Source organism: Molossus molossus, unplaced genomic scaffold, assembly GCF_014108415.1.
Source record: "Molossus molossus isolate mMolMol1 unplaced genomic scaffold, mMolMol1.p scaffold_m16_p_3, whole genome shotgun sequence".
Taxonomy (NCBI): Eukaryota; Metazoa; Chordata; class Mammalia; order Chiroptera; family Molossidae; genus Molossus; species Molossus molossus.
The window spans coordinates 120,349,225-120,458,924 of record NW_023425366.1 but is presented as its reverse complement, the minus strand read 5'-3'; the positions used below and the strand labels follow the sequence as shown (position 1 = coordinate 120,458,924).

Sequence of the window (109,700 nt, the reverse complement as noted above, 5' to 3'; positions counted from 1 at the left end):
GGAATGTGCAAGAGTTTTTTTCAGTTTGTATAAGTTAATGATTCTTTTTATTCTCCCACCACTTGTTTTCCTAAAGAACTGAAGGTATTGAACTTGCCTCTGAATTGGCTTTGAAACCGTCCAGTGACAAGCCTTATAATGAGTAGATGAGGTGCTGAGTTGTTGAGTTTGCCTGTAGATTCAGGTCCTGTAGAGAAAGTATATATTAGCTATTTTCTTTTGGTTAATCCTCACCCAAGGATATTTTTCCATTGATTTTTTTTTTTTTAGACCGAGTAGAAGAGATTGAGAGAGAGACGGAAGGAGAAACATTGATTGGTTGCCTCCCGCACGACTCCAACCAGGGCCAGGGGTCAGACCTGCAACCCAAGTATGTGCCCTTGACTGGGAATTGAACCTGTGGCCCTTTGGTCCAAGGGTTGACGCTCTAACCACGGAGCAAAACAATCCAGGGTCGTATTAGCTATCAGAACAGCACTTCAGAAAGAAACCTGACATGGGTTACCTAACATCTTCATTTGTTCATTTGAACATGTGTTTGGGAGTGCAGAGAGTATTCCAAAAGCTGGGCTAGGCTCTGGCAACATTACATTACTTATTTGTCTGGCTGGGTTGCTCAGTTGATTGGAGCGTCATCCAGACATGCCAAGGTTGCTGGTTCAATCCCTGGTCAGGGCTTGTATCATACAAGAATCAACCAGTGAATGCATAAATAAGTGGAACAACAAATTAATGTTCCTCTCTTAGGAAAAAAGAATCAATACATTACCTTTTTTTTTGGTTATTAATTCTCACCCAAGAAATTTTTCCCATTGATTTTTAGAGAGAGTGTAAGGGAGATGGGGTGGGGGAGAGACAAACATCCACATGAAAGAAATACATAGATCGGTTGCCTCCCACACATTCCCCAAATGGGGCCAGGGATCAAACCTACAACCCAGGTACGTGCCCTTGATCAGGAATCGAACCCACAACTTTTCAGTGTGCAGCTGGAGCTCTAATCACTGGACCACACCAGCTAGGGCAATACATTACCTATTTGTAACAGCCCTTCCAGCCACAGGTGAGCACTGAGGTCTTGGAATGTCACAACCTATTTGTCTGAAAGGACCAAGGTAGCTTCACAAATGTTATGGTGAGGTGTGAATAACATCAAATAGTTGCCACTTCCAAGACCTGTGTCTTGTCCAGAAATCCAATGGCTCTTGATGGAACATAATTTGTTCTATTATCTGTGTGAATCGAACATTGCAAGGATGTATGTACCTTCCCTTGCGTTATCCAGTTCATTTCTTCAGAACTCATTATGTTCTTAATCCTTGGCTTTCTTGGAGATCATGAATGAAGTAATCCTGTTTTATATTTGACTGCAAAGTGCTATCTAAAATTTAACTTGGGAAGAAATGAGGGACATTACAGGGATCTAAGTGACTTTTCAGTAGGCATTAAGGATACTTAGAAATTACAGTAGAACTTTTGAAACCTGTGTGCCCATGTGACACTTCAGGGTCTTGTAATGAGAAAAAGAAAAAGTTATATTCCAAATTATCTTTACAAATCTGAAAGAAAACTTTATCAAGAAGTTCTAGCCCTGGCCAGTGTGGCTCAGAGGTTAAAGCATCAGCTTGCACACCAAAGGTTTGCAGGTTCGATTCCCCATCAAAGGCATGTACCTGAATTGCAGGTTTGATCCCTGATCCCAGTTGGGCATGTGCGGGAGGCAACCAATTAATGTGTCTGTCATACATCAATGTGTGTGTGTGTGTCTCCCTCCTACTCTTTCTAAAAATCAATGGGAAAAAAATACCCTCAGGTGAGGATTAACAAAATAAAAAGGTAAATTCTAGCCCTGGCTGAGTGGTTCAGTTAGTTGGAAAGACTTTTGTACACCAAAAGTTTGTAGGTTCGATTCCTGGTCAGGGCACATACCTAGATTGCAGGTTTGATCCCCTATTGGGGTGTGGACAGGAGGCAATCAATAGATGTTTCTCCCTTCCTCTTTCTAAAAATCAATGAAAACATCCTTGGGTGAAGATTTAAAAAAAAGTGCTAATCAGTTAGATTGCTCTCTCAAGAGTGTTCCAATTGCATTCTTCAGTAAGCAGCAGGAGTTATCCAGCATGTCGTGTTAAAACTTCATTTTGTTTTAACCAATTTCAAGTAACAAATCTGTCTAATCAAGTTAGTAATAAACACTAATAAAGTTGATGGCCAAGTCAGTTGACTTCTCTTGGTAGTAGGGGCTGCCCTACTGTATTTACTACTTCAGGAATTCAAATGGGTCAAATTTCTGAGAAAGGGCCTAAGGTTGAAGTTTACACATTCCCCAAAACACTCACAAGCTTTCTCTGTAACTTGCTCACCAGGAAAACAAAAACATAAAAAAATTTCCTCTGTTTGTCCTGACTTAATTTGAGAATATAAAACTAGTAATTCATATAACATTTATTGCATGCTTTACTATTTGCTAGAGATGGTGCTAAATCCATTTCATGGATTAGCTTACTTTATGAAATTCCCAGTGGGTTGGTAATATTTTTAAGCTCAGTTTTACAGGTTTGGAAACAAGGATTAAGGCACTTAGCTAGAATCAAAGCACAGACCGTCTGAATCCTAAGACTGAAAACTCAGTTTATCTTATAGTGGGTGGGTGGGCATCCATACAGCAAATTAGGCTGCAAGGAGACAATGTGTGTAATAGTGTTTAGGGCACTACCAGGTTAGGATGAAAGGTCCTGTCATCAGGATGAATGGAGTTTGAAGCATTTCATTAGGGGAAAGGCAGGGGTGAGAGCATTTCTGTTAGCATTAAGCTGTCATTAATGATTTGGTTTGGCTTAGGTCAAAATTCACACTACCTGTGTGGCTCCCGAGCTGAAAGTGTAAGTCTTGGGTTAGTAGTGTCCTCATGCCTGTGAAAGAAAATAAATCCTCTGGAGCAGCTCATTTTAAATTTGGGCCTTAAAGTATTTCCACAGATTACTCCAAGGAATAGCCCAAGGGAAGGGAGGAGCAGCCTGAGCAAGAGTCAACCAAAATAACACTGCAGATTCAGACCTGCAAAGGCTGCAGACATTGTAATTATGAGATTAAAACAAAAACCACTATACAGAAATTTATTTAAATTTTTTTTTTCTTTATTGATTTTTAGAGTGGAAGGGAGAAGGAGAGAGAAACATCGATGAGAGAACATCGATTGGCTGCCTCCTGCACTGCCCCCACTGGGACTCGGGCCCACAACCTGGGCATGTGCCCTGACCAGGAATCAAACTGTCAGTCTCTTGGTGCATGGGTTGATGCTCAACCACTGAGCCACACCGGCTGGGCAAAACTAAAGAGATTTGAAATAAGTAGCTAAAAGTGGAGGAAATGAAAGCCTATCCAAATTAGTAGAATATAAGAAAATCATAGAGGACAAATAGAAATTTAAAACATGACCATTGAGCCCTGGCTGGTTTGGCTCGCTGGTTAGAGTGTCAGCTCAACAAAAGGGTTGAGGGTTCGATTCCCCCAGTCAAGGGCACGTACCTGGGTTACAGGTTCAATCCCTGGCTCTGGTCTGGGTCATCGTGGGAGGCAACCAATCAATGTGTCTCTTTCATATCAATGTTTCTCTCTCCCTTACACTCTATCTGAAAACCAATGGGCCCTGGCCAGTTTAGCTCAGCGGTTAGTGTCGGCCTGCGGTCCAGAGAGACCCGGGTTCAGTTCCTGCTAAGGGCACATATCTCAGTTGCAGTTTTGCAGTTTGTCCCCGGCCCTGGTTGGGTCGTGCGGGAGGCAGCCACTTGATGTGTACCTTTCACATCGATGTCTCTCTCTCTTTCTCTCTCTCTCTCTCTCTCCCCCCTCCCCCTGAACAAAAAAATGGAAAAATGTCCTCAGGTGAGGAGGAAAAAGAAAAAAAAAAAAAAATGGAAAAAAAATCCTCTGGTGAGGATTAACAAAAATAAAAATAGCCTGGTGGGTGTTGCTCAGTGGATTGAGCGATGTCCCATGTATTGAGAGGTCCCTGTTCAATTCCTGGTCAGGGCACATTCTTGGGTTGCAGGCTCAGTCCTCAGCAAGGGGGTGTACAGGAAGCAGCTGATTGATGTTTCTCACATTGATGTTCTTATCTCTCTCTCCCTTCCTCTCTCTAAAAAAAAATCAATAAAGGCTGGCTGGTGTGGCTCAGTGATTGAGCATCAACCCATGCACCAAGAGATTGACAGTTCGATTCCTGGTCAGGGCACATGCCTAGGTTGTGGGCCCAATCCCCAGTGGGGGGCATGTAGGAGGCAGCCAATCCATGTTCTCTCTCAATGATGTTTCTCTCCCTCTTTCTCTAAAATCAATCAAGAAAATTAAAATATTAAAAATAAAATTTAAAAATTAGTAACAACATATTTTAAATTTTAAAAAAAAATAGTAAATAAAATATAACCGTTGAGCCCAGCAGCCCCTGTGGCTGAGTTGGTTGACTTTTGTCCAGTGCACCAGGATATCTAGGGTTAGATTGTCAGGGCATATGCCCCTGTTGTGGGCAGATCCCCAGTAGGGGGCGTGCAGGAGGCAGCCCTTGGATGATGTTTTTCTCTCGATGTTTCTCTCCCCTCTCCTTAAATCAATAAAATCATATTTAAAAATATAAAATAAGACCATCGAAATTTAAAAATTAAATGGATGGGCTAAATAGGTTACACAGCTGAAGTGAAACTGGGAAATCTGAAGAAGTTACACAAAATACAGGACATCCAAGTAGGCTAAATGACAGCTTATTACCTAAATTTTAGGATGAGAAGGGCAACTTGCACTGCACTATTTGATCCTCACCCGAGGACATTTTTCCATTTTTTGTTCAGATAGAGTGGGAGAGAAAAAGAGAGAGAGAGAGGAACATCGACGTGAAAGGGACACACACATCGAGTGGCTGCCAACCACACGACCCATCCAGGGCCAGGGACAAACTGCAACCTAGTACATGCCCTTAGCAGGAACAAAACCCGGGCCTTTCCAGACCGCAGGCCGACTATCTAACCGCTGAGCCAAACCAGCCAGGGCGGTAGGCGCTATTTGAACACAAGCACTGAATGCTTCCTGTGTAGGAGTGTGCACTAAGTGCAGTAAAATTGAAGGTAAATCAAAGTACAACATGTCAGCACCATGGTCACCTCTGAAAGGGAGCGTGGGCTCACGGATGCTCGTTTCAGTCTCTAAACAGTACACAATCGCCTGTACATGCTCTTGGACATACGCTAAATTACTTAAAAGTCCGAGCCGGAGTCTGAGAGCTGACGGGAACACGCTAACTGTGACAGGCACAGGCGGGAAGCGACGGTGACAAGCCTGACCAGAAGCGCTCCCTGCCCGGTTCCGCCGGGCTTCGGGCCCGGAGACCGCTTCCTCCTACGTAACGGCCCCTGCGACCCCTAGCGGCGCGGCGCCCCGGGGCTGCGGCGGGACCGGCGGGCACCACCCCCTCTGCCCGGCGGGTGGGACTTCCGGGCGGCAGGACTTCCGGCCTCTGAGTGACAGACGCAGCATCAGCACCAGCAGCGGCGGTGGCGGCTGAGCCCTAAGGCCACAGCGATAGCGGCTGCGACCCAGGCGACGGGCCGCGGTCTACGGACTACGGGCAGCCGGGGCGGGAGGGCAGGCGGGCAAGCGCGCCGGCGGACAGCGGGCCGCGCTGGCGGCGGCGGTGGCCGCGATGATGGAGATCCAGATGGACGAGGGCGGCGGCGTAGTGGTGTACCAGGACGACTACTGCTCCGGCTCGGTGATGTCGGAGCGGGTGTCGGGCCTGGCGGGCTCCATCTACCGCGAGTTCGAGCGCCTCATCCACTGCTACGACGAAGAGGTTGTCAAGGAGCTCATGCCGCTCGTGGTCAACGTGCTGGAGAACCTGGACTCGGTGCTCAGCGAGAACCAGGAACACGAGGTGGAACTGGAGCTGCTGCGCGAGGACAACGAGCAGCTGCTCACTCAGTACGAGCGCGAGAAGGCGCTGCGCAAGCAGGCCGAGGAGGTGCGTGGGCCGACCGCGCGGGGGACCCGCCCGTGGACCGCGTACTCCCCGCCCCGCCCGGGGACACCGCCCCGCCGGGGGACCAGGTCCCGCCCGCCCCTCCCAGCACGGCCCCCAAAGTCCTGGGGCCTTTAGTGGGGTCTAGGGGATGACCCCTGGCTCCCCTTTTCTCCTCGCCTACTGCTCCAGTCCAGAACCCGGAGCCCTGAACCACCTGGCTTCAGCGGGGGTACTTGCAGCCTAAACAGCCCCTAGCCTCGGGCCAGGCCTCGGTGTCCCCTCCTCCCCTCCGTATCTTCCTGTCCTTGCCAGACTCCCAGTTCTTTTTGCTTTTGTGTTTGTTTTTCGCAAACCAGTTTCCCAGACCCCAATTGCCACCTCTTGTTCCTGCAATACTAAACCCTCCTAGAAAAGGGATTTCTGAGATTTTTACGATTCTGCTGCAGAAGAGGTCTGTTGTCAGCAGACCTTTTCCTTCTTCCTAATCCAATGTTTTGAAGGTTGAGACATGGGTCAGTTTGATAATTGATGTAAACACATGACTAAAGCTGCAGTTAGGCTGGCTGCTTCTCTGGCACCAGGAAAGACTCCAGGTTTCCAGAAGTGATTTCTTTGCCCTGTGGTTCCCTCAGTAGGGAGGATTGTTAGCTTAGGTGGAAAAGGCTGAGAAATTCCAGTCTGGCTTCTAGGGAGCTAAAAGTAGTATTTTGAAATACTTGTGTTCTAGGATATTTCCATAGTCTGGAAATCACTTGTTTGTGAACCATTTAGAACTGTGCATTGTAGGGACTACCACTTAACTTCATTCATTTACCATAAAATATTTAGCACTGACTATGTGGCAGACCCAAGCAGATGTGGGATATGGGTTCTCATCCCTGTTTTGCCTTTGTGACCTTGTCTACATTGCCTGCCCAGTCTGCATTTTGATTTTCCATCAGTTAAATGAGCCAGTTGCCCAGATGATCTCTTAAGACCTGATATTGTTATTCCAGGCATTAGGTGATGCTCTTTGATTTATGAATAGGAAGTTTCTTATTAATAGAGTTAAACTCCTTTTCAATTAATTTGGCTGAACACATTCTTGACTTTAGCAATGAAATAGAAGAGTGTTTCAGTATTTTGCCTTTTTCTTGAACCAGAGTGGTTTATGCCCTAGTTTGGTTTAAAGCATGTTTATAAAAATTAACAATGCCTTGTATTATTCCTACTTAGAGTGATTTATTTTGCTTTTGGTTTTATCTGTTTGTCAAGAAACTATTGTCTATTGATTGGGGTGCCAAACTCCACCAAAACTGATTTAAAACTCTCAAGGGGATGGAAGAGCTCATAGGATTTTAGAGTTCAGGGTGGCCCTAGGCATTTATAGGAGAAGGAATTGGATCTGTGAAGTGGGGGGACTGGACCAAGGTCAGATGCCCTGGAAGAGCCAGTCCAGGACCCAGTCTCTTGATTTCTGGCCTGGGCTCTTCCTTTCTTGTCACGCTGTGATGAAGGTCAGAGAGCTGCACCCCCTGAGGATTGGAGCACTGGGGCTCTGCTTGGCCACCCATGGGGCTATGGCTGCCTCTCTAGTGCTGGGCAGCACCCTCCACTTCTCTGACCACTCTCGGCAGACATTTGATGTCTAACTGAGGTTTCAAGTAGGTTTGTTTTCTCTCATCAGTACCTATGTGGTCAACATAGTGGATGAGAAGGAACTGAAAGGAGAAAAGCAAGTTAGACAACTGTAGCTAAGAACCATAACCTTATAGCTTAAGAATTAGTTCTTCATGGATTAGGTCTCTGCTCTGTGCAGTTCAAGTGCAGCCACAAGTGAGTATGCTTATGGTCTCCCACCTCCACTCCACTGGTCTAAGAGAGGTGCACATATGGTTTGGAGGAGAATGTCTTTGAGGCCAAAACCCACCATTGCCCCAGCTATTAGGAGAAGCTGCACAGAGCTTCCTGAGCAGAGAGCCATAAAGCAAATGCTGGGCTAGCCAGCATCAAGGCTGTGACTAGATGTCCACCCTTGGAAAGACTACAAGTGATGTTACTAAAGAAACAGGCCAAATCCTGTAACCATTTTTGTGTTCTAGTGCATTTATGAAACCCAGCAGGCATTCATTTTTAGCTTTATGGAAAGAACCACTGTGCATTGTGGATCAGCTTCTTTTTCTAGGCAGGAACTGAGACTACAGATGTGTGTCTGCTAACTCAAGAGCTGGTACATCATAGGCTGCAGATATGTTCGTGTTACAGAGCTCTTGCATCCTGACCACTGCTGAAGAAGGCTTAGTCAGGGCTGGGTAACCTGAGCCGCCTGCAGCCTTCTGAGCAGACAGAATCTTCGGATTTTTTTTTTTTTTTAACAGAACAAACAACCCTGTCCTCTACATCTTGCCTGCAATAACCACAGCAAGAGATTGCAAGTATGTTCTGGTTCTAGGATGGCTCCTTGGTCCCAGGACTGCTCATTCAATAGGAGTGATGGTAGCTAGAGATAGTGGGGTCCAGGGAGAGGGCCTGAGCCTTGGAGTCCGCAGACGCAGGCATGAGTGTCAGCCCTGCCCTTGGGAGCCAGATGTCGGTGACCAATCTTCCCCACTCTGGCCGCAGTGGCGGCCTCTGTAAAGCAAGTAGGTTGCTAGACATGGCAAGTCACTTTCATCTCAAGTGCCAAGTCCCATCACTGGCTCTTGTTTTTCTGGAGAATTGCTGTGAGGCAGATATAGCAGAGTCAGGGAGGAGCACCTTGATGGATTTGCAGGGCAGCTTTGGTTGGTAAGCACTGGACATCTTAGTTTCTCCTCGTGCAGATTTTGCCCTTGTCATTGAGACCAGTGAATCCCACTGAAGCTTGCAGAGCTAATTAGACCTATTGCTGGCTTCTGCCATTTCTACAGAGGCCTAAAAAATGCTGAAAGTTTGAAAAATCCAAGTTCTTTCCCATTAGAAAAGAAGGTGGGGCCCGGCTGGTGTGGCTCAGTGGTTGAGCGTCAACCCATGCACCAAGAGGTTGCTGGTTTGATTCCTGGTCAGGGCACATGCCCAGGTTGTGGGCCTGATCCCCAGTGGGGGACATGGCCAGTCGATGTTCTCTCTCATTGATGTTTCTATCTCTCTCCCCCTCTCCCTCCCTCTCAAAATAAATTTAAAAAAAAAAAGAAGGTTGGAAATCACAGTTCACTGGGACAGCTGGAGAACAAATAGATGCCCCTCGGCAGTCACCTGAGGTGGGAGCCAGCAGAGGGCTTCGTCTCTAAGTGCTGTTTCCCTAGGCAGCAAAAAGCTCTCTTCCTTTTTTTTTTATCTTCACCCAAGGACATTTTTCCATTTTTTGTTTAGACAGAGTGGGAGGGAGAGAGAGGAAGAAAGAGAGAGAGAGAAACATCGACGTGAAAAGGACACATCGAGTGGCTGCCACCCGCACGACCAACCAGGGCCGGGGACAAACTGCAACCGAGGTACGTGCCCTTAGCGGGAACCGAACCAGGGTCTCTCTGGACCGCAAGCCAACGCTGTAACTGCTGAGCCAAACTGGCCAGGGCAAGAGCTCTCTTCCTTGCAGTGATTGAGCACTTAGCTTATGGGAGGAAAAATAATATTGGAGAGACAGGTGTGAGTTTGGTAGTCATCATTTGCCTTAAAATCTTCTTTGCCCTGAAGAAACTATCAGAACACCCCCAACTCATCACAAGCAACCCAAGTGGATGTTGTCGAAGAGACATATATGTGGCTATTTGCTGATACTGCAGCATGTGGTGCTGTATAAGAAAAGCAGGCAACTGGAGGAAGCTTTGACCCAAAACCGTTCTCCAGTTATATAAAAGTAATCCGTTTCATAGAAGAGCACTTGGAGAGGATTAAGCTGGAGGTGGGGTGCGGGGAGCCATAATCCTACTCTATAGATGAACATTTTGCCTTTTTATCATAAATGAATTAATACATTGAATCAGAAGATTTTCTTCTTGTTTCCCACATTACAAATAGTAAATTCACCACTGCTTGGACAAGGTATGTGATTTCTTCTGCCATGTTGTAATATTAAGAGCAAGTTTTAAAAATTGTGTGTTTGTTTTAGATGAAACATTAAGATTTGATGGCCTGAGCTCCCTTTCCTATTGCCTCCAAAATCTCCACCCCACCTCCCCAAAATGGAAGAAAATAGGCATACAAGAGCAAAGAGAGGCATTTCCCAGCCCGGGTTCTTTAAAAAAAGTATGTTTTGGAACAATTTGTAGAAAGGTTGCAAAAATCATCCTTTTCACCCAGATTCCCAAATGTGAACTTTTCCCCACATTACTCTTTCTCTATCCCTCCTTCAGTCTGCTAAAATCTTAGGGGTCTTGTACATTCCCACGGTCTCCTCTGTTCTAGATCAGATCCTCACTTTCTGCTTTTCATGACCTTGATGATTGTGACATCACAAGCCACTTATTTTGTAAGATGTCCTTTGGTGTGGCTCTCACGTGACCTCATACCCAGATGCAGGAAGCCCCCAGAGGTGATGTCAAGCTTGTCTCAGAATCTCTTAGATCGTTACTGTATGCAAGATGGGTGTTGGGGAGGGGACACACAAGTGTGAGACAGATTTCTTTTTCTCAAGTTCCATTTTTGTGGGGGAGGACTTGTAAATGCACGTAAAGATAACTGCAAGAGACCAAACCAGCAGCAACAAAGTGATTTTACAAGCATTTGTTTCCTATGCTCTGTTAAAAGTCAGGGCCCTACCCAGCCAGGTGGCTCAGTTGGTTGGAACATCGTCCTGTACATCAAAAAGGTTGTAGTTTCAATTCTCAGTCAGGGCACATAACCTGGGTTATAGGTTTGATCTCCCTGGTGGGGCCACATACCAGAGGCAACCAGTCGATGTTTCTCTCTCACATTGATGTTTCTCTCTCTCTAAAACCAATAAACATATCCTCAGGTAAGGATTTAAAATGGGGGGGGGGGGAACTGTCATCATTCTTATCACCTCCTATATCCAATCGCTAAGTTCCAGCACTCTTTTGGCCCAATTTTGTTTTAAGTCTTTATTTAATCCTCATTTCTACCATCCTGGTTTCGGTTGCTACTATCACATTAGTCTCCCCAACCTCTCTCTCCCCTCTCCCTACCCTTCTCTAGCCAGAGTGCACTTCTACCGAAGCAGATCACACCTCCCTCTCTCAACCATTTACTCGTTCCACAAACATTCCGAGTGCCAGGCTTGGCTGCGGGCTCTGAGGTTTTAGGTCCCTGCTGTCCTGGGGCAGGCACTTAGGTGGGGAGGTGTTGGGGGGACACTGCCATTCATCCAGACAGTGACAAAATGGGGGCAAGGGAAGTGGAGTGAAAGATAGGGATGGGGACTACTTTGAATAGACAAAGGACTCTTCTAGGAGGGGACCCCCTTCTGCTTGAACCCCTCTAGGGCCTGGCCTCACCCCACCTCCCTCTGCTCCCTGTGCCCCTGCCCTACTGCTCTTACACTCCCTTCCACCCCCCTGCATGCTGTTGCCACTGCCTGGACCACTGGCTGGTTCCTGTGCCCATCTGGCACGGAGACTACGTGGAGTACATTCAGATGCTGGCTGCTTAAACGAGTAAGTGCATGTTGAGAGTGCATGGTCCCCCATCACTCCAGTTGGCCCACCCCAGACCTTCCACACTGCCCCAATCCAGGGAGCAGGTCCCACATTGTACCTTGCACCCCAACATTCCTGCTCCACCAAGGAGGTGGTGCCCTTTTAGTTCTTTTCCTCCCTGTTCACACACCCCAAGGAGATGCTAGTCATCTGTGTGTATGCCGATGAGCACACTACACTGAGCTGTCTGTTTAGTTCCTGAGGTTCAAGGACTCTTTCTGCGGTTTGAGTATAAAGCAGCCATCTGGCCCTGGCTGGTTTGGCTCAGCGGTTAGAGCGTTGGCCTGCGGTCCGGAGAGACCCGGGTTCGGTTCCCGCTAAGGGCATGTACCTCGGTTGCAGTTTGTCCCCGGCCCTGGTTGGTCGTGCGGGTGGCGGCCACTCGATGTGTCCCTTTCACGTCGATGTTTCTCTCTCTCTCTCCCTCCTGCTCTATCTGAACAAAGAATGAAAAAGTGTCCTCGGGTGAGGATAAAAAAAAAAAAAAAAAAAAAATAAAGCAGCCATCTGTCCAACACAACTTTCTGTGATGGTGGAGACTGCCATTTTGTGCTGCCCAGTTCAGTAGCCCATGGCCACACGGGGCCATTGACACTTCACATGTGGCTCATGCAACTGAGAAAGCGAGTTTTTATTTTCATTTCATTTGAACTAATTTAAGTGTAAATAGCCACATGGGGTTGGGATCATAGTCTGGTCCAGTCACTTCTGTGAGGGCAGCCAGGGAACATTTCTGTCACTCGGCTTCAGGCAAGAAAGGAAGATACTTGAAAGGTGAGTTGTTTTTGTTATTTCAGTGAACATGTTTCAGGAAATGAAGATCTCAAAGCAGTGGGTCTTGATACAGGAGAACAGACAGAAGAAAATATGAAATAAACCAAAAAGAAAAAAAAAGAATACCAGCTATTTAGGAAACAACAGAGGTGATGAAATTCTTGAAAGGCTGAAGAGCGGTCTGGTGGGAAATCCCAGCACCTAGAAATTGTTTGGTGCTTATGATACAGAATTAAATCTTTGATCTGGGGCTTCCCTCCCTCCCCCTCTTCCTCCCTTCTTTATCGAGGTCATTGTACTAAACTGTATATTTGAAATGTGCAATTTGGTGAGTTTTGACATATCAACATCCAGAAACCACCCCCACAATCAAGATAATGATCATTATCATCTCCAAAGTTTCTTCATGCCCCTCAGGAATCTCTCTCCCTGCTTCTCTTATCCCCTGGTAACCATCAATCTTCTTTATCACTGTAGATTAAGTTGCATTTTTAAAGAAGTTTATATGAATGGAGTCGTGCAGTGTATACTTTTTTTTTTGGTCTGGCTTCTTTCAGTCAGCAGAGTGATTTTTTAAAAAATATGTTTTTATTGATTTTTAGCAAGAGAGGAAGGGAGAGGGAAAGATAGAAACATCCTTTGGCCGCCTCCTGCACGCCCCCTACTGGGGATCGGGCCCACAACCTGGCCATGTGTCCTGACGGGGAATTGACAGGGCGACCTCTTAGTGCATGGGACCACGCTCAGCCACTGAGCCACACTGGCTGGGGTCAGTGGAAGATTTTGAGATTCATCCAGGTAGTTGCTAGTGGTATCCTTCTATTCATTCCTTTAGTGCTGAGTGGTATCCCATCTTGTGGGTGCTTATCCATTCTCCTGTTGATGGAGTAGCAGCTCCACTGCTCCCTAACCCCTGCATTTGTCAGTTCGGTACCCTGCGGCACTCCCGCAGTCACTTGTTCTAGAGAGGCTGGATCAGTTGGTTGCCTGCCGTGGGTCTAGGGCGACCTAAGAAAGCATCCCCATTACCTAGGTGGAAAGTCTTGCCCCAAGGAAATGAAATATTTGCAAGACACTGAGAGTCCACATAGTCTTTAATCATTTACCTTTTTTGACCACATCTTATGGGCAAGAGATTTGGGAAATGCCAAGTTAAGTGGGACAGAGGAGATGGTTAGGAAGTTTAGATTCTCATTATCAACAGTGACAGAGTCAAAGGGATGCCTCTCATTACAGTTTCCTGGGCGCACCTCCCCAGGTCTCATGTTCTCCATGCTCTCTGAGGGCCATTCCTTCTACCCTACTTCATATTGGATTCCTGTTCCCCGACCTCACCCCCACTGGCCTTACCTTCTCTCTTCCCAGGAAACAAATACCCAGAGCAGGGCAAAAGCCCCTGGGTGCTTGCCTGTGCTTGTGGCTGTGGGCCTGCCTCAAGTTTACGTGTGCAGGTTGGACAAGAGCCTTTGTCTGCAGGACAGCAAGCCAGAGCGTCCTTAGGATGTCTCCTGTTAAAGCACATAAGAGGGAGAGGAGCTGGGGGGATTGGGACAGTTAAGGTGCCGGTGTAAACTGCTAAGAGTGCTTCGGAGAATCCAGTTCCCCTGGGAAATGTTTTCCAGGATGGGACATTTAGAGTTTTAGTTTTGTCTTCCTTTTTCCTATTTCCCCAGGTACCAAACATAATATACATAATGTATTTACTATAGAAAGTATATGTTAGTATTTAATGTAAATTATATAAATAAATATATGATATGTAAGTCATCAGTCACACATATATTTTTTTTCTGTCTTACCAATTCTTGAAAATTAGTGTGAATTAAACCAGTGCCATTTGTTGGGATTCTTTGTAGGCAGATGCAGAACCAGCAGTCCCTTCAACATAAACATGAAGAACCTTTGCTTTTTTTTATGGATCCAGCCTGATTCATGGATTTCTGCACAGTCTCTCAGACGTGTGTCTAATAATCGAATACAGAAATACCCTTGGCCCCTCACTGGTGTCACTCAGTGGGCCTCAGGGGCAGCTCTTGTAATTCTAAGACCCTAATGCTCGTGTCCTACTCACCTGCCTTCTAGATGTAAGTGGTGACCCAGTTGTGAGGAAAGGAGAAAGGAAGCTGTAAAAGAACATCCATGATTTGGATCTTAGGAGTTCAGTGCCCCGGTGAGCCCTCAGTAAATATTTGCTCATGTCAGGAAGCCACTGTCAGTACCCAGAATTAGCCATCAGGAAAGGGGCACCTCTGCCAGCCTGCATCCAGCATCCCAAGTGTTTGTCACTCTAACATAAAAGACCCAAAAAAGCATTTTTCTTCTGGAAATTCACTCTACGCCCTCATCCCTAGGTGGAATTAAATGATCAATAATGCAAAAGAACAGAATCTTTGATTCCTGTTGGGTTCATTTCTAACCAGCCAGAGTTGTTATTTCCTATGTGCCACCCTGGCCTAAAGAACATCTAAGAGGGAAGAATTGAATTTAATAGGTTAATTTACTTTGCTATTAAAATAACCTTCAGTTATGAAAGTTACCAAAACTCTAATGATTACATTCTACAAGAGTGTTTACCTGCTAATCTCTCTTGTGTTCTGGGAATTGGGAACACTGGCTTCTGTTGTTTTAATTTTATATTTAACATGAAAAAATCAGCTTCTTAACTTTGCTTTTATGTATAAATGGGAAGAATAGTCTCATTCCATGGAATATTGATAAAAGCTTCCTTTGATTCCTAGATTTTGGAAGAGCCCACACTTCAGGTTATCACTTTGTATCTTGAAATTCACCAAAAAGCAAATTCTGAAAACCAAAGTTGAATGTAATTTTAAAACAAAGCACTTTATTAATGGGAGGGAGGGGGAAGTATATCTAGAAAACAAATCTGAAAAGGGACTCCTGTGGTATATTGGTCTTTAGAAGTGAGAGTTAGGTATTTCATATCTAGATGTTAAGGATAAGCCATTCTGGTGCGTTTCCAATTGTATAATTGCTGTCATTGCTTTCTTAGGGTGCTCAAGGTTAGCCATAAGAGTCTCCTTAGCCCTGGTCGGTTTGGCTCAGTGGTAGAGCATCAGCCAGTTGACCAATGAGTCTCGTGTTTGATTCCAGCCAAGGGCATGTACCTCGGTTGTGGTTTGTCCCTGGCCCTGGTCGGGGTTGTGCAGGAGGCAACCAGTCGATGTGTCTCTCTCACATCGATGTCTCTCTCTCTCTCTCTCTCTCTCTCTCTCTCTCTCTCTCTCCCCCCCCACTCTATCTGAAAATTTTTTAAAAAAGAGCTCCTTAAACATCTATGGGGTTTCCTGTGCTACATGACATTTTGATTAGACCTGGTTAGACATGATAATTCTAAATAAATTCAAATTTGTAGTATGTGTTATTAATACATTTAAGATTTTTTTCACTTTGCTCTAGTCTTGATTTCTGGAGGAGTAAGATACTATTCTGCAAAGAGTATCTCAGATATGAAACATACTTTTTATAATCCAGTAAGCACCATGCTGACCCATTCAACCCAAATGCTGAGAGTTAAATTTTTATTCTTCTCATTTCCACTCATATTTGTTGTAGTCAGATTCTCCTTGAAAATTTTTTAGTTTTCTTACAGAAGACTCTCTTTGTAGATGTAACTTAGTCTCTAGTCCACTCTGTCCCCAGCTGCTGAAAATTCTCAATTCTTTTACATCTATAGTAAGTAATCTGTAAATAAAAATATTTTATTCTTTGAAAACATCTATCAAATTTTTTCTGACTTTAACCCAGTTCAAGTTCCCTACTGCCCTGGCCGGTTTGGCTCAGCGGTTAGAGCATCGGCCCACAGACCAATGCGTCTCAGGTTTGATTTCAGTCAAGGACACGTACCCTGGTTGCGGTTTGTCCCCGGCCCTGGTTGGGGTCGTGTGTCCCTGTGGGAGGCAACCAGTCGATGTGTCCCTGTCACGGTGCTGTTTCTCTCTCTCTCTTTCTCCCTCCCTCCCACTCTCTTCTGAAGATAAATGGAAAAACTTCCTCAGGTGAGGATTGGAAAAAAAAAAGTTCGCTATTGACACCTCTCCCCACCTGCTACAGTTACCCTCCTTTGTGTTGGGAGAAAACTTTGATTAGCAACTTCTTTCCCTCATTTATTTAACTACCAGCACAAAGCTCCTGCTTTTTTCCCCGGCCCCATCATCTACTCTTCACTTGTCAAGATCCTTTTTTTTTTTTTTTTTTTTTTTATCCTCACCCGAGGACATTTTTCGATATTTTGTTCAGAAAGAGTGAGGGAGAGAGAGAGAGAGAAACATCGACGTGAAAGGGACACATCGAGTGGTTGCCACCCACACGACCCAACCAGGGCTGGGGACAAACTGCAACCAAGGTATGTGCCCTTAGCGGGAACCGAACCCGGGTCTCTCCGGACCGCAGGCCAACGCTCTAACCGCTGAGCCAAACCGGCCAGGGCGTCAAGATACTTTTTACTTCATCCCAAATCTAGCCCTGAACATTTCCTCCTAAGAAGCAAAGATTTCGTATTTGTTTAGTCTTGGCCAGGCACTGTTCCTTCACATTAGTTGTTCCTTACACTGTTTGATGAAGATTGCATTGCATATTCCATTACAGTCAAGAGGCCAGCTTGCATTTTTGTTAACTAAAACTACCTTAGTGACATTGAGATCATTTCTTCAAGAGGGGAAGAAAGAGGAGGGTTTCTTTTACCCTCTAGAGCACCATGTTGTGTTTGTAACATTTTCTTAAACTCGGAGGACCCTGGGGGTCCCTCCTCATCGGCTCTGTCTGGTAAGATGCCGACCTCTGAGACTGAGGGATCGGTATACTGGCAGCAGTGGTCCCCCCGCTGCTCAGTGCCCTTGGAGTGGGGAGGGTGAGGCTGGCCAAGGCCTGGGTCTCTTGAATCTGCTGGTAGTTCCTTGTGAGTTTCTTGGGACTTTTGTTAATCCTCACCCAAGGATATTTTTTCCATTGAATTTTTTTTTAGAGAGAGTGGAAGGGAGAGAGGGGTGGAGACAGAGAGCCGTTGGTGTGAGAGAGACACATTGATCGGTTGCCTCCCACATGTGCCCTGACAGGGGCCCGGGATCAAAACTGCAATCCAGGTACATGCTCTTGACCAGGAATCGAAAATTCGACACTTTGGTGTGAGGGCAGATGCTCTAACCACTGAGCACACTGGCCAGGGCTCTTTGTTCATCTGGAGAGTTGTTCCCCCTGATTGTCAGCTGGTAGTGCCTACAGGATGGAAAGGAGGTCAGTTACTAAAGACTGAGCATTTCCTGCCCTGTGGGACCATGTCTTTGGCACCAGAGTTCCATGTGTCCAGGGAACCACAAATGTTCTCTGTGACAACCCAGCCACGGTGGGATCCATCTCCCTGCCCCTTTGGCCTTGAGGCCGTCCATGTACACAGCTTACATAGATGTTTTCTTTAGGTTAATATCTTCATATTTCCTTATGCTGAAAGTCCTTAAAATATCATAGTCAGAGGATTTCTGCATGTGACCCGGTTTGGGGCCAACTTCATCAGAAATATATAAGCATATGGGTTGTCATGGGGCATGACAAGGCTTTTTGGCACTGTCACCTACATTGGATTTTAATGATCACCTATCAGGATAGATTCAGGAAAGTCTGTCTGATCTTAAGAATCTGGGGTGGATTTTCTTTCTTTTTTTAACTTTTTTTGGGGGTACATGCCCCTAGCGGGAACCGAACCTGGGACTCTCTGGTCCGCAGGCCAATCTCCAACTGCCAAGCCAAACCGGCCAGGGCAGATTTTCTTTTTTTGTTTGTTTGTTTTTATTGATTTTTTTAGGGAGAGAGAGAGAAACATCCATGTGAGAAAGAAACATTGATCGGCTGCCTCCTGCACACCCCCTACTGGGGATAGAGCACACAACCTGGGCATGTGCCCTGACTGGGAATCGAACTGGACCTCTCAGTCCATGGGATGATGCTCAATCCACTGAGCCACACCGGCCGGGCAAGGGTGGGGGATGGAGGGTGGACTTTCTTACATTGTCTTTAGATTGAACATCTCTTTTAGCTGACTCCCAAATATCAAACACAGGTAATGTGATAAAATATATTGGGGGAAGAATTCTAGTGAAATGACACGAGCTCCAAAGAATCCTTTTCTTTGTGTAAAACCTCAGGGGTATAGCTCAGAGGTAGGATAGTGATCGATTTAAAGAAAGAATTTTACAACTTCCAGCCCCAGCTACCACACCACACAGTTCTTCACTGGAGACAGAACTGGTGCTCTCTGTCAAGCAAAATGTTTGTTCAAAACAGTGAATATGTGAGTGACTCAGGATGATCCTCGTTAATCAAGAAGGATAAGCCAGTGGGGCTAACCAGGAAAATGTTGAAAAGGAGACTTAAGACGGAGAATATATATCAGCTGTTAAAAGATGCTGTAACACTACAAGCCTTTGGTGCTGGCTCAGAAATAGATGGAAATGTATATTAGAATTTATCATGTGATAAAGGTGGCATTTCAAAACATTGAGGAAAGGATAACTTGTTAAATAAGTAAATGGTACAGAAGTGCTTGCGGCATATAAGACTGACAAATTCGTGAATAGGTATGATAAAGGAAGGTCCTTATAAATCATTAAGAAAAAATATGAACATATCATAGGAAATTGGACAAAGGACATAATGAGCTGCTCACAAAAGAAGTAGTATACGTCGGGTCCTCAAATGTCCTTTTTTTTTTTATCCTCACCCGAGGACATTTTTCCATTTTTTGTTCAGGTAGAGTAGGAGGGAGAGAGAGAGAGAGAGAGAGAAACATTGATGTGAAAGGGACACATTGAGTAGCTGCCACCCGCACAACCAACCAGGGCCGGGGACAAACTGCAACCGAGGTACGTGCCCTTAGTGGGAACCGAACCTGGGACTCTCTGGACCACAGGCTGATGCTCTAACCGCTGAGCCAAACTGGCCAGGGCTCAAATGTCCTTTTGTTCAAGGTCATTTTCTTATAACATTGATGGGATGCCTTAGGAACTTAACTCTTGTTTATATCAATTAGCCTATGGTAAAATGGCTTTGTTATATGTTATTTCACTTAAAGTCGCAGAACCTGTTGACGTTATGTGAGAACTTACTGTATATGACCAATAAATTTATGAAAAAATGTTCAATATTAGTAATCAAGGAACTGAAACTTAAGACGGTTATGCAGGCCATTTCCCTGTTGGATGGGGAGCAGTGTTTAAGCTATGTGGAGAGACGGCGAGAGCTCTGGGAAAGGTGACCACCCCACCTGGTAGGGCGCATGAGTGGGGATACGCATCTGAAGAGTCACCAGCCGTGTGCAACTGCAGCCATAGATAGTAGGAAGCCATTGGGTAGATACACAAGTAGTAACGATAATAATGGGCAATTTAAAGAACAATAGGCAATGGATTGAGTAAACTGTGCTACACACACACATACAGTGGAGCACATACCTGTTAAAAATGGAAGTGTTGCCCTGGCCAGTTGGGCTCAGCGGTTAGAGCGTCGGCCTGCGGTCCGGAGAGACCCGGGTTCGGTTCCCGCTAAGGGCACGTACTTTGGTTGCAGTTTGTCCCCGGCCCTGGTTGGTCGTGCGGGTGGCAGCCACTCGATGTGTCCCTTCACGTCGATGTTTCTCTCTCTCCCTCCCTCCCACTCTATCTGTACAAAAAATGGAAAAATATCCTCGGGTGAGGATAAAAAAAAAAAAATGGAAGTGTTGCCCGGCCGGTTTGGCTCAGTGGTTGGAGCGTTGGCCTGCGGTCCTGAGAGACCCGGGTTCAGTTCCCTCTAAGGGCACGTACCTCGATTGCAGGTTGTCCCTGGCCCTGGTTGGTTGTGCGGGTGGCAGCCACTTGATGTGTCCCTTACACGTTGATGTTTCTCTCTTCCTCTCTCTCTCTCCCACTCTACCTGAACAAAAAATGGAAAAATGTCCTCAGGTGAGGATTAAAAAAAAAAGGAAGTGTTGGCCCTGGCTGGTTTGGCTCAGCAGTTGGAGCATAGACCCACAGACCAAAGAGTCACGGGGTCAATTCCAGCCAAGGGCATGTATCTCCATTGTAGTTCGGTCCCCAGCTCTGGTCTGGGGCGTGTGGGACCCGGGTTCGGTTCCCTCATGTCCCTCTCACATGGAAGTTCTCTCTCTCTCCCTCCCACTCTGTCTGAAGATAAATGGAAAAATGTCCTCAGGTGAGGATTTTTTTAAAAAATGGAAGTGGTGGAATGTTTCTTGATGTAGAAAGATGCTCCAATGTAAATGAGTGGATAAATCAGGTCACAAAATACTGTGTGCAAAATGATCACATATCCGCCCTACATGCTCATGCGCACACACAAACCTGCAAAAACATCACCCAATTTTAACAGACTCTGGATGCTAGAATTAAAATTTTAAAAAAATATTCTCCTTTTTACTTAACACTCTCAGCTAATTTTTCTGTTGTTTATGCCATTCTTTTTTTTTTTATTCTTTTTCCTTTATTGATATTAGAGAGAGAGGAAGGGAGAGGGAGAGATAGAAACATCGATGAGAGAGAACATCCGCTGGCTGCCTCCTGCATGCCCTCCACATGCAGGGATCAGGCCCACAACCTGAGCATGTACCCTGACCGGGAATTGAACCGGCGACCTCTTGGTACATGGGTTGACACTCAACCACTGAGCCACACCAGCCAAGCCATTCTTTTAATTTTTTCAAGTAATAGGAATTAAAATTGGCCAATTAAAAAAATATCGTTATCAGTTAATTAAGATCATTTGTTCATTCTACATATGTTGGTTATATCCACAGTCATTCAAAACCACTTATTTTTACTTTTTTTTTTTACCCTCACCCAAGGATATTTTTCCATTGATTTTTTAGATAGGGAGGAAGGGAGAGAGAGAGAGAGAGAGAGATCAATGTGAGAGAGACACATCAATTGGTTGCCTCTCCTGTGACCCAGACCAGGACCAGGGATTGAACCTGCAACCCAGGTATGTGCCCTTGACCAGGAATCCAACTCGAGACCCTTTTGCTTATTTTTACTTTTTATACAGTTGCACCATATGTGTGTATTTTCCTGGCTGTGGGTGTTTATATTTTCTTCATTTTACTTAAATTGCAATTGATGTTATTAATACAGACTTTCTGTCTAAAACTGCGTCCGCTCTCCACCTCCCCCTGCCCCCCGCTGCCTACCCCTTCTCTGGGATTTTCAGCCTCTCTCTCTGCACAGAGGAAGTCATCCTTCAAACAGGATCCAACCCCCCACCCCACCCCAGGAGTTTCTAGCACAAAGACCTTTGAGTAGCCTGGTGTCAGGGTGTGGGGACTGGGTGCAGTTATTACAGGAAACACAGCTGTGACCAGCACAAGTTAATGGACATTTCCAGATACCTGAAACCTAAAATCTACCATCAGTTTCTTATTACCATCTTCTGGGTAACTCTTTATGTCTTAACCCAGCTAATACTTGTTTTTACTACAAATGAAATTTCCCAACACAGTAATAATCTTTTTCTCCGCTCAGTAATATTGAGGTGTTAACAGCTCCCCCTGGAGGCTGTTGTGTCAGCCAGTGCCCAGCCCTCCCCTCAGCAGAGCCTGGCTTCACAAGTGTCAAGGTAGCTCCTCCTATGGTCTTTCAAGAGTTTCTTTTATTTTTCAAAGAGCTTTCTTTTCATTTGGTTTGATAATTTTGCTCAGAAACTTAGCACAATGACCATAATTTGTAGGGCCCAGTGCAAAAATGGAAACGTAGGGTTCCTTGTTCAAAAATTATTAAGAGTTCCAGGCGTGCGCCCCATCCTGGGGGCATGTCCACATCTTTCCCTTTCCCCTTCTCCTCTTCTTCCTCCATAGGCATGCATCTCCTACACTCTCAGGGACCCCACCAGACTTGCAGCCAGGGGAGCAGTGGGCAGTGGCAGCTCATCCAGGGCTAACCCCCTGGCCGTCTCCAAGGCCCCTTTTTCTCTGACTCTCCAGTGAGCTGACAGCAGCCCTGCCTTGGCTCACTTCATTCCCACAGCATCTCTAGTGAGAAAAAGCAGCCCTGCCGAGGCTCTCTCCTGGTGCTGCTTCTGTCCTAAGCCCTTCCTTGTTTTACTGCCCCCAGCTTTGGTAAACATACTCCCAAACAAAAATTATTAAGAGTTGAGAACCATCTGCAATGCTGGGAGCTCCCTGCCCCTGAACCCCAGGGCAAGGTGGTTGCAGCGGCCAGGAAAGATGGCCACCTTGACAATGGTCGTGGTGGTGGCAGCGGCCACCTGGGCTGCGGTGGGGGCAGGCACGGCCACTGGGAACGGTGTGGGAGCGGTGCTGGGGCCACAACAGTTATTAACATAGAAGAAGATAAACACAGTCATTTCTACAACCAAAAGAGTGACCTCAAAAATGGAGCATAGTATACTGGAAGAATTGGAAAATAAATTGATTAACAGCAGGAAAACAGAAAGAGCAAAAATCCAGCAACAACCGGCCAAAATACATAACAATGTAAAGAAACTCCAGCATCAGTTCAAAGATGTGAAGCCTACACCTGATTTTGTTGAAAAGCTCAGAGAAATGATGGAAGAAATCGAAAATGCAATTAACGCCTTTAAGGAAGAGCAGAGCGATATATGAAGAGCATATTAAAGAAGAGAAAACGACTAATAATGAGTTGAGCGCCATATCAAGGAAAAGGGACGCGTGGGCTTCGGCGATTCAGAAACGAGGCTTTCAGAGCAGAGTCCAGCAGCGCGCCTGGAGACACAGCCACAGCACCGAGTGCTCCTCCGGAAGAAGTGGTAGATTTTGAAAAATTTCTTCAGGAAACAGGAGGGCGACAAGGGGGCTGGGATGATTATGATCACCAGGACTTTGTAAAGGTGAGAAACAAACATAAAGGGAAGGCGACCTTTCTGGGGGAAGTTCTAGAACACCTTCCTGGAAGAACACAGCATGAAGTTCACCAGCATGAGAAATGGTATCAGAAATTTCTGGCCCTAGAAGAAAGGAAAAAATAGTCTATTCAGATATTCAGAATTGGAAAACTAAAAAGCAACAAAAAAAAAAAAGGAGGAAATTTTCAAGTTAAAGGAAAAGGCAGAGAACATAGCTATGCTTTTTCATAATAATCAAGAAGATAAAAGCAAAAAGAAGAACAAAGAAAGAAGCAGAAATTGTCAGTGGAAGCTTGGAAAAAACAGAAAAGTATAGAAATGTCAATGAAATACACTTCTCAGTTAGAAGAAGAGAAAGAGAAAAGGCAGCAGAAAGAGCGCCAACGCCAATTTAAACTAAAATTCCTACTAGAAAACTACACCCAGCAGACGAAAGAAGAGGAAGAATTTTTAAGACTTGAAAAGATAAGGAAAAAGACAGAAAGGGCAGAAAAAAGGAAAACTGCTACTGATGAAATTTCCAGATTTCAAGAAAGAGATTTACGTAAACTAGAATTGAAAATTCTTGATAGACAGTCAAAGGAAGATGAAAAGGCAGATAAACAAAGAAGACTGGCAAAATTCAAAGAAAAGTTTGAAAACAATGTTAGCAGAGATTCCTCTAGGCTTTACAAACCTTCCGAAGGTTGGGAAGAATGGACCAAAAAGATAGGCGCAACAGGCTCTGGGCTGCTTCTACATAGCCCACACAGGGCTGTTCCAACCTGGGACAAGGAGTTCAGGAAGGAATGTGAGATAATGAAACTGGTATTCAGTTGAAAAGAATGTCTGTTAGCATACTCAGCTACAGCAGGACAGAGGGACTAACCATGTGTGTTAAATATCACTAGCCTAGACAGACTGATTATTGTGTGGTATGTGAATTGGTAGGTATTAAGTTCCAAGTGGTATTGTTGTTAGTATTTCCTGTTTATACTAAGAGGGTATTTAATGTGTATGTTGGCCTTTTATTGATATGAAAGTCTTTTGAATATGTTTATGTTACAAACAGTATTTCATTTAAATACTCAGAACATTTTAAAGACACTTTGTTTTTGTCATGGCACCGCAAAATAAATTGAGACAATCACAGAGTGACATTTTCAAACCAAAATTTTGTAACATTTGTATTTTGGAAGTAAGTTAGCTTGAGTAACAAAAATGTACAGTTTTTTTTGTTGTTGTTTGAGTTATGAAATAAGTTGGTACAATTTTATAAGTTTAACAAATTAGCAGTTTATCAGTTATTAAATTTTTGTGTAATATTTTATCTTTGTTTAAAGCATGCTTTGTTTAATAAAAAGAATATTTATTTAAAAAATACATCTCACACCTCATATATACTTTATTATTTGTATTATTTATAAAATCTTTTTGGTTTTCTTTAGCTTCTCCAAATTCTCCTCCAGCCTTTCTGGACTTCACACATTTATAAAACTATTGTTTTTCACCTCTTCTTGGCTGATTCAGTTGTCTGCTTTTGTTTGCCTCAACACATTTGGTCAAAAGAGTTCATTTTAGAATTTCCAAATTTTTGTACATGAAAATGCATTGTAATAATTCGACTCAACTTTATAACATCTTAGTTCCTAACTCTAATTAGTTCTCATTTTATAGGAACGTTACCAAAAATATAATAAATGTAGGAAACTTAAAAAAAAAATTAAGAGTTCCAAAATTAAACCAAGAGTGGGGCCTTTTAAATTCAGGCCCTAGTGTGACTTTCCCGATAGCTGTTTACAGAGCTATTACTTCCTCCTGCCCCTGCCGTCACATGTGGTCTGTGTCAGGTTTGCCTGAAGAGAGTGACAGGTAATGTGATGTGAAGGGAAGCAGGTTCTGTACCGGGGAGCCCTGCATTCTGGCCCTGAGCCTGGTCTTTCACTTTGGTCTGTGAAGCCTGTGGCCCTTCTGTGGGGGGTGCTGTCGTATGACCATCCCACATGCATGACGCCTGCTCTTTCTCTCCCTTCTATGAATAGAAATTCATTGAGTTTGAAGATGCCTTGGAACAAGAGAAGAAAGAGCTACAAATCCAGGTGGAACACTACGAGTTTCAGACCCGCCAGCTGGAACTGAAGGCCAAAAACTATGCAGATCAGAGTAAGTAGCCAGCCTGAGCTTCAGATGCATTGCTTGTTGTCTTCAGACCCACCCCAGCTGGCAGGATGTTGAGAGCCTTTGCTAAAAAAGAATGAGAAAACCCAGTGATGGCCTTATTTTACTTCCACTGTGATTCCCTTAACCATTACACTGTATGTCTTTCTGTATTAAGACTAATTCTTGCCCTGGCCAGTTTGGCTCAGCGGTTAGAGCGTCGGCCTGCGGTCCGGAGAGACCCGGGTTCGGTTCCTGCTAAGGGCACGTACCTCGGTTGCAGTGTGTCCCCGGCCCTGGTCGGCCATGCATGCGGGTGGCAGCCACTCGATGTGTCCCTTCACGTCGATGTTTCTCTCTCTCTCTCCCTTCCTCTCTCTCCCTCCCACTTTGTCTATACAAAAAATGGAAAAATATCCTCGGGTGAGGATAAAAAAGACTCTAATTCTTTGTGGCAATAAAATAAATAATTAAGGCCCCTTTGATGACATAGCACTTTTGCATATTCTGCAGTCTGACCCCAAATTAACAAACCTGTGATCCTTGTGTGGTCCTTTGGGACAGAGCTCCCCAGCTGCCTGCGTGCCCTGGGAGGCTCTTGTCTGCACATCACTGAGGAAAGATTGCTGCTCTGTGACCTGAAAGTGGGGCCTGATGACGCAGCCCCGTTGTGACAGTTCCTGGGACAGTATACAGCTGACCAACGTGCCTATAGGAACACCCTGCTTCTTGCAAAGAGAGGCGAAGAAAGGGTTTGTGCTTGTTTCCGTGATAAGAACTAGTCTTCTGGTTTTCAGAAGTCTTTGTTTAAACTGTACTGTCAAAGTTAAAATGATCTCCGATTTCAGTTTTCTGTAGTTAGAGGTTTTGATGATTGAGACTGTTTTACTTAGTTCCCTTGATGTCAAGAGCTTTCATTTCTCTGAAAAATTCAGATAGCCTGGCCGGTGTGGCTCAGTAGTTGAGCACTGACCCATGCACCAAGAGGTCGCTGGTTCGATTCCCCGTCAGGGCACATGCCCAGGTTGTGGGCCCGATCCCCAGGGGTGAGGCATGCAGGAGGTGGCTGATCGATCGATGTCTCTTTCTTTTTTTTTTTTTTCCTCACCCGAGGACATTTTTTGATATTTTGTTCAGATAGAGTGAGAGGGAGAGAGAGAGAGAGAGAAACATCGACGTGAAAGCGACACATCAAGTGGTTGCCACCCGCACGACCAACCAGGGCCGGGGACAAACTGCAACCAAGGTACATGCCCTTAGCGGGAACCGAACCCTGGTCTCTCCGGACCGCAGGACGACACTCTAACCGCTGAGCAAAACTGGCCAGGGCTCATCGATGTCTCTTTCTCTCTTTTCCTCTCCCCCTTTCTCTAAAATCAAAAAAAATTTTTTTTAATTATTAAAAAAAAGTTCAGATAAAATCAGGAAGAAAAATGGTTAGATGTTTTGGGTCTCTCCCTGTCTCGAACCAAGACTTGAAGGCCAGTGCCCCATGGGGTGTCGGCGAGTTCTGGACAACCAGCGTGCTGTTTGCCACATACAAGTACAAACATGCCTGTGTTTGCAAACTGGAAGCAAACCTAAGGCCCAGTTTAGGCATGCGTAGGTAAACCCATTAATTACACAAACTCCTTAATATTTCCTTTGCTTAGAATTCTTTTCATACGTGAAACCGTTTCTGCTCTTCTTAGAAGGAAAACATGTGAACTCCAAATTACAGGTTGAAGTTGTTCATTTGGTCAATATCACGAGTGAGGGCCAGAGGGGAGAGGCCAAGCCTCTGGGTTCCTCCAACTGGGTAGCAGAGGTTAGCAGAGGTCCTGGGGCTCTGACCCCTAAGTCCTCTCCAGGGACTCTTGCACAGACAGGCAGCCCCTCCCAAGGCTGGAGCCGATTCTGTGTGTGCTGTGTCTGTGTGCTGGAGTCTACAGGCACTTTAAGCCGCCACTGCCCACTGTTCCCCTGGTTGGAAGTCTGGTGGGGTCCCTTAGAGTTTAGGAGATGCATAAAGTTTAGGGATGACTAAGCTATTAATTACTCTGCTTTGTGTAGATACCCCTGTTGCTCCTCAAAGTGTGGTCCCTTGACCAGCCGTGTCACCATCACCTGGAGTATTAGAAATGCAGACTCTGAGGCCCCACCTGTTATGTGGGGAATGACCTTGACAGTGTAGCCTCCAAGGACACTGCTAGGAAAGCTACACCAGGAATCATGGAACAGGGGAGCATATGGACCGAGTGAGATGTGGACGAGTGGTGGTGTTAAATCTGTTTACAGCAGGCACAGGTGGGACAAGCAGAGAGGCTCACACACTGGGACAGGGCGGTGCTGGAGGGACTGCCACATGAGTCCTGGGTGCACGACTGTCTGTGTCCCGTCCCTGGCTCTGCACACTAGCAGTCCTCTTGGTGGGACTACAAGGACAGCTGAAGTTTGAATGAAGGCCCACAGACGAAGGTGTTGGAGTCCAGTGAAACGCTTGCTCTGTTGTTGAGATGCAGGGGTGTGGTCCCCAGCTGTTGCTGTAGCTCCCCAGTGAGGCCTTGGAGCAGTCAGGTGGCAAAACACATGCAGGCCAGAGGGGACCATCCTGCATGTCACAGGGGTTGCCGGTGTAGGGGTGACACAACTGCCAGCCTGAGGTGGTATAATCATGACTTGGTTTTCCCAGCCCTTGGTACTTACATGCAAGGGACACTTGTGTGTCTGTCATATGTCTCAGATGTTATTTCACTCTTTTATTTATTTATTTATTTTTTTAATCCTCACCCAAGGACATTTTTGCATTTATCTTCAGATTGAACGGGAGGGAGGGAGGGGGGAAGAGAGAGAGAGAAACATTGATGTGAGAGGGACACATCGAGTGGTTGCCACCCACACGACCCCAACCAGGGCCGGGGACAAACTGTAACGGAGGTACATGCCGTTAGCAGGAACCGAACCTGGGACTCACTGGTCCGCCGGCCGATGATCTAACTGCTGAACCAAACAGGCCAGGGCTGTTATTTCACTCTTTAATATGTCTTAGAAGTTACTCGCTTATGAATTCTGCCTCTTTCCACAAGCCACTCGCTCACTCCTAGTCTACACTTGCCATGTCCTGTGTTTTGCCTGCGTCTGGGAAGCTGCTAGCTAATTTAAGCTTAGATAGTAACGGGATTTGTGAGTGTTACCGTGCTGTATCTTTTTGTAGCAGAATTGAAGAGCCTCAAATGACGCTGCACACATACAGTATGTTCCCCAGACTGAGTCAGAATCTGCATTCTAGCATCCCCGGCGATTCTCTCCTGCTGATAACAATCTCTGAGCTTCGGGTGCTGCAGCGGTCTGCACTAGGCGTTGGCTAGTCCCGGAACCCTCCACCTGCCATTCGTTAAGTCCAGATCCAGAGCAGTACAGAGTTATGAGAATTGGGTTGTGCAGTTGACAAACAGTCATTGTGTTTTCCAGTTTCCCGGTTGGAGGAGCGGGAGTCAGAAATGAAGAAGGAGTACAATGCTTTGCACCAGCGACACACAGAGGTAGGTGCCTAGCCGTGAGTGGTATCAGCCTCCAGCTCACACAGGTCACACTCAGAGCGAAACCATGAGAAAGCGACCACAGCCAGACACGTGTGGCAGCCACCGACCTTGGGTTGCTTCCTTGCAGATGCCTTTCTTTTCCTGATGTTCTGTCAAGCCTGAAAGCTTGGGCTGGTCAGACTCCGTTTTCTGAGCTCTGTCATTGTTTCCATCAGAGCATGGCAGGTCGCGAGCTGTGCAGGTTGGAGAGGGAGGTGGAGAGGCTTGGTCGGCGGCCATCACTCACGCGGAGCTGTCCTTCTCCACAGATGATACAGACCTACGTGGAGCACATCGAGAGGTCCAAGATGCAGCAAGTTGGGGGGAACAGCCAGACCGAGAGCAGCCTGCCTGGGCGGAGGTAGGCAGGGCCGAGCCCGCAGAGCCCAGTGGCCCCTTGTCCCAGAGGAGGCTGGAGAGCTGCATCCCCCTGACTCGGGATGAGGGTTTCTGGTCGGAGTGTGTGGCTTAAGCAAAGAATGTGTGCTGAGATCTCCCAGGCGCCAGAGCAGGCTAAAGGGGACGAGGGTGGGCTTCTGCTGGCTCACGAGCAGTCATGAAGGCCCAGGAAAAATTGTGCACAGTCGATCCTAATACTTGCAGATTCCGTGTTCATGAATTCGTCTACTCACTAAAATTTATCTGTAATCTCAAAATCAACACTTGCCGCACTTTTCAGTCATCTGCAGACATCCATAGAGCGGTAAAAAGTTTGAGTCACCCAACATGCAAGATGCCCACTAAGGTCAAACAGGGTATCACTTCCCGCTGATCTCAGCCTCATGCAGATGCGCAGAGGATGGAGACGGAGGGTGGTGAGTGTTGTACGAGGTGCTCGGATTTGGAGGCCATTATGTGGGACTTGAAGCCCAACTCTGGATCCTGTTCATGGGACAGCTTCGGGTCACCAAACATATGCGCATCTCATTTTGTGTTTTTTAAAATAGAATCTACCAGGAGGGGTTAGGGATTTTAATCTACGTGAGCTGTGTATCTGTATATGTACATATTTCCCTGGGAGCAACGGTTCAATGTTCACTAATTCAGTGTTTGTGGTGACTTTATAAAACAGAACCACTGAGAATCACGAGAACTGACTGAATGTGGGTGGGGGAGAGGGGGTGGGGGACACCTGGGTGACTGCCAGACGGAGCCGTACCCCTGCTGCAGGACGGGCAGTGCCGATGCCAGCAGTCAGAGGCCCTGGCGTGTCTGAGCCTAGGAGCTCAGTGCTGGTTGATTGAGGGAATGGGAAGAAACGTGCAGATGCCTGGCTCCCTCTCCATGTTCTGTGCCCTCCAGTCAGCTGAAACCAGGCCACAGTCCCCAAGGGAGCAGATTGTCAAAGATCTCCATGGTGTCGCCAGCTTGAGGGGTTAGCCCATGAGAGACCAGAGTTGTTGACCTGGGCTGGGAGGTTGGTACCCATGTTCTAAGTCTCCAGCAGGCGGGAGGGCAGACCGAGGTGGGAATCCCAGTCCCCACAAATTGGTCCATTTCCAGCTGTGGCCCCTCATTCCTGCAGGCACAGCCCTGCAGCCCCTTGTCAGGTCATACACAGGCCTTGTTGGCTACAAAAGTTTTCTTGGCCTGTCTCCTTGGTGGGTTATATCTGTAAACAAGGAGACACAGATCCTTCCCCTGTGGGCGTCCTCAGTTACTCTCTGGGTCACTGTGGACAAAGCTATTGTGTTCCTGTACTGGAGTCTTCAAATGTGAAACCAGAACTACGTAGTGTGCGTGGGAGCCTAGCAGGGCCTAGGAAAGGTGGTCATCAAGGGATGACAGCATGTTGCTAGACAGTCTTGCAGCTTTTAGCAGGGAGTATGGTCTACAGCTGCGGATGCCCTTGCTGAAAGTGCTCCTGCCCCGGAGAAGGGCATGGAGGCTGTTCCCTAGCTGACCTGGAGGCCCTGTGAGAATTAGGTGATGGGATATAGATCAAAGTCTTGGTTAAACTGCAGCACTCTGCAGGCACTATTCCTGGGTCGGGTATCTGGAAGGGGAACACCATCTCCAAGCTACCATTTCTTTCATAGCTTTGGACGTTTTCTCCTGAGCACACTGTGAAGTCCTCACTCCTGGCACTCAGGTTGCTGAGGGAATTTCCAGGAAACTGCATTGTACGGCTGACCTGGAATTGGGACCTTCGTGTTGTTTAGGGGAAGTTGGGCAGGGTGTCTGAGCTGGGGCATCTCTGATGAACTCTGGACACTGGGCTAGTTCCTGAGCTGCAGCATTCTGGAGCCTTGGGCCGTTTCTCCACCAGCTTTCTTCCGGGCCGGAGCCTCTCGAAGGTCATGCAGGATTGGGCCCAGGGAGAGGGGTACAGTTTTCCCAGGAGCCAGGGAGGTGTGACCTCTGAACTCGGGACATAGAGGCCATGAGCGTCCAGGGTCCTGAGTCAGTGGTCAGCACTCTGGGCCCCAGGGTAACTAGAGAAATAGATGTCCTCAGAACCTCAGGCTCAGCCCAAAGCAGAAGCTGCCCATACCGCATAGCTGGGCCCTGAGGGCCCGGCCTCATCAGGGGCCAGATCTGATCTCCAATTCCTCCTTTGCATGGCAGAGGCGCCATGACTGCGGGGTGGGCCGTACTTTCTGTAGAAGGCTTCATGTGTGCTGGAGGCAGGGCCTGTCTGCGAACCTGCTGTCAGCGTGTCGTGTGACCCCTCGGCCCTGAGCAGAGCTGGACCTGTGCAGCTCTGGCCCCTCCAGGTTCCTTGCTTCTCAGAGTTGTGCTTCAGCCCCTGTGACAGGCAGGCCTGTGGGCAGTTAGCGTCCCCCTCCCCAGAGAAGCCCCCAGGACCGTGGAGGGCACTGTCCTCTTGGCCATGGCTCCTGGGGAGGCATGGGTGGCTTGCAGAGTCCCTTCTGAGGCCCCTCAGCAGCTCGTAAAGGCTCTGTTGGAGCCCCCCCCCCCCCGGAATTAGAACAGGCTGGTCGTACGATACCCCTCAGCCTGTCCTAAGGCTCTCAGAAGTGGCTCTCTTCTGTCCATGCTGGCAAGTTCAGACCCTGCTGCCTGGCCATAGCCATTCGTAGCCTCTTGGTGAGCAGCGCCTTTGGAGCCCAGCGTAGCGAGCAGCGCCCAAGGGGGTAGCGCGTGGCAGGGGCTTTCTCCGCGCCAGGCTGTAGCCCACAGGAGCTCCTTCGTTTGTAAAGCAGACCCACTGTTGAGGGGCTGAGGCTGTGGTCCAGATTTCCGCAAGCCTTGTCTCCCAGTCTGATCCTGCCAGAAGGGGGTCCCTGGGGCCCACATGTGCCCATTGGGTCGTGGCTATCGCCAGGCCCTTGGCACTCTCTCTTACTAGACTTTCCCGAGCCAGAGTAGCCACCCTGTCAGAGGGACGCCTGCCGCAGGAAGGGGCCTGGGGCTGGCAGCCGCAGTCCTCTGAGTCCCCTAGCTGTGCGGAGGGGCACGTCCTGTGGGGAGTGCCCGGGACAGCGCTCGTCCGCCGAGCGCTGGGCAGGACACAGGGTGGTGCCGTGTATTTGGGCGCCCCCAGTGCCCTGCCAGCCAGCCAGAGGCGTTTGGTTGTCCTGTGGCTGGTTGTCCTGCGGTCGATGCAGCAGTTGTAGGGCTTCCTGCCTCCCCTACAGCCACTTCTCCGTGGCCCAGACACTTTCTGGGAGCGAGGTGTTCTGAGGGCCATCGTGTGTGTCTGACTCTTGCCTCAGGACCTGTTTCCAGGTGAACAGACCGATGGCAACCACCGCCTCACTTTTTAGGAGGAACAGTGGTGAGCATCGTGAAGCCTGAGCTCCTGTCACTGTGCTGGCCGCTGGCCTTTGTAGGGCTCACAGGGCAGACATTCCTCTGTGACCTGTGCTGCTGCACTGGCGGCTTAAGGGGAAGGCCCTGCCTGTCATCCTGGACCACTCCGTTCTGGGGCATAGCTTCTTCTGCCACAACTCGGGATCTTTCAGGGACAAATGTGTATGTCCACCCAGGTTCTTCATTCAGACTCTCCAGCTCCCACCATGAGGGTTCATCCTTAGTGCTGGGGAGCCTCTGGTTGCCCCTGACCCCAGACAGGCGTTTTCCTTCACTCCTGGCTTGGTTTCCTGAATTGTGTATCTTTAGAATAAAACTCAGTGTGTGCTTGAAACCCCTGTTCGGTACACGGACACAGGCCTGTGTGCTGCGCGCCCCATCTCTGCCGGGTCTGCATGTGTGCTGAGCCATCTGGAGAGGGCCTGGCCCACGACCCTGTGCTGAGTGCGTGTGTGACCTGCTGACCTAGCCTCTTTTGGGGCCGTTTGTCCAAGCAAGGGGGGCCATGTGTCTGTATGTCACGTGTCTGTCGCGTGTAGATGTCCGTGCGTGTCAGCGTCTGTAGAGTGGGGTGCCTGACGGACACTGCACACGTACTCTCTGTGTGAGCAGACGTGTGACTGGAGCTCCCCGGTGCTCTCTAACGCTGTCTTCTTGTCTTGCTCTCTGTGCTGTCACTGCTGTTTGCTGGCCCTGTGTCTGTCGCTGTCCCACAGTCCTCGTCAGTCGTGGAGGAAAAGGTAAAGACCATGCAGCGCTTGCGCTGTCGTGCCAGGCGCTTGGAGCCTTTGGGGTCGGGAGAGTTAGGACACTGGTGGTTCTTAATTACAAGCACAGGAGGTTCCTGAATCCACTCATTTCCTGCAGCACCTCTTGATGGGGTGTTTATGGAGCCATGACATTGAGGAGGTTGGCCCAAGTTCCCCGAGATAGCCCCAAGTAGACACTGGGCAGGACTGGCTCAGCAGACACCCACTCGTCCTCAGAGGGGATTATGCAGCCAAAGCCCAGGGTGGGGTGGAGACCCTGCACTCTGATGCCCGACTTGGTCACTTAGAGCCCTGAGCCCCAAGCCAGTGGCATGACCATGACCCCACAGGCAGCATGACCTTTGCAGGTAGTGTGACCCCCTCGGGCTGCAGCCTCTGAAGGACGAGTATAGGCACCTCCTGAGGGAGCTGCAGGGGTGTACTGAGAGGCCAAGCTTCAGACAGGGCCCTGGGCTGCCAGCATGTCCAGTAAGTGCTCAAAGGGCTCAGAGAGGAGGCTCGTATTCGATTCTGTGGGGAGCAACACAAAGATGATGAGGCCGAACTGGTGATGATTTCTGTCCGGGCGGAGTGGCCTGGCTGCCTTGGTGTAGTGTGTGTCTGCACACGGAACTGTGGAAGCAGGTTATGGACAAGTGTCCCCCGTCCTTTGAGGCAAGATACTCACACCCTGTAGCATCTGGTGACAGCCAGGATCAAACTTGTCTGGGGCCAGGGAACCCATTGTGTGCATTTATCCAAGGTCAGAGCTGGCCAGGAGCGGGGCTTCCCATTCCAGCCTTGGGAGCCAGGAAAAGTGGGCAAAGGACAGGCTGGGAGGCACTGAGGGAGCAGGTGGGAGTCGCAGCCCCCCCCCCCCCCCCCCGCAGGGACAGCTGAGGTGTGGCAGAGGCTGCTTCCTAATGCCTCTGGCGCTGTGAGCTGTCAGAGCCAAAAGAGGGCTGAGCCATGGGCCCTGACGTCTTGGTGGATCTGCAGACAGAGCTTCCCAACTTGCTGTCTTCCTTAGGATCTGAGTTTCTACAGCTTTTAAGTGACATGTCTGAGGAAGCGTCCTCTGTCACAGGTGATGAGGGCTGTGTGAGGCACTTCCTGAGACGCCTGGGCCCTGAGCGTGCCCCTCTGTATGACTCCCACAGGCATCGATAGCCCAGCCCCTTGGGAGCACACTGCTCCTCTGGTGCTGTCCCCAACTCAGACTAGCTTCCGTGACGGTACAGCTGGGTCCCAGCCCGTCCAGGGAGACGGCTCTGCAGAAGGCAGCATCTTCCTGAACAGGAAGAGGGGCCAGCCATGGAGGGGACAAAGTGGGACTCGACTCACAAACTTCCTGTGTGGGGCCCCAGCCAGAGAGACTCCTTCCCAGAGTTGGACTTTATGAGGCCGCTGCCTGGACATGTCGGTTCTGGTCGTCAGGGGCTGCTCTGCTCCTCCTCTTCACCACCTGCATGCAAGTGCCGTGAGGATGCCCCTCATCTCTCTAGAACAGTCTAACCTCTGGACCCAGCTCCTTGGTACTCTTTAGGAAGCCCCACCACCCATCCCACCGCTGTCTCTGGGGACTGAGCTCTGAGCATGAGAGGCTGTGTTTGAGGGACTGTAATTCTTGGCCTAAACAGCTCTGAGCAGTGTGGGCTGTGTGGATGACGTCTCTGGGCTGCAGTGTGTCTGCCTTGAAGCCTCCAGCAGAGGAGGGTCTGGGCCCTCGTGGTACTGAGGCCCACAGAGTGTCTTCTCAAGGGCAAGCCCACGTCAGGTGATTTGAGCTTCACTCTTACGGGTCCAGGCTACCAGACATTCCATTTCCTCGCATAGCTTTGAAAACCCCTCTCTGGTGTCAGTGTTCCATGACAATGGGGACAATGCACAGAGCCAGAGAAAGGTGCCCAGGGGACTAGGGAGGGGGTGACACCCAGCAGAAGGGCAGGGTTCTCTTACTCCATACATTGTTCAAATATGTTTTTCAGTGAGGTCTCATGAAAAGACAGTAAAGGAGAGGGGGTGGGGCCTGAGGGGTGGGGCCAAGTGATAGAGAACAGGGCAGCAAGGGTTGATTTTTTTCTACTTGGCTCCAGGATATGAGTCTGGGCTCCACACAAGGAGACCGTCATCTTAACAGTTGTCACTCTGAGGAGCCGGTCAGTGCTGGCCATGATGCTGAGGGGCCCCTTGCTGGTACTGCTGCAGGGTGTCTCAGCATACATAGCTGATGTCTGTTTAAAATCAAAGTAACTAAAACTGATAAGTCACAACATAGTGGACAGGGAAGTACTATATGGGATCACAACGAAGTAGAGATTCCCCTGAACGTGAAAACACCTTTGATTGAAGAGTGGCTGTGGATAGGAGGGGACAGGAGGTCACTGTGTATGATGGGCTTCCCAGAAGACCGCACCCTCCCCACAACGGGCCTCCCCCTGAGCCAGGCGAGGATGTCCTCAGAGCAGCTCTGTACAGCGTAGGCGTCTGCATGAGCAATGTCGGTTCTCATTTCGTGAGCTGCTGTCTGACCATCCGCCTCCTGTCTTCCCCCTCACATTTCAGCAGGAAGGAGCGCCCCACCTCTCTGAATGTCTTCCCCCTGACCGACGGCATGGTACGTGCACAGATGGGGGGCAAGCTCGTGCCTTCGGGGGACCACTGGCACCTGAGCGACCTCGGCCAGCTGCAGTTCAGCTCCACCTACCAGGTTTTGTAGCCGTGCCGTGGAGTGAAGGTCTCCTCCCTGTCGCCCCATGTCCATTCAGGAAGTCCAGTCTTTGCATACAACCCTTTGCAGCTCTTCCTGGGTTAGTGGGGCCCCTGCTTGGGGTATGACAACAGTAGAGAAACCAGACCAGCTCAGGAGGGCATGGTCTTGCTTTGGCACCTACCAGTCCAGGCCAAACCCCTCTGCAGGTAGGGTGACCATCTGTTAGGGCTGAGCTTAGCAACTGTTCCCCAAACACACCCCAAAGGACTAGTCTCACAGCCAGCCCAGGTCCCAGCCCAGAGTGCGCTGTGCTTCTGGTGTCTGAGGTTTGCACAGCAACCAGGAGAGTCGAAGGCCAGGAGGCAGCTTCTCTTCTCTGGGCTGTTGTCACCCACCTGCACCTGCTGGTGGCTTCTGGGTCTCTGAGTTTGAGAAGGCAACATTCAGATGTGCACGGCTAACGAGAGGGCACCCCGCATGGGTGTCGCTGAGAAAGCGGAGGTCAGGAACTTTCCATGGCCCATCAGTCGTTCAGGGCCCCTGGTCACTTGCAGCCAATTTTGGTTTATGAATTCGGCCTGTCTGGTGGAGGAGGCTATGGCAGGACAGGACACACCCCTCACCAGGTAAGGATGCCACCGTCAGGGGTGGAGGAGGTGACCCTGGGCTGGAGAGTCTCCTGCAGAGGCTGTCAGAAGACGCCTGCAGGAGGAAGGGGGTTTGGCATCTGAGTGCGGTTGGGCTGTGGACACGGGGCTGGCGTCCTGGACACTTTCTTCCTGCTGTAGCTCCTGACTGCCCTCCACCTCTGAGCCTGGATTGCCTGCAGGAGGTCACTTTAAGCTGTGACTCCTTTGGCTTCTGCTTTTGTTCTAGGGGGTGAGCATGTCTCTGTGCTCACCTGCCAGTTATGAGCTGTCCTGACGGGGTGGGGGCTGGGCAGAAGGGCAGAAGCCTGTGGGGCTCCAGCTATCCCCACCATTCAGGCCGGGCTTGGCTGTTTCAGCTGACTGCTCACACTGACTCTCACTCAGAGGAAAACTGGGCTTGCAGCGGGGGCTTCCGGGAAATCTTGAAGGAGCCTCCTGAGCCTCAGAGAGCCTCAGGGCTTCTCCTCCCCGGGCCTCCTGGACTCCCGGCTCTCCCGCCTGTCTGCGCCAGCTCTCTCGTGCCTCTCTCTCCTCTACCTGTCTAAGTCTTTCTCTTAATAAATCATCATGTTTTATGTTTTAGTTCTTAGATGTGTTTTATTTGATTTTGATTTTTTTAAACAATTGTTTAAGTTCTTTTAATTTTGTGCTTTAGGTTTTAAGGTTTTTCTAATTTCTTAATTTCTTTGTTGTTTTTTGTTTTGTTTTGTTTTGTTTTCTTTTTATGTACTGTATTTTCAGTGTTTTAACCAAACAGTTGTGGCTACTCATGGTGAGGAAAGACCGCTAAGAGTTTGGGTTCTTTGCATTTGGAGGTCACTGCTACACGTTGATGTTTAGGAGGTTGAGAGGTTTGCCTTTAGGTAAGTGGTGGCCAGGGGGGAGTCCCGTGGGTAAGTGGGGGACCGTAGGGTAACAAAGAATTCAAGGAGCTTGGGGAGTCCTGGTTATATCGCAGAATTTCCCGCAGTGATGACCAGGGTCAAGGAGACCTACGGAAAAAACAGACACAAGTTCGAGAGTCGCAGATAGACTTGGAAATGTGGCCAATGAGGAAGGTGGTCTGGAAGGTGTGGTTCTGTGAGAGGGGCCTCTTCACCTGACCTTCTCTGTTCTTCCTGGAATTCCTGTGCACCCAGCCTCCTGCACCCATCTCCTCGATTGCTGGCTGGCACGGGACTGGTGCAGCAGAGGGCCCCTCCCCAGAGGACACGTGCCTCTGTCTTGTAGACAGACAGCACTCGGGAGCCATCCCGGAGGGGCTCAGTGTGCACCAGAGCTCTGACGAGGAAAGGACTTGGCCCTCTCAGTTGGAACCTAAGCTGCAGAATCCAAACCCAAATTGAAATGTGTTGACAGAGGCGCTTCTGGGGAGTGAGGGACAAGCGCTCAAGCAGGAGTTCTCACCTCTGCACAGCGGCAGTCTGGGGCTGTGGGGCTGTCCTGTGCTCTGTGCAATGTTGAGTGGCTTTCCCAGACTGCACCCACTCCGTGCCAGGAACACTCCCCCCACCCCCTTCAGATGCGACAAGTGTCTTCATACCTCACAGGCGTCCCCTGGGGACAGCCTCCCAGATCAAAAACCCCTGTTTAGAGAAGGCTCTGGAATTCTGAGATTCCTGGTAGAGAAGTCTCAGGGGCCTGTCAGATGAAGCCAGAATTGCTGTCCCAGGGAGAGGCAGTGTCCTGCCCTGGGCCTGGCTGTGACCAGCTGGGTTGGGCAAAGGTTGTGCTCAGAAGTCTCCCAACCAGTTGTGGTTCCTGGTCACCTAGAGGCTAGCCCTTCAGTTACAGGCAGGTATAGGTTGGTCCCCACATTCATCCAGCTTTATGGGGAGGACGGGACCCCCCTGCATCAGCTCCTGCCCTGTTAGAAAGTTCCCTTGGAAGTGTGCCCTCTGGGGAAACCGTGGGACCTGGCACTGTAGGGTGATGGGATGTGAGCCACCTCTCAGCCCCACCCCCACCCCACCCCAGGAACCTCTCCCGAGACCGTGCCTTTTCTCAGCACCGTGAAAGGGGACAGGGGCCAAGGGGAACTGCTGCCCACAGGCTGCGGAGAGGCTCTGGGGCCCCTGCTCGGGGTAACTTGGTTATTGATATAAGTTATAGAGGCGTCGGGCTGTTTTCATTGCGAATGTCCAATCGTTCCATTAGGAAAGACCGCAAGAGAAGAATGTGTTTGTCTCATGTCCTATGATTATTCAGGTAGCATGTGGTCTCTCCATGAAATTCTTAAGGTTAACTGTTGACTGCAGATTTTAATAATCTCATCTCTTTTCTCTCTTGGAATAGTGGGGGGATGTCCCATCCTGTGCAAGTGGGATTTCAGTTTGTATTTGCGTAGATGTTTAGAGTAGACTTTGGTCCATTTGAGCTGTGGAGGTTAAGCGTTACATGTCCTTGGTGTCTATTTGGGAGGCCATGGTGGGCAGAATCGGAGAGGCACACACCCCTTCACAGCTCCCGACTGGCCAGGGTGGGGAGCAGGACACAGGAGTGGTGAGATAGCCGGCCAGTGCCGAGTGGTAACAACCAGAAGCAGTCCTCCCAGCCCCATTAGAGCCCTCTGCCCGCCCTGGGCTGCACCTTGTTTCTGACCGCCTGCTGGCTGCAAAGGGTTGCCTGCCATATCCGTGTAGCTCCATGTCCATCACACGCGGCATCATCGGGGGCGTGCAAGCCGAAAGCACCGATTTAAACCATGTAACTGAGGTGGCTGCTGCCTCTGGAAAGCCAGAGGCAGTGGCTAGACGAACCAAGTGACTAGGCCATGAGGAATCAACCCGACAGGAGAGCAAGGGTCCACCTGTCCCTTCCAGTTCAGATGTGTATTATGGTCCAAATGGCAAAGAAGCTGAGCAAGGGGGCCTTATCCAGAGCCCGCGGGGGCAGTGACCCACACAACGAGCTTCCCCTCTTCCTGTGTTTGGCCCTAGTGTCCACATGATGAGATGTCTGAGTCGGGCCAGTCCTCAGTGGCTGCTACACCCAGCACCACGGGCACCAAATCCAACACACCCACGTCCTCTGTGCCATCGGCCGCAGTCACACCCCTCAACGAGAGCCTGCAGCCCCTGGGGGACTACAGCACTGGCACCAAGAACAGCAAGCGGGCTCGGGAAAAGCGCAACAGCCGCAACATGGAGGTCCAGGTCACGCAGGAGATGCGCAACGTCAGCATAGGTACCAGCCGCCAGGCACGCCCTGGGCTGGGCGGGGCAGCCACCCTTGCATGGCTCCCCTGCCCTCCCCACCTCTCATCTGGGGAGGTTTCTCTTTCTTCTGCGTGCTGTCGTTTTGGTAGATGTATTATTCCGCTCGGTTGCCATAATGAACACTACCACCTGGGCACTCTGAACCATAGACATTTATCTCTCCCAGTCTGGAGGCCAGGAGTCGGAGGGCAGGGTGTCATCAGGGCTGACTTCTCCCGAGGCCTCTCTCCATGGTGTGTAGATGCCATCTCCTCCCTGTGTCCACCTGTGGTCATCCTCTGTGTGTCTTCATCCTGATCCCCTTTTTTATAAAAACATAGTCTGATGGGAACAGGGCCCCATTTTACCTTGATCAACTCTTTAAAGCCCCCCTCTTCAAGTACAGTCACATTCTGAGGTCCTGGGGGCTAGGGCTTCATGTGAATTTGGGGCTACAACTCAGCTTCTACAGTTGACTACCATCATCCAGCAGACACAGTCTAGAGAAAAGGAGGAGAAAATCAGGACATTTGTCCTATTGAGATGAGATCACGAGGAGGAGGACAGTCCTGGGGGACAGCTCCACCTGAACACCAGCCCGGGAAACCCTCTCCTGATAGTCTCCCTGGGGGTAGTCTACCAGGGTCTGTGGGCATGGGGCCGGAAGACAACCGTGAGGGATGCAGGGAACTGCTGACCTGGTCCCGCTCTCACTCAGGCATGGGCAGCAGCGATGAGTGGTCTGATGTTCAAGACATCATTGACTCCACCCCAGAGCTGGACATGGGCCGGGAGCCTCGCCTAGACCGCACTGGCAACAGGTACTCACTGAGCCAGGCTTGGGTCCTGCTCAGCTCCGGGTTCACCCCAGGAGTTGGTGCCTTGGGTGAGGGTGCCCCCACAGCTTCTCACAGTGGGAGAATGTCTGGGGCACTGCCCCACTGTCTCCCGCCACGCCTGCACCTGCACAGGCAGCCTTGGCATCGAATGCCTGTGTAGGGTGTCAGGGAGACCCCATACTTGGCCCATCGATGTTGCCCACTCACTCTGCCATTCCCTGCTGTGTGTCCTCACAGCCCGACCCAGGGGATTGTCAACAAGGCTTTTGGCATCAACACTGACTCCCTGTACCACGAGCTGTCGACAGCAGGATCTGAGGTCATCGGGGACGTGGACGAAGGGGCCGACCTGCTAGGTAAACATAAGCTGTCTCGTGACCCTAGGGCCCTGGGGCTGCTGTTGGTTTCCTTTGTGATGAAGCAAAGTCTGTCAACTGTGAGCTAGGAACTTCTTTCTACAGTTTTATTGACATCTAATTCACACACCATAGAACTCAACCACTTACAGCACACCCAGAGTTGTGCCACCACCTAGTTTTAGAACAAGTCATCACCCAGAAAGAAGCCCGTGCCATGAGCGCTCAGGCCGAAGCACCGCCCCTCGCTGCAGGCAGCACGCTTTCCAGGAATGTGTTGGGTGGTGGCTGTGGCCAGGTCCTCCACTCGGACGGGAAAATGCCCCTTTCCGACATGTAGTGCTCCCTGTGCCCTCAGCACCTTGGGTCTAATGTAGCTGCAGAGCTGGCCGTTTGACACAGACTTGCTCCGGTCCTCCCTTCTGTCCCAGGATGGCCATCAGCATGTGGAACCCCTGGTTTTTGCCAGGCAGCTGCTGGTAGCCAAGGACTGCCCACATGGCTCCGAGGCCAGGCCGGGCCCTTGGGTGCGGCAGGAAGTCAGAAGTGTCGCCTTGGGAGTCTCTCAGTGGGGTTCAAACCTCCTGCCCCTGACCATGTGTCTGTGTACCCCTCACCCCAACCTCTGGAAACCCCTAACCCCAGTCATCTGTCCAGAGCCTGAGTCTTGGCCCCAAAGCCATGCTGTGGGAAGAGCTCCAGGACCCCAGGGACGGCAGCTCAGCACTTCCTCCCCACTTAGCCCCTGGCAAGGTGGGCTTCAGGGCAGAGTATGGCTGTCTCAGGGGCAGTGTTCTGCTGGTCCTCTCCCCACACCCAGGTCCACTGAAGTGGCTCACAGGAAGAGGGCTTCTCTGTCCTTGCCGCTTGGGAGGGGGCAGCATCTGGAACTGGGGCCTATGCATGCGGCAAGTCGGGGTGGAAACTGTTCTTCCAGAAGTTTTGAGGGCTGCCTTCTGATGCTGTGACCTGTATTTTGTGGTCTGCCGGAGTAGACAGAGCTGTCTCGCACTGAAGAGTGTTTATTGCTAGTCTTCTGTGACCATCACTGCACGGGCTAACGTGGACGCTCCGCATCGCGTCTGCGCTCCTATGCTCAGCACCGCTGTGTGTGGTCGCCGCTGTCCCCAGTGGTCGCCGCTGTCCCCAGTGACTCGGCCGCCTTCCAGCTGCAGTTGTTGCCAGGCCTGGGCCACGTGGGAGGGTCCAGTTGGTATTCAGTCTAGTAGATTGTTGCTCTCTTTGCTTTGGGGTAGCCTCTTGGTTGTTTTCATAAGTTGATGTTTTGGGGTAGGGAGCACCTCCTGCGGGCATAAATATCTGGGGTGTCAGCAGCAGCACCGCCATGTGCCTGAAATGGGAGTTTTTTCAGACAAATTTTAAATTGTGGTAACTATACATAAAATTTACCATTTTGCACATTTAAAAAAATGTTTTATTGATTTCAAAGAGAGAGAGAGAAACATCAATGAAGAAGAAAAATAATCAATCGGCTGCCTCCTCCTGCATGTCCCCTGCAACCCGGGCATATGCCCTGATTGAGAATTGAACCAGTGACCTTCTGATGCATGGGATGATGCCCAGCCAACTGAGCCACACCGGCCAGGCCATCTTGTGCATTTTGAGTGTATAGTTTAGTATTGTAAAGTATATTCATACTCAGTGGTGAGAGACTGCAACCTTTTTGTCTAAGATCAGGAACAATATGCCCACTTTCAGTAGTAAATATATATATATTTTTTTTAAATCCCCACTTATCCATTTATCTTCAGACAGGGTAGGAGGGAGAGAAAGAGAAAGAGAAAGATCGATGTGAGAGAGACACATCGATTGGTTGCTTCCTGTGTGACCCTGACCAGGGCCAGGACTGAACCGCAACTGAGGTACATGCCCTTGACCAGAATCAAACCCACTATTCCTCTCTGCAGGCCAACACTCTAACCACTGAGCCAAACCGGCCAGCAATGGAATTTTTAGCATAAGCATTGTAAAAAATAATATTTAAAGATATACAGAGCTATCAATATTGATTAGAAAAATCTAATTAGGGGCAATCACTTTTAATATTTTGACATCTTTCCACTCTTTCATTGTTCAGATAATGCTGTACATATTCGTTTTTAGGCATTTTTTAATTTGGGGAAAATGATACCTGTGTATTACAATATAATATTCAAATAATATCACAAATTGCCAAGAAGAGAGTAAAAACCAAAGGAACCCCCCATGCCATGATGAGTGTTTTCCTGTCTTGGTGACACCCTTCTAGGCACCATAGGTACACAGGACGTGGGTTGTCAGCTCATGTCTGTCCTTTTCTTTGTGGATGACATACCATTTCCATGAACCCCTACTGTTGTACACATTTTAGCTTTGTTTCCTTTGTGTGACTGTAAGTTACCTAATCCGTTCTCTTTTGATTCTAATTTTGCTGTTTGAATACTGCTGTCACAGATACCTGTGGCTGTACATCTTTGCCCACATATCTGATGATTTCTTTTTTTTTTATCCTCACCCGAGGACATTTTTCCATTTTTTGTTCAGGTAGAGTGGGAGGGAGAGAGAGGAACAGAGAGAAAGAGAGAAACATCGATGTGAAAGGAACACATCGAGTGGCTGCCACCCGCACAACCGACCAGGGCCGGGGACAAACTGCAACCGAGGTACGCGCCCTTAGCGGGAACCGAACCCAGGTCTCTCAGGACCGCAGGCCGACGCTCTAACTGCTGAACCAAACCGGCCAGGGCCTGATGATTTCTTTAGGACAGATTTCTAGACCTGGGAACCCCAAGGTGAAAGGTATAGATTCTTTATTTAAAATTTTTTTTTTCTTTATTGATTTTTAGAGAGAGGAAGGGAGAGGGAAAGAGAGATAGAAACATCGATGAGAGAGAACATTGATTGGCCGCCTCCTGCATGCCCCCCACTGGGGATCGGGCCCACAACCTGGGCATGTGCTCTGACTGGGAATCAATCTTCTGGTGCATGGGTCGACGCTCAGCCACCGAGCCACACCAGCTGGGCGAAAGGTGTGGATTCTTAAGGACTGGCTACCGTTGCTTTCCCAGAGGCTGCTTCCCTTGGGTTTGCACTCACATCAGTAGGGGCCGGGCCTGGCTCTCACTACAGGCAAGTTACCTGCCATGGGAAGGCCACATGTCAGCAGAGTTAGAGGTCACAGGGATCGAGGCTATTATATAGTCATGCACACTGAGTCCTCAGAGTAGCACCTTTCTGCCCCGGCCAATCTTGGAGGTAACAGTCCTACCGGCCTGGCGAGGAAGGCACTGGAGAGCATGTCCAGGGAGGCTGCCTCTCGGGCGAGAGGCTATCGTGTGTTCTGAGAACTGTCACAGCAGATCGTGATGCACTCTTGAGCTTTTGGGAATTTGATAAAAACATAAAAGCCCTCCCTAGAAAAGCACACAGGTGGGTGACATTTGCATGTCTGTGTCAGGGTCTGTGGACCCAGATTGGCATTCCTGCTGCTGCCACAGGAGCGCTGGAGGAGGTCTGAGGCCATTGCTGGCCAGCCAGGGGTGGGAACTGGAATGTAGGGAGGGGCGGAGCAGGAGCCCACAGCACCTGTACCCATCTCCAGAATAACACCAGCATGTTATGTGCATGGCACCATTAATCCATCATACTGCTCCTGTCCCCATTTTATAGGTAAAGAAACTGACATTAAGGAGGGTGCAATAAAGTGGCAGAGCCAAGACTCAAACCCAGGTCCAACCCAGAATAGCAACCCTAACTCTGACCAACAGCTACGCTTTTTTTTAAGAGCTTTATTGAGATGGAGTTTCACACCATACAATTTACCCACTTAAGGTGTATTCAGTGGCTGTGAGCACATTCAGAGCTGTACAGTCATCAGCACGTAACTTTAGGACATGTTACCCCCAAAGTGACACCTATACCTGTTAGCAGCCACTCCCCACCCTCCCCAGCCTGCAGTACCCACTCTTCTACTTCCTGTCTGTACTTTTGTCTATCTTGGACATTTCATATCAGTGGGCCTTTCCTTTCTGGCTGGGCTCATTTATAATAATACCTTCGATGCCTGGCCGGTGTGGCTTAGTGGATTGAGCATCTTCCCATGCACCAAGAGGTTGCTGGTTTGATTCCTGGTCAGGACACATACCCAGCTTGCGGGCTCGATTCCCGGTATGGAGGCAGTCGATCAATGTTTCTCTCTCATCGATGCTTTTCTCTCTCCCTTTCTTCCTTCCTCTCTCTATAAAAAATCAATTAAAATATATTTAAACACACACACACAATGTCTTTGAGGTTCATCCAGGCTACAGTAGACATCAGAATTTCATTCCTTTTTGTAGCTGCATAACGTTCAGTTGTCTGGATGGATCACATTTCATATCTATGCATCCACTGATGGACATCTGGGTCATTTCCACTTTTGCCTGTTGTCACTCATGCTCCTGCTACACTTTTGGCCCCTCACATGATTCTGTAGGATTTGCCAGAGCTAACCAGCCTCCCCACTACTCAGTGACTGGGGGTGGTCTGCCTGTCCATCTACATGCAGCCCAGGCTGAGAGCTCTCCTGACTGCTTGGCCTCTTCCTGTGACCCTTCCCTCCCTCACAGCTCGGAGCCCTTGGGGCTGTTGGATGCTCTAGCATGTGGGCACCTCCTGTGGTCATGGCTGACTCCCGATTTTGGCGGCATCACTTCAAATGTCACTTTCATACAAAATTTCCATAAATAGTGATGGGAGGAGAAAACGAAGAACTAGAAACTGCACATGAGTGAATTCTACCTGGGGGCCACCTTGACTGAATCAGTAATTAAAAATGGGGCCCTGGCTGGTTTGGTTCAGCGGTTAGAGCGTCGGCCTGCGGTCCGGAGAGACCCGGGTTCGGTTCCCGCTAGGGGCGCGTGCCTCGGTTGCAGTTTGTCCCCGGCCCTGGTCGGTTGTGTGGGTGGCAGCCACTCGATGTGTTCCTTTCACATCGATGTTTCTCGCTCTCTCTCCGTTCCTCTCTCTCCCTCCCACTCTACCTGAACAAAAAATGGAAAAATGTCCTTGGGTGAGGATAAAAAAAAAAAAAAAAGCCCGGGCCGGTTTGGCTCAGCGGTTAGAGCATTGGCCTGCGGTCTGGAGAGACCCGGGTTCGATTCCCACTAAGGGCACGTACCTCGGTTGCAGTTTGTCCCCGGCCCTGGTTGGGTCGCGTGGATGGCGACCACTCGATGTGTCCCTTTCACATCGATGTTTCTCTCTCTCTCTCTCTCTCTCTCTCTGTCTCTCCCTCCCACTCTATCTGAACAAAATATCGAAAAATGTCTTCGGGTGAGGATAAAAAACAAAAAATGGGGTGGGGGGTGCCAATGGGGTAAAAAGGTAAAATATCTGTAACAAAAAAATAAATAAAAAATTCATAACAACAAAAAAAAAGAAAAGCTCAGATCCTATTTAAAAAATGGGATCACACCCTGGCTGGTTTTGCTCAGTGGTTAGAGCCTGCGGACCAAAGGGTTCAGTTCTGGCCAAGGACATGTACATTGGTTGCAGTTCGTCCTTGGCCCTAGTCAGGGACGTGCGGGAGGCAACCAATTGATGTTTCTCTCTTGAATCGATGTTTCTCTCCCTCTCACTCTATTTGAAAATAAATGGAAAAAAATATCCTCAGGTGAGGAGTAAAAAAAAAAAAAATGGGGTCACTAACTCTTAGTTAGATGTAGTAGATCCCTTAACCAGTAATGATATCTGATGAACCTCCTGGGGTCAGGTCCCTAGTACAGGGAGTTTGGCATGGTCTTTTCATGATGGGTCATTGTTCTGAGAACTGGAAACCAAAACCCTTTTCTTATGTGGGGACAGAGCATGAGTTTCCACTGCAATACTTTGGGTTTTTTTATTTTTGCAAGATGGTGGTCATCCTGGGTACCACTTAGTTCTGGTTGGATTGAGCTCCTGCTCTTGGGGGTGATAGACCTTTTGGTGCCTTTTCAAAGCCTTGAGCACAATGAGCATGTGAAAATCAGGCAGCCTTGAGGAGCTGAGGAGGGTTGAATGCTGTTGTGACCTGTAGGGGGAGCACTGACTCAGGCGGCCTGCTCTGTGTCTAGGGGCAGAGGGATGAGCTGGGTCTGCTCTAGTTCCCTCACCTGAGCAACCCCGTCACCAGAGTGTGGCTCAGCCACAGGAAGTATCAGTGATGGGCTTTTGGTCCCCCATCACCATATTTCTGAAGATATCTGTTGCAGGAGTGAGCACCTAACCCTAGGTTCCCTGTGTTGCTGCTAATTGGGGAAGAGACTGGGACAGTGGGTGGTTCTGTCAGTCTTGGTTTTGTGACAGTTTTCACAGTGGGAAGATCTTGTAATTTCAGAAATACATTAATGCTTTAGCTAAGCGGTAAGATAGATGGTTCTTAAGACAGTTGGCAAAGTTGATGGCAGCATCCCCAAGCTCTACGTTCCTAGATTGGCTATTTCATGCCTCTCTCACCATGTGACTATTAGTCCCTTTAGCAAAGAAGGAGGAAAAAGGACCCAGATATGCATATATTATTATATTTTATTGAATCCACGACACCACCGATTATATGATATACCATTATTTTAGAAATAGTAAAACATATATTATTTTAATAGTAAAACATATCTTCGGTGATGATTTAAAAAAAAAAGAAAAGAAAATGTCTATAAATAACCCTGAGAAGTATTCTGTATTTCTCTGCTTCCCAGCCCTCTGCTGCAACCATGCTCTGCCAGATCCCCAGTCAGGCCAAGAAGCATCCAAGCTTGATCCCCCTCTTTGTATTTATTGGAGCCGGAGGTACTAGGGCAATGCTGTATGTCATGCGCCTGGCTTTGTTCAATCCAGATGTCTGTTGGGACAGAAAGAATAACCCAGAACCCTGGAACAAACTGGGTCCCGATGAGCAATACAAGTTGTACTCATTGAGTGTAGATTACAGCAGACTGAAGAAAGAAGGTCCAGGCTGCTAGGTGTTTCACTGTAAGGCTGTTTGCAGAATGGTCTTCCAGAAGCCACCTGCACAGCTAGGCACTCAGCCAGGAACTGTTTCCCCTCCAAATGCGAAGTCACGTTGGTGTATTGTGTTGGGGTTTACACTGATTAATAAGTACTTGAAAGTTGGGAAAAAATAACCCTGAGAAATAGAAAAACCTTTGTAAAGAGAGTTAGGAAATATAATTGAAGAACATAAAAGAGGCCTCCTGTAAATAGGGAACTATGACACATTCTTGGATCTAAAGACTGAGCTCAGTAAAGCTGTCAGGTGGCTTTGCAGATCAACCCATTGTTCATCCATGAATTCATTCAGTACCAGTGAAAAGATCCACACATTTGGGTTTTTTTTCTGGAACTTTATGAATGAATCCAAAAAAGTAAATGTGTGAGAATAGCCCAGAAATTTGTGAGAAAGAACAAGGTTGCAGGATGGCCATTCAGGTAAAACATCTTATAAAGCCACAACAATGGAGCCCTGGGGCAGTGATAAACCAGCGACTCTCTAAGTTCCTGGTCAAAGAGCTGAGGACAGACCTGGAGCCATGTGGGAAATCATATATGATAAATACAGCATTTCAAGTAATTGGAAAGTAGGTGAAATATAGATACTGGATTTGTTGAATAATCACTTGGAGAAAAATGTAGTCTGATCCCAACCTCACATCATACACAAAAGTAATATCTAGGTGGATTAAAGATCTAAACATAAGCCCTGGGTAGTGTGGCTCAGTGGATTGAACACCGTCCTGTGCACTGAGAGGCCCCGGTTTGATTCACGGTCAGGGCATGTGCCTGGGTTTTGGACTCGATCCCCAGTAGGGGGCATGCAGGAGGCAGCTGATAGATGTTTCTCCTCCCATCCTCTCTCTCAAATCAGTAAAAGCATATGTGTATGTTTTTCTTTATTGATTTTAGAGAGAGAGGAAGGGAGAGGGAGAGAAAGAGAGAAACATCGATGAGAGAGAATACTGATTGGCTGCCTCCTGCATGCTCCCCACTGGGGATCGGGCCCACAACCTGGGCATGTGTCCTGTCTGGGAATCGAACCGGCAACCTCTTTGTGCATGGGTCGATGTTCGACCACTGAGCCACACCAGCAGGGCTAAAAACATATTTTAAAAAATAAAGATCTAGCCCTGGCCAACTGGTTAGAGCATCGGCCTGAGGACTGGAGAGGTTTGATTTTGGTCAAGGGCATGTACCTCAGTTGTGGTTTGTCCCCGGCCATGGTCCGGGCTTGTGCGGGAGGCAGCCATGTGTCCCTCTCACCCTCTCTTCCACTCTATCTGAAGATAAATAGAAGAAAAAAAGAAATGTCCTCGGGTGAGGATTAAAAAAAAAGAAGAAAGATCTAAACATAAAAATACAAGTATACTAGAACTAGAAGAGAATATTGGAGAGCATTTTCATAATCTGGGTTTCTCTGCATAGCCACAGAGGAAAATACTGACAGGTGTGACCACATGAAAATGAGAACATATGTTTATCATCTCCATCATTAAAATTAAAAGAAATCAAGAACAGCCTGGCCAGTGTGGCTCAGTGGTTGAATGTTGACCTATGCACCAAGAGGTTGTCAGTTTGATTCCCAGTCAGAGCACATGCCCAGGTTGTGGGCCCAATCCCCAGTGGGGGGCATGCAGGAGGCAGCCAATCGATGTTCTTTCACATCGATGTCTCTCTCTCTCCCTCTCCCTTCCTCTCTCTAACATCAAGAAAGAAAAGTCAAGTACAGTAGAAAAATGGGCAGAGGATAAAATAAGATATTCACAGAAGATACCAATAAACATGAAAAGATGCTTAATTTCAGGAATAATACAGAAATGAAAATTGAGAGAAAATAGAGATAACTCTTTTTCCTCAAAAGATTGACCAAAACAAAGCAGGCTGTCTTTTGCCCCATTGATGGCAGCTGGCGGTGTGGGTTAGTAGCTAGACACTCAGAGGGAGCAGGACCACAGGTTCTCAAACAGCACCACCTTGCCCATCCTTGGCTGTGCGTGATAGTATCCTGGATGGTCACGCAAAACCATAAATCCCCAAATACTAAGGGCATGAGTGCTGCAGTAAATGAGGGACACACCTATGGAATACAGCAAAGCATCCCAGGTGACTGTGGGTCTTTGACATGGAAAGTCCTGTGATGCAGTGTGAGGTGAAACGAAGCAAGTTGTCCAAGAAGGTGGTTGTGACTTTGTTGATTAAAAACTGATGGTTGCCCTGGCCGGTTTGGTTCAGCGGTTAGAGCGTCGGCCTGCGGTCCAGAGAGACCCGGGTTCGGTTCCCGCTAAGGGCGCGTACCTCGGTTGCAGTTTGTCCCCGGCCCTGGTTGGTCGTGCGGGTGGCAGCCACTCAATGTGTCCCTTTCACGTTGATGTTTCTCTCTCTCTCTCTCCCTCCCACTCTATCTGAACAAAAAATGGAGAAATGTCCTCAGGTGAGGATTAAAAATAAATAAATAAATAAAAACTGATGGTTATCTAGAAAAAAGTCTGAGAGGAAGAATATCACGTGTTAATAGTTGTTGCTTTGGGAAGGAGAGAGGAGAGAGCACTTTTGAATTGGTGCACTTTATTTGAATTTCTACAACAATTTATGTATCTTGCCATTTAAGACAAGTGACTTTTTGTACCGTTTCCTTTATTTGTGAAATGAACCAAGGGGACAGTATTGTCATGAAGTCCTTAGCTGTGTAGCAGAGAGCAGTTTGGACCCATGTGAGGACAGCACACGCCAGCGTGCCTGCCCCCGTCTCTGCCCTCTGACTCAGCGTTTACCTCCCTACATAGTGGGGCCCCGTGTTCTGGTCACCCCTTACTTGAGATTGTGCCCTTTCTGCAGGAACTAGTCTGGCCTGGGCTCGCTGCAAGGCCAGATGCCTGCAAGTAGCTCACTTACTCAGAAAGCTTGCTTACTCTGAGGGGCGCCTGTGTGGTTGGACACTCTTGGCACCCCACCACACCCCACGGACTAGCAACCACATACATACCCAACCACATTCATGCACACGTGCACAACCACTCTCCCACGTGCACACATACCCCCACCCAGCCACGCACACGTATCTGCACACACACAACCATTTACACACATACACACACACACACACACTCTACAGGCTTTAGCCTTCGGGTCTGCAGAGGGCCGGCCCTCCTAATGGGTGGGTGATGGGACTAGAGGGGCGAGCGGGCTTTAGATTCCCATGCCTGACCCCTTCCTGGTGTTCTAGGTGCTCTGGGCCCCCTGGGGACTGAGGGACGTTCTGTTCTGGCCTCCCGTTTCCTTCAGGGTTTCTGCCCGCAATGGGATTTGTCACCACAGACCTGGTGACATCTGCTCGTATTCCTTTAATCTCTTCAACATGGAAATGGCTGATAATTGTTACTTTTTCTTTAATAAGAATTTATTTTATTGGTTCCAGTCACCAATTGACCTTTGTCGCTTACTTTCCCTGTCATTTTGTGCTTCGATGGACATGGCCCCAGGGGAGTTCTCAGGTGTGTATTTCTCCTGTCTGTCTGTCTGTAGCCCCCTCGTCCCCACAGTGGAGTCCAGGTGGAGCGGGGTGGTGTCCCAGGGACACTCCCTGCTGCTGTCACACTCCAGTCACCACTAGCTGGGCAGCCTGTCCTTCCTAATTCCGTTCCAGGCCACTAAGGCACACGTGCTTTTGCTCACCAGCCTGCTGCCGCTTGGAAGCTTATTTTGGTTTGCTCCACTCGCCCACCGACGGTAACCTTGGCCTCTGAGGGAGAAGCTGTGCCCTGACCCCTGTCTTCTTGAAAGCTGAGAATCCCCCACAGTCATTTCTTTTTTTTTATCCTCACCTGAGGACATTTTTGCATTTATCTTCAGATAGAGTGGGAGGGAGAGAGGGAGGAAGAGAGAGAGAAACATCGATGTTAGAGAGACACATCGAGTGGTTGCCACCCACACGACCCCAACCAGTGCTGGGGACGAATCACAACCGAGGTACGTGCCCTTAGCGGGAACCGAACCCGGGACTCTCTGGTCTGTGGGCCGATGCTCTAACCGCTGAGCAAAACTGGCCAGGGCTCCCATGGTCATTTCTTAAGGTTCTACAGAGCTGTTAGAAGCACAGGACGGTTACCTGAACAAGGCCTGCAGGCCCAGTTCTGCGGTGTCTCCTCTCTCGGGTGTTTCCTAGGAGCCTGGGATCCCATGAGGCCCCCACCAAGCGCAGCTCAGGGGTCCTCTCCCCATGTGGCAGGTGCACTGAGATCCTGCTTTCTTGCTTTGCAGCAGGAGGCTCTGAGGCCCCCTCCTACCCAACTTCAGCCTCTGCAGTGTGCAAAGGCACAAGGGTCCTGGGCACAGCTCTCCTTCCCTGCAGTGACTTTACCCAGGTTGTGGTGTAAGGTGTCAGTGCATTGCCTTGACCTTTCACCTCCCCGGCAAGTGCTGTTGGCCTGGTGGTCTGTGCACCCTAAGGATAAACTTTCCAGAGGAGTAGCTGGCTCCCTCCCACCCTGCTCCTGTGTCTAACTCCGACACAGAGAAGTAGCCCTAAAACACCTTCACCTGCTGCCCACACAGGCTTAATGCGCTTGTTTTCTCTCCCTTCCTCTCTCCTAATCCTTCCTCCCGCCCCGGTTGCCTATCTCCTGTGGGACTGGGACTGCTCCCCTAGTGCGCGATGATTTTTTTGGTAAGGCCAAGGCCCCATTTCAGTATGTGTTTCTCTCATTTCGGTCTTCCTTTGTCTACCCGACACCTTCTCATGCCTCATGAGCCGTCTGCTTTGTTCTGCATGGTGGGGCAAGGTGGGGTCAGCAGGGACTTCAGGGGGGGGCACAGGGAGTGGGGGCCTCTGCCCTGCCACCCCAACAGCTTCCCTCAGAGCAGACCCGAGGCCTGCTGAAGAGGGGCAGCCCAGCCCCTCGAGCCTGCCTGGTGCCTGCTGTGTTCCACCCAGGGCGGGCAGGCCGCGAGGCAAGGGTGCGAGAATGGAGACAGGGAGAGCCCTAAGCTCAGCACACCGTGCGCCTGTGCGTCTTGTCTCATGGTTGCATTGGACTTGCAGGGAAGTGAAACAGGAACAGATTTGGGTTTGGGGGCTGTCCCAAAGGATTAGATTCAGTACTCTGGGGAGCTGTTGTGACTTGCCTGCAGAGAGCTCAGTCTGTGGGGTCCACTGTGGGGCCTGGTCACAGAGGAGTGAGGTCAGCCCCTGTGGGCGCCAGCCCCAGGGAGCACTGTCGTCCTCCTCACATCCACTGCCTTTTACTTCCTGCTGACCCCACCGCCTTGGGCCAGGTGCCTCCAGTCCCGCTCCTCGCCATGGAGGGCTGCGCCTGCCATGGGGCCGTCCCCTCCCCTCCCCTCGGCGGGTGTTCTTGGTACCTACGCTGTCTTCTCTTTCTGTCACCACAGCTCCAACCTCCATTCCCCTGGGGGGCAGCTCTGAAAGGGTTGGCTTCATGATGGGCCAGGAAGCCACAGGGTGGGGTGATGCTGGGTGGGGACACAGAGATTGAGGTGGATGTACAGAGCCAGTTCAGAGTCGGCTCAATCTGGTGCCATCTGGGCCCTGATGGTATGCAGACTTCATGTCAGTAGAAAGCTGTAGGAACCTAACCCCAGGGTCCAGAATGTAAGCCCAGGGCTGCTGCATCCATCAAGACCATGGAGACCTGCTCAGTGCCTTCCAGAGGCCATTCTGGGACCCTCTTGGGGCCTGCATGCAGCAGGTTCACCCCTGACTGCGTTGCTGGGTGGAGAGCCCACCTGAAGGCCAGCAGAGGCCTCTCTCATGGTCTGCTTGGCCTCCATTTGCCTCTGGTCCTGATCCTCTCTCATCAGCCCTCACGGGTGGGCCGCTCCCTGGGGGATGCCTGTTAGTCTGAGGCAGGTGTGGTGGCATTAGCATCTGGCTTTGCCAGGCACAAAACCTCTGCACCCTTTGTTTCAGGAATGGGCAAGGAAGTGGGGAATCTGCTGCTGGAGAACTCACAGCTTCTAGAAACCAAGTAAGAATGCTCTTCTCCAGTGCCTCGCTCAGATAACCTTCCAGCTGGGTCTCCCTGTGACAACCATGTCAGCCCAGCCCAGAGGGCACCCCCCAAGGAGGACATGGACCCACATGGCTGAGCTCGGCCCCCCCCCCTGGGGAGAGTGGTCACTGGCTTTAATGGGGGCATGTAGTAACCACCTTTCGCCACACTCTGGACCAGGATATGCCTTGGATACACAAGTGTGGGCGGACCCCTCTGCAGCCTCCATCACATAATGTACATGCTGGTTCACCCGAGGCTCGGTCTTTCTACCTTTTCAAAGAAACGCTCTGAATGTGGTGAAGAATGACCTCATCGCCAAAGTGGACCAGCTGTCGGGGGAGCAGGAGGTGCTGAAGGGGGACTTGGAAGCTGCCAGGCAAGCCAAACTAAGGCTGGAGAGCCGAATCAAGGACCTGGAGGAGGAGCTGAGGAGGTGAGCAGGGCTGGGGTGGGGGTCCCAGGAGGGACAAGGGTTGAGAGCACGGAGGGCAGAGTGAGATCCTCGCTGGGCCTCTTTTGGGACCCCTGTCATCTTTTCTGCCAGCTACATCTCAGAGATCATTTCTTCTCAAAGTGGCTCACTTTGCATGCTCACCTCTCAGCCTGGCAGTCCTCTTTCAGTTGCATCTGACCTTTGACTCCACCCACACAGCACCTGGCTGTCCACCAGCCCCGCCCCTTCCATCTCCTTCCTCTGGAATCCTGCAGGAGTGATGGTTCTGTCTAGGGTGCCCTTTCCTTAGTGGCCGAGCTGGGCCTTCCTGCTGCCCTCACACCATGATGTTCATTCAGGAGGAAGGGGGGAAGAATTGAGAGCTGGCTGCCTTCTGTGCCCCACTGTCCCCTGGGACCTCGGGCCCTTGATCAGCCAAGGTTCAGCCATGCAGCCCAGTTGGGAAGCTCTGGGGTCTCCTCCCCTGCAGTCTGCATTTCCCTGTCGCCCTTCTTTCAGCCTGACCCTCACCCATTCTCCCAGGGTGGTGACAGGAAGGGAAGGTGTAAGAGGAGGCCCCCGGCAGATGGTACCTCTGCCAGTTTGTGGGAGTGGGAGCCAGACCTGCTCTGGGCTTGTCTGAAGCCAGTGCTGCCTGTGCCCAAAACTATAGGGGCTCTGCCTTCCCAGCAGCACTTGGTTGCTAGGAGGAGGTCCTATTCCAGGACTGATTTTGGGCTTCAGGGCACTGGCAGGAATGCTCAGGGCCTAGAACTTGAGGGGAGAGTCCTGAGTCTGGTTTCAAGGTGGGACAGCCTCTGGGCTGGCACCCAGTGGGCCCTTACCTCGCCTGGCTTTCTCTCGTGCTGCAGAGTGAAGTCTGAGGCCATCATTGCCCGCCGTGAACCCAAAGAAGAGGGGGAGGATGTAAGCAGCTATCTCTGTACAGAATTGGTATATTCCACTATTAACATGTGGGGCATGGGGGGTGGCTGTGGGGGGGCTACCAGGGATGCACTCGTTCTTTTGGGCCTCTGAGTCCCGCTCACCCCACTTGTGTGGTGACCACATCCAGCAGCATGCTCCCCATCCCCAGATGTCATGAAGTCAGAGCAGGCGCCCTCAGCCCCAGGGCCTAGTGGATGCATTTTGCACAGTCACAGGCAGGCTCTCCCTGTCTGTGCAGCACAGCTGCTGCCCCCACACTCCAACTTGCAGAGCAAGGCCGTGGAAATAGTGTCAGTCCCCAGTGTCCCCAGACTGAACAGCTTGAGTAGCAGAGGCGCTGTGAGGCCCTCGGACTGCTCATCTTTCCCCACCTCCCCAGTGAGGTGCACCCCATGTTCTGAGGAAAGTCGGCCCCTCTGCTGCCTGGAGGAGGCAGTCACGGGTCTTTACCCCAGGTGAATGTTGGACCCCATCACTCATTAGCTGTTATTTTCCCGGTCACGATGCTCTCATCGGGATGCAGTTCACACAGCAGGCTCTCGGGAAACAGTAGCTATTCCTGTGCAGCCCCTCCCTCCAACCACTCTAGGATGGAAACAAGCTGCATGTGAATTGTGGCTCCCTCAGGCTGCTCCCTCGTGGGGTGGAGGTACCCAGTAGGGGCCTCTGCTCGCTCGTATGGGGCTGGGGCTGCATGTGGTGGGGACCCACCTGGCAGCTGCCCTCTGGGCCCCCTCACCCTGCACCAGCCTGAGGCCGCCGGGGACACAACTCACAAAGTAGACTTGGTCCTGCCATAGAATTCACCAGCAGCAGACCCCTCACAGGTCCACCAACACTTCCAGCATTCAGCTTGGACATGGTGACCCCAGGTCCTGCTCGCTTCCCGAGAACCTTCCAGTGGTTTCACCTTGGGCCAGCCCCACCTGTTACTGTTCACTGGAGTTATTTGGGGTTGCCGCAGTGTCCAGGGGCTCATAGGAAAAGTCACTGTGGTGCCCCTTGCGCATCCTGTGACCTTCTGGAAAGAAGGTGGCCCTGTTGGCGGGTAGACTCCCATGTTTACTGTCCCCCTGCCCACACCCCCCACCCAGAGGCCAGCCCAAGAGGAATCTCTGTGACCTGGTCTTGGTGGGCACTGGACTGACCTGCCAGTTGGTCCTTCACTGGCTGAATAGCAGCGCCCCTTCCCTGCAGGACAAGATCCCCATGGCGCAGCGCCGCCGCTTCACACGGGTGGAGATGGCCCGCGTGCTTATGGAGCGCAACCAGTACAAGGAGCGGTTGATGGAGCTTCAGGAAGCCGTGCGGTGGACAGAGATGATCAGGTGGGTCCCCAAGGCTGCTCGCAGGGCCCCAAAGATGCATTTCTGTCTCCATATGTGAGACATGGTCACCATAAGAGGTCCTGGCAATGGACTTTGAGGCTGACCTCTAACCCATCTACCTCCCTCTCTTCTAGGAGGTTTGGAAGGGTGAGGGGTCTCCCAGGTAGGAGCCTGCAGGGGTCAGGAGAACCAGGTTCCCTCTGCAACCCTGGCCTGGCAGGGAGATGCCCACTGGGCTAGAGATGAGCTAGGACCTGTTGGGGCTGGTGTGCCAGGGCCCCTCTGGGAAGTTCTGAGTGATCTGCCCAGGACGCCCTTACTCTGTTGCTCCATTTCCAGTGTGTCCGGGTGAGGGAAGGAAGTCCTTGACTTCTGCAAGGAAGTCAAGACAGAACCCAGGAAGAGTGGGGCCCAGTCAGATTTGGGGGGCCAGGCCTGGCCATGGGTATGGTTGGCTGGGCAGGGGGTAGGGCTGAGTGAAGTGGGCATGGTTGGGCAGGTGGGGGCCTGAGAGGCCAGGTAGTGGCTTAGCTGGGCTCCTTTCCTGCCCCTCCCTTGCAGAGCATCTCGAGAGCACCCGTCTGTCCAGGAGAAGAAGAAGTCCACCATCTGGCAGTTGTGAGTTGGGGCGCTGGGCTGGTAAGGGGTGGGGAGGCCTACCCCAGGCCCACTGCTCACTTCCCATGCCTCTTGTGGCAGCTTCAGCCGCCTCTTCAGCTCCTCGTCCAGCCCCCCTCCAGCCAAGCGATCCTACCCCTCGGTGAACATCCATTACAAGTCACCCACCACAGCGGGCTTCAGTCAGCGCCGAAGCCACGCCCTGTGCCAGATCTCGGCAGGCAGCCGGCCCCTGGAGTTCTTCCCAGATGAGTGAGTGTCCCGCCCCTCTCCTGCACCTCCCTCCTGGCCCACACAAGGGGAGGCCATGTGGCCCAGGGTACTGAAGCCAGTCCTGCCTCACCTGGATGCTCTGGGGCTGTGCTAGGGGATGGGTCTGTGGTGGCATTGGTCATGACCTCTTCATGAACATACTGTGTGCCCCTCCACCCCCTCGTGGAGCTTTGGCTGTCCCTTTGCACTCCCCTACAGTCCCTATTCTTGGTCCCAGCCAGCTGCGCCCCTCTCTTGAGGATCTCATTGCAGCCAGCTGGCCCTGCACACCTGTGCTCTGCAAGGATTCTGGGAGCCGACAGGATGTGTTCCTGCAGGGTTGGGTTTCTTCCTGGGGAATAAGTTCCTGTTTGTGATTTTATTTTTTCCTTTGTTTTTGAAACCAAGAAATCCAGGGCTCCCGGACAGAAATAGGGAATTCTGTGCCTTAGGTCAGAACTGTGGAAGTTTCCCCAGAAGGCCCAGGGGGATAGGAGGCTGCATTGTAGGTCCCTGCCAGCTGGCCCTTAGTGATGGGGACAACAAAATGGGAACCTGGACAATGGCAGGTGCGGGGTATGGTCTCCAGGCCCAGTGCTAGGAGAACAATCCTCTCTTTTGATGGGCACCCAACTGGGGCTGCAGGACCCCTGCCTTGGTGGAGAGCTCCCAGGGCCTGGGGTGCTCCCTGCTGGTCAGGCCTGTGGGACTGTCGGTCACCAAAGACTAAGAAGTACCCCATCATTCCTCTTGCCCAGCGACTGCACCTCCTCTGCCAGGCGGGAGCAGAAGCGTGAGCAGTACCGCCAGGTGCGCGAGCACGTGCGCAACGATGACGGGCGGCTGCAGGCCTGTGGCTGGAGCCTGCCGGCCAAGTACAAGCAGGTGCTGCGGGGCACAATGCGCATGTGCAGGGAGGGGTGGCGGCACTTGGCGGGTCCACGGCCTCAGCTCTGATTCTGGAGGGATGGGTAGCCGAACTGCTATCTACACGGCTGAGCCGCCCTAGGACTCGCACCCACAGCACCTTTCTGCCTGTGGTTGCAGCTGAGTCCCAATGGGGGCCAGGAGGACACGCGGATGAAAAACGTGCCTGTTCCAGTATATTGCCGCCCTCTGGTGGAGAAGGATCCGACCATGAAGGTGAGCTCTGGCCTGACAGGGAAGCAGTCAAAGCAGGGAGAGGTTCCCATCCAGAAGCTGAGTCCAGGCAGGTTTGGGAAGCTGGGAAAGGCCCTGCCACACGTTTGCAGCAGCCCTGATGTCCCTGTGCTCTTAGCTGTGGTGTGCTGCGGGTGTCAACTTGAGTGGATGGAAACCCAGCGAGGACCACACTGGGAATGGAGTCAAGCTTGAGCCAGGCTTTGACCCTCTGACCTGCAACGGGGAAGTGGAAGGAGAGACCAAGAGCAACCACACATCCCCCGAGAAGAAGAAGGTCCGAGTGGCAGGAGGGGCCGGGGCTGCCTCTCTGCTTGTACTGTCTCGCCAGTGTCGGCTGTTGTCTGCATGCTCAGGCTGTGCCCAGCATCAGGATCTGAGTGGGAGTGACATAGACAGAGGATAGTTAGGGACAGTGCCCCGAGACTGGGCCCACCTGAGATTCCCTTCCGGTCCCTAGTGCAGGCTCAGGGCTGAGCTGGAGCCTGGTGCTAGCCCAGGAGCCAGGAGCTGTGGTGGGCGGGGAAGATCAGAGGGGTCAAGATTCAGTAGGCAGTAGGGCTGAAGGGGTCGGGTTCCCCAGGGCCTTCCCTCTTCTTGCAAGGAACAAATGTCAGTGCCTGCAGAGGTGCAGTGGGAGAGGCTGAACAAGGAGGGTGGCAAAAGTCCTTCACACTGGAGTCCAAGTCTTCCTTTTATGTTCCGGCTTGATTTGGGAGCCAGTGACTTAATGGCTCGGAGCTCATGGTCTCCTCTTGTGGAAGTGATACCACTTGTGCCAGCAACCTAGATACAAAGCGTAGTGCTCACCATCCTGGCTGTGGGACAGGACAGCCATGTCCACTAAAGCCATGGGCAAGGCTAGTTCCCAGAGATTCCAGGAGGCTCCCATGACCCCATGTGGCTGCTGGAGTCGCCCACCCTTGGGCACCAGCCTGATTGCCTCTGCTCTGACAGGCAAAGGAGCTCCCTGAGACAGATGCCACCTCTAGCCGGGTGTGGATCCTCACCAGCACCCTGACCACCAGCAAAGTGGTGATCATTGATGCCAACCAGCCAGGCACCGTTGTGGATCAGTTCACCGTCTGCAATGCCCATGTCCTGTGCATCTCTAGTATCCCTGGTGAGTCCTGGAGCCAATGCCCAGAAGGGCAGGGTTTGTGCTGCTCAGAGAACAACTAGGATGTTAAGTAAGGAGACCTGCAGAGCAGCACTTGCCTTCTGTGACACCCTGTGGACACACAGGAGCTGGTGGGGGAATGTCCAAGGAGGGCCTCGCTGGTGGTCTCATCCTGCTTAGTCTTAAGGACACAGGAAAAGACAATGTGATGCTCACCTGATTGGAAGTAGATGGGATGGCATCAACAGACGACCCCCATTTCCTCCCTCACACCCCACTGTGACATGAGTTCTGGGTGTGGTCTTGCAGCGGCCAGCGACAGTGACTACCCTCCAGGGGAGATCTTCCTGGATAGCGAAGTGAACGCTGAGGATTCTGGTGTAGATGGTGTGCTGGCTGGCATCACCCTGGTGGGCTGTGCCACCCGCTGCAATGTGCCACGGAGCAACTGCTCCTCCCGAGGGGACACCCCAGTGCTGGACAAGGGCCAGGGTGAGTCCTGAACCTGAGCCCTGGAGCAGCCTCTCTCTGCCTCCTTGTTCCTCTCCCTGCCCAGCCAAGCTTTTCCCTCCTTTCCACAGGGGAGGTGGCTACTGTCACCAATGGGAAGGTCAACCTGTCACAGTCCACAGAAGAGGCCACAGAGGCCACAGAAGTCCCTGACTCTGGGCCCAGTGAGGCAGAGGCAGCTGCAGTGCGTCCTGGGCCTCTCACAGAACATGTCTTCACCGACCCGGCCCCCGCCCCACCCCCCAGTGCCCAGCCTGGCAGGTGGGCTCTCTTACATGGGGAAGAGATAGAGGGGAGGGAAGGCTGGCAGAGGTGGGCAGGGATAGGCCTCCATAGGCTGCTCTGGAGCCATTATCCTTCCTGCAGTGAGAATGGGCCAGAGGCTAACTCTAGTGGTGTGCAGCCTGAGCCGGAGCCCAGTGGAGACCCCAAGGGGGCCAGCAGCAGTGCCTTGCCCACCATGTGGCTGGGAGCCCAGAATGGCTGGTAGGTGGGGCTCTGGGGGCAGGGGTTGGGGGAGACCCCCTGGGCAAGTCCCTGCCTACCTCAGCCTCCTCCTGCAGGCTGTACGTGCACTCGGCCGTGTCCAACTGGAAGAAGTGTCTGCACTCCATCAAGCTGAAGGACTCGGTGCTGAGCCTCGTGTATGTGATTCTTAGCCGAGGGCCAGGCATTGGGAGGGGGGTTGGCCGGTCCAGCCTGAGCCTGGCTCACCACCTTCCCGTTCCAGGCATGTGAAAGGACGCGTGCTGGTGGCGTTGGCAGATGGGACTCTGGCCATCTTCCACCGAGGTGAAGGTGAGGCCTGGCAGCAGTGGGCAGGTGGGCGGCATCTGATGGTCCTGGCAGCGTGTGAACCACCCCCACTGTGAGCAAACAGGGGACCTAGCCAGGCCTGAGCAGGTGTGGTGGGCTCCCTGCAGATGGCCAGTGGGACCTGAGCAACTATCACCTGATGGATCTGGGCCACCCACACCACTCCATCCGCTGCATGGCCGTTGTGTATGACCGTGTCTGGTGCGGCTACAAGAATAAGGTGCACGTCATTCAGCCCAAGACAATGCAGATAGAGGCAAGTGCGAGCGGCAGGGGCTCTGGGCGGGAAAAGGGCTCTTGCTGCCAGCATTGTTCCGGACATACCTTCTAATCGATGTTGAGGGGTCTGTGGGGTCAGAGCAACTGCACTCAGGGAAGTGACTCATTGGTCCAAGGTCACAAACAGGCAGAGGGTGGCTGGACTGAATGCCAGTCTGGAGCCCATCTGCTTCACCTTGAAACAAGTCAGGTTGACACCTATGTGAGAGCCACACACCTACCCTCAGCCACCGAGATGCAGGCTCAGGGTGTGGGGTGGTTGGCTGGGGCCCCCCTAGGCTATGGGAGCAAATCAGGTGCTAGAGCAGGTTACAGTGAACTGGGCAGGTATCATTCAGCTTCTCTTCCACTGCCCCCATTGATGGACTGCTGTAACCCTGCAGAAGTCGTTTGATGCCCACCCACGGCGGGAGAGCCAGGTGCGGCAGCTGGCATGGATCGGTGATGGGGTATGGGTGTCCATCCGCTTGGACTCCACACTGCGGCTGTACCACGCCCACACCCACCAGCACTTGCAGGACGTGGACATCGAGCCCTACGTCAGCAAGATGCTGGGTAAGGCTGTGCTGGACTGGGCCTAGCGGGGCAGGGAGGGCCCAGGAGGCAGCGCTGACCCCACCTGCTCGTTCCCTCTTCCCCCAGGCACCGGCAAGCTGGGCTTCTCTTTCGTGCGCATCACGGCCCTGCTTATTGCGGGCAACCGTCTCTGGGTGGGCACTGGCAATGGAGTTGTCATCTCCATCCCGCTGACCGAGAGTGAGTGACCCCAGACATCTGCAGAGATGGTGATGGCAGCCGCTAAAGGGCATGTGGCAGGGTCCCAGGGTGGGTGTGCTCTGCCGGGCCACACTTGGGAGGACACTGGACTGTGCTGACCACAGCCGTCCTCAGCCTGCCCCTCCTGTGACCACTTCTCTCCTCTCCCCTTCATGCTGTCCTCCTCACCTCCCCTAGCTGTGGTCCTGCACCGAGGCCAGCTCCTGGGGCTCCGAGGTAAGTCCAGAGGCCTGCCTCCTGCTCTCAGAAAGAAACCCCCCACCCAAGATGCCCTGGGGGCCCAGTGTGCTCCTACCCTCTGCCCTGGCCTGCTTGGAAATCTCCCAGTTGATGGGCTGAGCCCCTCCAGACCCCTCTCTATCTCCAGCCAACAAGACATCCCCCACATCTGGGGAGGGGGCCCGCCCAGGGGGCGTCATCCACGTGTATAGTGACGACAGCACCGACAAATCAGCTAGCAGCTTCATCCCCTACTGCTCCATGGCTCAGGCTCAGCTCTGCTTCCATGGGCACCGGGATGCAGTCAAGTTCTTTGTCTCGGTGCCAGGTGAGTGGGTGGGCTCCACTCCCTGCAGGGTGGCACCTGTGGCCTCCCTCAGGAACCTGCCTGGTGGCTCTGGCTGTCCTGCTAAGGTCCCTGTACCCCATGACAGGGAATGTGTTGGCCACTCTCAACGGCAGTGTACTGGACAGCCCGTCTGAGAGCCCTGGGCCTACCGCCCCTGCCTCAGATGCCGAGGGCCAGAAGCTGAAGAACGTGCTGGTGCTGAGCGGTGGGGAGGGCTACATTGACTTCCGCATCGGTGAGTGGGCACTGCCTTCAGGCCTTAGGGACTCAGGGCAGGGGCTGCCTCTCACACCCATCTGCTCTCCAGGCGATGGAGAAGATGATGAGACAGAGGAGAGTGCGGGGGACGTGAACCAGGTGAAGCCCATGCTCTCTAAGGCTGAGCGCAGCCACATCATCGTATGGCAGGTGTCCTACTCCCCTGAGTGAGGCATGACCTCCATTGCCCCCGCCTGACACCATCATGTACATATGCCCCACCCTGCCCACTTGCCACGACTGCCCCATGGTGCAGCCCACCAGCCCCTCTAACCTCTCAACCTGCAGCTTTCACCTTAGGTCCGGCCTGGAAGCCGACAGGGGCAGCAAGTAGCAAAGCGGGTCTGGCTGGGAGGTGGGATGTGGGTGGAAAGAACAGAACCTCTGGGGACAGGACACCCTTTTCTGGTTGGCCCCTAGCCCAGAGTCCAGACTCAGGGTACTGGAGGGCCAGAACAAGGCAGAATTCCATAATGAACAGCCCCCCAGGTAGCTCCCAACTTCACCTTGGGCTCCCCATTTTCATCACTCACTCCCAGGATGCCTAGGGCAGGAAGCAGGGACGTCACTCTGAGTCTTCCCACCCAGGGCCCACTTGCCTTTGCCTGCTGTCCATGAGGGTGGGGGTCTGACCTTACAGAAGCTGGTCCTGCCACCAGCCTTCCCTGGGTTCCTCCCTTCCCCATCCCTGCCACCCCAGGAACTGGCATGAAAGCATGTATCCAGGCTCCCTGGGGCAGCTGTTTGAAAGACAGATGCCCTCATCTGCTCAAGTCCCCTGATTGTCCTGTGGCAGGTTCTCACCAGCCTTCACTGACCCGTGTCCCCTCTCCTTTTCCTGGGCAGAAGATCCACCTTATAGAATCAGGCCCTGCGGCTGCCCCTCCTGGAAGCCCCTAGGGTGTAATTTCTCAGGCTGCCAGGGCAGGCCCAAGCCTCAGGAAAAAAAAGGGGGAGGGCACTGGGATGCAGACTCAGACTCAGCCTCAGGGTGATGGGGGAAGGTGTGCTCCAGGGCTTGCCTCCCAAGCAGCCTCAAAGGAGCCCAGCTCCCAAGACACACTACTAAGTGCCTTGGGCTGGTGGTGTGGCCTTCTCCCTTGTGGGCAACTGACAGGCTGACAGCAGAGGCCCTCAGGGCTGAGGACAGGGGCCACCTCTCAGGCTCTAGAAGCATGCACCCACCTGCTTTGAAGGGCACTGCCCTGGACTGCTGCCTCCCCAGGCCCAGGCCTTACTCCTGCTGCAAAAGGCACTGATCAGGGCAGCCCCAGGCCCTGCTGCCCACCCACCTCCCACCAGAGAAGCACAGATCTTGGGCAGCCATCCCACAGCCCAGCCGGACTCCACTGCAGTCACATGCAGCTGCAGGCTTCTCCCCACTGCCCTGCCACTCTCCACTGTGATGTAGGTCAAGTCCCCTGTCTGTTCCCACAGCGCCATGAATGACTGGGGGGTTATCTGGGTGGGTACAGCTGGGGGAAGGGGCTTGGTGACGGTTCTCCTCAGGCTTTGGCCCTGCAAGCGAACCCACATATCTGCTCTGTATGTAATAAATGATAAATGTCTTATGATGGTACTTTTGTGTCCCTGGACCCAAACCAATGCGAGCCCAAGGATTTTCTTCAGTTTATTATAAAAAGAAATGCCGGACCAAGCTGAGTGCCAGGGTCGCCACTCTGGTGCGTTTCTAGGCGTGCTGTAAACAGTGGCATACCAAGGCCTGGGCAGACCCAAGGGGTACTGTAAACCCTGCTACAAAAGGCTGTTCTGAGCACCACTTCCGGGGCCTGGAGGATGCTAAGTCATCCACAACTATTGCAGCGGTCTGTTCTAAAGGCCCTGGGCACCCAGCCTTGGGTCTTATGCCGCTGAAAGAGGACTGGCCCCTGCTGCCGGGTTACTCATACAGCCAGTGCTCAGTGCTGTCCTCCCAGCAGAGGAGCTCCCGGGGGTGGAACCAGAGCGCGATCTCACGGTGGGCACTCTCTACGGAGTCGCTGCCATGAATCACATTCCTGCGCAGGAAAAATGCGAGTAAGCTCGGTCTGGGATCCCGAGATGCCCAGCTGGGGTAGTGATAACAACGTCCCCCGGGGCTGAGGGCTGGCCTTACTTTCCGACCTCGATGCAGAAATCTCCACGGACCGTGCCCGGCAGGGCGTCCGCAGGATCCGTGGCCCCAATTAGTGCCCTCGAGGTGCGCACGACGTCCAGCCCCTGCCACACCTACCGACAGGGCCGGCGGCACAGGGTCAGGGCGCGGGCCAGCGCGGGTCAGCGCGCCGCCCGCCCTCCGGCACTCACCATGGCCACCACCGGCCCGGAGCCCATGTACTTGACCAGGCGGCCGTAGAAAGGGCGCTCGCGAAGCTCGGCGTAGTGCTCGCGCACCAGCTCCTCCGAGGCCTGGGGAGGGAGGGATCGCCGTGTGCTCTGAGGCACCGCCCTCTCCGGCGCCCACCCCTCCCGCCCTGCCCCTCCCGCGACCCTCCGCCTTCGCCCCCACCTGCACCAGCTTCATTGCCACCAGCTTGAAGCCCTTCCTCTCGAAGCGCCGCACGATCTCGCCCACAAGCCGCCGCTGCACGCCGTCGGGCTTCACGGCCAGGAAGGTGCGCTCATGCACGCCGGCACAGGCTGCGGGACCGCGAGGCAGCGCGCGTCAGACCAGGCCGCAGCCCTCCTCACCCGGCCCGGCCCCCTGCCCCGGCCCCTGCGTACCCGCCGGGAATAAGTTGGCGAAGATGGTCAGCACCAAGCAGATCATGATGGCGGCGGCGGCGGCAGCTGGAGCGGAGCGCAGACTGGGGTGGGGGTGGGGCCTGCTCTTAAAGGGGCCGCGGCCTGACCCCTCGTGCCGGCCTCCTGGAGGGGTTACCTCTGTGGGTGCGGAGAGGAGAGCTGGGGGAACGTGGTGAAGCCATGCCTGAGGTCGTTTACCCTAGGAGCTCTGCGGCTACCACGTCTGTGCCACCCCAATCCGCTCCTGTCTTCCCATCCACCGGGCCAGATACACCAAGGTATCAGTCTTTTTCTCCCCACACTCCTGCAGACCATCAGCCAAGTCCCCCGACCCAAACTCGAAGAAACTACATCCCAGGGCTGCTTCATTTGCCTTTATTCGCGTCCAAGCTTAGGTCCTGGCCGAGGCAACGCATGATCGGGAAGGGATGCCGGCCTGGAAGTGACAGAGGCCAACGCTGGGGCTCCACACCCACTAACCCCGCTGCTTTCAGTCCCCACCCCCACGCCGCCCCCAGCAGCTGCCTCCTGCGTGGCCCCCTCGGTGAGATTTGGGTTTGGGCAACAGGTACAGAGGAAAGCCACAGGCAGGGTCTGGCGCCACCCTTTGTTCAGTGCAGTCTCAGAACAAATCAAGGAGATTGGATTCAAGCTTCCAGGGAGCTGATTCAGGTGTAACCCAAAGATATTTTGTTTCACCGAAATGGTGCCCATTGCCTTACATCCTTCAGGCAGGCTGCCGGTTCTGGCATTTTAGACTGGAGTGCCCTTGGCCTTTCTCTTTGCCTCCAGTTTCACAGGGTAGTCCCAGGGATCAATGCGTATTCTGCCCAGATTCAGCACAGGCTCTTCGGTGCTGGTGTCCCCATTTTTCTGTCGCTCTGCTAGAATCATGGCACGGAGCAGCGGTGGGTAGGGCACAGAGCGCACAGTGTCCTCTGGCACCGGCTTGAAAGCGGTGAAGGCCGCCTCCTCGTGCCTGGGCACCAGCCGCCAGTCGTGGTACATGGTCTGTTCGATCTCCCGGGCCTCGCCCTCAGTCTTTCCTGGGGAAATGACTGGGTTTATTGCACACACTCGCGGAACAGTCTGTTGCCAGCAGTCACCCGACCCCGTCTCCTACTCCTTACCTTTGAAGGTCAGGATACCCCAGGCCTTACCATGGTCCAAGTTCTGCAAAACAAATAGGGAGGGGATCAGCTCACAAAGTTTTCTTGCCCCCCGTACAGCAGGATGCAGGAGACTCCGTCCCACAAAGCCGCGTGTAGGGGGAACAATGCAGCCCCGCGATGCTCGGGCGCGGGTAGGTGAGGACCGGCGCACACACCTGCGCAGTGTAGTCCGGGCGGACACGCGTGAGGCGCCAGTAGCACGGTTCATCGTGTCGCCACAGCCAAGATTTGCGCGTGACTAGGCGGCCCAGGCCGAATGAAGGCAGGCGGCCAAGCAGCTGCAGCAGGCGGCTCTCGCGGCGCACGTCGGCCCAGGCCCGCACCGGCAGCCGGCGGCCCGAGTGAGGCCGCGTCAGCGTCTCGTAGTCCAGGGAATAGCGCTGTGAGTCGTGCGGCCGCTCCCGCTGCTCGCGTAGGGCCCGCACGCGGCGGGCCAGCTCGGCGATCAGCCGCGGCCGCACCTTCTTGCGCGCCATGGTCGGTCCGCGCCTACGAGCTCCGGCTGTGAGAAGCTGCCGCGGCGCTTCGCGAGGCCCGCCCGCCGCCGGAAGCGGCTGGTGTTCCCGCATAGGCGTCCCGACGCTGCCGGAAGCGAGGAGAGGCCGGGCCGGCCATGGCGAAGGTTGGGCCTCGGAGGGCCGGGGGCTCTTATCGGGGCCGGAGACAGCGGCGGCCCCCGACCTGGGAGATCTCGGACTCGGACACCGAGGGTCCTGTCGGCACGGAAGCCGATTCAGAGGCCGCCACGAGGTCCCGGGACCCAGCGGAGGAGCGCAGGGCGACAGCCGAGGCGCTGCGGCTGCTGCGGCCGGAGCAGGCGCTCCGGCGCCTGGCGGTGCGCGTGGACCCAGGTGCGCCCGAGGGCGAGGGCAGGGTCCTGGGAGAAGCTGCACTTCGGCTGGAGCTCGGGCTTTGGAAGCTCCTCTTAATCACTGGGAGGTTATCCCCGGCTCACTGCGGGGTGAGAGGGGCATCTGTCAAGGCCGCCTTTTGGCCAAGAATTGGCGCCCGCTTTCCAACTGGGGAGCTTAAAGGATTCCAGGATCTGGATCCAATTGCAGTCTTGCAGCCGGGAGAATCGTTGTGTTTGTAAACGCCGCCCAGGCTGGGGTTCTGCGGTGAGTAGCATCCTCCCCTAGAGGAAAAGGAGTGACAGCTGTCTCTTTCATCCACCTCAGCTATCCTGGAAGATGCTGGTGCTGACATTCTGATGGAGGCCTTGGGCTCCCTGGGCTGTGAGTACCACATCGAGCCCCAGCGCCCCGTCCGGAGCCTCAGGTGGAGCAGAGTGAAGCCAGAACCTTGCCCCTACGGTGTAAGTGCCCCAGCAGCCTCATTTCCAGGGTTTACATAGTGCGGCTCTGGGTTGGTTACCTCAGTGATTTCACGAGGCAGCCGCTGTGAAGTACATAAGCTAAGAATGGGGAATGTTGAGTGGGTGATGCCCAAGCCACTACAGTGGTCAGTTGCAGGCCTGGGTCCAGGGTCTGAACTCAGCTGAGGAATGTTCCATCCCCATTGATTCTGTGGTCAGTGGTCCTGTAGACCCTCTGGACTAGGGCTGGTCTTGGCCTCCACAGGAGACCACATTTGTTTCTGTAGAGCAGTCCTGTGGGCTTGCCCGTGGCCATGAGCCTCAGAGCTGCTGCGGTGCCCAGGCCAAGGCCCTGGGGCACTTGAGGCTGAGGATGAGCAGCAGTACCCCCGGATATCCCTATAGGTGCCTCCTGAGATGTGGGCTGCAGATGAACAGGAACTTCTGCTGCTGCTGGAGCCTGAGGAGTTTCTGCAGGGTGTCTTCCAGCTGACCCAGGTGCTTGGTGAGGGGCTGGGTTCCCAGCCTGGATGTGCTGTTGTGCCGCTCCTGATCAAGGACAGAGGGGCTGGAGAGGGTGTGCAGTGGGCTGGGGCTCTCTGTTTGACAGCCAAGATGTGGATGAGATGGGGGAAGCCAGCTGGGCTCTTGGCCTGGGAGCAGATGGGAGCCACAGCTGCTTCTAGAGGGCCGAAGTAAGGATACCAAGCGCCCTCTGGAGAGCTGAATCAGAAGACAGGTGGGAAACTGGTGAGAGGGGGCCTAGGGATTTGGGCTGTGGGTTGGCTGTGCAGTCCTGCTGTGAGAGCCAACAGCCCAGTCCCCACCTGGCTAAAGGAGCAATAGAGACCACTCAGCTGATGTTTGAGCCGAATGTCAATAGGTTTGATGGTCTGCCAGGTCCCGCGCAGTCTGAGGTTCAGCATTTATCAAGCACCTGCTGCCAGGCAAATGCCAGGCTAGGGTGCAGAGTGGACCAGGAATGGGGATGGGGACTCAGCCGAACTCTTTTAGGAGTCTGAGACATGTCTGGGGCCTTTGTAGGTCCCCTCGACCTCATTAAAGGCACACAGCTGGTTTTCTAAAGAGAGCTGGCTGGGCAGAGGAAGTCTGCTCCAGTCTCCTCCCAGCACCCTGGGTTGTTCTTGCCCCACTTCTTTCTGCAAACTGGCAGTGGTCTGGTAACCTGTGGGCCCTGCCTGCTGCAGCCCCGAGGAACAGGTGTGGTAAACCTTGGCTTGCAGATCTGTGGCCCAACCTGCTCAGTACCCTGGATTTCTCCCGAGAGCCCCACCTGCACTCACCTGGCTGTCATCGGACTGGATGCCTACCTGTGGTACCGGTCACCCTCACACCCTTAGCAGACCTAACTGGGGTGGGGGGAAGTTCAGGGGAAATGTCATGGTAGCTCTGGGGCTGCTGTGACACAGCTACATCCCTGATCCCCGGGTGGGCTCTGGAGAAAGCTGGAGAACTCAAGGAGGGTGGGACTGATGGCATATGGGGAGCTGGAGGGATAGTCACCTTTGTTTAGGTCTTACCAGCCCAATGCCCAGGAGGAGATGCAGCAGCCAGAGTGTCCAGGGGTGGCCCATGCTAAGGTGGCGGTCGGCTGGCCTGAGGTGGAAGAGGTGAGGGCAGGGCAGGTTGGGTGAGGTGGTTGGCCTTGGCCCTGGCACCCAGGCTAGTCTCTGAGGCCCAGCACCTGGGTTTGGTCCCAGGGTGGCACATAGGGTTGGTCTCAGCTGAGTGTCCACCAGAGGAGCCCTCCTCTGACCCACCCTCATGGGCTTGCATTCTCCTTAGGCCCTGGTGCTCTTACAGCTCTGGGCGAACCTGGATGTGTTGTTGGTGGCCTCCTGGCAGGAGCTGAGTCAGCATGTGTGCGCCTTCACCAAGGCCCTCGCCCAGCGCCCCTTCAAGTGCGTGACCCCCACCTCAGTTGGTGGCTGCTGCAGGGAGGGTGACAGGAACACCTGGAGGGGTGGTACCTCTTTGACCTCTTTGAGAGCAGAGGGCTGAGCTGGGTGGCTGGGTGGCCAGGAGAGATGAATCCTCTAGAAACCTCCCTGCTCCCTCCCCAACCTCAGGCAGTTCCAGGAGTGCATGGCCTTTCCCTTCTGTACAGCTGGGCGCTGCGTGACAGGCAAGCGAGTGACAAGCGATGGCACAGGGCTTCGGGGTGCCTGGTGGCGGCAGATCAGGCAATTCAACCGCGTCAGCCCGGCTGTGGCTGATGCTGTTGTCACTGCCTTCCCCTCCCCCCGCCTTCTGCAGCAGGTGAGCCCCTTCCCATCCCCCCACCCCGCAGACTCCCAGATATGGAGGCCAGGCCCGAGGCCTGCCCTGCTCGTCCCTGTGCCTGCCCTAGGCGTACTTGGCTTGCAGTACCGAGCAAGAGCGCCTGACCCTCCTGGCTGATCTCCCTGTGAAGGTGGATGAAGGTGCTCGGCCTCGAAGGGTGGGGTCTGACCTTTCCCGCCGCATCTGCCTCTTCCTGACCTCCACCAACCCGGACCTCCTGTTAGATCTGAGCTCCTGACCATGCCTGCCTGACTTACAGGGCCTTCGCCTGACCATGCCTGCCTGACTTACAGGGCCTTCTCCCACCAACCAGCAAGACAGCAGGCAGCACAGCAAGGGAGTGACCAGAAACCACAAAGGGTCAGGGGGAAAGAGAGCAGTCATCCAGCACAACCTGTCCCTTGGCCTGGGGAGGGGCCCTCAGTCAGGTCTGAATCCAATGGGCGGGAACATATAGCAGGAAAGGTTGTTGGATAACTGGGATGAACAGAAAAGGAAGTTCTCCAGATGCTGGGCTGGCTGGAGAGGATGTAGACAGGGCCCTGTACAAGCTGGCTGCAGGCCTGGTGGCCAACTGGGACAGTCAGGAAGGGCTGGGTAGCACTCAAGTCCCTGCTGGGGGAAAGGCACCAATCACCTGGAGGCTTGTGGGGAGGTGATACCCTTGGAGGAGAAGTGAGACAGTCTCAAGGGGAAAAAAAAGAGAACCAGGATGCCTCTTCCCAAAGGTGTTGCAGTGTGACCAGAACCACAAGAGAAAGACTGTGAACACCCACGAGACCCAGGTCTCGATGTGGACTTCTTTTAATTCTACCACTACGGAGACATTAGGCATAAACTCAAAGTTTATTACGATCATTTCAGTCTCAGACAGAAGCAACAGCTGACAACATGCAAAGCAAATGAGGAGAAACTCAAGGTCCCCTGAGGCTGGCAGCTACAGGAAAGCTGACTTCTGATGAGGCCACAGACCACAGCCTCCAGGCCTGCAGTCTCAGTCCAGAAGAGCTGGGGTGGCCACTCCCAAGAGACTCGGAGAGAAGCAGCAGCTGCCATACCCGGTACAGGAAGCAAATGGACTGGGACAGTCCTGGTCTCAGGATCCCAGGGCCTGTGGCCCCTGAACCCCTGTGGCAAAGCCAGTCCCAGCCTCTGACGGCAGGGGGACAGCCCAGACAGACCTGGGCCCAACTCTTCCCTTTCCTGTTACTCTGGAGCATGGCCTGAGAGAAAGGATGGAGAAAATGCTGTCCTAGCCTCAAAAGGCAGTTTTCATTGGAAAATAAGTTAGGTCCTTCGGCAGCGCTTTCTCTGGCAGCGCCGGGTCTCTGGGCTGTTGGGACTGACACTGGCCTTGGGCGAGGGCACAGGGGACTTGTGGTGGCCACAGCTCATGCTCAGGACCCAGCCCAGCTTGTGGTGTAGCACCTGCTTGAGGCCAGGTGGCAGGGGCAGGCCCTCAAGTGTGTCCCCAGAGTTGGGTCGCAGCTGGCGCAGGCGGTGGCAACACAGGTACTGCAGGGAGGTGGCACTGGCACAGGAGCGGATGACCTTCATGCTGCTCTTGGCCGCTGTGGAGCACACCATCGGATAGAACTTCCTGTTCTGCAGCTTGGTAGCTGCCACTCCTAGAGAAGGGGGCACAGCCTGAACCCTGGGCCAGGAGGGGCTTGGCCATTCCTTGGACATCCTCCTGAGTTAACTTCAGGTGACCCTTGTGCTGTCCCACCCTCTGGAGACCCTGGGACCTCAGGCTTCTTTCTTTGAGGACACCTTTTTGGGGAAGCCTTGGGGCCACTCAGCCTGGGTGGGCCCCAGTCTCTGCTTCCTGTAGGACCTCAGTAGCAGCCACACCCCACAGGCATGTGTCTCCCCTGGGACCCTGGCCACCCTCACCTATGCACTTCCTGTTCTTAAAGAAGGTCAGTGTCCCATGCCAGGTGTCCAGGTGCACGCCAATGATGGAGCCCTGGCCAAACCTTGAGGAGAAGCTTGTCTTGTCACCCTTGTGGTGGAGGAGCCCTGGGGGACAGCAGAGTGGAAGGTTATCCTGATGCCTGAAGATCCCTTCCAGCTTGCCCCCCCATAGGAGCCCCCAGGTACCTGTGTAGGAGAGGCCCCAGCTGTCCTCATCCCTGCCGAGCAGGCTGCAGAACGTGTGGTGGTACTTGTCCAGGTCCACGTCTGATGTCCCAATGCCCACCATCTGGAGACAACAGGCTAGGCAGAGGGGGACCAGGCCAGGGCACCAGCAGTGCACCTCTCCTCCACCCCCGGCCCTGCCAGCCACTTACCATATCAGTGCCATAGACAGGCGAGGTCATCTTGATCTCCCAGAAGTGCTGCCCCTCCCCCAGTTCCTTGGTGCCTCGGATGGCTGCTGTGCCACAGCTATACTCCACATGGAAGTTGACCTTCCGGTTGTCACAGCTCAGCAGGGTGGCTGAGGACTTATTCAGGTCATCCCAGACCCAATCAAAATCTGAGAGAGAAAAGGCCTGGTTAGAGTAGTCTCCTGAGCTCCTGCCAGTCCTGGTGGCCCCGCCCCATGCCAGGCACTTACACTCATCTTCCTCCCCACAGTGGCAGTCCTTGCCCCGGTGGGCTGCTGTGTGCAGGCTGCCACAGAAGGAGGCCTCGCTCTGATTATCACAGTTGCAGAAAGACTCCCCCGTCACAGGCACAGCACTGGGGATGGATGGTGGCAGGGATGAGTACTCGGGGTCAGAGTCGGAATCACTGTGCTGAGAAAAAAGGCCAGGCTGTTCCCCTTGCTGTGCCTTCTACCTGCCACTTGCCACAATACCCACCACAGACCAGTGGTTGTACTGCTCCAATGCCCCAAGGAAGGGATGTGGCAGTTTAGCCTCAAAAGACTTCCCCAAGTCCCAAGTGCCCAGCTGGCCCACCCTTCTACAGTGCCCCCAGAGTGATCCTGGACACCTCCTAGCTCAGGTGCTGGGGAGGGCCTACCAAGCCACTGGCTTCCTGAGAGTGGGCTTAAGGGCCAACCCCATTTCAGCACAGCTAATGGGACCTATAGGCCCAGGTGCTGAGTCCACAGCGGGGCTGTATGCTCAGCCATTATTCTCCAGGTCATTTCTAGCTCATGGATAAGCTGTGGTCCCACCAGGGGTGGCCTGAAGCAGGGGAGTCCCTTGGCAAAGTCCACTGGTGACTGAAGGCAGCCCAGGAGTCCCCACAGTGTGGGAGAGCCTACACCGCAGCTCCTCCATCATCCTCGCAACCCCTATCCCAGGGCCCTAACAAGCCCAGGGGTTTTGAGCTACTTCAAGCTTTTGTAGGAAAACATTCAGTGGGAGCCTGGGCATCTACCTGGGGGGCTCAGTCCTGAGCTTGATCCCAGGCTGAGCTGGTCAGGTTGTGGCAACTGCTGACCCACTCTCTCCTAGGAGCAAGCAAGAGATGCTCTTGCTGTGTACCTAGTTGTTCCTGCTCTGAAGCCACACAGGCCCCTCTGGATACCTGCCTTGACTCTGGACCCCAGGTCAACCCTGGTCTCGTTACCTGGGGCCAAAGGGTACAGACAGCCTCTGCCTAACTGCCTCCTCTGCCAGCCCTCTCGGATTGCCCCAGGGTCCTGGTTAGGCTCCATCCTCCACCCTAGTCTTTGGGTATTCCTCTTGCCTCCTTGAAACACCCTCTGCACAGCAACCCAGGTGACCTTGCTCAGACCTGGGGCAGATCATACCACCCTGAGAATAAATTCCACAACCCCATCAGAGCTTACTAGGCCCTTTCCCCTGCCCTGGTCCCTCCCCTCTTCCCCCACCTGTCACGGGGGAGGTCTCTTTGCCCCTGGATGGCAGCTTTCAGATATCACTTCAAAGAGGCTCTTCTAGCCCTCCCTCCTGGGTCCTCTTCCTGCTCATCTGCTCCTCTGACCGTCTCCTTTGTCCTGTTGATCTGTCTCCTCCCACCAAAACGGAAGCTCTGCAGAGGAAGAGCCTTGTCCTTGTTTCTTTTATACCCAGGGCTCACACAGAAGCTCATGAGAGACTGAGCTAAGTGGGAGTGAAAGCCAGACCCCAGAAAGGAGACTGGAAACAGGCCCAAATCACCCCATTAGCATGGAATTGTGAGCCCTCAAAAGCCATGGCTAGCACACTGCCAGCCATAGGCAACCCCCAAACCCTCCCAGGGTCAGGAGCCAGGAGCCAGGAGCACAGCCCCAATACCGGTATGAGTACATAGGCCTGCAGGTCAACCTGGGCAGAGAGCAGGCCCAGCCCCTCCACAAGCCATAAGAGCAGAAAAGAAGGGAGGTGTGTGTGTCTAGCCTTCTAAGATGATAAGGTGACACACCCACCTGCCCACCCACATACTCAAATACTCCAGGCCAATTAGGTGATGGGGCAGGATGCTTGCAAGCGTGTGTCAAACACTGCACCCCAGCCACTCAATACTGCCTGCATCCCAGAGTGATGAGCCAGTGAGGCAGGGACAGACACTGGAAAACAGACTGCTTTAGGCCACATTATCAGGACAGGAGCTGGAGGAGGGACAGGAATGCAGGCCAGGGTCTCTTACTGGCCTGGGCAGGGAATTTGGGGAGGCCTCCAACCCAGAACAGTCAGTCACCTCCAATTCTTCCTCAAGGCCTGGTGGTTCCACAAAGCTCAGCTGCCCTCACTCTAGGGAGGAGAGGTGCCTGCCCCCACTCCCAGGATGACTGGCTGAGCCAGGGCAACCTAAAGACAGATCACAGACAAGTCACCCAAAGATCACACCTGCAGGAAGCAGTGGAGGTGAGTCAGGGCAGAGCCAAACCCTTGTTCTGGTCTAAGCGATTCTGGAAAATGACTGAAAGTCTACCTCCCTGCACTCCCTGGAACTGGCGCAAAACCCACGCTGCCCAGCCGTTCCCAAGGTTGGTACAGCTAGCCTCTCAGGTACATCAGGCAGCCTACACTGAGACAAACAGCTGAGCTGCTATTCTAACCTGAACTTGGGAGCAACTGCATGGGAGAAGGCACAGGAATTCTGGCATTCAAGAGTAAAGCTCTTTTCACATGCATACACACAAATATAGAGCACGTATCTGTATAGACAGAGGAACTGAGAGGAAATGTCCAGGAGGATCCAATGGTGTTAACAACAGGTACCTTTGGAAACTGGCTGAGAAATCGAATGAAGATACTATGTTGAATGAATGGACCAAAGAACCAATTGCCAGCCTCTTCAGTGGGAAGAGTATAGAGAGGAATGTGGTGTCTATCCTGAGGGCCCATCACCCCAGGTCCATGTGGGTCCTTAACCAGGTAAAACCCAGGTGAGCAGTAGGATCCAACTGTCCCCATCCTCTGCCCTCAGGGGGTTCTTGCCCTGGAGAAAGGCCTGCCTCCAGGGTCTCTGCACCTTAGACCATCAGTACCCACCTACCTGCCCGTCAGAATCATAGCCCCAGTTAGTGGTCCCTGCCAGAGCCATGGCCCGGGCATCTGCGTCTCGGTGGGCTGCACTCAGGACAAAATGCCATGCTCTGCTGCTCCGGGGGCGCCTGGCCATGGTGGACAGGATCTGAAAGAAAACAGGTTCTGAGCAAAGGAAACACCTGGCACACTGGAAGGTCTTCCAACAACCCCTGCATTTGGCCATGGCTGGCTGTGCCAGACCCCCCCTAAAGGTGGAGGATTTTGTGAGCCACATGGGTGCTAAGCTGGGGCTCTAGAACTCTCCTCACAAGCTCCTACCTCATTCCAGTGTCCAAGCACCTTGAGAAAACCTAGATAGAGAGTGTGAAAAACCAACCATACACCCATGACTCTCAAATGCCTATCTCAGCCCCACTCTCAGCTCAGCCTAGGGAACCCAGCTGGGCCTCCTGTATGTCCCTCCAGCATCCCAAACCTCACCTGGCTCCTCCTCCATTGTCCAGTTAGACAAATGGCATCTCCAACCTCCCAGTTCCTCATGCCAGACTCATAGCAGTCACCCCCCCACACACACACACACCCCATCTTCCTCCTTTTCACCATGGCCTTGAAGGCCTCCACAAGCCCCACACTACCTCCTCAGGGCCAGTTCCATCCCACCCACTGCACTCCCCACAGCCAAGCTGGTTTTTTGTTTGTTTGTTTGTTTGTTTGCTTGTTTTAATAGCCAAGCTGTTTTTGAAACAAATCTTGAAACTTGAAGCAAATCTTTTAACTCCTCAGGTCTTACCATTGTTCTTAGGATAAAAGACAAAATCTCACAAAGCCTATCAAGTTCTCCTGTGCTTCTCCAATTCGCATCGGCTTTGTCCCAGTTGCTAGCTCTTCCCTGCCCTTTGCCCGGAATGCCTTCCCCTTCCCTCTTTGGCTCTCAGCTTCCATATCCGACTTACAGTAACACCTCCATTTCTATGATTACCTACTGCCTAGCTCTCCCCGCGAATGAAGTCCCCAGGAGGGCAGGTACTGTCCCCCAGTAAGGACCCCGCCAGGCACAGAGCAGCGCTGTCGGTGAATGAGCGCAGGCACTGCTTTCCAGGGATGGGAGCGCCGTCTGTAGAACCGGATTCCCCTCCCACCAGCAACGCCGCTGCACGGCTCCTTCACCTGCCGATCCGAGCCAGTCCTGCAGCCAGCTCCGGTCGGCTGGCCTAGTCACCATCCGCTGTGTCTGCAGCGCACAGTGGGCGCCAGGCGATGCACTCCAAGTGACCAGCCAACGAGGCTGTCCCCGGCCTCGAAGCACGGCGCCTCGTAATAATTTCAGTTTCGGGCGGTGCTGCGGCGGGCCTACAGTGCGGGGCAGCCCGCCTGTTCCGCCCGCCCAGGCCCCGCCCTCGAGAACAAATGCGTGGCCGGGCCCCGCCGCCGGCGGTCCCGCAGGGTCCCGAACCGGGCGGGCCAGGAGGCGCGGACGCGACCCGCCCTCACCTGCGCTGCTCCGCCGCCGCCGCCGTCGGCCGTGACCCACTTTCCGCTCCCGAACGAGACGTAAACAATCCCCGCCCCCCGCAGCGCATTGGCCAAGCCGCCGCAGGCGGGCGCTCCTGGTCTGGGGCTTTGGCTGACCGCGCGGCACACGAATCTTGCCTAGAGGATGCTGACCCTGTCAGTCCTGACTGGGTGTCCTTACTGGTCACATCTCAAGCAGTCGGGGACAAGGCCCGCGCGCCCCTGGGACGAGGGGCGGGGTGGGGTGGGGAGGCGGCCCCACCCTTAGGCATTGACACGGAAGTGGGTTTATCTCCGGTACGTCGCCACACCGGAACTTGCGTAATTCTTTATGCAACCTAATTGGCTAAGAAAAGCGCGAGTGGACCTATCAAGAGGAGCCAGGGGACGGGCTCAAGTTTCCCATTGGCCCAAAGGCTCTACGTTCTGACTGGAGGCGGATGGATCGAAAGGAAGCGAAGGGAAGGCGTGCAACAAGCGGAGGGATGGAGGCGGCGGCTGGTGAGTCTGCGGACGCCGGGGGTAGCGGGAAGAGGCCGGCCGGCCGGCAGCTGCTGGTCGGGGTCCTGGGTGTTTGGTGAAGCGTCGTATTTATAGTGTAAGGGTCGCAGAAACTCACGTGTACTTAGGTATGTAACCTCCTCAAGTTACAACTTTTCCTGTAAGTGCAGCGCTGTTCGAGAACGTGAGTTCAGGGGAACCCAGAGAAATCATGTGCGTTGTTTGTCGTTAAAAACAGTACTGCCCTGTTTTATGCCACGGTTTTGTTGTTGTTGTTTGGTGATGCCACAAGAAAACAGGAAGAAGTCGTTTAAATACGGGGTTTTAAAAAGAAGACACCAGTCCGGCCGGTGTGCCTCAGGGGATGAATGTCAACCCATGCACCAAGAGGTCACCGGTTCGATTTCGGTCAGGACACACTCTCCCTCGGAAAAAAAATTAAAAAATAAAAATAAAAAGAAGACACCAGAACATCACTTTTAATTATTTGTGAAAGTTTATTTTCTAGCTTTCTAAACCTTAATACTTGAAAAAAATGAAAGTTGTTTTGGACCGAATACAAGCGGGTAAAATCAGATTTGCACAGATTAGCCAAAATAGACTTTCATAAGTAGGGATTTACCACATTTTGGAAGATCTTGTGTCTGGTACCTTGGACACCAAGCTCTTACATGCTAAATTCATCCATCAGACTGTAAACACTGGCCAAAAAAATCTGGAGCAGGTTTTTAGAATAAGGGAAGATTTGCTACAAGGTAAGAAGATTATCTTCTAGATTGACTAATTTTAAAAGAGTCGGCTTCTTTTTTAACTAGGGGAAAATGTACGTAAAAATCCAAAAGGCCTAAGTGGGTATGCAGTAAAAAAAAAATATTAAAAAATTTATCTCCCTGTGTCCAGAGGCAGTCCCTGGCATCAGTTACTTGTTTTTGTTTGTTTGTTTGTTTTCTTTATTAATTTTAGAGAGAGGGGGGGCAAGAGAGAAACATTGATGAGAGAGAACATTGATTGGCCCCCACCTGCATGCCCCCCACTGGGGATTTGGCCCACAACCTGGGCATGTGCCCTGACTGGGAACATGGATTGTCTGCTCAACCACTGATCCACACCAGGGAATAGTTATTTGTATCTTTCTAGAAAGATTCCTTACATACAAAGAGTTATAAATTTGTGCAATGTATTGGATAATCCTGTTTGTCTAGACTTAACATTGGTTGTACTTAAGGATGAAGCTGACTGGGATTTGTTATCTATACAGGGGCTCCTCACTTTCTTCTGGGGGAAGAAACTGCTTTTCTTGCCCCTTCCCGCAGTCTTACATCTAGTAGGCACTGGTGAATGCACGTGGTTGATTATCCATTTATAAACTTTTCCAGTTCACTTAGGGAAAAGATGCTTTGGTTAACCCTTAACAATTGCTGTCTGAAAAGTTCACCTGTTTCCAGTTACCTGCTAAGAGAATGAGTGTCCTGTTTGAGTCTCAGATAAAATTTCCCACTCCCACCAGTGAGGAAAGTGAGTCATAGTGATCAGGAGCTTGGCTGATCCAGGATCCAGATCTGGCTGTTCTTATGTTTCCACCTGAGCCCTCCCCTCCACCCCAACAAAAGTGAAGTTGACTCCCAAATACCTTTTTTTTTATCCTCACCCAAGGACATTTTTGCATTCATCTTCAGATAGAGCGGGAGAGAGAGAGAGAGAGAGGCATCGATGTGAGAGAAACACATCAACTGGTTGCCACCCGCACAACCCCAACTGGGGTCAGGGACGAACCACAATCGAGGTACATGCCCTTAGCAGGAACCGAACCTGGGATTCTGGTCCACAGGACGATGCTCTAACCGCTGAGCCAAACCGGCCAGCGGTTTGATGTTAAAGCAGTTTAAGTAATTAACCTTTTAAATTACTTGAGGGGTGACCTCAAACCACCATCTGGGGACTCATTTGCAGGCAGTGATCCAGGTTGAGGTTGTGCCCTTGTCTTACAAGATGTTACAGCCCCAGGTGCTAGAAGCATATCTAGGAAAGGCACTTGAATGCAGTGGTGACAAGGACCTGCCTGAAAGTCAGGGTGGGTGCCCTCTGAGTTCTTCCTAGGGAAGCATGGGAGATGGGGCTTTGGAATATAACCTTGAGAGGTGGGTCAGGAGGAAGGACTGTATTTCTGTGTTGATTGTGGGACCCTGTCTGTGTGTGGGGAGGGTGGTGGAGAGAGGAGCTTGTTGGAGGCAGGGTGGGGTCCTGAGGATGCTGGGGCAAGAACGTGGGCTATTTCAGAGGTGCTGAGAGTTGTGTGTATGCAGATGGTAACCCATGCAGGGATTGAGTTGGTGAACATTTATTTGGTGACATTTGGGGCTCTTTGGAAGGAAGAGCTGGATCAAAGTGGCTGGCAGCCAACAGCAGTCTACAGAGTTGTTGGGCCCAGGACCTGTGGGCCCAAGGATGCAGGGGCATCCTCTGGCCGTCCTTGTGTACCTAGGCTTTCTTAAGGCACAACTGGCAGCCAGGTGACACTGACATTCACGCACATGCATGATTGCAGATGCTCTGGGTCACCAGAGCTGTAAGGGTCCCTCCTGAGAATTGGAGGCCAAGGCTGCTTGCATTGTTTCCATTGGAATCAGCTGGGAGCCGGCAGTCTTTGGCTTATTGCCATGTGTGCAGTCACATGTGCGCATACTAGAAAGAGGAACAATTTGGGTCATTTCAGACAAAAGAGAGTGGCCGCATTGGAGGAACCAAAGCTTTGGGTCTGGGGCCTGCAGGAAGACCTTTGGGTGAGGGGCAGGTCTCAGGACTCACATGGTGACCCAGAGAGTGATCAATGATGAGCATCTGTGTGAAGGGTCTCCTCACTTATTCTTCTGAGCAGAGCCTGGAAACCTGGCTGGTGTCCGGCACATCATCCTCATCCTCTCGGGAAAGGGGGGGGTCGGGAAAAGCACCATCTCCACAGAGCTGGCCCTGGCTCTGCGTCACGAGGGCAAGAAGGTGAGTGCCTCCCACCCTCACCTGTCCCCCCCTGAGCCGCTCCTGCCCCTTCCTCTTGTGGGCGGACATAGAAACCAGCTGGTTTCTTCCTGCCTTGGGACACCCCTATGTGCCATGCAAACGTCCTGGCTCCTTGCAGGTGGGGATCCTCGACGTGGACCTGTGTGGCCCCAGCATCCCCCGCATGCTCCAGGCACAGGGCAGGGCTGTGCACCAATGTGATAGTGGCTGGGTGCCTGTCTTCGTGGACAAGGAGCAAAATGTCTCCCTCATGTCTGTGGGCTTCCTGCTGGAGAAGCCGGATGAGGCTGTGGTGTGGAGAGGCCCCAAGAAGAACGGTAATGACCATGCAGGGGACTTCCCTGTTAGCCTTCCAGCCTCCCTCAGCTGATCACTTGGTGCTCAATTTAAAAGCTGAGCAAGAGCCTGGGGCTGCTGGCCCTCGCCACAGGCCTCCTGCTGCTCACTCCTGATCAGACTTGGGTGTGGTGTTGGTGTCCAAATGGCAGTTGTGGGCCATGAGAGCAAGACAGCTATGTGGCCATCAGCTCTGGAGCCCCCTTCCCCTGGGCTGGAAGGGTGGGTCTGCTCACACCTGAGCCCAGCCTGTGTGCCCTGGGGGTAGGGGGTGAGGCACCAGGGTTGGGCCCCTCCAACTGGCAGTGAGGCTGCAGATGTATCGGTCTCAGGATGGGCGCTGCTCCACTCAGGTCATCTTCTCAGGCTGTGAAAGCTGAGGTGTCCCCAAAGCTGGGCACAGGCCCGGCAGGAGGGTCACAACTCCAGCTGGCCTCTATGGAGGCCTAAGCAGAAGTCCTGCAGGGTGGAGTGACCCAGCAGCTTCGAAGAAAGGGGTGCCTCCCTGTTCCACTGCACCCCCACCTCCCACCCTGGATGAGGAGCAGCATGGCACCCTTGTGCTCACAGTACCTGTAGAGATGCTCTGCACTGGAGATCAGGCGGAGGTGATGGGTGTGGGAGACCCCTGTCACTTGACCTCCCTGGGTCTTTGCAGCTCTGATAAAGCAGTTTGTGTCTGACGTGGCCTGGGGGCAGCTGGACTACCTGGTTGTGGACACGCCCCCAGGGACCTCTGATGAGCACATGGCTGCCGTTGACGCGCTCCGTCCCTACAGCCCCCTGGGGGCCATCGTGGTCACTACGCCCCAGGTACTGCAGAGCATTGTCCCATTTTTCCAGTGTGTCTCCTCACCCAGGTGGGCACCTTTTCCTACTCTTTATGCTCCTCTTGGTTGAGTGTTCTGGATTCCCATTGGCCTGTCCTGGCTCTTCCCTGGTCACTAGGCGGTGTCTGTGGGGGATGTGAGGCGGGAGCTGACCTTCTGTAGGAAGACAGGGTTGCGGGTGATCGGCATTGTGGAGAACATGAGCGGCCTTGTCTGTCCACACTGCATGGTAAGTTGTGGGGCTGTTACCCGCGTGGGTGTGAGGTGAGGCTGCGGGGGGAAGAGGATGCTGGCGCACACCCCAACCAGCTCCCTGGGCCTGGACTCCACTCCCTGAGTGCGGAGCGAGTCCTCAGGTGGACCCTGCGCCTCTGCCTTAGGAGTGCACCAACGTCTTCTCCCGGGGAGGCGGCGAGGAGCTGGCCAGACACGCTGGAGTCCCCTTCCTAGGTGAGCGGGTCAGGGCTGCCCCTTGGCCTCCACTCCAGGTGGTCCCACCTGCCTGTGTCCACCTGTCCTCCTCACGTTGTGGGTATCAGTTCATGTCTAATACCAGTCACTGCTGATCAGCCTGAGGGGAAGGCGGTACCATCAGGCTTTGAGCCGAGCCCTGGTGGCAGCCTGCTGAGGCCCCACGGAGGGCAGAGTGGCTGTGGCTCTGGCTCTGGGAACTCCTCTGTGGGGTGGAGGTTAGGGGGGGACACCAGTGGTACATGGCCATGTGTCCCCAGTGCTTGCCTTGCACTTTCTGCAAGTGGGCAGCCCGAGGCAGCAGAGCTGGGCCTGCTGGGTGGGCTGGTTGCCTTTGAGGTAGAAATTGAGCCCAGTGGCCCTTCCAGGCACCTCAGCCAGAGCAAGGCTGCAGGGGTCCGCTCTGGGCTACAGCACTGTGACAGGCTCCTGGGCAGTGGGAGGTATATGGGTATGACCTCCCAGGCCTCGCTCTTACCACCTTACCCCTTCCCTGGCCCCCTTCCTCTGTCTTCGCAGGCTCTGTGCCCTTGGACCCCGAGCTCTCGAGGAGCCTGGAGGAGGGCCGAGACTTCATCCAAGAGTTTCCCCAGAGCCCTGCCTTTCACGCACTCTGCTCCATAGCCCAGAAGGTTTTGAAGGAGACACCGGTTCAGCTCTCCTGACCAAGGCATCTCCTTCTGGAGCCACTGTGGGGCTTGAGCTCACAGATTCAAGCAGAGGTCCTGGCTGTGGTTCCAGGAGCCTGCAGGTCTGGCCTGTGGGGCTGTCACTGTGTCCACCTCTCCCTCCCGGGCCCTTTAGAGACGTTTCATGCTTTAACAGCATCTGGGCACCAGAGCCGTTGACAATGAGTGGTTCTGCTGGCTTGGTCTGTGGCAGGCCCTGGGGATGGCTTGGGGTCCTAGTGCCATAGCCTGAGCTCTGGTGCCTGCACGTGACTTTGTGCCATGGTGCTCACATGTCCCAGCCAGGCCGCTCCTGATGCCCACGTCTCCACATTGTCCACAATGCTTGTGGGTCTGGAAACTGGCTGGGGGCCTTTGTCGTCCTCAAGTGCCTGGCTGCTGGCCAGGCCATAAGTGATTGTGGTCATGGAAGGGTGCACCCTGTAAGATTAACTTGGGAGGCGCCCACAATTAAATGTGTCCTACCACTACAGTTATAAGTGTGACATTTCTAGATCATTCCACCTTGGTCCTGCTGTGCCCTAGAGAGTGGCTGTGTCAGCATTCACCCTAAGTCCTGGGGGCTGGGTCAGTAGGCCCGTCATCAACAGGCCCCTGAAGACTAGGATGAGGATGTATTTACAGAGGAATTGGTGTCAGAAATGTGTGCGTGGGGTCCTTGGCTAGTGCTGACTATCGTCTGCTCCCTCCGCACTGCAGGACCTGGACATGCAGTCAGTCCTGGGCTCTGCCTTCCCAGGGAAGTCCACTCCGGAACGCAGAGTAGTGGCAGGGTGCCGCCCTCTCCAAAGGAGGAAGGGCTGGCAGCAGAGACCTGGCAGCTCTGGGGTGGGGATGGCCAATCTCGGGTACCACTTCCTGGAGGTATTGGGGTATTGAGGAAGGAGGCTGTGTCAAGAGGAAAGGGGAAGAAAGGGATTGGCCAAAAGCAGTGGGGTGTAGAGAGGATTGGCACCCCCTCTGGCCCCAGTTGACACGAACTGCCTGGGCCTCTTGGATCAGAGGCTGCCTGGGCTGTGCCCCAGCTTCCCAGGCCTAGGCTGCCTCCGAGAACACTCCTAACAAGAATCCGAGTACGTGCCCTCCACTCAGGTGGAAGTGGGCGTCCTGGGAGGGCCGGGGTGGGAGGACACGGAGAGAGTCCAAGCACAGGGAGGGAGGTGTGAGGGACTGGCAGCCCCAGGGTGTGGGCTGCGCTGGCATAAAGAGGGGACTCCACAGTACCCACGCTGATGCTTTCCCTCTCCCAAGTTTCACCCCTGCTTTTAAATTTTAGATTGCTTTTAATTTTTTTTGTTTTTGTTGTTAATCCTCACCCAAGGATATGTTTTCCATTGATCTTCGAGTAGGAGGGAAGAGGGGGGAGAGAGAGAGAGAAGAGAAACATTAATGTGGGAGAGACACATCAATTGGTTGCCTACCATACATGCCCCAACCAGGGCTGGGGATCGAACCTGCAACCCAGATATGTGCCCTTGATCGGGAATCAAACACAGTACCCTTTGTTGGGCAGGCTGATGGTCTACCCACTGAGCCACACTGGCCAGGGCTATTAGATTGCTTTTAATGGGTGACAGCTGGGGAGGGCTGTGCCTCCAACCCTCCTGATCTGGCCCTCAGGGACCAGGTCAGCAAAGGCCTGGGATTGTTCCCTGAGGAAGAGATCCCCAAGTGAGAAGTGTGGGGCCTGGACCCTGGTTGCTGAGGGGTGGGGTGCCCGCCAGGCTCCAGGGATGGCAAGGCCTGTCCTGAGTCCAGGGCGGTGTCTGGCCTGGACAAGCCTTGGATCAGCAGTGAGCAAAGTGGTCCTCACTAACGTCCCGCAGGTCGAGTCCCGAGATGCTGGGGGGGCTGGCACAGGTGATGTTGTTGTAGGTATACATGGGGGGCTGGCAGTCGTACCCTTCTGGGACGGCTTGAACAAAGCGGGGCACGACAGTGGGGTGCTGTAGGGCAAAGGCCCTCAGGGCCCGGAGGGGGCAGCCACAGTGCCAGGGGTTGCCCTCTAGCCACAGGCGCTCCAGGCCAGACGGCTGTGGCACAAAGGTCCGCAACGAATTGTTCCTGAGGCTGAGGTAGCGGAGCCGCCCCAGCGGTGAAAGGATGCTCTCGGGCAGGGCCTCCAGGTGGTTGTGTGAGATGTCCAGCCAGAAGGTGCGCTGCAGGGGCCCCAGGACTTCCGCTGACAGTGCTGACAGCTGGTTGTGGGACAGGAGCAAGTACTCCAGCTTGCCAAGACCCTGGAAGAGCTGGCTGGGCAGCTGGGTGAGCTGGTTGGCAGTGAGGTCCAGCTCCAGGAGCTCCGGGAGTCCCCATAGGCTCTGTTCCTCGATGGCCGTGATGCTGTTGTCCTTGAGAAAGAGCCGGCGCAGCTTGGAGAGGCCAGTGAAGGTGTGCTGGCGGATGCGGCCCAGGCAGCTGCCCTCCAGGTGCAGGCTATGCAGCTTGGCCAGGCCCTGAAACACTCGCACTGGAAGGTTCTGCAGACAGTTGCCAGAGAGGTTCATGACAGCCACATTCAAGAGGCCGAGAAAGGCTCCCGCCCTGACCTCCTGGATCTGGTTGTCATTGAGTGTGAGCACCTCCAGCTGGCCTAGGCCCTCAAAGGCCTTGTCTGGCAGCTGCCGGAGGCGGTTGTGGCCCAGCCGCAGCTCCTCCAGGAAGTGCAGGTCCTTGAAGGTCCGGGGTCGCAGGCTGGTGATGGCGTTATGTGAGAGGCGCAGGACATGCAGGCCCAGCAGGCCTGGGAAGGTGTCTTCCAGGAGGCCACCCACACGGTTGTGTGACAGATCCAGCCAACGCAGTGCTTTCAGGCCCAGGAAAGCACCTGGGGCCACAGTGGCGATAAGGTTGTGGTCCAGGTAGAGCTTCTGGAGCTTGGGCAACTTGACAAAGACGTTGGCCTTGATGCTTCGCAAAGCATTCCTGCTCAGGTCCAGCTCCCGGAGCTCGCTGAGGCCATGGAAGAGGGGGGGCTGCAGGTAGGTTAGCTTGTTGCCTGCAAGCACCAGCTCACGTAGGTTGGCCAGGCCCTGGAACACTGTGTCAGGGAGCACGGCCAGGCTGTTCCAGCCAAGGTTGAGGTCCCAGAGGTTGGCCAGGCCATGGAAGAGTCCCTCGTCCACCCTGCTGAGGAGGTTGTTGTTGAGGCCAAGTGAGGCGAGACCCGGTGTGTGTACGAAGGTGTGAGCCACGAGACCGCGCAACTGGTTCCGCTCCAGGTGCAGGTGGTACAGGTTCGGTAGGCCCAGCAGCGCCCTCGGTTCCAGGCTGGCCAGTCCACTGCCCTGCAGGTTGAGGAAGCCCAGACTGGAGAAGTTCCGGAAGGCTGCCTCGGGGATGGAGGAGAAGTTATTGCCATCCAGCCACAGGGCCCTGATGCTGTCCGGGATGCCATCGGGCAGCTGTGTGAGGTTCCGGGAACTGCAGAAGACGCTGAGCTCGTCCATGTAGTCATCGTGGCCGCAGGTGCAGATGGCTGGGCACTGCAGGCCCTCGGTGTGCCCTGGCACTCCAGGCTCCACTCCCTCCGTGCTACAGGGGCCCAGCACTGCCCAGGAGACCAGCAGCACCGCCAGGGCCAGGCCTCCTGCAGGGAGAGGGGCTTGGGGAGAGGCGGCACTGGGGCTCGGGTGTGAACCCCAGGGTGAGGGAGACAGAGATTTCCAGACCTCAGTCCGCACATGTGTCAGCTTAGCACCCAGCCCACAGCAAAGCCACTGTAAGAGGAGGTGCTGCTGGTGGGACCAGAGAGGTATGCTGAGGTGTGTGGTCACCCCGCTTAAACTGGAAGCAGAAGGCAGACCGGTCAACTGGCAACATTCTCCAGCTCAGAACGATCACAGGATTGACAAGGTGGTAATACCTGTTCCAGAGAAAACTAAGGGCTGGGCGCCTGGCGATTAGGCCACGTGTCCATTTGTGTCCCTGAAGGGGATACTCAAACCTGGCCAGGCTGCCAGGTGGGCCTGGAGGAAGGCATGAGCAACACCGCCTGGGTGGGTACGTACTAGACAGTAGCCGAGCTCGATCAGCCTGTACCCAGGTACCTGGCCCAGCACCACTGTGGGGAGAGGAACAGGGTGCAAGCCTTGGTGGCAGGTCGGGACCCTAGATCATCAACTTGAGACTCAATTCACCGGAGTCAAGTTTTGTCTCAGAACAAAGGGTACCAAGCTCCCCAGCAAAAATGCCCCAGAACCTCTGCTGGGCACTGGGCGGCCCTTGAAGAGCTCTGGGTCTCAGGGTGGGGCAAAGGCAGTGCTGGAGGGTGCCCCACACCCAGCTGGATGAGGCCAGGCCCGCAGGTGGGGGTGTAAGGAGACACCCACCCTGCCTCCCTTCTGTTGCTATCCTGGGCCCTTAGGCAGAAAGAGGAAAAGGTGACCCTTGGGCCAGGCACAGCTGTACCCTCCAACACCCCTGCAGCCCCATTACCCCCATGGGCTCCCAAAAGTTCAGGCCTACTCAGCTGAGCAATCCCTGGGGTGCAGAGCCCCAGTGGGCTTGGGGACACGGGGCCTCACCTTTCCTCAGGGCCATCCCGCATGCAAAGCAGACAGCAGGTCTGCTGGGGGCTGGCTGTTCCTGCCCTCTGGATTTCCCCACCTCCGCGCTAGCCCTGTCACAGGCCAGCCCATCTCCGCTGGCCCCGGGCTCCATTAACTCCCTCCTGTCGGGTGGCCAGGTGCCCTGGGTGTAGATGGCACAGGGGTGAAGCTGGGGGACTGTGTTCACCCTGAAGCCACCTTCAAGGTCCAAGGTGGGCCATGGTGCAGCTCTGAGGGCCGACAGGGGCCTGTCATGCCCTCCCCACCCCCGCTTCCAGCCCAGCCCTGCAGAGTTGGGCTAGTGTGCGGATGGCGGTGTCCGGTGGAGCAGCCTGGTGCTTGGATAGGTTTGGGGAATCCAGGAAAGGAGGGCCATATGCTGGACTCCCCTGCCCATGGGTGGGCCCCCTCGGGCAGCTCCTAGGGTCCCCCCACCTAGCAGATGGCCATGTGGGGGTTAAACAGGAGCTACATTTCCCAATGGGCCTGACCATCTGCCCTGGCACACTGACCACCCTCCCTTCCCATTTCCTAACAGCCTGGGTGGGGTCGCCCAGCCCAGCATTGGCTTCTCCTGTGACCTCAGGGTCAGCTGGTGTCTGGCCACTGCCCCTCCCCCAGCCTCTCTTCTAGAATGCCTGGCAGAGCCCAGCCACCTTATGTTTGCTTTCAACAGGCAGGTGCTGCTCTCCGTAGAAGAGTGGGGGGAGGCCTGGCCGCAGGAATAGCCTCTGCCTGCTGGGAGCCCCTGTGATGTCCTGCAAAGCTCCTGTGAGGACACAGCCACCTCGTTCTGTACTTAGGGCACTGGGATGTGTGCCCACTGCCTGGCCTAAGGTCAGCCCCAGGTCAGAATGTAGACAAGGTGACGGCTGGCAAGGCTGCTGGAGCCTAGGGGAGCCCCACCACACCCTAATCCAACAACCCTTTCTGCTCTTTCTGCTCAAACCAGCACCTGGCCCTCCAGCCATTCCTTCCCTCCTCCGTAGGGGACCCTCCCTCCAGCTGTCAGCTGCCCCCAGAGTCCCTCACTCTGCCTGGGGGCGAGGGGGAAGCACAGCTGGGTCTGGGCAGGGCAAGGCTTGTGGGGGTTTAGGGGACGCAAATGGAACAGGCCTGCATCTGACTGGACAGTAGGGAGAGGAAGGGTGAGGCAGGTGGGGCTATCCCAACCCTCCCCTGTGGGGTCTGGAAGCTTCGGGCTGAGCTCAGAGGCTGGGCCTGCACCCTCCTCCCAGTGGCAACCCCTCCCCTGCCTCACCAGCAGTGGGGTGGGGGAGGCAGCTTTATCTCCCTCCCTCTATTGAGCTTTGATATTTTTCCAGGTCCTTTCTCAGCTTCTGAGAAATTATAGATCTGCCAGGGAGAAAGTCCACACCCAGAAATTTACAGAGTAAACACCATTTACAAGGTAAAAAGTGCAGACTCAGCAGGAGTTCTGGGGCCAGTGGGGCCTCTTCTCTGGAAAGTTCTCTCACGGAGGGCCCTCTGTTCTGGAGAATGAGGCTGGAGCAGGGTGGGTGCACGTGGACATGGAAAGGAGGGTGAGGGGTCCTGTCACTGAACATTTGCAAGTTGGGACAGGAAATTCCTGTGAATCTCGGTTGAGCTTGCATGGCTGGCAGACCCTTACAGGATTTTGGCAGCTGGACTGGGTTTGTTTGTTTTTCCCTTTTATGTTTTAAAGTTGATTTTGAGAGAGAGAGAGAGAGGGAGAGAGAGAGAGAAAGAAAGAGAAACATCAGTTGGCCACCTCCTGCATGCACCCTACTGGGGATCAAGCCCACCACCTGGGCATGTGCCCTGACTGGGAATCAAACTGGCGACGTCTTGGTGCATGGGTCAACGCTCAACCACTGAGCCACTCCGGCCAGGCTGGGTTGGGTATTTTTAAATCTTCCTTGAGTTTTGCAGTAACCCTTCCAGAGTAGTTAGGGAGCCACACCTTCCTGGGCACCAGGGGTGCCCTGACACCACAAGCTGCTCTGTCTGCTCTTATCCCACTGGCCAGTGGGTTGTCCTGTCCTGGGAAACGCATGTTTCAGTCTGTGGCCAATTTACTTTTTGGTTGTCAAGTGTGATTTATAAGATTTTTTTTTTTTTATCACATTCAGATGCAAGCCCTTTGTCAGGTGTGTGGGATCCATGTTTTTTGCCCGTAGTTTACTTGTTTCTGCTCTTTATCATGGTTGTGACAAGACTTGTTAATTTAACATGGCCTCTTACAAGCTGTTCTTTGTTACATATTGACCTTGATTTCTCAAATACCAAAAATAAAGATGGAAAAAATCCAAAAATGTCCCTTTCATATAGTCCAATTGGTCAGACTATGGTTTCAAGTCATATTTGGCACATGACTTGTATGTTCTCTTAAAATACCTTGAAAACATGTTATTTACCTTTCACCTGGACATCTGGAGGCTGCCGTCTCCAGTCCACTCCCTAAGAGTGTGAGGCAGAGCTCAAGTTTAATCCTTTTTGTTTGTTTGTTTCACAGGTAAATTCTCTTTTTTTTGTTGTTGGTGGGAATTTTTTTTATCTTTATTGTTGAATGTATTACAGATGTTCCTTATTTTTTCCCCCATCGACCCTCTCCTCCTCACTCCCGCCCCATTCCTGCCTTTTCCCACACTGTTGTCTGTGTCCATTGGTTATGCATATAAGTTCTTTGGTTTATTTCTTTCCACCCCCAAACCCCCCTTCCCTTTGAGGTTTGTCAGTCTAGCAACCAATTTGTTCTTCTTAATCCCTTCACCTTTTTCACCCATTCCCCCAAACCCCCTTCCATCTGGCAACCAACAAAATGTTCTCTGTTATCTATGAGAATGTTCTGTTCTGCCTGTTCATTTTGTTTGTAGATTCCATTGTCAGTACATATGTATTCATTGCCATTTTGTTTTTTATATATTTTATCTTTTTCTTCAAAAAGACCCTTCAGCCCTGGCCAGTTTGGCTCAGCGGTTAGAGCATTGGCCTGCGGTCCGGAGAGACCCGGGTTCGGTTCCCGCTAAGGGCACATACTTCGGTTGCAGTTTGTCCCCGGCCCTGGTTGGTTGTGCGGGTGGCAGCCACTCGATGTGTCCCTTCACATCAATGTTTCTCTCTCTCTCTCCCTTCCTCTCTCTCCCTCCCACTCTATCTGTACAAAAAAAAAAATGGAAAAATATCCTCAGGTGAGGATTAAAAAAAAGACCCTTCAACATTTCATATAATAACGGTTTGGTGGTGATGAACTCCTTTAACTTTTTCTTGTTTGGGAAACTCTTTATATGGTCATCGATTTTAAATGACAGCTTTGCAGGACAGAGTAATCTTGGTTATAGGTTCTTGTTTTTCATCACTGTGAATATTTCTTGCCACTCCCTTCTGGCCTGCAAAGTTTCTTTTGAGAAATCAGTTGACAGTCTTATGAGAAATCAGTCTTATGGGAACGCCTTTGTAGGTAACTGCTTTTCTCTTGTTGCTTTTAAGATTCTCTCTTTGTCTTGAATCTTTTGCATTTTGATGATGATGTGTCTTGGTGTGGACCTCTTGGGGTTCATCTTGTTTGGGACTCTCTGTGCTTCCTGGACTTGTATGTCTGTTTCCTTCACCAAGTTAGGGAAGTTTTCTGCCATTATTGTTTCAAACAGGTTTTCGATTTCTTGTTCTCTCTCTTCTCCTTCTGGCACCCCCAAATGCGAATGTTGGCACGCTTGAAGTTGTCTCAGAGGCTCCTTACACTATCCTCATTTCATTTTTTTGGATTCTTTTTTCTTTTTGCTGTTTTGATTGGGTGTTTTTTGCTTCCTTATATTCCAAATTGATGGTTTGCTTCTTGGCTTTACCTACTCTACTATTGAATCTGTGTAAATTATTCTTTATTTCAGTTAGTGCCTCCTTCATTTCTAACTGGTCCTTTTTTATGCTCTTGAGGCCCTCACTAAGTTCACTGAGGTTCTCACTAAGTTCACTGAGCATCCTTATAAGCAGTATTTTGAACTCGGCATCTGTTAGGTTGCTTATCTCCATTTTGCTTAGTTCTTTTCCTGGAGATTTTTTCTGTTCTTTCATTTGGGACCTGTTTCTTTGTCTCCTCATTTTGGCCGCCTCCCTGTGTTTGTTTCTGTGTATTACTTAATGAGAGGTGTGGGGCTATCTGAGACCAGATGCTGCTTGTTTGAAAGAATTTAGGAAAACCTGAAGCAGGATCCCAGACAGGCCAATCCTATGGTTAAGCAACTGGTAACAATTGGGTGGGCCTGACAGTTGGGTGGGGCGGGGCCTCGGAATCACCAGGGCGGGGCTACCAGTGCGAGCCAGGTTGCTGGAGTCCCAGATATGGCAGCTGTCTGCCGCCCCTGGGAAGGGTTCACCAAAGGAACAAAGGCCTCTGACAGCACGTCTGTCCCGGAGAAAGCCCCCTCTCCAGGCCTCGCTCCAGTGCCAAACAGCTCAGTTCTTCCCTGTATGTTTCTGGTGCCCCTCAAGCTGCCTCTCCTCCGAGTTTAGAGGGAGAGAGTCCGAGAAGTCCGTGCGTGGGCCTTTCAGGAGCTGCCTGGGGCTCCAGCCGCCTCAGCCTCCCTGAGCCTCAGTTCCCACTGGTTTTTCCAGCCAGAAGTTATGGGGATTCTCTTCCTGGCACTGGAACCCTGACTGGGGCGTCTGGTGTGGGATGGGGACCCCTCAGTCCTCAGGGAGGACCTTCCCAGCCGAGGTGTCCTCCTGATTTTTATCCGCCACACGTGGGTGTGGGACCAGCCCGTCCGCCTCCGCCCCTCCTACCAGTCTCCATGTGGCTGCTGCTTTAATTCCGTAGTTGTAGGACTTCCATTCAGCTTGATTTCAGGTGGTTTTGAATGATGGTTGTTCTGTAGTTTAGTTGTAACTTTGATGTGGTTGTGGGAGGACACGATACCGCGTTTACCTACCCACCATCCTGACCAGAAGTCTCTCAAGTTTAATTCTTGTCGGTGGGTTAAGATGGCCTCAGCACCACCTAGCCAATGGCTGCCCTTCCTCCCTGCTCTCCGGTGCCACCCTGCCATAATCAGTGTCCATTTGTCAAGGTCCGTTCTGAGCTTTCGCTGCCTCCGCAGATTCCACCTGCACCACAGAGGCTTTGCAGTAAGTCCTGGTTACGGATAGAGCGAGTCCTCCCTCCTCTTTCTCCTTAAAGAGCACTTGGCTACCGACAGCCCTTTGCATTGCCATGTCTGCTGTGGGAACAGCTTGTCAAGTGTCTAAAACAAAACCAAAAGACTTGAATTACGAGTTGTGTTGCAATTTGGGGAGACTTGCCATCTTCACAAGACTGAGTTTTGTGATCTGTGTACATGGTATAAATTACCCTTTTATTTAGGTCATCTTTGATTTCTGTTTTTTCTGGTTGTGATCTTGCATCTATTTTTTAGATTTTTTTCCTAGATAGTTGTTACTGGATACTATTATAAATATCTTTTCTCCTCTAGTTTCATTTTCTGTTTGTATATGTTGACATTGTTTTCTAGAAGTAGGTTGGGAAAACAAAGTATTAACAAATGTGATGCTTTTACCCAACAATTTTCTAAAACAGCTTTATTTTGTAATTCACATATAAAATGCACCCACGCCATGGCCGGTTTGGCTCAGCGGTTAGAGCGTCGGCCTGCGGTCCTGAGAGACCCGGGTTCGATTCCCGCTAAGGGCGCGTACCTCGGTTGCAGTTTGTCCCCGGCCCTGGTCGGTTGTGCGGGTGGCAGCCACTCGATGTGTCCCTTTCACATCGATGTTTCTCTCTCTCTCTGTTCCTCTCTCTCCCTCCCACTGTACCTGAGCAAAAAATGCAAAAATGTCCTCGGGTGAGGATAAAAAATAAAATAAAATAAAATAAAATGCACCCACTATAAGTATATAATTCAGTGATTCTTAGTAAATGTGTACAATTCAGCTTTAGAACATTCCCATGCAGTATGTGGTCTTTTGTGTTTTACCTTGTTCACTTAGCAGAGTGTTTTCTGGGTTCACCCACATGATAGCATTGTTAATATTTCACTCCTTGTTATGGCTGAATAGTATTCCATCATGTGGATTTGCCCCACTTTGTGTATCCATTCTTCAGCTGATAGACATTTGGATCGTTTCCCCTGGGGTTAATACCAGTAATGCTGCTATGAACATGTGTATGAGTCTTTGTGTGGGCGTGTATTTCATTCCTCCTGGATAGATTCTTAGGAGTGGATTGCTGATTCATATAGGATTTATGTCTAACTTACACAAACAACAGCAACAAAACTGTTGTCCTGGCCGCCATAGCTCAGTTGGTTGAGCATCGTCCCGTGCACTGAAAGGTTGCTGGTTAATTTTCGGTCAGGGCACATTCCGGGGTTGCTGATTCAATCCCCAGTAAAGGGTGTGCAGGAGGCAGCCTATCGATGTTTCCCTCTCACATGGATGTTTCTGTCTCTCCCTCTCCTGTCTTCTCTTAAAAACCAAAATAAAACTGTTTTCCACTCAGAGGTAGCCACTGAACAGATGGGCTCCTCTTGTTCTTGCAACTCTACTTCCTCTGCAGCCATGTCTGACAAACCCGATTTGGCTGAGATTGAGAAATTGGATAAGTCAAAATCGAAGAAGACAGAAACAAGACAAAAATCCACTGCCTTCAAAAGAAACAATTGAGCGGGAGAAGCAAGCAGGCGAATCATAATGAGGCATGCACCGCCAATGTGCACTGTGCATGCCAAAGCATTGCCTTCTCATTTTGCTTATTTTAGCTCTTTAAATAAGATGCAAAGAAGTTGGATTAATTTATTTTATTTTTTAATCCTCTCCCGAGGATATTTGTACATTTACCTTCCGAGTGGGGGAGAGAGAGAGAAACATTGATGTGAGAGAGAGACACACATTGAATGATTGCCACCCGCACGACCCCAACTGGGGCTGGAGATGAACCACAACCAAGGTAGGTGCCCTAGGGTGGATTCGAACCCGGGACTCTTTGGTCAGCAGGCCAACATTCTAACTGCTGAGCCAAACCAGCCAGGGCAGGTTGGATCAATTTAAATGACTGCCCCTTTTCACATCAGAGAACTACTGACAAGGAAGGCCGCACCTGCCTCTCCCATCTGCCTGTCTGGCTGGCAAGGAAAGAAAAGAACTTGCATGTTGGTGAAGGAAGAAGCTGGTGGGACAACAATGAGATCTAGAGTGAAAACCAAGCTGGGCCAAGGGGTCCTGCAGGCTGTAAGATGCAGTTCAATCAGAGTGCCATTTTTGTTGTTGTTGTTCAAATGCTTTCAATTATTGGAATGCACAATTTTAGAAATATGCAGCCAACTGAGCCATACCAGCCAGGGCAAATCTGTTATTTTAAATCACCAAGTTTGTACTGACTGGATACAGCAGCATTTGGAAATTCACACAGAAGTCCTTGATCAGGTAGAGGAATCTTCCTTCTATTCCAGGTTTGTTGAAATCTTTTATCATAGATGGGTGTTGGGTTTTGTCAAATGTTTTTCTGTATCCATTGAGATATTCTTGTGGGTTTTGTCTTTTATTCATTAATGTGGTCTGTTGATAATTGATTTTAGATCTTTAACCAACCTTGTCATAGTGTATAGTGTTGCTGTATTTGGGTTCCTAACATTTTAGTAAGGATTTAAAAAAATTTATTGTTGAAATTATTACAGATGTTGCCTAGCCAGTGTGGCTTAGTGGATTGAGCGTCCTCCCATGGACTGAGAAGTTCTGGTTTGATCCCCAGTCAGGGCACATGCCTGGGTTGTGGGCTCAATCCCCAGTGGGGGGCGTACAGGAGGCGCCAGTCGATGTCTCTCTCTCACATCAATGTTTCTACCTCTCTCTCTAAAAAATCAAAACATATTTTTTGTTGTTGTTGTTCAGGTAGAGTGGGAGAGAGAGGAACAGAGAGAGAGAGAAACATCGATGTGAAAGGAACACATCAAGTGGTTGCCACCCGCTCAACCGACCAGGGCCGGGGACAAACTGCAACCGAGGTACGCGCCCTTAGCGGGAACCGAACCCGGGTCTCTCAGGACCACAGGCTGACGCTCTAACCGCTGAGCCAAACCGGCCAGGGCTCAAAACATATTTTTAAAAAAGTATTACAGATGTCCCCTCTTTTGTCCCCCATTTACCCCCTCCTTCCCAGTCCTGCCCCCCTCCTTGCCTTCCCATGCTATTGTCTGTGTCCATTGGTTATGCATATATGCATATAAGTTCTTTGGTTTATCTCTTCCCACTCCTCCTCCTCCTCGCCCTCTGAGGTTTTATCAGTCTAACAGCCAATTTGTACTTCTTAATTCATTCACCTTTTTCGCCTATCCCTCCAACCCCTCTCCCATCTGACAACCAACAAAAAGTTCTCTGGATCTATGTTTCTGTTGTGCTTGTTCATTTGGTTTGTAGATTCAATTGTTGATAGTTTTGTATTTATTGTCATTTCATTGTTCATATTTTTTATCTTCTTCAAGAAGACCCTTCAAAATTTCATGTAATACTGGTTTGGTGGTAATGAACTCCTTTAGCTTTTTCTTACCTGGAAAGCTCTTTATATGTTCATTGATTCTAAGCAATAGCTTTGAAGGATAAAGTAATCTTGGTAGATGATTCTTGCTTTATATCACTTTGAATATTACTTTCCACTCCCTTTTGGCCTGCAGAGTTTCTTTTTTGAATCAGCTGACAGTCTTTTATGGGAGCTCACTTGTAGGTAACTGCTTTTCTCTTGCTGCTTTTAAGATTCTTTGTCTTTAACCTTTGCATTTTAATTATGATGAGACTTGGTGTGGGCCTCTTTGAGTTCATCTTGTTTGGGACTCTCTGTACTTCCTGGATTTGTATGTCTGTTTCCTTCATCAAGTTAGGGAAGTTTTCTGTCATAATTTTTTCAAATAGGGTTTCAATTTCTTGCTCTCTCTTCTCCTTCTGGCACCCCCATGATGCAAATGGTAGTATGCTTGAAGTCAACCCAGAGGCTACTTACACTATCTTCATTTTTTTTTTTTTAATTCTTTTTTCTTTTTTCTGTTCCGATTGGGTGTTTTTTGCTTATTGTATTCCAAATCTATGGTTTGATTCTTGGCTTCACCTACTCTACTATTGGTTCCCCGTAAATTATTCCTCATTTCAGTTAGTGTATCTTTCATTTCTTACTGGTCCTTTATTATGCTCTTGAGGTCCTCATTAAGTTCTTTGAGCATCCTTATAACCAGTGTTTTGAACTCTGCATCTGTTAGGTTGCTTATCTCCATTTTGTTTAGTTCTTTTCCTGGAGTTTTGTTCTGTTCTTTCCTTTTGGACATGTTTCTCTGTCTCCTCATTTTGGCTGCCTCCCTGTGTTTGTTTCTGTGTATTAGGTAGAGTTGCTACTGTAGGGGGGCCTATTGTAGTAGGTGTCCTGTAATGTCCAATGGCACAGCCTCCTTGATCACCCCAGCTGGGCCCTCAAGGTGCACCCCTCATGTGGACGGTACACCCTCGTGTTGTAATTGAATCTTGATTGCTGTTGGCTTGTCAATGGGAGGGATTTACTCAGGATGAGCAGCTCCAAGGACTGGCTGTGCCCACTGACCACTGACCTTTGACCACCTTGGAGGATCGGCTGTGCAGGGGCCCAGCACACAAAACAAGACTTACTTCAGCAGGGCTCTGATACCCATTGAGTCCACCTCTTAAGTGTGTTGCTTGTGGAGGTGGTTGGGTGGTGGTGCTTTAATGTGGTCTGAAGCTGTCCACTGGGCGTGCTGGCTCTGGGGCCTCCTGGAAGGCACAGGCCAAGGTCAGTCACCGACCGTGTTCTAGCTGAGGCCACCAGGCATAAGCTACAAAGCGACCTACAAATGGCTGGTTTTTGTGCTGGGCTTGGAGGTGCCCAGGCAAAGCCAAGCTGTGAACCAAGGCTGGCTGCTAGTAGTGCTGGGCCTGGGGCTACTTAGTGAGAGGTGTGGGGCTTGCTGAGGCCAGATGCTGCTTGTTTGAGAGCATGTAGGAAAAGCTGAAGCAGGAAACAAGACAGGCCAATCCTATGATAAAGCCACTGAAAACAGCTTGGGTGGGCCTGAAAGTTGGGTGGGGCAGGGCCTCAGGGAATCCCCAGGGTGGGGCAAACAGTGTGAGCCAGGTTGCTGGAGTCCCAGATACAGTGCCCATCTGCCAGCCCCATGGAGGAAGGGCTCACCAAAGGAACAATGGCCTCTGCCAGCAAGTCTGTCCCGGAGAAAGCTGAACCTCCAGCTCTTGCCCTGATGCCAAACAATTCAGTCCTTCCCCATATGTCTCTGGAGCCTTTCAAGCTGCCTCCCTGCACTGGAGCCCAGGAGTGAGTCTGAGTACGTCCGTGTGCGGGCCCTTTAAGAGGAGCTGCCTGGGACTCCAGGAGCCTCAGCCTCCCTCATTCTCCCTCAGCCTCAACTCCTGCTGGTTTTTACAGCCAGAAGTTGTGGGGATTCTCTTCCTGGCACTAGAACCCCGAGCTGGGGCGCCTGGTGTGGGTCTGGGACCCTTGCTTCTCAGGTAGGACCTTCACAGCCGAGGTGTCCCTCCTGATTTTTATCCACCACACTTGGGTGTGGGACCAGCCCTCCTGTTACAGGCAGTTAGACCAGAGCAAGGATGACGGGCCAGGTACAGAAACTCACCAGGGCAGAAAGCCCCAGATGTAGAAAGGGGGCAAAACTGGGAAAACAAGAACCTCGCCCCAGGGTAACCTATCCTCCCCTAGCGTATCACTGTCATGTGGTTTGGACTCCCCGACTTTACATATCGCTCGTCATGCAGTTTAGACCCCTGATCTTTTCCTCCCTAAAGACAACATCTAGGCCTCCGTTGTATTTCAGCTCCAGGCCCAGAAAAATAGCAAAACCACACAAAGGACATTGTGGCCACCTCAGGACCAGCATTGACTAATGAACCTCTGCCCTGGCACTGACCAGTCAGTGGAGACCATGACCCTGAGAGAGCACACCTGGAAAGCCGATTAATATTCTATTGAGACCCTCCCCTGAGATCGCCCCTAAAATTCCCACCTGCGAGAGAGAGAGATGCTCAGGATGAAGGGCCCAGTGCACACTCTCCCCAGGGGAGCATGCCAGCGCCATTCTCCTCCCTCTTCTCCCTTCCGAGGACCCCGTGAGACTTGCAGCCAGGGGAGCAGTGGACAGTGGCCGCTCGTCTCAGGCTAACCCTTGAACCTGTCTCTAAGGCCCCTTTTCTCTGACTTCCCGGTGAACCAAAGCAGCCCAGCCTGGGCGCTCTTGTTGCTTCTTCTTGTTGCCCCTCCTTGGTTCACTGTCCTAAGTGTGTGTTTTGCTGTGGCCAATACATTCTTTCTTACTTTGCTACACTTTCTGTCTTTTGAAAAATCTTTCCTTCAAGAAGACAAGAACCGAGATCTTAACATCTTGCTGCTAACACTCCCACCAATCTCTATGTGGCTTCTTTAATTATGTAGTTGTAGGACTTTGATTCAGCTCGATTTCAGTCAATTCTGAATGATGGTTGTTCTGCAGGAATTTTGATGTGGTGGTGGGAGGAAGCAATACCACGTTTACCTACATCACCGTCTTGACTTGGAGTCCCCTCATTAAGGATTATACATCTGCGTTCACAAGATGCACTGATCTACATGAGGGACACTGATCTCCAGTTTTAGTTATTTATTTATTTATTTATTTTTATTTTTTATCCTCACCCGAGGACATTTTTTGTTCAGATAGAGCGGGAGGGAGAGAGAGGAAGAGAGAGAAAGAGAAACATCAATGTGAAGGGACACATCGAGTGGCTGCCACCTGCACGACCAACCAGGGCCGGGGACAAACTGCAACCGAGGTACGTGCCCTTAGCGGGAACCGAACCTGGGTCTCTCTGTACCGCAGGCCGATGCTCCAACCGCTGAGCCAAACCGGCCAGGGCTCCAGTTTTATTTTTTAATATAGGTTTCTATTGATTTTTAGAGAAGGGGGAGAAACATCGATGTGAGAGAGAAATATCAATCGGGCTGCCTCTTACACCCAACCCCAACTGGGGATTGAACCCACAACCTGGGCATGCGCTCTGACCAGGAATCAAACCAGTGACCTTTCCATGCATAGGATGATGGTCAACCACCTGAGCCACACCAGCTGGGGTCTCTAGTTTTCTTTGTGTGTGATGTATCGGCCTGGCTTTGGTATCAGGATAACACTAGTCTCATAGAATGAGTTGGGAAGAGTTCCCTCCTCTACTTTCTGAAAGAATTTGAGAGTGTTACTGATAGAATGCATTTGTGAAGCCATGTGGGCCTGGGCTTTCCTGTGCATAAAGGCTTAAGACTTTTTATTATTTCAATTTTTTGTTATAGGTCTCTTCTCATTCTCTACTTCTTTTTAAAAAAATTTTTTTTCTTCATTAATTTTTAGAGAGAGGGGAAGGAAAAGGGAGAGAGAGAGAGAAACATCGATGAGAGAGAACATCGACTGGCCGCCTCCTGCATGCCCCCACTGGGGATCGGGCCCACAACCTGGGCATGCGCCCTGACTGGGAATCAAACCAGCGACCTCTTGGTGCGTGGGTTGATGCTCAACCACTGTTTTTTTACATGAAACACAGAGTTTATTCTTTAAAAATTTTATTTTTGTTACACGTTTCTCCTTTTTCCTCCACTGACACACTCCTCCCGATCCCCCCTCCGCCGTCCCCAGTATTGTTGTCTGTGTCCATGGTTATGCATACGTGCATGTAAGTTCTGTGGTTTATCTCTTCCCTCTCCTCCCACCCCCTCTTCTGAGGTTTGTCAGTCTGTACCCTACTTCTATGTCTCTGGGTCCATTTTGTTCATCAGCTTGTTTTGTTCATTATATTCCACAAATAAGTGAGATCATGTGATATTTGTCTTTCTCTGATTGGCTTGTTTCGCATAGGACAGTACTCGCCAGGTCTCTCCATGTCGTCTCAAAGGATAAGAGATCTTACAGCTGCATAGTACTCCATTGTGTATATGTACCACAGCTTTTTTATCCACTCATCTATTGATAGATACTTAGGCTGTTTCCAGATCTTAGCGATTATAAATGGTGCTGCTATGAACACAGGGGTACGTATATTCTTTCTGATTGGTGTTTCAGGCTTCTTAGGCTATATTCCAAGAAGTGGGATCACTGGGTCAAATGACAGTACCATTTTTAATTTTTTGAGAAAACACCATATTGTTTTCCATAGTGGCTGCACCAGTCTGCATTCCCACCAGCAGTGTACTAGAGTCCCCTTTTCTCCACACCCTCGCCAGCACTTGTTTGATGATTTGTTGATGGCAGCCAGCCTCTACTTCTTTTTAAGTCGATTTAAGTGGTCTTTTTAGGAATTTTTCCATTTCATCTAAGTTATCTAATTTGTTGGTGTAGAGTTTTCCTACTACAGATGCTCCTTGACTTAACAATATAGTTATATCCTGATAAACCCAAGGAAATTGAAAATGTATTTAATACACCTAACCTACCAAACATCGTAGCTTAGCCTACCTTAATCATGCTCAAAACACTCACATTAGTCTACAGTTGAGCAAAATCAACTAACACAAATCCTATTTTATAAAGTGTTGAATATCTCAAGTACTTTATGAAGCATATCACTTTTGCACATCGTTAGTCAAACCACCTTAAGTCGGGGACCATCTGTATTCCTTTGTAAGGCCTATTCACTTTTGTAGGATCATTAGTGTTCCCTTTTACAACATCATTTGGTAAAATTTGTGTTCTCGCTTATTTTCTTGGTCAGTATAACTAAGGATGTGTCGATTTTGTTGGTCTTTTCAAAGATTTTTTAAAATTTTCATTCAATTCCTCTCTATTATTTCTTCTGCTTCCTTTGGGTTGCATTTGGTCTTCTTTTTTCTAGTTTCTTAAGTGAGAAGCCTAGGTTTTTTTTAATTTGAGGCCTTTCTCTTTTTTCTCACACAGGTGTTTAAAGCTAAATAAAATTCCCTCTAGCACTGCGTTAGCTCCATCCCACCAATTTTGACATGATGTGTTTTCATTTTCACTTTTATTTGACCCACATGCTATTTAGGAATGTGTTATTTAACTTGCAAACATTTGGCATTTTTCCATACTCCATTCTGTTGTAGATAACTAATTCCACTGGGGTTAGAGAACATATTTTGTATAATGTCAGCCTCTTAATATTTATGGTGATGTATTTTGTGCCCTAAGATATCCTGGAGAATGTTTCACAGGTACCTGAAAAGAATGTTGGTAGAATGTTCTATAAATAAGTAGGTTCACCTGAGCGGTAGTGTTCAATCTTCTTTTTAACCTTGCTGATGTTCTGTCTGGTTGTTCTAAAATCTCTGTTTATTATTGCTGAATTACCTATTTTTTCTTTCAGTTTCTAAGATTCGTTTCCCCCCACTGTCTGCCCTACCACCGCTGCCCATTGCAACCAGCCACAAGGTATTTGTTGCTGCAGTAGATGATTATAACAAATAACAGAGAAAAGAAAGATTAATTATTGGTTGCAGAGCTTAAGTCAAGGTTGTGGCCTAAGAATATTTGCTGACAAACAGAAAGACTAGGAAAGCTCTGAGCTAGGGGCCCAGCGACAGAGTAAACGCAGGAAGAGAAAGGAACTGGTGGCTAGTTCCCTGCTCCGTGCCCCGCCCCATACCCACCTGACCGCAGTGGAATCCCGGTGGGTTTGAGGGGCTGAGCTTAGGGGTTCAAGCAGACAGAGGCATGTGGGTGGGATGTGTGTCCTGGGGCCTTTCTCTCCGGACCTGTCCAGGGACCCTGGGCCCGGCTCCCGGATCCATGAAGGTCGGCTTCTTCCCCAGGCCTCTCTGCCGCCCCAACTCGAAACCAGTCATCCATCGAAGTGAAGGAGCCGGGAGAGGCCTCTCCTTTTACAGTTTTACTCCCACATTAATGTAATGATTACAAATTTCAGAGTCCTGGGCAGAGGTGGGGACTGCACAGCATTGTGAACATACTAAGTGCCTTAAATGGCTAATTGTTGTATGAATCTCACCACAATATAAATAAAATTCTAAAAGGTTCCTATTAGTAAAACACAGTCCCTATTAAAATCTAAGCAATTTCATAGCTAGAGAGAACTATAAGACACTGGGACTAGGGCATGACACACAACAGATCAGCTGGGTTGCCGACGAAGAAACGGCAGGGACCTGGTCAGACCCGTGTACTGGCTGCTGGACGTGAGACCACCACTGGGGGGCAGGTCCCAGAGGCATCAAAAAGGTCAAACTAAAAGCACAGGGTCATGGCTCAGTGAGAGATGGAGCCCACATCCAGGGAAACAGCTGGCAGTGCAGTCAGGGGACACTTTTTTTTTCTTTCTCCTCACCTGAGGACATTTTTCCATTTTTGTTCAGATAGAGTGGGAGGGAGAGAGAGGAAGAGAGCGAGCGAGAGAGAAACATGGATGTGAAGGGGACACATCGAGTGGCTGCCTCCTGCACGACCCCAACCAGGGCCGGGGACAAATCACAACTGAGGTACGTGCCCTTGACTGGAATCAAACCCACGATTCATTGGTCCTCAGGCCGATGCTCTAACTGCTGAGCCAAACTGGCGAGGGCATCAGGAGATACTTTTTTTTTTCATCCTCACCCGAGGACATTTTTCCATTTTTTGTTCAGGTAGAGTGGGAGGGGGAGAGAGGAACAGAGAGAGGGAGAAACATTGATGTGAAAGGGACACATCGAGTGGCTGCCACCTGCACGACCAACCAGGGCCGGGGACAAACTGCAACCGAGGTACGTGCCCTTAGCGGGAACCGAACCCGGGTCTCTCGGGACCACAGGCCGACGCTCTAGCCGCTGAGCCAAACCGGCCAGGGCCATCAGGAGATACTTTAACATACAAATCCTCAGAAGGAAGAGGGAGAATACCGTGGTTAGGAAGGAGTAACGAGGGCTGCTGTATTTGACGGAATAACTTCAGTCCACCTCAGACAGCTGTCCACATGTCAGGGAAGCTGTGTGTGTCATGCCTGGCACTGGACACCCGCGGGGGGTTTAGCTTTCTGTTCTTACTGGGAAAGAAGAGTCTCCCCGAGCAGTGGAGGAAGCAGGCGCCCGAGGCAAGAGGGCGGACAGCAGAGACAGCTGTCAAGGAGAGGGAACCCAGATACTCCCGTTACTGACGCAAGGACATTGCAAACACGATTTGTAAAAGTAGGAAAGAAAAAACTTACCAAAAGCAGCTGGAGAAGAATAGAAGTAGCCCTACAACCATTAAAAATACAAAAGCCCTGGCCAGTTTGGCTTAGCGATTGGCGCCTCGGCCCACAGACCAGAGTCTCAGGTTCGATTCCTGGTGGGGGTCATGCAGGAGGCCAGTCGATGTCTCTCTCACATCGAAGTTTCTCTCTCTCCCTCTCCCTCCCACTTGATCTAAAAAAATATATATCAATAGAAAAATATCCTCTGGTGAAGATTAAAAAACAAACAAAAATACGCACAAAAGCCCTGGCCGCTGTGGCCCAGTGGTTAGAGCATGGCCCCACGCGCTGAAGGGTTGCGGATGACATTCCCCGTCAAGGGCACATACCTGGGCTGCAGGTTCAGTCCCGGCCACAGTCAGGGCACATGTGGGAGGCGACAAATCCCTGTCTCTCTCCCTCTCTCCCTTCCACTCTGAAAATCAATGCAAAAAATACCCGCAGGTGAGAATTAACAACAAAAATACTCACAAAAGAAAACACCAGGCTCAGACCAGGATTACCTTCTACAAATTCCTGAGGAAGTGAAGAAACATTCCATGTTACTTTATCATTGACCAAAACCAGACATTGTATGAGAAAGGAACCAGCTGACCAAACCAGCAGCTGATGTTCTGCTGAAATGGGATTTAGACTTAGCACTGAAAAACTATTCACATAATTCACCAGACCAAAGGAGAATAGTCACCGGACAGAAGAAGTATGTGGTGAGATCCAGGTCCCCTTTGGGATGCAGCTCACAGAAGAGGAGGAGGGAGGACCGTGCTCGGCATACTGATAGCTACTCAGCCTGACCGCCAAGCTCGGGGGGACGAGCCTTCTGTGACCGCTGCACCGGCCACTGCCTCCTGGCAACACCACTCCCTGGTTTCCCTCCGCCTCAGGGCCACCTCTTCCGTTCCAGACCTATGAATGCCGGACATCTCAACCTCATTCTTTTTTTAAAAAATAAGTTTTTATTGATTTTTTGGAGAGAGAGAAACATTAACGAGAGAAACCTGCAAACCAGCATGTGCCCTGACCGGGAATTGAACTGGGACCTCGCAGTACACTCAACCTCACTCTGCATGTCGGCACCGGTCTCCTGGCTTTAGGACTCACGGACATGCTGGCACCTCCATTTCCAGGCTGGACCTTCCTCTGCCTACCTGGATGTTTCACAGGCATTTTTTGTTTTGTTAATCCCCACCTGAGGATATTTTTCCATTGATTTCTAGAAAGTGGGAGGGAGGGCGGGAGGGAGAAACATCAATGTGAGAGGGACACATCGATTGGCTGCCTCCCACACGACCCCGACTGGGGCCAGGGATCGAACCTGCAACCCAGATACGTGCCCTTGACCAGAATCAAACCCATGACCCTTTGGTCAGCAGGCCGATGCTCTAACCACTGAGCCATGCCTGCCAGGGCTCACAGGCATTGTAAACTCAACTTGTCCAAACCTGACCCCCCACACTTCCAGGCGTAAACAGACGTGGAGTCCGGTAATAGCACATATGGCTCCGATCCAAGCTGGGAGCAAGTGCCTTTGCCTCACCTCAGCTCACACTGGGAACTCGCCACCTCTCCCACCTCCACCTGGCCTTCCCCCGTCGCTGCCCCCGCTGCCCCTCCAGCGACCCTGCCATGACACCCCGAGAAACCTAGTCAGGGTCAGCTACGCCGGCCTGTGCACAGCTCGCAGTGGGCGCCAGGGTCCTCAAGTGCTGCCCGGCCCACCCGCCCCTCACTGCCTTGCTGGTCCGCAGAGCGGCCCCAGGCCTCTGCACTGGCTCTTCCCCTCGCTTCTGGGAGGCTTGCTCCTCGCTCCCCTCTGTTTTTACTTCATGTCTCCTCAGTGAGGCCTCCCCTTAGCCACGCTGTGTAAGGAGACGTCCTGGGTGCTCTGTGTACCCTTTCCTCCATTTTATTCTCTGCAGGCCTCCCTCCGTCTGACCTGCCAGCACTTCAGCCATCTTCCGTCTTCATCCCTCCACCAGAGCAGAAGCCCCACAAGGGCAGGGACTCTGTTCACTCTGTTCACTCCGAGTCCCGGAGCACCTGGCATCTGCCACGCCAGCAGCATTCCGACCCACGAAGTCAGAACAAAGGCCACGGTGCCCACCGCCTCACTTCCACACAAGGGGGTGTGGGAAGCCAGCTCCCAGGCGGAACTCCCAGAGGCCCACAGAGGGAACATCAGGATGAGCAAGTTCAGCAGTCAACTGCCCTCACTTCCTGACCACTGGAGGGGCCTGAACGAAGGTACCATGCACAACACATCAAAGAACCAAGTACCCAGGGACCACACGGTCCCAGAGAACTGGACTCTGAGAAAGTTGTAAAACCTGATGGAAAGACAGCTGCCAAATAATAATTTCCCTGGCCTTTGTCCCTGTTGAGGGGAAGGAGCCTCTAATTCCTGAAAATCCTCCTGGTCACCTGCATTTATACTAATGAAATGACTCAATGGAGCTGTCACCAAAAATCCCTGCCCTGTTGTCAGAGGGTTGGATGTGGGATGGGGTTGGAGTTGAACCACGTTGCCAGTAATTCCATGGCTGACACAGTGACACTCAAACCCACTCTTCCCTGAGGCTCGTGGTGAGACTGCCCTGTAGTGAGCCCCGGACGCTCCACAGAGGGCGCAGTCAGTGTTCTGGACCCTCCCAGACCTCACCCTGTGGAACTCTTCACTTGGCTGGTCCTGGTTTGCAACCTTCATCATAAAACTTTGTCATATCCTTTATAATAAAATCAGAAGTATGGCATCTCCCTGAATTCTAAGTCATTCTAGTGAGTTACTGGATCCGAGGAGGTCATGGGAACCCTTGAATATATAGCCAGCTGGTCAGAAGTGCAGGTGGCCTGGGGCCCCAAGCTTCCAGCTGCTGTCTGTGGGGAGGGTGGTCGTGTTGGGGACCGTGCCTGTCACTGGTGGGGCTGCACTAACACTGGTGGGCAGCATCAAAGGTACACTTTAGTGGCACAGCGTGGTCGGCACCAGAGATCCAAGCGGATGGACCAGCAGCAGCATGTTCAAAACCTGAAACTTTCCAAATCACAAAAGTCCTTTCTTCCCCATCTAATGAGTCAATATTACTCCAGTCCAAATCCCAGGTATCAATATCCTAGTACCTACACGTAAGGGCAAAGGGCTGACACTCTCCTGAGGATGCGGCTGGGTCATGTCCCCTCCTGGAAATGAAGAACTGTTTTAAAGCTGCAGTGACAGGGAAGGTGGCGCCAGTGTCAGGACGGGGACACACCAGCAGAAGGTGGGGACACACCAGCAGAAGGTGAAGCGACAAAACATGCTGCACTGCGGACGCTCACCAGGGCTGCAGTGCCGACTGAGGACAGGGACACCCAGGTACCAGGCAACCAGCATAAATAGCATTTTCACATGAATTATAATTTTTTATTTTATTTTAATCCTCACCCAAGGATATTTTTTCCATTGATTTTGAGAGAGTGGAAGGGAGGGAAGGGGAGAGAGAGAGAAAAGAAACACTGATGTGAGAGAGACACATCGATGGGCTGCTGCTTGCACAACCCCGACGGGGGCCAGGGATCAAACCTGCAACCCAGGCATGAGCCCTTGACTAGAAATCGAACCCACGACCCTTGGTCTGTGGGCCAATGCTCCACCACTGAGCCAAACTGGCCATGGCTCACGTGAATTATAAAATTCAGTGTGAAAAGCAAAACAAAAAACAATGGAAAGAAATTCCAGGAAGGCATCCGAGGAGGAAAAGAGTTGTTAAACAGAACATGAAGCACTTAAGTAAAAAAAAAAAAAGATGCATTTGACTATAATAAATGAAGAATTCCTTCAACAAGGCATCAGAGTGCAGAGCAGGCAACAAACCAGGTGATACCTGCTCACATGCACCGCCGAGGACCCGTGACGTATGCGCCAGGAAGTGGAAGCACTCGTGGTAAGAAACGAAATCTAGTAGAAAACCACACTCGCTGGTGCAGGGGACCATCAGTGTGCTTTACTAGACAGGCCAAATATTCTCCTGAGTTCAAATTCACATCTGTCTGGCCAGCATTCTGGTGCCAGCTGCAGCAGGGACCGAAGGAGACTGCTTCAGAGCTGTGAATCCAGACCCAGGCCACAGGCCACATGTCCAACCTCAGCCATGAAAACATCAGCCCCACAGACCAGCTACAGAGCCAGCGCCCCTGGCAAGTCTCGGATGGCAGCTGCAGGACCCCAGTCCACCAAGGTGAAAACACCCACTCCTTAGGGCTCAGCTCTTCCAGAGGACGAGGAGGGAAGCCCCTGGGCAGTTGGGTCGTGGGGCACTCTTTCCTTATGTTCTCTACATTTTATAAGTGTTTCATTTCTGTTCTTTGACATTTAAATGTGCAATCAGAAACCCAGGAGCTGGAAGAAGCAGGGTCATGAGGACGCTGGCAGGAGGGGCCTGCTGGCAGCTGGGTACAGTGAGAACCACTCCCCCTGAACACGGCCTTCCTGCAGCCGGAAGCCACGCATGCTGGTGGGACAAGCGCTGACTCGGTGTCCCTGGCGAGGGGCTGCCAACAACACAGGAGATGCCTGCTGAAATGGGCATCAGGCCCACAGATCCACATGGACCCTCACAATCTCCAGTGTTTACAGGGTTCACAAAGCCACAGAACACCGTGTCCTGAGACATCTGTACCATATTTCCACACTTGGTACAAAGCTATAAAATGAGACATCTAGAAGGATCCATGCAAACCCCACTCCGTGACACTCCTGCTGGCCACAGAGTGCTTTGGCTCCATCTAGAATGTCACAATCTTTGGACCAGAATGTCTCTGTGATTCTCAAGCATGTTTTAATTGTCCTGGGTTCCCAGACTCTCAGCAGTGTGGCCCATGCAGGCAATGCAGTGATGCGACTCAACCAAGAACGGGGACAAATGACCTTTGGGACCTGAGGACTCCAGGGAAAATGGCAGTAGACAGGCCTCATGCTTTGTCGTGACCTGTCTAGGACAAGCAGTAAAGGTGACATAAACAGAAGCGGTGGCGGACAGTCTACATGAGTGCCGTCACAATAGCAAAGACTGACCAGAGGCAGCAGTGACAGGCTCAGCGAGCAAAGCCTTTGCAAACCCAGTGCCTGGTACTATTTTTTTGTCACAGATCGAAGCCAAACTGAAAATGTCAAACACAGAAAAACACTTCCAAATCCAGAAGATAGTTAGTTGGGAACAAATGCCCTTTCTTCCTGCCACCAACTCTCCTCTGGGTCTGGGCCACACCCCCTCCGTCCTATCCCTACCTCCTCCCATCTAAAAACCCTGAGTGCCCTCAGGACACCCCATGGCTGCCTCTCCCCTTCCTCCCT

General features: G+C 51.9%; 8 protein-coding genes and 2 pseudogenes across 27 annotated transcripts; 6 read left to right on the top strand and 4 right to left on the bottom strand.

The window, feature by feature from the left end:
- The first annotated feature begins 5,527 nt into the window (after positions 1-5,527).
- On the top strand, positions 5,528-63,899 carry MAPK8IP3 (mitogen-activated protein kinase 8 interacting protein 3). Of its 15 annotated transcripts, none has more exons than XM_036278597.1 (33): positions 5,682-6,010; positions 25,299-25,419; positions 28,864-28,934; positions 29,243-29,334; positions 33,467-33,490; positions 36,065-36,116; positions 39,802-40,048; positions 40,778-40,880; positions 41,136-41,254; positions 51,742-51,753; positions 52,908-52,925; positions 54,189-54,246; positions 54,554-54,706; positions 55,579-55,660; positions 56,852-56,982; positions 57,544-57,600; positions 57,682-57,852; positions 58,611-58,737; positions 58,900-58,995; positions 59,132-59,290; positions 59,971-60,136; positions 60,443-60,625; positions 60,715-60,904; positions 61,010-61,129; positions 61,207-61,287; positions 61,374-61,441; positions 61,567-61,715; positions 62,122-62,293; positions 62,381-62,494; positions 62,693-62,731; positions 62,883-63,062; positions 63,169-63,318; positions 63,391-63,899. In XM_036278597.1, the coding sequence occupies exons 1-33, from the start codon at positions 5,693-5,695 to the stop codon at positions 63,510-63,512; spliced, it is 3,945 nt and encodes a 1,314-aa protein (XP_036134490.1). In that variant the 5' UTR covers positions 5,682-5,692; the 3' UTR covers positions 63,513-63,899. The 15 variants fall into 15 exon arrangements, with proteins under 15 accessions (XP_036134487.1, XP_036134485.1, XP_036134488.1 ...); XM_036278591.1 differs by having other exon boundaries at positions 36,065-36,209; XM_036278594.1 differs by lacking the exon at positions 33,467-33,490 and having other exon boundaries at positions 5,528-6,010; positions 36,068-36,209.
- LOC118641508 lies at positions 21,767-24,096 on the top strand (annotated as a pseudogene).
- Positions 47,952-48,231, top strand: LOC118641507 (cytochrome c oxidase subunit NDUFA4-like). The gene has a single exon (XM_036278781.1). The coding sequence runs from the start codon at positions 47,983-47,985 to the stop codon at positions 48,229-48,231; it is 249 nt and encodes an 82-aa protein (XP_036134674.1). The 5' UTR covers positions 47,952-47,982.
- A 1,019-nt stretch (positions 63,900-64,918) lies between the features above and the next one.
- On the bottom strand, positions 64,919-66,153 carry NME3 (NME/NM23 nucleoside diphosphate kinase 3). 2 transcript variants are annotated; one of them, XM_036278604.1, is made up of 5 exons: positions 66,066-66,153; positions 65,851-65,981; positions 65,649-65,750; positions 65,458-65,570; positions 64,919-65,359 (listed from the first exon to the last, which is right to left on the bottom strand). In XM_036278604.1, the coding sequence occupies exons 1-5, from the start codon at positions 66,109-66,111 to the stop codon at positions 65,242-65,244; spliced, it is 510 nt and encodes a 169-aa protein (XP_036134497.1). In that variant the 5' UTR covers positions 66,112-66,153; the 3' UTR covers positions 64,919-65,241. The 2 variants fall into 2 exon arrangements, with proteins under 2 accessions (XP_036134497.1, XP_036134498.1); XM_036278605.1 differs by having other exon boundaries at positions 65,466-65,570.
- A 12-nt stretch (positions 66,154-66,165) lies between these two features.
- Positions 66,166-67,782, bottom strand: MRPS34 (mitochondrial ribosomal protein S34). Of its 3 annotated transcripts, none has more exons than XM_036278603.1 (4): positions 67,414-67,782; positions 67,217-67,259; positions 66,809-67,132; positions 66,166-66,224 (listed from the first exon to the last, which is right to left on the bottom strand). In XM_036278603.1, the coding sequence occupies exons 1-3, from the start codon at positions 67,732-67,734 to the stop codon at positions 66,840-66,842; spliced, it is 657 nt and encodes a 218-aa protein (XP_036134496.1). In that variant the 5' UTR covers positions 67,735-67,782; the 3' UTR covers positions 66,166-66,224; positions 66,809-66,839. The 3 variants fall into 3 exon arrangements, with proteins under 3 accessions (XP_036134496.1, XP_036134495.1, XP_036134494.1); XM_036278602.1 differs by lacking the exon at positions 66,166-66,224 and adding an exon at positions 66,241-66,522 and having other exon boundaries at positions 67,414-67,781; XM_036278601.1 differs by lacking the exon at positions 66,166-66,224 and having other exon boundaries at positions 66,575-67,132; positions 67,414-67,780.
- An 89-nt stretch (positions 67,783-67,871) lies between these two features.
- On the top strand, positions 67,872-71,253 carry EME2 (essential meiotic structure-specific endonuclease subunit 2). The gene is made up of 8 exons (XM_036279300.1): positions 67,872-68,109; positions 68,437-68,573; positions 68,979-69,071; positions 69,818-69,909; positions 70,108-70,204; positions 70,380-70,495; positions 70,664-70,853; positions 70,945-71,253. The coding sequence occupies exons 1-8, from the start codon at positions 67,872-67,874 to the stop codon at positions 71,113-71,115; spliced, it is 1,134 nt and encodes a 377-aa protein (XP_036135193.1). The 3' UTR covers positions 71,116-71,253.
- A 345-nt stretch (positions 71,254-71,598) lies between these two features.
- Positions 71,599-77,674, bottom strand: SPSB3 (splA/ryanodine receptor domain and SOCS box containing 3). 2 transcript variants are annotated; one of them, XM_036279302.1, is made up of 7 exons: positions 77,441-77,674; positions 76,281-76,418; positions 73,441-73,621; positions 73,172-73,359; positions 72,981-73,083; positions 72,774-72,899; positions 71,599-72,448 (listed from the first exon to the last, which is right to left on the bottom strand). In XM_036279302.1, exons 2-7 carry the CDS (start codon positions 76,404-76,406, stop codon positions 72,165-72,167), a joined length of 1,008 nt encoding a protein of 335 aa, XP_036135195.1. In that variant the 5' UTR covers positions 76,407-76,418; positions 77,441-77,674; the 3' UTR covers positions 71,599-72,164. The 2 variants fall into 2 exon arrangements, with proteins under 2 accessions (XP_036135195.1, XP_036135194.1); XM_036279301.1 differs by having other exon boundaries at positions 71,688-72,505; positions 77,441-77,673.
- A 577-nt stretch (positions 77,675-78,251) lies between these two features.
- Positions 78,252-84,114, top strand: NUBP2 (nucleotide binding protein 2). Of its 2 annotated transcripts, XM_036280675.1 has the most exons (7): positions 78,252-78,286; positions 81,162-81,280; positions 81,420-81,618; positions 82,296-82,450; positions 82,586-82,696; positions 82,848-82,917; positions 83,458-84,114. In XM_036280675.1, the coding sequence occupies exons 1-7, from the start codon at positions 78,271-78,273 to the stop codon at positions 83,601-83,603; spliced, it is 816 nt and encodes a 271-aa protein (XP_036136568.1). In that variant the 5' UTR covers positions 78,252-78,270; the 3' UTR covers positions 83,604-84,114. The 2 variants fall into 2 exon arrangements, with proteins under 2 accessions (XP_036136568.1, XP_036136570.1); XM_036280677.1 differs by lacking the exon at positions 81,162-81,280 and having other exon boundaries at positions 78,253-78,286.
- A 1,300-nt stretch (positions 84,115-85,414) lies between these two features.
- IGFALS (insulin like growth factor binding protein acid labile subunit) lies at positions 85,415-88,199 on the bottom strand. The gene is made up of 2 exons (XM_036280674.1): positions 88,154-88,199; positions 85,415-87,216 (listed from the first exon to the last, which is right to left on the bottom strand). The coding sequence occupies exons 1-2, from the start codon at positions 88,167-88,169 to the stop codon at positions 85,415-85,417; spliced, it is 1,818 nt and encodes a 605-aa protein (XP_036136567.1). The 5' UTR covers positions 88,170-88,199.
- Positions 88,200-94,711: 6,512 nt separating this feature from the next.
- Positions 94,712-94,844, top strand: LOC118641403 (annotated as a pseudogene).
- Positions 94,845-109,700: the final 14,856 nt, after the last annotated feature.

Excerpts from the sequence above, each read along its gene's own strand:
- LOC118641507 (XM_036278781.1), top strand. The coding sequence starts at position 47,983 with ATGCTCTGCCAGATCCCCAGTCAGGCCAAGAAGCATCCAAGCTTGATC.
- NME3 (XM_036278604.1), bottom strand. The coding sequence starts at position 66,111 with ATGATCTGCTTGGTGCTGACCATCTTCGCCAACTTATTCCCGGCGG. Across the intron at positions 65,751-65,850 it reads TGGCAATGAAGCTGGTGCAG|GCCTCGGAGGAGCTGGTGCG; the intron begins GTGGGGGCGAAG and ends CTCCCTCCCCAG. Across the intron at positions 65,571-65,648 it reads CCGGGCCGGTGGTGGCCATG|GTGTGGCAGGGGCTGGACGT; the intron begins GTGAGTGCCGGA and ends CCCTGTCGGTAG.
- EME2 (XM_036279300.1), top strand. The coding sequence starts at position 67,872 with ATGGCGAAGGTTGGGCCTCGGAGGGCCGGGGGCTCTTATCGGGGCCGG. Across the intron at positions 68,110-68,436 it reads GGCGGTGCGCGTGGACCCAG|CTATCCTGGAAGATGCTGGT; the intron begins GTGCGCCCGAGG and ends CATCCACCTCAG. Across the intron at positions 69,910-70,107 it reads GGACTGGATGCCTACCTGTG|GTCTTACCAGCCCAATGCCC; the intron begins GTACCGGTCACC and ends ACCTTTGTTTAG.
- MRPS34 (XM_036278603.1), bottom strand. The coding sequence starts at position 67,734 with ATGGCGCGCAAGAAGGTGCGGCCGCGGCTGATCGCCGAGCTGGCCCGC. Across the intron at positions 67,260-67,413 it reads GCCCGGACTACACTGCGCAG|AACTTGGACCATGGTAAGGC; the intron begins GTGTGTGCGCCG and ends TTTGTTTTGCAG. Across the intron at positions 67,133-67,216 it reads GGGTATCCTGACCTTCAAAG|GAAAGACTGAGGGCGAGGCC; the intron begins GTAAGGAGTAGG and ends TCATTTCCCCAG.
- SPSB3 (XM_036279301.1), bottom strand. The coding sequence starts at position 76,406 with ATGGCCAGGCGCCCCCGGAGCAGCAGAGCATGGCATTTTGTCCTGAGT. Across the intron at positions 73,360-73,440 it reads CTGTGGGGAGGAAGATGAGT|ATTTTGATTGGGTCTGGGAT; the intron begins GTAAGTGCCTGG and ends TTTCTCTCTCAG. Across the intron at positions 73,084-73,171 it reads CTGTCTATGGCACTGATATG|ATGGTGGGCATTGGGACATC; the intron begins GTAAGTGGCTGG and ends TGTTGTCTCCAG.
- NUBP2 (XM_036280675.1), top strand. Across the intron at positions 81,281-81,419 it reads TGCGTCACGAGGGCAAGAAG|GTGGGGATCCTCGACGTGGA; the intron begins GTGAGTGCCTCC and ends GGCTCCTTGCAG. Across the intron at positions 82,697-82,847 it reads TTGTCTGTCCACACTGCATG|GAGTGCACCAACGTCTTCTC; the intron begins GTAAGTTGTGGG and ends CCTCTGCCTTAG.
- MAPK8IP3 (XM_036278585.1), top strand. The coding sequence starts at position 5,693 with ATGATGGAGATCCAGATGGACGAGGGCGGCGGCGTAGTGGTGTACCAG. Across the intron at positions 57,853-58,610 it reads CTGGAGTTCTTCCCAGATGA|CGACTGCACCTCCTCTGCCA; the intron begins GTGAGTGTCCCG and ends CCTCTTGCCCAG. Across the intron at positions 62,495-62,692 it reads CTCCATCCCGCTGACCGAGA|CTGTGGTCCTGCACCGAGGC; the intron begins GTGAGTGACCCC and ends CACCTCCCCTAG.